The sequence below is a fragment of the Tachyglossus aculeatus genome, chromosome 14, assembly GCF_015852505.1.
Source record: "Tachyglossus aculeatus isolate mTacAcu1 chromosome 14, mTacAcu1.pri, whole genome shotgun sequence".
NCBI lineage: Eukaryota > Metazoa > Chordata > Mammalia > Monotremata > Tachyglossidae > Tachyglossus > Tachyglossus aculeatus.
The window spans coordinates 52,541,063-52,666,707 of record NC_052079.1 but is presented as its reverse complement, the minus strand read 5'-3'; the positions used below and the strand labels follow the sequence as shown (position 1 = coordinate 52,666,707).

At 49.2% G+C, this 125,645-nt stretch overlaps 2 protein-coding genes across 3 annotated transcripts; one reads left to right on the top strand and one right to left on the bottom strand.

Moving 5' to 3' along the window:
• The first annotated feature begins 18,174 nt into the window (after positions 1–18,174).
• On the top strand, positions 18,175–32,094 carry TOB2 (transducer of ERBB2, 2). The gene is given in 3 exon segments (XM_038756937.1): positions 18,175–18,565; positions 30,949–31,685; positions 31,687–32,094. Coding segments are annotated over 2 exon segments (1,038 nt in total). The 5' UTR covers positions 18,175–18,565; positions 30,949–31,037; the 3' UTR covers positions 32,077–32,094.
• A 45,479-nt stretch (positions 32,095–77,573) lies between these two features.
• On the bottom strand, positions 77,574–120,023 carry TEF (TEF transcription factor, PAR bZIP family member). Of its 2 annotated transcripts, XM_038756259.1 has the most exons (5): positions 119,854–120,023; positions 86,935–87,273; positions 83,591–83,811; positions 81,734–81,945; positions 77,574–80,091 (listed from the first exon to the last, which is right to left on the bottom strand). In XM_038756259.1, the coding sequence occupies exons 1-5, from the start codon at positions 119,954–119,956 to the stop codon at positions 80,070–80,072; spliced, it is 897 nt and encodes a 298-aa protein (XP_038612187.1). In that variant the 5' UTR covers positions 119,957–120,023; the 3' UTR covers positions 77,574–80,069. The 2 variants fall into 2 exon arrangements, with proteins under 2 accessions (XP_038612187.1, XP_038612188.1); XM_038756260.1 differs by lacking the exon at positions 77,574–80,091 and having other exon boundaries at positions 81,730–81,945.
• Between the last annotated feature and the right edge of the window lie 5,622 nt (positions 120,024–125,645).

The window sequence follows — 125,645 nt, the reverse complement described above, 5'->3', positions numbered from 1 at the left end:
GCTTGACACATGGCGCTGAACAACAGGTAGGGACTGTCTCTATATGTTGCAAACTTGTACTTCCCAAGCGCTTAGTACAGTGCTCTGCACACAGTAAGCGCTCAATAAATACGATTGATGATGATGAACTACCACAAAAAAAAAAAGTTTACCATCCAGGGGATATCTGTAGAATCAGCTGTTTCCCACCAGCTCCCTGCTTGAGCCTTCGAGGCAGAGTTGAATTTGCTTCCATCACCTGCCGGGGAATAAAGGATTATGACTTAATACGGGGTCAGGCAGACTGGTTCCATTTAATGGAGCTGGATTTGAAAAGAAGAAACACCAAGCCTAGACTCAGATGAACTCTCCGGGGCCACCCAATTTTATAATCCCCGTCGTGGTTTATTCTCTTTAATCCCGTCCATCAAAGCCGAGGGGAAGCTTGATTAGCGAGTCGGGGAATTCGCTGGAAAGACTGAGTTGGGGCGACTAAGATTGTGTGATGACGAGGTATTTTTCAGTTTCCTCATCGGCAACGAAAGGATCTTGCTAACCTTCCTTCAGGGTGGCTTGGGGAAAAAAAAATGAACGAAATTAATATTGAGTGTAAAGTAACAGACGCTTCAATAGAAATGAAGACATCACTCTGCTGAACTGCGGCGCAAGCTGTCCACAAAATCCTACAACAAAGGAGTCATATTCTTGAGAAACCTCACTGTGGGAAACATTATTTTAAAGTGACCATTGGCTCAATGGGGATTATTCATTCCATCGTATTTATTGAGCGCTTACTGTCTGCACAGCACTGTACTAAGTGCTTGGGAGAGTACAATACATATGTATATACGTTTGTACGTATTTATTACTCTATTTTACTTGCTACCTATTTATTCTATTTATTTTAATTTGTTAATATGTTTTGTTTTGTTGTCTGTCTCCCCCTTCTAGACTGTGAGCCCGCTGTCGGGTAGGGACCGTCTCTAGATGTTGCCAACTTGTACTTCCCAAGCGCTTAGTACAGCACTCTGCACACAGTAAGCGCTCAATAAATACGATTGAATGAATGAACAATAAGCAGACACATTCCCTGCCCGGAACGAGCTTACAGTCTAGAGGAATTAATGGGTTGGGGTAGACGGCTTGACAATACCACCATGATTGACATTTTTAGATAGACATTTAGAACCAGTATTGAGTACCTACCTTGTGCAAAGCGCTGTACTAAATGCACTTGGGAGAGTACAAAATAGATCTGATAACTGCCTCCAACAAAGTAATATTGCTTTACATCAGTCAATCAATTGCATTTATTGAGCGCTTACCGTGTGCAGAGTACAGTAGCATCTTTGCTACTCACTGCTACTTTACTGTATTAAATACCGAAAAGTTGCAAAAACCAAGTTAATGCAGCAGGCAGTATGTTAAGAATGAGGTAGTAGCTGGGAGGTGTGGCAGTATCGGTCTTTGACTGACAGTGTTAGTAGGCCCACAGATGTTTCTTCCTTTATTCATTCATTCATTCAATCGTATTTATTGAGCGCTTACTGTGTGCAGAGCACTGTACTAAGCGCTTGGGAAGTGCAAGTTGGCAACATCTAGACGGTCCCTACCCGACAGCGGGCTCACAGTCTAGAAGGGGGAGACAGACGACAAAACATATAAACCAAATAAAATAAATAGAATTCATTCAATCGTATTTATTGAGCGCTTACTGTGTGCAGAGCACTTTACTAAGCGCTTGGGAAGTCCAAGTTGGCAACATCTAGAGTTGGTCCCTACCCGACAGCGGGCTCACAGTCTAGAAGGGGGAGACAGACGACAAAACATATAAACCAAATAAAATAAATAGAATTCATTCAATCGTATTTATTGAGCGCTTACTGTGTGCAGAGCACTGTACTAAGCTCTTGGAAAGTCCAAGTTGGCAACATCTAGAGACGGTCCCTACCCGACAGCGGGCTCACAGTCTAGAAGGGGGAGACAGACGACAAAACAAAACATATAAACCAAATAAAATAAATAGAATAAATATGTACAAGTAAAATAGAGTAATAAATCTGTACAAACATATTATACCTATATACAGGTGCTGTGGGGAGGGGAAGGAGGTAAGGCGGGGGGATGGGGAGGGAGAGGAAGGAGGGGGCTTAGTCTGGGAAGGCCTCCTGGAGGAGGTGAGCTCTCAGTAGGGCTTTATGGCATGAACTTGTGCTTACATGGTGAACGTGTTATACCCAGACAGATTCGTGTTGTGAGAAGGATGTCTTCCTAATATTTCAGTTGTGCTATATCCAAATGGCGTAACAAAACACGTGCTTGTAGCAGAACTGTCAACTTGTACTTCCCAAGCGCTTAGTGCAGCGCTCTGCACACAGTAAGCGCTCAGTAAATATGATTGAATGAATGAACTGTGCCAACTGTCTTTCAATCAATCAATCGTATTTATTGAGCGCTTACTGTGTGCAGAGCGCTGTACTAAGCACTTGGGAAGTCCAAGTTGGCACCATATAGAGACAGTCCCTACCCAACAGCGGGCTCACAGTCTAGAAGGGGGAGACAGTCTAGAAGTCATCTACTAGAAGAAGAGAAGCAGCATGGCTCAGTGGAAAGAGCACGGGCTTTGGAGTCAGAGGTCATGGGTTCGAATTCCGCTCCACCACGTCTGCTGTGTGACCTTGGGCAAGTCACTTAACTTCTCTGAGCCTCAGTTACATCATCTGTAAAATGAGGATTAAGACTGTGAGCCCCACGTGGGACAACTTGATCCCATTGTATCCCCCCAGTGCTTAGAACAGTGCTTTGCACATAGTAAGCGCTTAACAAATGCCATTATTATTATTATCTACTTCTAGATCTACTAGATCTACTTTCAAGTGCTTAGTACAGTGCTCTGCACACAGTAAGCACTCAATAAATACGATTGATTGATTGATTGATTGATCTACTGTTTACCCAGTAGATGAATGATGATTTGACTCCTGATTTCAGACTAGTTTTTACCTGGGAGCCTCGAGCTCCACGTAAAGGATAAAATTGCCTTCTATAGACCCTCTATCCTCCCTTACCAAAGCCCTTGCCACTCCCTCAAACTGAATCTCTCCCGATTTATTGGAATTCTCTCCAATCTTCCACGGTGAGCAATGAGTCCTATAATTGGGTGTCTCCTCAAAGCCAGTTTTTGTGGGTGATTTTTGCCTTGGCTTATTCCGCTCCACGGGAACTATGTCGGAAGATGCGAGTAGAGAAAGAAACTCTTCGACAATTGAGACGGGAAAGAAATTTTCAGTTCGCAGTGTGTGTCTGCCTACGTGTGCATGTGTCACCCAACGGGGAAGACTAATTGAGAGCAATTATAACCCGCAAGACCTGTCTTGGGACTCAAATATCAGGCAGAGCTTGCTTACTATTGAAAAGGAGGGAGTGTCGTCGTCCCCGGACCGCCTTTCTTCCCATGTTTATTCTAGAAGTTCACCGTCTTACAGAGCACACTGTGTCCTTTTTGGATCTCATCATCCAGAAAGGGAGGGGATTTGTGGAATGCCCAAGCATGAATCCAGTTTGGTTGCAACAGTCGAGCAAGCCGATCAATCAATCAATCATATTTATTGAGCGCTTACTGTGTGCAGAGCACTGGACTAAACGCTTGGGAAGTCCAAGTTGGCAACATCTAGAGACAGGCCCTACCCAACAGTGGGCTCAGTCTAGAAGGGGGAGACAGAGGACAAAACCAAACATACTATCAATCAATCAATCGTATTTATTGAGCGCTTACTGTGTGCAGAGCACTGGACTAAGCGCTTGGGAAGTCCAAGTTGGCAACATCTAGAGACAGGCCCTACCCAACAGTGGGCTCACAGTCTAGAAGGGGGAGACAGAGAACAAAACCAAACATACTCACAAAATAAAATAAATAGAATAGATATGTACAAGTAAAATAGAGTAATAAATATGTACAAACATATATACATATATATTAACAAAATAAATAGATAAAATAAATAGACAAAATAAAATAAATTGAGTAGGGACCATCTCCATATGTTGCCAAATTGTACTTCCCAAGTGCTTAGTACAGTGCTCTGCACACGGTAAGCGCTCAATAAATACGATTGAATGAATGAATGAATGAATTTGGTACCTCGGCGCGATTAAGTGTATTTTCAGTTTGCTTTTGAAATTCTTATCTTTCCTGCTTCCGTACTGCTTTTCCTCCAGGGGTTCAATCAATCAATCAATCAATCAATCGTATTTATTGAGCGCTTACTGTGTGTAGAGCACTGTACTAAGCGCTTGGGAAGTACAAGTTAGCAACACATAGAGACAGTCCCTACCCAACAGTGGGCTCACAGTCTAAAAGGGGTGACAGACAGCAAAACCAAACATACTAACAAAATAAAATAAATAGAATAGATATGTACAGTCTCACTAGGCCCGTGAAACAGGACCGAGTGTTTTGTTGTCTGTCTCCCCCTTCTAATCGATCAGTCAATCAATCGTATTTATTGAGCGCTTACTGTGTGCAGAGCACTGTACTAAGCGCTTGGGAAGTCCAAGTTGGCAACATCTAGAGACTGTCCCTACCCAACAGTGGGCTCACAGTCTAGAAGGGGGAGACAGAGAACAAAACCAAACATACTAACAAAATAAAATAAATAGAATAGATATATGTACAGTCTCACTCGGCCCGTGAAACAGGATATGTACAGTCTCACTCGGCCCGTGAAACAGGACCGAGTGTTTTGTTGTCTGTCTCCCCCTTCTAATCAATCAATCGTATTTATTGAGCGCTTACTGTGTGCAGAGCACTGGACTAAGCGCTTGGGAAGTCCAAGTTGGCAACATATAGAGACAGTCTGCCTAGACTGTGAGCCCACTGTTGGTTAGGGACCGTCTCTAGATGTTGCCAACTTGGACTTCCCAAGCGCTTAGTCCAGTGCTCTGCACACAGGAAGCGCTCAATAAATCCGATTGAATGAATGAATGAATGGAGGGGGTTGCAAAGGGTCGGGCGACTACAACTTCCGGCATGCAATGCGTTAGGCCTGGGCGCGCCTGCGCAAAGGGGTCCACGCCCTCCTCCCCCTTGTTCCTCCTTTTTTATTGGCTGGCTGTGAGGGCCAATCAGGAGGCGGCTCAACCGCTCTGGGCCAATGGGGATGCTGTTGCTAACAGGCCGCTTTTATTTTTAGCTCATCGCTGCGCGCGCACCCTGCGAACGTATAGCCTCGTCCCACTAAATGGGGGGGGAGTCGTCGGACCGTAATGATTGGTTATTTGTTTGTTAACAAATACATTTGTTATTTAACAATTTAACCGTTTGTTAAGCGCTTACTATGTGCCAAGCATTGTTCTGAGCGCTGGGGGAGATCCAAGGTGATCAGGCTGTCCCACGTGGAGCTCACAGGCTTCATCCCCATTTGACAGATGAGGTCACTGAGGCCTAGAGAATAATAATAATAATAATGATGGTAGTTGTTAAGCGCTTACTATGTGCCAAGCACTGTTCTAAGCGCTGGGGGAGATACAAGGTCATCACGTTGTCCCTCGTGGGGCTCATAGGCTTCATCCCCATTTTACAGATGAGGTCACTGAGGCCAGGAGAATAATAATAATAACAATAATGGTATTTGTTAAAAGTTTACTATGTGCAAAGCACTGTTCTGAGGGCTGGGGGAAATCCAAGGTGATCAGGCTGTCCCACGTGGAGCTCACAGGCTTCATCCCCATTTTACAGGTGAGGTCACTGAGGCCCAGAGAATAATAATAATAATTATAATGATGGTATTTGTTAAGCGTTTACTATGTGCCAAGCACTGTTCTAAGCGCAGGGGGAGGTACAAGGTGATCAGGTTGTTCCCCGTGGGGCTCCCAGGCTTCATCCCCATTTTACACATGAGGGAACTGAGGCCCAGAGAATAATAATAATGATGGTATTTCTTAAGCATTTACAATGGGCCAAGCACTGTTCTAAGCGCTGGGGGAGATACAAGGTCATCACGTTGCCCCTCGTGGGGCTCACAGGCTTCATCCCCATTTTACAGATGAGGTCACTGAGGCCAGGAGAATAATAATAATGATGGTATTTGTTAAGCGTTTACTATGTGCAAAGCACTGTTCTAAACGCTGGGGGGATACAAGGTAATCAGGTTGTCCCACGTGGGGCTCACAGGCTTCATCCGCATTTTATACATGAGAGAACTGAGGCCCAGAGAAGAAGAATAATGATGGCATTTGTAAAGCGTTTACTATGTGCCAAGCACTGTTCTAAGCGCTGGGGGAGCTACAAGGTCACCAGGTTGTCCCCCGTGGGGCTCCCAGTCTTCGTCCCCATTTTACAGATGAGGTCACTGAGGCCCAGAGAATAATAATGATAATGATCGTATTTGTTAAGCATTTACTATGTGCAAAGCACTGTTCTAAGCGCTGGGGGGGATACAAGGTAATCAGGTTGTCCCTCGAGGGGCTCACAGGCTTCATCCGCATTTTACACATGAGGGAACTGAGGCCCAGAGCATAATAATAATAATAATAATGATGGTATTAGTTAAGTGTTTACTATGTCCAAATCACTGTTCTAAACGCTGGGGGGGGCGGGGATACAAGGTAATCAGGTTGTCCCACGTGGGGCTCACAGGCTTCATCCCCATTTTCCAGATGAGGGAACGGAGGCCCAGAGAAGTCAAGTAACTTGCCCAAAGTCACACAGCTGACAAGTGGCGGAGGCGGGATTAGAACCCACGACCTCTGACTCCCAAGCCCGGGCTCTTTCCACTCAGCCACGCTGCTTCCCGCCAGTGTGAGCTGTGAGTTGAATGTGTCCTTCATTCATTCATTCAATCGTATTTATTGAGCGCTTGCCGTGTGCAGAGCACTGGACTAAGCGCTTGGGAAGTACAAGTTGGCAACATATAGAGACGGTCCCTACCCAACAACGGGCTCACAGTCTAGAAGGGGGAGACAGACAACAAAACAAAACACGTGGACAGGTGTCAAGTCATCAGAATAAATAGAAATAAAGCTAGATGCACATCATTAACAAAATAAATAGAATAGTAAATATGTACAAGTAAAATAGAGTATAAATCTGTACATAGTACACAATAAGCACTTACTAGATACTATTATTATTATTGCAGGAGGAGATAGACATTAAAATAGGTTCTAGGATTTGCCTGTGTCCACCCCAGCGCTTAGTACAGTGCCTGGCACATAGTAAGCGCTTAATAAATACCATTTTTATTATGCCTACTTGTTCTGTTTTGTTGTCTGTCTCCCCCTTCTAGACTGTGAGCCCGATGTTGGGTAGAGACTGTCTCTATCTGTTGCCGAATTGTATTTCCCAAGCGCTTAGTACAGTGCTCTGCACACAGTAAGCGCTCAATCAATACGATTGAATGAATGAATGATTACAGGAGGAGCTAGACATTAAAATAGATTCTAGGATTTGCTCGCATGCACCCCAGCGCTTAGTACAGTGCCTGGCACATAATAAGCGCTTAACAAATACCATTCTTATTATTACAGGAGGCGATAGACAGTAAAATAGGTTCTAGGAAGAGGGAGGGGGGCTGTATCTGGGGTCTTTTTTAAAAAAAGATTTGTGGGAATATAATTGTAATTATAATGGGGAAGCAGCATGGCTCAGTGGAAAGAGCCCGGGCTTTGGAGCCAGAGGTCATGGGTTCAAATCTCGCCTCTGCCACTTGTCAGCCGTGTGACTTTGGGCAAGTCACTTCACTTCTCTGGGCCTCAGTTCCCTCATCTGTAAAATGGGGATGAAGACTGTGAGCCCCACGTGGGACAACCTGATCACCTCGTAAACTCCCCAGTGCTTAGAACAGTGCTTTGCACATAGTAAGTCCTTAATAAAATGCCATTATTATTATTCTCTGTGCCTCAATTACCTCATCTGTAAAATGGGGATTAAGACTGTGAGCCCCACGTGGGACAACCTGATCACCTCGTAAACTCCCCAGTGCTTAGAACAGTGCTTTGCACATAGTAAGTGCTTAATAAATGCCATCATTATTATTATTATTATTAATGAATGGTAGTGGGAATCATCCTTTTTTCCCTCAAGAGGGGAAGTTTGGGGCTAGTCCACATCTCGGGGAAAACAACTGAGGAGTGAGCAGCGGACGAGCCCAATTCATTCATTCAATCGTACTTATTGAGCGCTTACTGTGTGCAGACCACTGTATTAAGCGCTTGGGAAGTACAAGTTGGATGTACAATGACGGTCTGCTCATGACGTCACAGGACCGGCTGCTCATGACGTCATACCCAGCCCCCACTAGGTCCTGAAGAGCAGAGTTGGGGGAAGGGGGACGGCAGAGGGAAGAAAATGTGCGGGATGTGTGAGTGTTATCCCGAGAGACAGAGGGAAGGTTGGCTCCCTTATAAGCGCTTAGTACAGTGCTCTGCACACAGTAAGCGCTCAATAAATACGATTGAATGAATGAAATAATAATAATAATGGCATTTATTAAGCGCTTACTATGTGCAAAGCACTGTTCTAAGCGCTGGGGAGGTTACAAGGCGATCAGGTTGTCCCACGTGGGGCTCACAGTCTTCATCCCCATTTTACAGATGAGGGAACTGAGGCCCAGAGAAGTGAAGTGACTTGCCCGGAGTCACACAGCTGACAAGTGGCGTAGCCGGAATTTGAACCCATGACCTCTGACTCCAAAGCCCGGGCTCTTTCCACTGAGCCACGCTTAAGCGCTTACTACATGCAATCAATCAATCAATCAATCGTATTTATTGAGCGCTTACTATGTGCAGAGCACTGTACTAAGCGCTTGGGAAGTACAAATTGGCAACACATAGAGACAGTCCCTACCCAACAGTGGGCTCACAGTCTAAAAGGGGGAGACAGAGAACAGAACCAAACATACCAACAAAATAAAATAAATAGGATAGAAATGTACAGGTAAGATAAATAAATAAATAAATAAATAGAGTAATAAATATGCAAAGCACTGTTCTAAGCGCTGAGGAGGATACAAGGTGATCATTCATTCATTCAATCGTATTTATTGACCACTTACTGTGTGCAGAGCACTATACTAAGCGCTTGGGAAGTACAAGTTGGCAATTCTAGACTGTGAGCCCACTGCTGGGTAGGGACCGTCTCTATATGTTGCCAACTTGTACTTCCCAAGCGCTTAGTACAGTGCTCTGCACACAGTAAGCACTCAATAAATACGATTGACTGATTGATTGACCATCTCTATATGTTGCCAGCTTGTACTTCCCAAGCAATTAGTCCAGTGCTCTGCACACAGTAAGCGCTCAATAAATACGATTGAATGAATGAATGAATGAACATCTAGGGACGGTCCCTACCCAACAACGGGCTCACAGTCTAGAAGGGGGAGACAGACAACAAAGCAAAACATGTGGACAAGTATCAAGTCATCAGAACAAATAGAAATAATGCTAGATGCACATCATTGACAAAATAAATAGAATAGCAACTATGTACAAGTAAAATAAACAGAGTAATAAATCTGTACATTCATCATCATCATCAATCGTATCTATTGAGCGCTTACTATGTGCAGAGCACTGTACTAAGCGCTTGGGAAGTACAAATTGGCAACACATAGAGACAGTCCCTACCCAACAGTGGGCTCACAGTCTAAAAGGGGGAGACAGAGAACAAAACCAAACATACCAACAAAATAAAATAAATAGGATAGATATGTACAAGTAAAATAAATAAATAAATAGAGTAATAAATATGTACAACCATATATACATTCATTCATTCAATTGTATTTATTGAGCGCTTACTGTGTGCAGAGCACTGGACTAAGTGCTTGGGAAGTACAAGTTGGCAACATATAGAGATGGTCCCTCCCCAACAGCGGGCTCACAGTCTAGAAGACAAACATATATACAGGTGCTGTGGGGAGGGGAAGGAGGTAGGGCGGTGGGGATGGGGAGGAGGACAGGAAAAAAGGGGCTCACCGTCTTAATCCCCATTTTACAGATGAGGTAACTGAGGCACAGAGAATACTAATAATAGTAATGGCATTTTATTAAGCACTTACTATGTGCAAAGCACTGTTCTAAGCACTGGGGAGGTTACAAGGTGATCAGGTTGTCCCACGGGGAGCTCACAGCCTCAATCCCCATTTTACAGATGAGGTAACTGAGGCCCAGAGAAGTTAAGTGATGTGCTCAAAGTCACACAGCTGACAAGTGGCGGAGCCGGGATTTGAACCCATGACCTCTGACTCTAAAGCCCGTGCTCATTCCAGAGCCACGCTGCTTTCTCTGGATAATAAGAATAATAATACTACTGTATTTGTCAAGCGCTTACTTTGCGCCAGGCACTGTACTAGCTGCTTGTACAGTGGAAAACCAAGCTCACTCCCTTATCTCTGGATAATAATAATAATACTGTATTTATCATCATCATCATCATCAATCGTATTTATTGAGCGCTTACTGTGTGCAGAGCACTGTACTAAGCGCTTGGGAAGTACAAATTGGCAACATATAGAGACGGTCCCTACCCAACAGTGGGCTCCCAGTCTAAAAGGGGGAGACAGAGAACAAAACCAAACATACTAACAAAATAAAATAAATAGAATAGATGTGTACAAAATGTCAAGCACTTACTTTGTGCCAGGCACTGTACTAGCTGCTTGTACAATGGAAAACCAAGCTCACTCCCTTATCTCTGGATAATAATAATAATAATAATGTATTTGTCAAGTACTATGTGCCAGGCATTGTACTCACCTCTTGGGTGGATACAAGCACATCAGATTGGACACAGTCCCTGTCCCATGTAGGCCTCACAGCCTCATTTATTCATTCAATTGGGTGTTTACTGGGTGCAGAGCACTGTACTAAGCGCTTGGAAAATGCAATACAGCATAAAGAGAGATAATTCCCGCCCACAGTGGGTTACAGATTGGGGCGGGTGGGACGACACATCAAAACAAGTAAACAGGCATCGCTATAAATAAATAGAAATATAGGTATAGACTGAGATACATAAGTGCTGAGGAACAGGGGGAAGAGCAAAGGAAAAGGGGGTTTAGTCTGGGAAGGCCTCTTGGAGGAGGTGAGCCTTCAGTAGGGATGTGAGGGGAGGGAAGAGTGATGGTTTGGGGGATTTGAGGAGGGAGAGCCAGGGATCGGCGGCCAGACAGGCGCCGCCTCAATCCCCATTTTACAGATGAGGCAACTGAGGCCCAGAGAAGCGAAGTGACTTACCCAAGGTCACGCGGCCCAGTCGGAATTAGAACCCACGACCTTCTGGCTCCGAGGCCCGCACCCTATCCACTACACCAGGTGGATTTGATCGTCTTCGGACCCACGTTTACATCTGGGTTTAGTTCCAATAAACAAAATTACTTTCAAAGAGTCAGATCTGCTTCCCCGGGCTCTCCCCAATATTTCGCTTGGGGGTGCGCAGGACATTTAGAAGTTCATTCATTCAGTCGTATTTATTGAGCGCTTACTGTGTGCAGAGCACTGGACTGAGCTCTTGGGAAGTCCAAGTTGGCAACATATAGAGACGGTCCCTACCCAACAGTGGGCTCACAGTCTATCATCATCATCAATCGTATTTATCGAGCGCTTACTATGTGCAGAGCACTGTACTAAGCGCTTGGGAAGTACAAATTGGCAACATCTAGAGACAGTCCCTACCCAACAGTGGGCTCACAGTCTAAAAGGGGGAGACAGAGAACAAAACCAAACATACTAACAAAATAAAATAAATAGAATAGATATGTACTAGTAAAATAAATAAATAGAATAATAAATATGTACAAACATATATCCATATATACAGGTGCTGTGGGGAAGGGAAGGAGGTAAGATGGGGGGGATGGAGAGGGGGACGAGGGGGAGAGGAAGGAAGGGGTTCAGTCTGGGGACAGTCTAGAAGTTCAAGCAATTAGTACAGTACTCTGCACACAGTAAGCGCTCAATAAATACGATTGATTGATTAAAAGCGTTTGATCTTTAAGATTGGGAAAGATACAGACCTCACAAGCTGCAGACACACCCGATCCCATTTCCCCGCCTGCAAAAATCCCCCCAGCTGTGAGCTAACGAGACACCACAAAAGCTAATTGAAGATGATTTCTCATTTGCACCTCGTTTTCCTTGACCACCTCCTTCTTTTATGGTCTTTGTTAAGCGCTTGCTATGTGTCAGGGACTGTTTTAAACACCTCTTTCTCCTTATCCCTCCAGACTGCGAGCTCGATGCAGGCAGGGATTGTCCCTATTGTTGTATTGTCCTTTCCCAAGCGCTTAGTACAGTGCTTTGCACACAGGAAGCGCTCAATAAATACGAATGAATAAGCCAATGAATCAAGTGTCCTTACCATCACTCCTCTCCCTCACCTACCTTCTTCCTCACTAGAGAAGCAGCGTGGCTCAGTGGAAAGAGCCCGGGCTTTGGAGTCACAGGTCATGGGTTCAAATCCCGGCTCTGCCAATTGTCAGCTGTGTGACTTTGGGCAAGCCACTTCACTTCTCTGGGCCTCAGTTCCCTCATCTGTAAAAATGTAAAAATCAGAGAAGCAGCGTGGCTCAATGGAAAGAGCCCGGGCTTTGGAGTCAGAGGTCATGGGTTCTAATCCTGCCTCTGCCACTTAGCTGTGTGACTTTGGGCAAGTCACTTCACTTCTCTGGGCCTCAGTTACCCCATCTGTAAAATGGCGATTAAGACTGTGAGGCCCCCTGTGGGACAACCTGATCTCCTTGTAACCTGAACAGTGCTTTGCACATAGTAAGTGCTTAATAAATGCCATTATTATTATTATTTGTTCATCACCCTCTGTCCCGAGTCCAAAGAGTCAGAGGAGCTGGGCCCTTCCAGATAATAATAATAGTATTTGTTAAGCACTTACTATGTGCAAAGCACTGTTCTAAGCGCTGGGGGATACAAGGTGACCAGGTTGTCCCACGTGGGGTTCGCAATCTTAATCCCCATTTTGCAGATGAGGGAACTGAGGCCCAGAGAAGTGAAGTGACTTGCCCAGAGTCACACAGCCGAAAAGTGGGGGAGACTGGATTAGAACCCATGACTTCCAGAATCCCAGGTCCGTGCTCTTTCAATTGAGCCAAGCTCCAGATTTGCTCTCAGTGGTATTTGCTCAGTAGTATTTATCGATTATCATCAATCATATTTATTGAGCGCTTACTGTACTAAGCACTTGGGAAGTACAAATTGGCAACATATAGAGACAGTCCCTACCCAACAGTGGGCTCACAGTCTAAAAGATTACTTACTGAGCGCTTGGGCGACTACAATACAGTGAGTATTGGGTAGGGACTGTCTCTATATGTTGCCAATTTGTACTTCCCAAGCGCTTAGTACAGTGCTGTGCACATAGTAAGCGCTCAATAAATACGATTGATGATGATGATGATGAGTAGGCACGACTCCTATCCTCTCCCTTGGTTTCCCTGAGACCCCCTTCCTCCCCCAAAACGTTTCGAGACGGCTAGGAGAAGGAGGGAGGAGACTTGAAGGTATGCAATGAGAAGCAGCAGGGCATAGTGGATAGAGTCAGCGGGTCATGGGTTCTAATCCCAGCTCTGCCACTTGTCTGCTGTGTGACCTTGGACAAGTCACTTCACTTCCCTGTGTCTCAGTTACCTCACCTGTAAAGCGGGGATTGAGATTGTGAGCCCCACAGGGGACAGGGACTCTTTCCAACCCGATTTGCTTGTGTCCACCCCAGAGCTTAGTACAGTGCCTGGCACCTAGTAAGCACTTAAATACCAAAATGATTATTATTATTAACCAAAGTAGCGGAAGAGAGAGAGGGAAGCTTAGAAAGTATACCTTGAAAAGAAACCAGAGGCCTTCCTCTTCCCCGTCTAGACTGGGAGCCCACTGTTGGGTAGGGACCATCTCTATATGCTGCCAACTTGTGCTTCCCAAGCGCTTAGTACGGTGCTCTGCACACAGTAAGCGCTCAATAAATACGATTGATTGATTGATTGAAAGTCGGAAAACAATGCATCGAAGCCGGCCAAAGATGGGGGAAAGAAAAAGAGGAGTAAAACATGCGTGGGCCAGCTGTAGACCCTCGTGGGTGGAGTGTGAAAAGAGTCTGGGCAGCGGATGGTAGAGGATTGTGTATATTTGCACAGATTACTCTATTTTATTAGTGGTGTGTATATTTCTATAATTCTATTTATCTATTTTGATGACATTGACACCTGACTACTGGTTTTGTTGTCTGTCTTCCCCTTTTAGCCTGTGAGTCCATTGTTGGGTAAGGACCGTCTCCGTGGCTGAATTGGGCTTTCCAGGCGCTTATTCCAGCGCTCTGCACCCAGTCAGCGCTCAATCAATACGATTGAATGAATGAATGAAAATCTATAATTCTATTTATCTATTCTGATGCTATTGACACCTGTCTACTGGTTTTGTTTTGTTGTCTGTATCCCCCTTCTAGGCTGTTGTTGTGTCAGAACTGTCTCTATCTGTGGCCGAATTGGACTTTCCAAGCGCTTAGTCCAGCGCTCTGCACCCAGTCAGTGCTCAATCAATACGATTGAATGAATGAATGAAAATCTATAATTCTATTTATCTATTCTGATGCTATTGACACCTGTCTACTGGTTGGGTTTTGTTGTCTGTCTCCCCCTTCTAGGCTGTTGTTGTGCCGGAACTGTCTCTGTGGCCGAATTGGACTTTCCAAGCGCTTAGTCCAGTGCTCTGCACCCAGTCAGCACTCAATCAATACGACTGAATGAATTAATGAAAATCTATAATTCTATTTATCTATTCTGGTGGTATTGACCCCTGTCTACTGGTTCTGTTCTGTTCTCTGTCTCACCCTTCTGGACTGTGAGCCCGATGTTGGGTCGGAACTGTCTCTATCTGTGGCCAAATTGGACTTTCCAAGCGCTTAGTCCAGCGCTCTGCACCCAGTAAGTGCCCAAGCAATACGACTGAATGAGTGAGTGAGAAAGCAGTGTGGCTCAATGGAAAGAGCACGGGCTTTAGAGTCAGAGGTCGTGGGTTCAAATTCTGACTCTGCCAATTGTCAGCTGCGTGACTTTGGACACTCTGGGTCTCAGTTCTCTCATCTGTAAAATGGAGATTAAGACTGTGAGCCCCCGGTGGGACAACCTGATCACCTTCAAGTCACTTCCCTTCTTTGTGCCTCAGTTCCCTCATCTGTAAAATGGGGATTAAGACTGTGAGCCCCCCGTGGGACAACCTGCTTGTAACCTCCCCAGCGCTTAGAACAGTGCTTTGCACATAGTAAGCACTCAACAAATGCCACCATTATTATTATTATTATCTATAATTCTATTTTGATGTAATGGACGCCCATCTACTGGTTCTGTTCTGTTGTCTGTCTCCCTTTTTTAGCCTGTGAGCCCGTTGTTGGGTCGGGACTGTCTCTATCTGTGGCCAAATTGGACTTTCCAAGTGCTTAGTCCAGTGCTCTGCGCACAGTAAGCGCTCAATCAATACGATTGAATTAATATCTACAATTCTATTTATAGTGATGCTATTGATGGCTGTCTACTGGTTCTGTTCTGTTGTCCGTCTCCCCCCTCCTAGCCTGTGAGCCCGTTCTTGGGTCGGGACTGTATCTGTGGCCAAAGTGGACTTTCCAAGTGCTTTGTCCAGTGCTCTGTGCACAGTAAGTGCTCAATCAATACGATTGAATTAATTTCTACAAACTATTGATGGCTGCCTACTGGTTCTGTTCTGTTGTCCGTTTCCCCCCTCCTAGCCTGTGAGCCCATTGTTGGGTCCCATCTGTCTCTGTGTCCAAATTGGACTTTCCAAGCGCTCAGTCCAGTGCTCTGCGCACAGTCAGCGCTCAATCAATACGATTGAATTAATATCTACAATTCTATTTATAGTGAAGCTATCGATGGCTGTCTACTGGTTCTGTTCTGTTGTCCGTCTCCCCCCTCCTAGCCTGTGAGCTTGTTGTTGGGTCAGGACTGTATCTGTGGCCAAAGTGGACTTTCCAAGCGCTTAGCCCAGTGCTCTGCGCACAGTCAGCGCTCAACCAATACGATTGAATGAATATCTACAATTCTATTTATAGTGAAGCTATCGATGGCTGTCTACTGGTTCTGTTCTGTTGTCCGTCTCCCCCCTCCTAGCCTGTGAGCTTGTTGTTGGGTCAGGACTGTATCTGTGGCCAAAGTGGACTTTCCAAGCGCTTAGCCCAGTGCTCTGCGCACAGTCAGCGCTCAATCAATACGATTGAATGAATATATACAATTCTATTTATAGTGATGCTATTGACGCCTGTCTACTGGTTCTGTTCTGTTGTCCATCTCCCCCCTCCTAGCCTGTGAGCCCGTTGTTGGGTCGGGTCTGTCTCTGTGTCCAAATTGGACTTTCCAAGCGCTCAGTCCAGTGCTCTGCGCACAGTCAGCACTCAATCAATACGATTGAATGAATATCTACAATTCTATTTATATATAGTGATGCTATTGATGGCTGCCTACTGGTTCTGTTCTGTTGTCCATCTCCCGCCTCCTAGCCTGTGAGCCCACTGTTGGGTTGGGACTGTCTCTATATGTTGCCAACTTGTACTTCCCAAGCGCTTAGTACAGTGCTCTGCACACAGTAAGCGCTCAATAAATACAATTGATGATGATGATGATGATGACTGTCTCTATCTGTGTCCAAATTGGACTTTCCAAGCGCTCAGTCCAGTGCTCTGCGCACTGAGTCAGTGCTCAATCAATACGATTGAATGAATATCCACAATTCTATTTCTAGTGATGCTATTGATGCCTGTCCACTGGTTCTGTTCTGTTGTCCGTCTCCCCCCTCCTAGCCTGTGAGCCCATTGTTGGGTCGGGACTGTCTCTGCGTCCAAACTGGACTTTCCAAGCGCTCAGTCCAGTGCTCTGCGCACAGTCAGCGCTCAATCAATACGATTGAATGAATATCTACAATTCTATTTATATATAGTGATGCTATTGATGGGAATAGCAACAATTCTATTTCTAGTGATGCTACTGATGCCTGTCCACTGGTTCTGTTCCGTTGTCCATCTCCCCCCTCCTAGCCTGTGAGCCCGTTGTTGGGTCGGGACTGTCTCTTTCTGTGTCCAAATTGGTCTTTCCAAGCGCTCAGTCCAGTGCTCTGCGCACAGTCAGCGCTCAATCAATACGATTGAATGAATATCTACAATTCTATTTATATATAGTGATGCTACTGATGGCTGCCTACTGGTTCTGTTCTGTTGTCCGTCTCCCCCCTCCTAGCCTGTGAGCCCATTGTTGGGTCGGGACTGTCTCTGCGTCCAAACTGGACTTTCCAAGTGCTTAGTCCAGTGCTCTGCGCACAGTCAGCGCTCAATCAATATGATTGAATGAATATCTACAATTCTATTTTTATATAGTGATGCTATTGATGGGAATATCAACAATTCTATTTCTAGTGATGCTATTGATGCCTGTCCACTGGTTCTGTTCCGTTGTCCATCTCCCCCCTCCTAGCCTGTGAGCCCGTTGTTGGGTGGGGACTGTCTCTTTCTGTGTCCAAATTGGTCTTTCCAAGCGCTCAGTCCAGTGCTCTGCGCACAGTCAGCGCTCAATCAATACGATTGAATGAATACCTACAATTCTATTTATATATAGTGATGCTACTGATGGCTGCCTACTGGTTCTGTTCTGTTGTCCATCTGCCCCCTCCTAGCCTGTGAGCCCGTTGTTGGGTCGGGACTGTCTCTGCGTCCAAATTGGACTTGCCAAGCGCTCAGTCCAGTGCCCTGCGCACAGTCAGTGCTCAATCAATATGATTGAATGAATATCTACAATTCTATTTTTATATAGTGATGCTATTGATGGAATTCTATTTCTAATGATGCTATTGATGCCTGTCCACTGGTTCTATTCCGTTGTCCATCTCCCCCCTCCTAGCCTGGGAGCCCGTTGTTGGGTCGGGACTGTCCAACTTGGACTTCCCAAGCGCTCAGTCCACTGCCCTGCACCCAGTCAGGGCTCAATCAATGGGATTGAATAAGGCAATGGAAGGCCGGGTTAAAGCAGCTTGGAGGGTGAGGTAAGAAGTAGTTCCGGCTCCCCCCTCCCCTTGGAGGAGGGACCGGATCACCGGGGTGGGGGAGGAGGAAGAGATCCGTGCGCAGGGTTGCTAAGGGTGAAACTTTTCATTTACTTTGCTCACTTGGAGCCGGGGCCAGGGCTGCTCGGCCCAAGACCGGCTGCAGTCGGAGGGGACCTTCCCCACCCCCCCCTTTCCTCTCCTTCCCTAACCCCCTCTTCAACCTTAGCACCCCCCTTTCTTCCTCCGCCATCACATTCTCTCCCCCCACCCCCCTTTTCATCTCATCTTCTCCTGGGGGGAGAACCTCCCTACTCCAAACGAATCCCCCCCCACCAGAATCCGACTCGAAATCCAAGAGGGGGAGAAAAAAAATATTTTTTTTTTTTAAAAAAAGGCCACCATCCCCACCACCGTCTCCGAGGCTGGACCCCGCTGGGTGAAGAAGAGGAAGAAGGCACCCCCTCCTCCGCCCCCCAGGAAGCACCCTGGAAGGAGAAGCCGCCCCCCACTCGCCTGCCCTGGGGGTGAGGAGGCAGAAGTGAGTTGTGAAGGCCTTGGCCGGCTTTTTAGGAGGGGTGGGGGGCTCCCACAGGGCCCCTTTGGCCCCCTTCCTCTGCCTTTTTTTCTCTCTCTCCCAGCCCCCCCTTTCCCCATTCTCAATTCTCCCCACCCTTTCTAGTAAACTCCGAATTTAGCCTTATTTATCATCATCCCCTGTGAGCCCACTGTTGGGTAGGGGCTGTCTCTGTATGTTGCCAATTTGTACTTCCCAAGCGCTTAGTACAGTGCTCTGCACATAGTAAGCGCTCAATAAATACGATTGATGATGATGATCCCCTTCCCTGCAAAACGCAACCCTTCCAAGCTGTGATCCGCAGGAAAAAAAGGGGGGATTCCCCTCCCCAGTCACCCGGGAGAAAATGCAGGGAAGGTGGGGAGGGAATGGGCAGCCAGGCCTCGTTTCCAGGCCCCCTCCCTGCCCAGGTGGGGGGTCGTCTGTTGGCTTCACTGTGACCAGTTGGGTTTCCTCTACGGGGGTCCCATGGGCGAGGGGGGGGCAAATGGGAAGCAAAATCCGTCCTAGAGCGGGGGGGAAAAAGGGGGAGCCATGGCAGCCCGACGGTCGCAACGCCCAGAAACACCATTTTGTTTTGGCTTCCTAATTCTTCCTCGACTTTTAAAGCCAGAAGTCAGCGAGCATCTCCCCCCCCTCCACGTCGAGGTGTTGGTCTGAGCCTCAGTTTCCCCCTCCCCCCTCCCCTCCCAACCCCCCGGATCCTGGCGTTGGGGGCAGGGTCCGGATGGTGTCCCTGACAGGGAGGCTCGTCCTTGACCAGAGGGAAGGAGGTGGAGGAGCCGGTGAGAGGGAAGGGGGATGCGTTTTATTCTTCCAGATTTCCCCTTTTCCCAGCCTCATCCCGGCTCTCGGCTCCCAACCGGCAGAGCAGGTGTCTGCAGGGCGGCGGGGGTGGATGATAAGGGGGTGGAGGGTGGGCCTTCTGATGTTTTTTCCCCTCTTCCCGAGCCCCGTAGGCCCAGCTGAGGTTTGATATAGCAGAGGAGGGGGGGGAAAAAGACAAAACAAAAAAAAAAAACAAAACCTCTGCGGCTCTCTCTGGGTCGCCCCCTCCCCCTCCTCTAGTGAAGGGGAAAGAAATCTGTGTGGGAGGAAGGATTAGGAAGATTTAACAACCGGGAAGAAGCTGCGATGAGGCTTTTACTCAGTCCGCCGGCGGGGCTGGTGGGAGGAGATTTTATTAGAGCCTTATTGTGCAGTTGGGAGAGAAGGGAGGGGGAGATCGGGGGTGTCAGATGTATATTTTTTTTCCTGAAGGGGTGGGATAAACCAGACTAGGCCTCCGGGCCCCTCCCCACTTCCCAGTGCATAGGGGAAGGGGGTTGGATTTCCCTAAAGGGGATCCGAGTTGGAAGGCTTGGGCTGAGCAAGGGTCAGGCCTGTCACCCTAGGCCCGGGATTAAGGGTGTCCTATTACTCCGGGCCGGACTTGGGTTGCTTGGAGGACGCCTCCAGGGCCGGGGGTTGGTGACAGAAGAGGGAGAGTTGAAGGAAAAGTGAGGGAGGATGTAAGCCTGCAAAAAAAACCCCTCTCCTAATTCATTCAATCGTATTTATTGAGCGCTTACTGTGTGCGGAGCACTGGACTGAGCGCTTGGTTAGTCCAAGTTGGCAACATTCATTCATTCAGTCGTATTTATTGAGCGCTTACTGTGTGCGGGGCACCGGACTAAGCGCTTGGGAAGTCCAAGTTGGCAACATTCATTCATTCAATCGTATTTATTGAGAGTTTGCTGTGTGCGGAGCACCGGACTAAGCGCTTGGGAAGTCCAAGTTGGCAACATTCATTCATTCAATCGTATTTATTGAGAGTTTGCTGTGTGCGGAGCACCGGACTAAGCGCTTGGGAAGTCCAAGTTGGCAACATTCATTCATTCAATCGTATTTATTGAGAGTTTACTGTGTGCAGAGCACCGGACTAAGCGCTTGGGAAGTCCAAGTTGGCAACATTCATTCATTCAATCGTATTTATTGAGAGTTTACTGTGTGCAGAGCACCGGACTAAGCGCTTGGGAAGTCCAAGTTGGCAACATTCATTCATTCAATCGTATTTATTGAGAGTTTACTGTGTGCAGAGCACCGGACTAAGCGCTTGGGAAGTCCAAGTTGGCAACATTCATTCATTCATTCAGTCGTGTTTATTGAGCGCTTACTGTGTGCAGAGCACTGGACTAAGTGCTTGGGAAGTCCAAGTTGGCAACATTCATTCATTCAGTCGTATTTATTGAGCGCTTACTGTGTGCAGAGCACTGGACTAAGTGCTTGGGAAGTCCAAGTTGGCAACATTCATTCATTGAGTCGTATTTATTGAGCGCTTACTGTGTGCAGAGCACTGGACTGAGCGCTTGGGAAGTCCAAGTTGGCAACATATAGAGATGGTTCCTACCCAGCAGCGGGCTCACAGACTAGAAAGGGCATTTCCCTGCCCCCATATCGTGGTTTTCTCTTATTTTCACACAATGTGTTTCAAGCCACCGGTCCCCGGGACGAGTGGCCCGAACCAGGGTATTCTGGGAGGGCCTTGGTTTTCAATCAATCAGTTGTATTTATTGAGCACTTACTGTGTGCAGAGCACTGTACTAAGCGCTTGGGAAGTACAAGTTGGCAACATATAGAGACAGTCCCTATCCAACAGTGGGCTCACAGTCTAAAATGGGGAGACAGAGAACAAAACCAAGGAAAGTGAGGCCTACCCCTGAAACTCCCCCATTTTGGAGAGAAGGGATTCGAAACCAATATGTTAATATGTTCTCTGTCTCCCCCTTCTAGACTGTGAGCCCACTGTTGGGTAGGGACCGTCTCTAGATGTTGCCCACTTGGACTTCCCAAGCGCTTAGTACAGTGCTCTTGCACAGAGTAAGCGCTCAATAAATACGATTGAATGAATGAAACTACGTTGAGGAGTCATTGGGGTAGATTTTAGGCGTCTGCCTGCCCCGGCCTAGTAAAAGCGGGGGCGAAAATGGGGGTGGCTCCTGGCAGGTCTACGCGTTACATAAAATGTACTGAGGGATTGCATTGAGCAATTGATGGGCGGGGGGGGAGGAGGGACGAGGATCAGCCACGGCGCATGTGCGTTGGAAACTTTTCTCCCTCCTGCCACTCCCCCCCCCCCCGCCTCGCTGTACTGGGCGTGCGCGGGGCGTCCGGGCTCGAGCTGCCGCGGGGCTTGTCGGGAAATGTAGTGCGGAGGGGAAAGTAGGTCACTTTCAGGGGGCCCGGATCGGGGACTACAGTTCCCATGGTGCGCCGCGCGCGACGCCTCCTCACTCCCATTTTCTTTCATTCATTCATTCAATCGTATGTATTGAACGCTTACTGTGTGCAGAGCACTGTACTAAGCGCTTGGGAAGTACAAGTTGGCAACATATAGAGACCCAATAGTGGGCTCACAGTCTAGCTTCTAGACTTTGAGCTCTCTTCCTCCCTTCAAGGCCCTACTGAGAGTGCACCTCCTCCAGGAGGCCTTCCCACACTGAGCCCCCTCCTTCCTCTCCCCCTCCTCCCCCTCTCCATCCCCACCGCCTTACCTCCTTCCCTTCCCCACAGCACCTGTATATATGTATATATGTTTGTACAGATTTATTTATTTTACTTTTACATATCTATTCTATTTATTTTATTTTGTTCCCTCCTTCCTCTCCCCCTCGTCCCCCCTCCATCCCCACCACCTTACCTCCTTCCCTTCCCCACAGCACCTGTATATATGTATATATGTTTGTACAGATTTATTTATTTATTTTACTTTTACAAATCTATTTTATTTTGTTCCCTCCTTCCTCTCCCCCTCGTCCCCCTCTCCATCCCCACTGCCTTACCTCCTTCCCTTCCCCACAGCACCTGTATATATGTATATATGTTTCTACATATTTATTACTCTTTATTTTACTTGTACATATCTATTCAATTTATTTTATTTTGTTAATATGTTTGGTTTTGTTCTCCGTCTCCCCCTTCTAGACTGTGAGCCCACTGTTGGGTAGGGACTGTCTCTATATGTTGCCAGCTTGTACTTCCCAAGCGCTTAGTACAGTGCTTTGCACACAGTAAGCGCTCAATAAATACGATTGATTGATTGATTGGACTTCCCAAGCGCTTAGTACGGGGCTCTGCACACAGTAAGCGCTCAATAAATACTATTGATTGGACTTCCCAAGCGCTCAGTCCGGTGCTCTGCACACAGTAAGCTCTCAATAAATACGATTGAATGAATGAATAGAAGACTGTGAGCCCACTGTTGGGTAGGGACTATTTTGCCCTGGTGTTTTGCAGAAATTTCCCTGGCCGAGCTGGGAAAGCATTGCCCTCGACGGGCCTAGGGGCAGAAGGCATCCCACTGCCCTCTGAGGCACCCCACCTCCCAAAAAAAGATCTGCCCTCGGTCCTCATCCTTCTTTTGGGTTTAGGGGCCTTCCCTGTCTTACCCAGCCCCAAGGAGGAACACTGCCTTACCAATCTCTTACTAATCTCAGATATTATTATTATTATTATTATTATTATTATTATTATTATTATTATTATTATTATTCTGCTCATAGAAAAGCAGCATGGCCCAGTGGAAAGAGCCCGGGCTTTGGAGTCAGAGGTCATGGGTTCAAATCCCCCTCCCCACCCCCCTGCCTTTCCTTCTTCCCCTCCCCACAGCACCTGTATATATGCTTGTACGTATTTATTACACTATTTCTTTTACTAGTACATATTTATTCTGTTTATTTTATTTTGTTAATATGTTTTGTTTTGTTGCCTGTCTCCCCCCTTCTAGACTGTGAGCCCGCTGTTGGGTAGGGACCGTCTCTGTATGTTGTCAACTTGTACTTCCCAAGCACTTAGCACAGTGCTGTGCACACTAAGCGCTCAATAAATACGATTGGATGAATGAATGAGTGAATGAAAGAAGCAGCGTGGCTCAGTGGAAAGAGCAGGGGCTTTGGAGTCAGAGGTCATGGGTTCAAATCCCAGCTCCGCCAATTGTTCGTCTCTATATGTTGCCAACTTGCACTTCCCAAGTGCTTAGTACAGTGCTGTGCACACAGTAAGCGCTCAATAAATATGATTGAATGAATGAATGAAAGAAGCAGTCTGGCTCAGTGGGAAGAGCAGGGGCTTTGGAGTCAGAGGTCGTGGGTTCAAATCCCGGCTCCGCCAATTATCCGTCTCTATATGTTGCCAAATTGTACTTGCCAAGTGCTTAGTACAGTGCTCTGCACACAGTAAGCACTCAGTAAATACGCTTGAATGAATAAATACGATTGAATGAATGAATTGTCAGCCGTGTGACTTTGGGCAAGTCACTTCACTTCTCTGGGCCTCAGTTCCCTCATCTGTAAATTGGGGATGAAGACTGGGAGCCCCCCGTGGGACAACCTGATCACCTTGTAACCTCCCCAGCGCTTAGAACAGTGATTTGCACATAGTAAGCGCTTAATAAATACCATTATTATTATTATTACCACTTTGGAGGTCACTTAGGAAAAGAGCCAGAAACGTGGGCAGGAGGGTGCAAAGTCATCAGCTTGGCTCCAGAGTACAGAGTGTCTGGATGCGGGGCTGTGGGCTGTGGGCTGTGGGCGGGTCTTTTAGACTGTGAGCCCACTGTTGGGTAGGGACTGTCTCTATATGTTGCCAATTTGTACTTCCCAAGCGCTTAGTACAGTGCTCTGCACATAGTAAGCGCTCAATAAATACAATTGATGATGATGATGATGATGTGGGCGCCCAGCCACTAGAAATGGCATCCCCGGCACTTTGGGGGAAGAAATGCTTTTCGGCCTGCGCCCCGCCAATATGCTCAGGCTGCTTCTAACTACTCTTTGTTTAAAGCAAAACTTCTTTATTGCCCTCTCATTCATTCACTCATTCAATCATATTTATGGAGCGCTTACTGTGTGCAGAGCACTGTACTAAGCGCTTGGGAAGTCCAAGTTGGCAACATCTAGAGACGGTCCCTACCCAACAGCGGGCTCCCAGTCTAGAAGACTCTCACGGAGCACGGGACTGTCGGTGGCCCGAGGTGGCTTTCGATGTTTTGGATTTTCTTTTTTTCCCCTTCCCCGATTTTAATTGCTTGATATATTGTTTTTCAGGCCAGCCTTAACTTAAGGATGGTTTGGTATTCAGCCAAAGGCCAGAAAAATTAGTTTCCCTCTCCTCGTTTTCATCTTTCTCTCCCTTTGAAAAGTAAACCTGACTCCTAAATGCCAGAGAGAAAGCCCAACAAGGGATCTTAGAGAAGCAGCGTGGTTCAGTGGAAAGAGCCCGGGCTTTGGAGTCGGAGGTCATGGGTTCGAATCCCAGCTCCACCACAAGTCTGTTGTGTGACCTTGGGCAAGTCACTTAACTTCTCTGAGCCTCAGTTACCTCATCTGTAAAAATGGGATTAAGACTGTGAGCCCCACGTGGGACAACTTGATCACATTGCATACCCCCCAGCGCTTAGAACAGTGCTTTGCACATAGTAAGCGCTTAACAAATGCCATCATTATTATTATTATTATTTCTCTGAGGTGGGGTGCAGCTTTGCTGCATGTTTCCTCAATGTAGTCCTCTCCAGCTGTCCCCTAGAAACCTCTCATTTCCCTCTTATTTTCCCTCCAGTCCCCGGGGCCCACAGTGTGCCCATGGAAGAGATTTTACTGCAGTTGCACAAATTCATTCATTCAATCGTATTTATTGAGCGCTTACTGTGTGCAGAGCACTGTACTAAGCGCTTGGAAAGTCCAAGTTGGCAGCGTATAGAGACGGTCCCTACCCATCAGTGGGCTCACAGTCTAGAAGGGGGAGACAGAGAACAGAAACAAAACATATTAGACTGTGAGCCCACCTTTTAGACTGCGAGCCCACTCTTTTAGACTGTGAGCCCACTGTTGGGTAGGGACTGTCTCTATATGTTGCCAACTTGGACTTCCCAAGCGCTTAGTACAGTGCTCTGCACACAGTAAGCGCTCAATAAATACGATCGATTGATAGTAACAAAATAAAATAAATAGAATAAATATGTACCAATAAAATAAATAAATCCGGGCTCCTCCAGAGTTGGCATCCTGCATTTGTGCATGGTGTCGGTGCCAGGAAGCAGGCTGGCGGATGAGGATTCCTCCTGGAATTCGGCTTGCGTTAATAACCAGGCTGCTCCCACCAGCCTCCCTGCCCTTATCCTGTTCCAAAGGTGCATCCGAGCCTTGTAATAAGCCCGTCACCTCAGCTCTTAAATTTTAGAAGAAAAATGCTGTCAAAGGAACCTTCACGTATGTGCTGATTAAAGGTGATTTACCTGTTTGTCATAATCCCTCAGCAGAAGCCCGAAACAGAATTCCTTTGTCCTAGGACACGTTTGATTCCTCTTTCTAATTCCACTTCACATCACTCCTCCGTTGCTTATCACGGAGTTGCTTCAGAACGGCAGACCTTTGGGAAGTGCAGTCAGGAATTCGGGTAGCTGTCGGATTTGGGGTTGATTTCGCTTAGAAGGATCATCTCTGTCTCCCCCTTTTAGACTGTGAGCCCACTGTTGGGTAGGGACTGTCCCTATATGTTGCCAGCTTTTACTTCCCAAGCGCTTAGTACAGTGCTCTGCACACAGTAAGCGCTCAATAAATACGATTGATGGATTGATTGATCTGAGCTGTAGCCAACCGGATTCAGAAGAGCAAATAAAGCTACCCAGGCTCATCACTTCCTGAAGCAGGAGCCTGTGGCTACGTGGTGTTGGTTCTAATTCCGTCGTATTTATTGAGCGCTTACTGTGTGCAGAGCACTCTTACTAAGCGCTTACTACAAATCACACGAGTCCACCGTTCTAGAATGTGGACACCACCGATCCTCTCACCCTTTGTCCCTTGATAATAATCATCATCATCATCATCAATCATATTTATTGAGTGCTTACTATGTGCAGAGCACTGTACTAAGCGCTTGGGAAGTACAAATTGGCAACATATAGAGACAGTCCCCACCCAACAGTGGGCTCACAGTCTAAAAGGGGGAGACAGAGAACAAAACCAAACATACTAACAAAATAAAATAAATAGGATAGATATGTACAAGTAAAATAAATAAATAAATAGAGTAATAAATATGTACAAAATAATAATAATGATGGTATTTGTTAAGCGCTTACTATGTGCAAAGCACTGTTCTGAGCGCTGGGGAGGTCGCAGGGTTGTCCCACGGGAGGCTCACAGTTTTAATCCCCATTTTACAGATGAGGTACCCGAGGCACAGAGACTTGCCCAAAGCCACACAGCTGACAGTTGGCGGAGCAGGGATCTGAACCCATGACCTCTGACCCCAAAGCCCGGGCTCTTTCCAGTGAGCCACGCTGCTTCTCCTTAAGTTGCTCGAAGCTAAAATGAAAAGCCAGTCCTCGTAGAGGAGAAGGAGGCCATTCCAGATACGCCAGCTGTACCCACTCCTCCCATCCTGGCATATTTTTTTTTTTTTGCAGGCCCCCACCCTGCAACCATCTGGCCTGGCCTGTTCTCTAGCGTGCGTGCCTAGATGGCTGTGCTCACTTCCTTATTTGTGCAGCATCCCTGAGGTAAAAGTTGATTTTTGCAGCCTCTGCAGCTTCTGTTGCACAGAATGTCGAGGCCGGGCATGGAGCGATTCCTGGACCGGTTGGATGGGAGGGGGGTTGATTTCCCAGTGACTGAAGCCAGTTGTTAAAATTAGGCCCGCGGTGGCAGCTTAATTGGTGGCCAAACGCAAGAGAGCCAAACAGCTTCTCTTCTTTCCCCCAGAGCCCCCGGGGTCTGGATGGATTGACCTTCGGCCTCTCAACCCTGCGCTTTGGGACAGCTTAACTTGCCCAAGGCCATTTTTAAACACCAGTCCGTGACTCGGGGGCCAGAGCTGGCCGGCTGCTCGCGGAGGAGATCGTTTCTCGTCTCCAGAGGAGACCCCGTGCTAACAACTTCTTCTCCGGCTCCAAAGAATTGGCCCCTTCCTCTAGTGACACCAGCCTTCGACTTTTCCCCACAAAGCCCAGCCGCGCCGTTTGGTGGATTCAGGTCACTTTGAGTTGCTTGTGGCTGAGAACGGAGCTGACTGGAGACTGCGGCCGTCTGAGGGTCCCCAGCGCTTAGAACAGTTCTTTGCACATAGTAAGCGCTTAACAAATGCCATTATTATTATTATTTTTATCTGGAGGTCCTCTCATTGCCCTCTCTCAGCCCCCTGCCCGTCTAGAAACCCCAAGTCCTCTGGGTGGCTGTTGTAATGACCACGGACTAGGTAGTTTCGGGGGATGTGGAAGGAGCGGGTATAAATATGGCTAATTCCAGCAATAGAGTCCAGGAAGAGCAATTTAGGACTCAGTCTTAATTGGAGGACGATTTCCTCCCTTACCCGTCCCCGGGTAGTCTCTCTTGGGAAGCCTGTTTTCCAGCCACAAGACCGGGGGCCTGTCCTCGCCTGCCTTGCCGGTGGCCAAAGACACCTTACGCACCTGGGACAAGACTCAGGACTCGGCTTGTTTGGATGTCAGGATGGGAAGGAGAGGAGGGGTGAAGTGGCCGGGAGGTGGGTCCTAGGGAAGAAAGGGCGGAGAGGTTGGCTTGAGTGTGAGGGTGGAGGAAATGGGGGGAGTGTAGTGCAATCTGAGGAGCAGGGATATTGAGGCACTTAGAAGGCGTGGGTGATGGCTACCGTGATCGGCCCAGTGGCGCAGAGGCGTTTTTCCCGGCATCCAACCTGTAGCCTCCCAGTTATTCGTACCGAACCCATAGGATATATGTGACTGACTTGGGATTCTCCAGGGGTCTCCCCCTCTCCCCCGGCAAGTAAACAGAGACTGGGCCTGCTCCATTTTTAGCCTTCAGCCTACCCCCACTGGAGGTCAGCCAGAAAGAAGCCTTCCCTGCCCCAGATGGCCTCCCGTAGGCCGGTGCTAACTGCCTCGCCCCGAGAGCCAAGAGGCTCCCAGGATCGCGGCCCATCAGCCGGCCGCTCGCAGCCGCGTCCTCTGGGAACGGGATTGGAGAGCGGAAGGGTGGTCCCCGGGATTCTCGTCACCTCTCGTATTCTCTGTCCCGGGGAAGAGAGTCCCGCCTGGGCCTGGAAATCGATCTGCCTGACCTCCAGGCCGCCTCCGGAGAGTCAGCCCCCAAAATAGCTCCCTCTCCCAGGCTACCTCATTCTCTGGAGACTTTATAAATACCGGGGATCCTCCTCCCGGCCAGGTGGGCGGCAAGGACGAGCCCTGGAGAGAGCTGGGCACGGCCCCCCAACTCCGGGGTGGGGAGGGACTGAGCCCCTTCCTTCCTCTCCCCCTCGTCCCCCTCTCCATCCCCCCATCTTACCTCCTTCCCTTCCCCACAACACCTGTATATATGTATATATGTTTGTACATATTTATTACTCTATTTATTTATTTTACTTGTACATATCTATTCTATTTATTTTATTTTGTTAGTATGTTTGGTTTTGTTCTCTGTCTCCCCTTTTAGACTGTGAGCCCACTGTTGGGTAGGGACTGTCTCTATATATTGCCAATTTGTACTTCCCAAGCGCTTAGAACGGTGCTGTGCACATAGTAAGCGCTCAATAAATACGATTGATGATGATGATGATGATGAGGGAAGCCACCGCGACGGCTGGGAAGGCTCCAGCCAAAGGTTGGCTCCCCGGAGCTGATCGCATGTCACCGACACGCCTTTCGACCTTCCCAGGCCAGATGATGTGGTCCCGGGCCTCAAGGCGTCCGTGTCACTGAGAATCCGAGATCGCCCTGAGCCGTGGAGACGCACCCCCGCCTCCCTTACTGGGGGAAGATGGGGAGACCTCTCTGAAGGCTCATTTAACTAATTAATGGTTATGGCTCGGCTCCCCGTGACCTGGTTTATTTTCTTAGGAGTCTTTCGAATCTAAGTTAAAAGCCTCGGCTGCCCCATGGTGTCCCATGGTGTCGAATGTATACATGCGTGTGAATGCGGGCGCATCCGGTGCCAACTTCGGGGGGGACGGACGACTGTGGGGCGGCTTCTGCCTCAACCCCCCAATTAAAAAAAACTGGCCACGCCACTTCCTGCTGAGTGGACTGGAAGCCACGCTCTGTCCCTTTCTTATCTGAGGGTGGAAAATCCGGATCTCGCCGTCCTGTCCAGGTGTGTTGGACGGATTGGGGTCCGAGCTGGCCCAAGCTGTGGAGCGTCCCTTGGCGCTGCTGATGTCGGGGGGCTCGAGCTACTTGGGGGGCTCCCTTTGGCGATCCCTCAGACCCGGTCCCTAGTCTCCAAATGGCCAAATCCCTCAGCGGGGCCAGCAGAAAGAGCCCGGGCTTGGGAGTCGGGAGAGCTGGGTCCTAATCCCGGCTCTGCCGCCACATGGCTGGCCGCTTAACTTCTCCGTGCCTCAGTTTCCTCACCCGTAAAATGGGGATGAACTATCTGTTCTCCACCCCGCCTTAGCCTGTGAGTCCCACGCGGGGTGGAGACTTGACATCCATCCACATGTTTTGTTTTGTTGTCTGTCTCCCCCTTCTAGACTGTGAGCCCGTCGTTGGGTAGGGACCATCTCTAGATGTTGCCGACTTGTACTTCCCAAGCGCTTAGTACAGTGCTGTGCACACAGTAAGCGCTCAATAAATACGATTGAATGAACGAATGTGCCCAATCCGATTGTAATATTTCTGCCCCAGCGCTTAACCCTTAATAAGCGCTTCACAGGTACCTCAGTCGTAGTGTTATTCTCCAGTCTCTCTCCCCCTTCTAGACCGTGAGCCCGTCGTTGGGTAGGGACCGTCTCTAGATGTTGCCGACTTGGACTTCCCAAGCGCTTAGCACGGTGCTCTGCACACAGTAAGCACTCAATAAATACGATTGAATGAACGAATGTGCCCAATCCGATTGAAATATTTCTGCCCCAGCGCTTAGTCCTTAATAAGCGCTTCACAGGTACCTCAGTCGTAGTGTTATTCTCCAGTCTCTCTCCCCCTTCCAGACCGTGAGCCCGTTGTTGGGTAGGGACCGTCTCTAGATGTTGCCGACTTGTACTTCCCAAGCGCTTAGCACGGTGCCCTGCACACAGTAAGCGCTCAATAAGTACGATTGAATGAACGAATGTGCCCAATCCGATTGAAATATTTCTGCCCCAGCACTGTCCAACAGGTACCTCAGTCGTAGTGTTATCGTCCAGATGATCGAAGCCCCGCTACAGCGTTGCTGGGCTTGTTGCTGTTCCGTGCGCTTCCGGTCAGGTGCCTGGTTTAACCCGTACTCATTCTTGGCTCTTGTCTCCTCTCCCGTCTCTGTCCTTTCTCCCCTTCCACCCCTCCTCCTCCAAATCTGGGACTCTCTCCCTCTCCTCTCCATCCCCACCCCGCTTTTCAAACCTTTCTATTTCCTCAGAACCGTTGGGAGCCCCACCCCGTCCACGCGTGCGTCGCCCGCCGCCCCCGCCCCGCGCTCTCCCGCGCTCGGCCGCCCGGGCAGGGACCATGCATCTGGAGATCAAAGTTGCCCTGAATTTCATCATCTCCTACCTGTACAACAAGCTGCCCCGCCGGCGGGCCGACCTGTTCGGGGAAGAGCTGGAGCGGCTGCTGAAGAAGAAGTACGAGGGCCACTGGTACCCTGAGCGGCCCCTGAAGGGCTCGGGCTACCGCTGCGTCCACATCGGGGAGACGGTGGACCCGGTGGTCGAGCTGGCGGCCAAGCGCAGCGGCCTGGCGGTGGAGGACGTGCGGGCCAACGTGCCCGAGGAGCTGAGCGTCTGGATCGACCCCTTCGAGGTCTCCTACCAGATCGGCGAGAAGGGGGCCGTCAAGGTCCTCTACCTGGACGACAGCGAGGGCTGCAGCTCGGCCGAGCTGGACAAGGAGATCAAGAGCAGCTTCAACCCCGACGCCCAGGTGTTCGTGCCCATCGGCAGCCAGGACAACTCCCTGTCCAACTCGCCGTCCCCGTCCTTCGCCCGCTCGCCCAGCCCCACGTTCATCCCGCGCTCCGCCCAGCCCATCACCTTCACCACCGCCTCCTTTGCCGCCACCAAGTTCGGCTCCACCAAGATGAAGAAGGGCGGCGGCGGTGGCGGCGGGGCGGGCGGCGGCGGGGCGGGGGGCGGGCCGGGCGGCCCCCCGCCGCCGGCCCCCCCAGCCCCGCCTGGCCCGCTCTCCCACCAACGGCCTGCTGAAGCACAAGGGCCTCTCCCTGTCTATGCATTCTCTGAACTTCATCGGGGGCGGCGGCCCGGCCCCCCAGTCCCAGCTGTCCCCCAACGCCAAGGAGTTCGTCTTCAGCGGCGGCTCCCCCGGCATCTTCTTCGACGGCGCCGACCCCCAGCCCGCCGTCGCGGCCCACGGCGGCGGCGGCGGCGGCGGCGGCGGAGCCGGGTTCGACGTGGCCCAGGTCTTCGGCGGCGGCGCCGCCAACGGCCTCTTCCTGGAGAAGTCGCCCTTCGTGGAGGGACTGAGCTACAACCTGAACGCCATGCAGTACCCCAACCAGCCCTTCCAGCCCGTCGTCCTGGCCAACTGACCGGGCCCCCGCCCCCCCCCCCCCCCCCCCCCCGGGGAAACGGCGGGGAAGAGGAAAGGAAAAACGAGAAATAGAGAAAACGATTTCCAATCTTCTCACTCTGGCTTCTTGGAAAAGAGACCCAGCCCGGGCGCCCAACGCCCCTGAAGCACTGAATCGTGTGTGTTTTAGCCCGGGCCCCCCTCCCCGACTTGCCTCCCTCCCTCTTCCCCTCCCGCCCCCCCCCACCCCGCCTGTCTCTGAAAGATTTCGTTGGTTTTTTGGGTTTGATTTTTGTTTAGCTTTTTTCCTTAACATCTTTACTTAGCGGCTTCTTGTTGTGCTGAGAAACTCACATTTGGACCTTACGGCTCCCGCCTCTGCCGCGCCCCGGGCCTTCTCCGCCTGACTGGTCTGGAGGGGCCGGGGCCGGGGTGGGGGGGTCTGTCGGTCCGGGTGCCGGGAGAGGGGAGGGTCTTCTAGCTACATGGAGGGGTGTGGGGGGGTAGGAAGCCCCCACCCCCTTTCCGCCGACTGCCTCCTGCTTCGACAAGCAGCTCCCGCCACCCTCCTCCCCACCCCAAAATTCAACCTGAAACCTGCATGGATTTTACGTATGCCATCTGCCGGGACTCACCCCTCTTCCAGGGTTGGTTGGGAGGAAATCCCAGCTGTCTTTCCCGGTTCCCCCTTCTCCAGAGAGAAACACTCCCCCCTCCCCTCACCGTGCCCTTCCCCAGCAGCTGAATTATGAGGGGAAACCATAGCACTTTGTTAGGTTAAATGGTCCCGTTGGCACCCACGCGCCACCCCCATCTCTGTTCCCCGCTCTGAAATCCCTCCCCTGTGGCCCCCCCAGCTCTTTGAGGTCCTTCCCCCAGGGGCTCGGAGAGTCAGACCCCCGCGGTCCATCTCAGGTGACCCCGGGCCCCGGGGGCCGCCCTCTGTCCAGAGGACTTCGAGCGGGGGAAGCCACGTGCCTGGACGCGACCACTGTGTTGTCTTTCTGGGTGGCAAACCGCCCTCCCGCCCCCGATGACTCGGGTGAGTGGCGGCCCGGGCGTAGCGTCCCTGGGCCGTGCCCACGTCGGGGCAGGGGGTGGGAGGGCGGAGGCCCGGCGGGGAGGGGTGAAGCGTCGAGGGGGAGCTGGGTTCTGGTTTCGGAAAGGCGGGGGTGACGATCTGCACTTTTGTTTCTGAGTGTCTGACCAAAAAAAAAAAAAAAAAAATATCCGCGGGGAGGGGGGCTGAAGGTGCGGACGGCCCGTCCCCCATTGCACAGGAGAGACTGGTCCAGGGGGCCGGGTGGGGAGGTGGGGGGGTCTCAGGCTGCGCTTCTGCGGGGCAGCAGGGAGGGACTGAAACTTGAATTCAGAATTACGCTGTGTCGGTCTGTGTGTGTCCGTGTCCCTCTCTGTCTCCATGTCCATCTTTGTGTCCGTCATCTTTATATGTCTGTATCCCTCGCTATCTCCGTGTCCATCTTTGTGTCCGTCTGGGTGTCTCCGTCTCTTGGTCCATCTCTGTTTCTCTCTCTCCTCGCCACCCCATACCCTGACCCAAAGCTGCTCAGCCCTGCCTGTCCCCCCAAGGTTGGGCAGAGACTAAGGTGCCCCCGTCGGGGCCCACGGGCGCTGGGGGACACCCCACTCCTCTCGCCCTCCCCACGACGCCCCCGGTAGTGCCCTGGGAGCAGGCCTGAGCTGGGGGCCGCCGGACACATCAGCTCTACCTCCCTGATTTGGCCCGGCGCCCCGGCTTCTCCGCCCCGCTGTCACCCTGCCCTCCCCGGGGTGACCCGATCCCCCGGGTGACAGCCCGGCTCCCCCCAAAGCTGCTGTTTGTGGAAGCTTGGCTACTGCCTTACGCTGTGCCCAGCGCGCCTGCAGGGACAGAGACCCCGAGACAGGGACAGAGATGGGGAGACGGGGACAGAGAGATGATGGGGAGACAGGGCGGAGAGTGGCCCCGGAGGGTCTCGGACAAGGAAAAACTGTGCTTCAGAAGAGCGTCTTCAGGGCTGGGACCCCCCACCCCGACCAGATTCGGTCTCTTTCTCAGACCTAGGCGCTCGGCTTTGGATTTTATTTTAATTTTTTTTTTTTTTTGAAAGAACCTGCACTAATTTACCTGGTTTCGTAGGAGAACTTTTTTTGTTTCATTTTTTACATTTTTTTGGTGTCCGTTTGTATCGAATGATTTGCTACCTTTGTAAAATGTAAGAGGTATATATAATATATGTATATTTCTAACGTAAAAAAAAATGGTAATTTTTTCTTTTCGAGATTTTTTCTTAAAAAGAGGAGAGAAACAAAAAAGTATTTTTTCAGGAAAAAAAACTAAAAAAAAAAGAGGAGAAGAAACCCTTTTATCCCCCTCTTCCCCAGTCCTCTCCCACCACCCCTCCTCTCCCAGAGTAAATCCACAGGTCTTGAAAAGAAGGGAAACTTTTTGGCCAGAAGGGTATATTTTTCTCATCGCCGGGGGTGGGGGGGGTGGTGGGCTACAGAGCCCCTCTAGCTTCGTCCGACCCCAGGGAAGGAAGGGGAACTTGAGGGGAAACTAGGGGCTTGGGGGAGCCGGTCCGTTTTTGTTTTTTGTTTTTTGTTTTTTTGTTTCTTTTTTTTTTTTTCCTTTAGTGAAGGAGGAATACAATCAAGTTTTGTATTCAGAATGTCGTGCAATATTTTGGAATGGGACATTGGCGTGTTTAGAGATTTAGTTTAAAAACAAAACAAAAAAAAATATTGATCAAATCTGTACAGTTTCTATTGTTCCAGATTTTTTTAAGTTTGTATTAAAAGCATGATATATAATAGCCTTTTCCCTGGTACCACGTTGTTTTGCTTTGGGGGGGGCTGGAAGCGGGCGGAGAGAGGGGGGAAAAGGGCCGAGGGCTCGGGTTTGAGGCCTGAGGGGGACCGGGCCTCGGACCGGTTGGCTGACGGGCCGGTCGGGAGTGAGGGAGTTTGGGGGTGCCGGGAGGAGGGAGTGGGGGGTCCGTCCTTTCTTCCCAAGGAGGAAATCCACTCCTCCCAGCTCCGGAGTGACGTGAGATTGCCCCCCATCGCCTTCCCATCGTGCCTTTGCTGCTGACTGTAGCTTCCCATCCTGCTTCAGCTGTTTCCAGGAGATCAATCAATCGTATTTATTGAGCACTTACTGTGTGCAGAGCACTGGACTAAGCGCTTGGGAAGTGCAAGTCCAGCCCCTGCCACCGGTTCCCAGAGCGGCCGCCCAGGCGGGCTTGGGAAATTCACAAGGATTCAGAGGCGAGGCCCTTCGCCCGTCGGTCTACCCTGAGCGGTTGGCAGGAGCGTCCCTGGAGCGGGCGGTGGTGGCATTTGTTCCCGGGCGGCCTTGGATCTTCCCCTGGGTGAGGCTCGGAGTCCTCTCCCGGAGTCCCAGGATGATAATTGTGGTATTTAAGCGCCGAGGTAGATATAAGATCATCGGGATGGACACAGTCCCCGTCCCACATGGGACTCACTGTCTTAATCCCCATTTTACAGATGAGGTCATTCATTCATATTTATTGAGCGCTTACTGTGTGCAGAGCACTGGACTAAGCGCTTGGGAAGTACAAGTTGGCAACATATAGAGACGGTCCCTACCCAACAGTGGGCCAGGAGGGGCTCAGCAACTTACCACCCAATCATTATTATTAGAATTATTATTGTATTTGTTAAGCTCTTGCTATGCATCAGGTGCTTGACTAAACTCTGGGGTCTTCTAGACTGTGAGCCCACTGTTGGGTAGGGACCGTCTCTATATGTTGCCAACTTGGACTTCCTAAGCGCTCAGTACAGTGCTCTGCACACAGTAAGCGCTCAATAAATACAATTGAATGAATGAATGGGGTGGATACAAGCAGATCGGTTTGGACACAGTCCCTGTCAATCAATCAATCAATCAATCAATCGTATTTATTGAGCGCTTACTATGTGCAGAGCACTGTACTAAGCGCTTGGGAAGTACAAATTGGCATCACATAGAGACAGTCCCTACCCAACAGTGGGCTCACAGTCTAAAAGGGGGGAGACAAAGAACAGAACCAAACATACCAACAAAATAAAATAAGTAGGATAGAAATGTACAAGTAAAATAAATAAATAGAGTAATAAATATGTACAACCATATATACATATATACAGGTGCTGTGGGGAAGGGAAGGAGGTAAGACGGGGGGGATGGGGAGGGGGACGAGGGGGAGAGGAAAGAAGGGGCTCAGTCTGGGAAGGCCTCCTGGAGGAGGTGAGCTCTCAGCAGGGCCTTGAAGGGAGGAGACTGTCCCATGTGGGGCTCACAGTCTCAATCCCCATTTTACAAGTGAGGAAACTGAGGCACAGAGAAGTGACGAGACTTGCCCAAGGTCACACAGCAGACAGTGGTGGAGCCGGGATTAGAACCCATGACCTGAGTCCCAGGCCCATGCTCTATTCCCTACGCCATGCTGCTTCTCAATCCATCAATGGTATTTATTGAGCGCTTACTGTATGAAGAGCAATGCAATAATAATAATGGGATTTGTTAAGAACTTACTATGTGCCACGTACTGTTCTAAGTGCTGGGGTAGGTATAAGGTCATCAGGTTGTCCCGTGTGGGGTTCACAGTCTTAAACCCCATTTTCCAGATGAGGTAACTGAGGCACAGAGAAATGAAGTGGCTTGCCCAAGGTCACACAGCGGACGAGTGGTGGAGCTGGGATTTAGAAGCCATGTGTGTATATATATATATATATATATATATGTATACATATATATATATATGTATACATATACATATATATAGATCTATATATGTATAGTACAGTGCTCTGCGTGTAGTAAGCGCTCAATAAATATGATTGATGATGATATATATAGATATACATAGAAGCTATGTATATATGTTTGTACATATTTATTACTCTATTTTATTTGTAAATACTTATTCTATTTATTTTATTTTTGTTAATATGTTTTGTTTTGTTCTCTGTCTCCCCCTTCTAGACTGTGAGCCCACTGGTGGGTAGGGACTGTCTCTAGATGTTTGCCAACTTGGACTTCCCAAGCGCTTAGTACAGTGCTCTGCACACAGTAAGTGCTCAATAAATACGATCGAATGAATGAATGTCCTCTGACTCCCAAGCCTGGGCTCTTATAATAATAATAATAATAATGATAATAATAATAATACTTGTTACTTACTAAATGCTGGGGAGACCCACTCTCCCCCGGGCCCAGGAAGGTCTGGGGAAGCTGCCCAGCTGAAGAAGCGGTGTGGCTCAGTGGAAAGAGCCCGGGCTTTGGAGTCAGAGGTCGTGGGTTCAAATCCCGGCTCCGCCAACTGTCAGCCGTGTGACTTTGGGCAAGTCACTTCTCTGGGCCTCAGTTCCCTCATGGGTAAAATGGGGATGAAGACTGCGAGACCCCCGTGGGCCAACCCGATCACCTTGTCACCTCCCCAGGGCTTAGAACAGTGCTTTGCACATAGTAAGCGCTTAATAAATGTCATCAAAATTATAATTATTACAAGCAAATCGGGTTGGGCACAGACCCTGTCCCACTTGGGACTCACAATCTTTGCACATAGTAAGAGCTTACTAAATGCCATTATTATTATTATTATTATCTGTCGGCCTCTGCGTCGGTCTCTGTGGTGGTTCGAGAGGTGGAAGGTCAGCCCGCGGGATGCCCAGGAATTGAGGAAACTCCCAGGCTCCGATGGAGGGTCCGGGTGTTGGTGGTCACGAATTCCCAGCCCCCGGCCCGTGCCTGGCTGTGTCAGCAGAGGCCCGAAACCAACAATTCCCTGCCTCAGGGTGGGGCCCCTGGCCTGGGCTGGGGCCAGGCGCCATGGAAATAATAATAATAATAATAATAATAATAATAATAATAATAATAATAATAATAATAATTGGCATTTGTTAAGCGCTTACTATATTCAAAGCACTGTTCTAAGCGCTGGGGAGGATACAGGGTGATCAGGTTGTCCCACGTGGGGCTCACAGTCTTAATCCCCATTTTACAGATGAGGGAACTGAGGCCCAGAGAAGTGAAGTGACTTGCCCAAGATCACACAGCAGACATGTGGCGGAGTCGGGATTTGAACAATCTGACTCCAAAGCCCGTGCTGTTGCTGTGCACGCAGTAAGCGGAAATGGGTATCCGGGGGGCCGAGATTGGGCTTCCACCACCTTCAGGGCCATCCTGGAGAGGTGGGCCTTCCCCAGCCGCAGTGTGGTCATTCTCGCCACCGTGGCCCGGGCCGGGGATGCCCAAGCGTGGGAGAGGGCGGGCAGGGAGCCCCGCAGGCTTGCTTGGCACGGGCCCGAAACCACCACCGGGTTACTCCAGGAATTCCCGGAGTGAGTCACCCCAGAGACAGGGGCGGTTCCGGCCGAGCCTCCCTGTTGGCCGCCCTCCAGGGCTCCTCTGGGCCCCGACCGGCCTACCGGCTGGCCCTTGGCTCTCCTCTGTGCCCGGCCTGGTAGCCGTCCCCACGTCTCAATCAATCAATCGTATTTATTGAGCGCTTACTGTGTGCAGAGCACTGGACTAAGCGCTTGGGAAGTACAAGTCGGCAACATCTAGAGACGGTTCCTACCCAACAGTGGGCTCACAGTCTAGAAGAGGGCTCACGTCTCCTCTGTGCCCGGCCTGGTAGCCGTCCCCACGTCTCAATCAATCAATCGTATTTATTGAGCGCTTACTGTGTGCAGAGCACTGGACTAAGCGCTTAGGAAGTACAAGTCGGCAACATATAGAGACGGTCCCTACCCAACAGTGGGCTCACAGTCTAAAAGAGGGCTCATGTCTCCTCTGTGCCAGCCAACCAACGCTGTTTCCAACATGAATCAGACCTCCGGGGAAGCGTGGGATGGCTGAGGCCTATGGCCTGGGCTGGGGCATAATAATAATAATAATAATAATAATAATAATAATAATAATAATAATAATAATAATAACAACAACAATAACAATAACAATAACAATAATAATATTGGCATTTGTTAAGCGCTTACTATGAGCAAAGCACTGTTCTAAGTGCTGGGGGGGATACAAAGGGATCAGGGGGAAGCGTGGGATGGCTGAGGCCTATGGCCTGGGCTGGGGTATTATTATAATAATAATAATATTAGCATTTGTTAAGCGCTTACTATGTGCAAAGCACTGTTCTAAGCGCTGGGGGGGATACAAAGGGATCAGGGGGAAGCGTGGGATGGCTGAGGCCTATGGCCTGGGCTGGGGCATTATAATAATAATAATATTGGCATTTGTTAAGCGCTCACTATGTGCAAAGCACTGTTCTAAGCTCTGGGGGGGATACAAAGGGATCGGGGGAAGCGTGGGATGACTGAGGCCTATGGTCTGGGCTGGGGCATTATAATAATAATAATATTGGCATTTGTTAAGCGCTTACTATGTGCAAAGCACTGTACAAAGGGATCAGGTTGTCCCACGTGGGGTTCACAGTCTTAATTAATGATGGCATTTAATCTTTAGTCTTAATCTTTAGTCTTTAGTCTTTAATAATAACAATAATGATGGCGTTTGTTAAGCGCTCACTATGTGCAAAGCCCTGTTCTAAGCGCTGGGGGGGATACAGAGGGATCGGGGGAAGCGTGGGATGGCTGAGGCCTATGGTCTGGGCTGGGGCATTATAATAATAATATTATTGGCATTTGTTAAGCGCTTACTATGTGCAAAGCACTGTACAAAGGGATCAGGTTGTCCCACGTGGGGTTCACAATCTTAATTAATGATGGCATTTAATCTTAAGTCTTAATCTTTAGTCTTTAGTCTTTAATAATAATAATAATGATGGCATTTGTTAAGCACTCACTATGTGCAAAGCACTGTTCTAAGCACTGGGGGGGATACAAAGGGATCGGGGGAAGCGTGGGATGGCTGAGGCCTATGGTCTGGGCTGGGGCATTATAATAATAATATTATTGGCATTTGTTAAGCGCTTACTATGTGCAAAGCACTGTACAAAGGGATCAGGTTGTCCCACGTGGGGTTCACAGTCTTAATTAATGATGGCATTTAATCTTAAGTCTTAATCTTTAGTCTTTAGTCTTTAATAATAATAATAATGATGGCATTTGTTAAGCGCTCACTATGTGCAAAGCACTGTTCTAAGCGCTGGGGGGGATACAAAGGGATCAAGGGAAGCGTGGGATGGCTGAGGCCTATGGTCTGGGCTGGGGCATTATAATAATAATAATAATATTGGCATTTGTTAAGCGCTTACTGTGTGCAAAGCACTGTACAAAGGGATCAGGTTGTCCCACGTGGGGCTCACAGTCTTAATTAATGATGGCATTTAATCTTAAGTCTTAATCTTTATTCTTTAGTCTTTAATAATAATAATAATAATGATAGTGGCATTTATTAAGCACTTACTATGTGCAAAGCACTGTTCTAAGCGCTGGGGAGGCTACAAGGTGATTAGGTTGTCCCACGGGGGGCTCGCGGTCTTCATCCCCATTTTACAGCTGAGGTAACTGAGGCCCAGGAAGTGAAGTGACTTGCCCAAAGTCACACAGCTGACAATTGGCGGAGTTTGGATTTGAACCCATGACCTCTGACTCCAAAGCCCGGGCTCTTTCCACTGAGCCACGCTGCTTTAATCTTTAGTCTTAATCCCCGTTTTACAGATGAGGTAACTGAGGCCCAGAGAAGTGAAGTGACTTAGCCAGGGTCACGCAGCAGACATGTGGCGGAGCTGGGATTCGAGCTCCTGTCTTCTGATTCCTCTGATTCTAATAATAATAATAATAATAATGGCATTTATTAAGCACTCACTATGTGCAAAGCACTGTTCTAAGCACTGGGGAGGTTACAAGGTGATCAGGTTGGCCCACGGGGGGCTCACAGTCTTCATCCCCATTTTACAGATGAGGGAACTGAGGCTAAGAGAAGTGAAGTGACTTGCCCAAAGTCACCCAGCTGACAGTTGGCGGAGTTTGGATTTGAACCCGTGACCTCTGACTCCAAAGCCCGGGCTCTTTCCACTGAGCCACGCTGCTTTAATCTTTAGTCTTCATCCCCTTTTTACAGATGAGGTAACTGAGGCCCAGAGAAGTGAAGTGACTTAGCCAGGGTCACGCAGCAGACATGTGGCGGTGCTGGTATTCGAGCTCCTGTCTTCTGATTCCTCTGATTCTAATAATAATAATAATAATAATAATGGCATTTATTAAGCGCTTACTATGTGCAAAGCACTGTTCTAAGCACCGGGGAGGTTACAAGGTGATCAGGTTGGCCCACGGGGGGCTCACAGTCTTCATCCCCATTTTCCAGATGAGGGAACTGAGGCCCAGAGAAGTGAAGTGACCTGCCCAAAGTCACCCAGCTGACAGTTGGCGGAGCCGGGATTTGAACCCGTGACCTCTGACTCCAAAGCCCGGGCTCTTTCCACTGAGCCACGCTGCTTCTCTAATCACCTGCGTGCCCGGCTGTCTGAGGGCGGCTCTCTGCCCTTTGGCCTTACCCCAGCTCCGGCCTCCACCCTGGGCAAAGGGCTGCCCTTGGGCTATGGAGAGGAGGGTGGGGAGTAGAGAAGCAGCGTGGCTCAGCGGAAAGAGCCCGGGCTTTGGAGTCAGAGGTCGTGGGTTCGAATCCCGGCTCCACCACAAGTCTGCTGTGTGACCTTGGGCAAGTCACTTCGCTTCTCTGGGCCTCAGTTCCCTCATCTGTAAAAATGGGGATTAAGACTGTGAGCCCCCCGTGGGACAACTTGATCACATTGTATCCCCCCCAGCGCTTAGAACAGTGCTTGGCACATAGTAAGCGCTTAACAAATGCCATAAAAAAAAGAGTAGAGTATGCCAACCGTGCCCACCACAACTGGGGAGCTCCCCGCCCAGCTGGCTGGCACTACCCTGGATCCCCGCAAAACTTTGACCACCGCCCCCGATGGGGTGAGGAAAGGACGAGGATCTACCAGGAGCCTTACTGGGGCTCCGTGGGAACAGCCCGGGCTTTGGAGTCAGAGGTCATGGGTTCGAATCCCGGCTCCGCCAACTGTCAGCCGGGTGACTTTGGGCAAGTCGCTTCACTTCTCTGGGCCTCAGTTCCCTCAGCTGTAAAATGGGGATTAAGACTGTGCAGCCCCCCGTGGGACAACCTGCTTGTAACCTCCCCAGCGCTTAGAACAGTGCTTTGCACATAGTAAGCGCTTAATAAATGCCATCATCATTATTATTATTATTCCCTGGGCCTCAGTTAACTCAGCTGTAAAATGGGGATTAAGACTGTGCAGCCCCCCGTGGGACAACCTGCTTGTAACCTCCCCAGCGCTTAGAACAGTGCTTTGCACATAGTAAGCGCTTAATAAATGCCATCATCATTATTATTATTCCCTGGGCCTCAGTTACCTCAGCTGTAAAATGGGGATTAAGACTGTGCAGCCCCCCGTGGGACAACCTGCTTGTAACCTCCCCAGCGCTTAGAACAGTGCTTTGCACATAGTAAGCGCTTAATAAATGCCATTATTATTATTATTATTATTCCCTGGGCCTCAGTTACCTCATCTGTAAAATGGAGATTAAGACTGTGAGCCCCCAGAGGGACAACCTGATCACCTTGTCACCTCCCCAGTGCTTAGAACAGTGCTTTGCACATAGTAAGCGCTTAATAAATGCCATCAGTATTATTATTATTAAAATGGGGATTAAGACTGTGAGCCCCTTGCAGTACAGGGACCATGTCCAACCCAATTTACTTGTATTTACCCCAGTAATAATAATAATAATAATAATGGCGTTTGTTAAGCGCTTACAATGTGCAGAGCACTGTTCTAAGCGCTGGGGGGAATACAAGGTGATCAAGTTGTCCCTCATGGGGCTCACAATCTTAATCCCCATTTTACAGATGAGGTAACTGAGGCTCAGAGAAGTTAAGTGACTTACCCAAGGCCACACAACAGACATTCATTAATTCATTCATTCAATCGTATTTATTGAGCGCTTACTGTATACAGAGCGCTGTACTAAGCGCTTGGGAAGTCCAAGTTGGCAACGTATAGAGACGGTCCCTACCCAACAGTGGGCTCACAGTCTAGAAGGGGGAGACAGAGAACAAAACCGAACATATTAACAAAATAACATAAGTAGAATAAATATGTACAAGTAAAATAAATAAATAAATAGTAATAAATACGTACAAACATATATACATATATATGTATGTATACATATATATATATATATGCAGCTTGCCAACATGGAGTCAGAGTTCATGGGTTCAAATCCCGGCTCTGCCAACTGTCAGCTGAGTGACTTTGGGCAAGTCACTTCACTTCTCTGGGCCTCAGTTCCTTCATCTGTAAAATGGGGATGAAGACTGTGAGCCCCCTGTGGGACAACCTGATCATCTTGTAACCTCCCCACTGCTTAGAACAGTGCTTTGCACATAGTAAGCGCTTAATAAATGCCATCATTATTATTATTATTATTATTAGAGAAGCAGCGTGGCTCAGTGGAAAGACCCCGGGCTTTGGAGTCAGAGGTCATGGGCTCAAATCCAGGCTCCACCAACTGTCAGCTGAGTGACTTTGGGCAAGTCATTTCACTTCTCTGTGCCTCAGTTCCCTCATCTGGAAAATGGGGACGAAGACTGTGAGCCCCCTGTGGGACAACCTGATCACCTTGTAACCTCCCCAGCGCTTAGAACAGTGCTTTGCACATAGTAAGCACTTAATAAATGCCATTATTATTATTATTATTATTATTATTAGAGAAGCAGCGTGGCTCAGTGGAAAGAGCCTGGGCTTTGGAGTCAGAAGTCATGGGTTCAAATCCCTGCTCCGCCAACTGTCAGCTGAGTGACTTTGGGCAAGTCACTTCACTTCTCTGGGCCTCAGTTCCCTCATCTGTCAAATGGGGATGAAGACTGTGAGCCCCCCGTGGGACCACCTGATCACCTTGTAACCTCCCCAGCGCTTAGAACAGTGCTTTGCACAGAGTAATATATGTATATATATTTGTACATATTTATTACTCTGTTTATTTATCTTACTTGTACCTATCTATTCTATTTATTTTCTTTTGTTAGTATGTTTGGTTTTGTTCTCTTCCTCCCCCTTCTAGACTGCGAGCCCGCCGTCGGGTAGGGCCCGGCTCTATGTGTTGCCGACTTGTACTTCCCAAGCGCTTAGTCCCGCGCTCCGCACACAGTAAGCGCTCGATAAATACGATTGGATGAATGAATGAATGAATGTCTGTTGTGTGACCTTGGGTAAGTCACTTCACTTCTCCGAGCCTCAGTTCCCTCATCTGTAAAATGGGGATTAAGATGGTGAGCCCCACGAGGGACCACTTGATCACCTTGCGCTTATTGCTGTTATTTGGCTGTGGCTCCTGTGGGCCGCTTTGGGGGGTCGGGGGTGGGGGGCCGAGTCAGAGGGGAGGGCGAAGGGGGGAGATTTGGGGCAGGGAGAAAAGGCGACAACGTCCAGAGAGGAAACCGGAGCCCGGAGCTGCCCGCTCTGCTCTGCTCTGGACGCTATGTCCTCTGTCGCTGCTCTCTTGGCCCACGGACAAGGCCTCTCCCTGGCAAAGAGCAGGAGCGAGAGGGGCGAGGAAGGGAACCATTTATTTATTTAGGACCCGCTGCAACTGCCAATTTCGTTTCCCTTGCTTGCCTGGTGAGGACTAGGGATGGGAGAAGGATAAAGCGGTTCCCGGGATTGGAGAGAGAGGGCTGGGAATGCCTATTGGGGTTGGCGGCGATGAAGCCGGGGGGGCCCTGGTGAACGGCCAGGGCACCAACGTCATCATCATCATCATCAATCGTATTTATTGAGCGCTTACTATGTGCAGAGCACTGTACTAAGCGCTTGGGAAGTGCAAATTGGCAACATCTAGAGACAGTGCCTACCCAACAGTGGGCTCACAGTCTAAAAGGGGGAGACAGAGAACAAAACCAAACATACTAGCAAAATAAAATAAATAGAATAGACACCAGCATCATCATCATCAATCGTATTTATTGAGCGCTTACTATGTGCAGAGCACTGTACTAAGCGCTTGGGAAGTACAAATTGGCAACATCTAGAGACAGTGCCTACCCAACAGTGGGCTCACAGTCTAAAAGGGGGAGACAGAGAACAAAACCAAACATACTAATAAAATAGAATAGACACCATCATCATCATCATCAATCGTATTTATTGAGCGCTTACTATGTACAGAGCACTGTACTAAGCACTTGGGAAGTACAAATTGGCAACATATAGAGACAGTCCCTACCCAACAATGGGCTCAAACGTCATCAGGACTGTGTGAATGTTGGCATCCATTATTATCATTTTAACCCCCCCCTCTTGGTGGAAGCCAAGTCCCACCCCCATCTCTGGAAGCCCCCCAGTTTGGGCCCCACCTGACCAAGAATCATCATAATAATAATGATGGCATTTATTAAGCGCTTACTACGTGCAAAGCACCATTCTAAGCGCTGGGGCTATTCAAAGTGATCAGGTTGTCCCACGGGGGGCTCACAGTCAATCCCCATTTTCCAGAGGAGGTAACTGAGGCCCAGAGAATAATGATAATAATAATAATAATAATAATAATAATAATGGCATTTATTAAGCACTTACTATGTGCAAAGCACTGTTCTAAGCACTGGGGAGGTTACAAGGTGATCAGGTTGTCCTATGGGGGGCTCACAGTCAATCCCCATTTTCCAGATGAGGTAACTGAGGCACAGAGAATAATATAATAATAATAATAATAATAATAATGGCATTTATTAAGTGCTTACTATGTGCAAAGCACTGTTCTAAGCACTGGGGAGGTTACAAGGTGATCAGGTTGTCCTATGTGGGGGCTCACAGTCAATCCCCATTTTCCAGATGAGGTAACTGAGGCACAGAGAATAATAATAATATAATAATAATAATAATAATAATAATAATGATAATGGCATTTATTAAGTGCTTACTATGTGCAAAGCACTGTTCTAAAAGCGCTGGGGGGATTCAAAGTGATCAGGTTGTCCCACGGGGGGCTCACAGTCAATCCTCATTTTCCAGAGGAGGTAACTGAGCCACAGAGAATAATATTAATAATAATAATGATGGCATTTATTAAGCGCTTACTATGTGCAAAGCACTGTTCTAAGTGCTGGGGGGATTCAAAGTGATCAGGTTGTCCCACGGGGGGCTCACAGTCAATCCCCATTTTCCAGGTGAGGAAACTGAGGCCCAGAGAATAATAATAATAATAACATTTATTAAGTGCTTACTACGTGCTGTTCTAAGTGCTGGGGAGGTTACAAGGCGATCAGGTTGTCCCATGGGGGGCTCACATTGAGGCCCAGAGAATAATAATAATAATAATAGCATTTATTAAGCGCTTACTATGTGCTGTTCTAAGCGCTGGGGAGGTTACAAGGTGATCAGTTTGTCCCATGGGGGGCTCACATTAATCCCCATTTTCCAGATGAGGGAACTGAGGCCCGGTGAAGTGACTTGCCCAAAGTCACCCAGCTGACAATTGGCGGAGCCGGCATTTGAACCCACGACCCCTGACTCCGAAGCCCGGGCTCTTTCCACTGAGCCACGCTGCTTCGGGATGGGGGTGGGCTGGGGGGCCAGGATGGGGAGATGGAGGATGCGAGCGAGCGGGCGAGCGGGCCGGGGAACCTCCTGTGTCCTCTTGCCCTCCTCCCGGCCCCCCACCCAACATCCTCTAAATAGCCTTTCTATTCTGGCCTCCTGGACGTCAGAGGCCCGGGTGACTGGAGGGTTGGGGGGACAGCCAACTTGGACTTCCCAAGCGCTTAGTCCAGTGCTCTGCACACAGTAAGCGCTCAATAAGTACGATTGATGATGATGATTGATGATGACAGGAGGTCTGGCTGCTGCCGCCCTGCTCCCCCCACTGCTTTGCTTTCTGCCAGCCTGCTGGGACAGGGCAAGGGATTTGGTGGGCTTACTCTGGTTTACGGTAACCAGCGCTTAGTACAGTGCTCTGCACATAGTAAGTGCTCAATAAAGACGATTGATTGATTGATCAGTGCTCTGCACACAGTAAGCGCTCAATAAAGATGATTGATTGATTGATCAGTGCTCTGCACACAGTAAGCGCTCAATCAATACGATTGATTCTATCAATCCATCAATAAATATGATTGATTGATTCAATCAATCCATCAATAAATACGATTGATTGATGGATTGATTCTATCAATCATCCATCAATCAATCGTATTGATTGAGCGCTTACTGTGTGCAGAGCACTGGACTAAGCGCTTGGGAAGTCCAAGTTGGCAACAACTAGAGACGGTCCCTACCCAACAGTCTGGAAGGGGGAGGCAGACAACAAAATCAAACATCTTAACAAAATAAAATAAATAGAATAAATATGTACAAGTAAAATAAATCAAGCAATAGAGTGATAATAGAGTAATAAATAAATAGAGTGATGATAATAATGAAAATAGAGTAATAATCCCGGCTCAGTCACCTGTCCACCGCGCCGTGGGTGACCTTGGGCGAGTCATTTGACATATATACAATATATATGTATATATGTTTGTACATATTTATTACTCTATTTAATAATAGAGTAATAAATAGAGTGATATTAAGAATAAAAATAGACTAATAATCCCGGCTCAGTCACCCGTCCGCCGTGCCGCGGGTGACCTTGGGCGAGTCATTTGACATATATACATATATATACCATATATATGTATATATATTTGTACATATTTATTACTCTATTTTACTTGTACATATCTATTCTATTTATTTTATTTTGTTAGTATGTTTGGTTTTGTTCTCTGTCTCCCCTTTTTAGGCTGTGAGCCCACTGTTGGGTAGGGACTGTCTCTATATGTTGCCAACTTGGACTTCCCAAGCGCTTAGTACAGTGCTTTGCACACAGTAAGTGCTCAATAAATACGATTGATTGATTGACTGATTGATTCTCCGGGCCCCCGGGACCGCCTGTCGGCCGTGTGACTTGGGGTGAGCCGCTTCACTTCTCTGGGCCTCAGCTTCCCCCTCTGGAAAACGGGGATGGAGACCGTGAGCCCCACGCGGGACAACCTGCCGACGCTGCGTCTCCCCGGACGCTTAGAGCAGCGCTTGGCACAGAGTAAGCGCTTCACAAATATCCCAGTTATTATCGTTGCTATTCTCTGGGCCTCAGTCCCCTCATCTGGAAAACGGGGATGGAGACCGTGAGCCTCACGGGGGACAGCCTGCTGACCCTGCGTCTCCCCCGACGCTTAGAACAGCGCTTGGCGCAGAGTGTGAGCCCGCTGTCGGGTAGGGGCCGTCTCTATACGTTGCCAACTTGGACTTCCCCAGCGCTTAGTCCAGTGCTGTGCACACGGTAAGTGCTCAATCATCATCAATCGTATTTATTGAGCGCTTACTGTGTGCAGAGCACTGGACTAAGCGCTTGGGAAGTCCAAATTGGCAACGTATAGAGACAGTCCCTACCCAACAGTGGGCTCACAGTCTAGAAGGGGGAGACGAAACTAAACATACTAACAAAATAAAATAAATAGAGTAGATATGTACAAGTAAAATAAATAAATAAATAGAATAAATAAATAAATAGTAATAAATACGATTGATTTTAGAGGGCGAAGGACTGGGGAGGATCTAGGGAGGGGTGGGAATGGGCACTGGGCCAAGGGAATGCCTCGGGGACAACCCAGAAATCCCTCTGGAGCTATTTCTACTTTAAGCACAATAGGCAATCAGTACTAGTCCCCCCCTCCGCCCACCCATCGCTGCCCATTGCACCACCCTGGTTTCGTGCTCCAGGGACGTGCGGGGCTGGTCTTTGGGGGGGCAGGTGAGGAGAAACGGCAAGGGCCAAATCAGCAAAGGCCTCTTCCTTCCAGCCCCCTCCTTGGGGAGACACTCTTTTGGACTGTGAGCCCACTGTTGGGTAGGGACCGTCTCTATATGTTGCCAACTTGGACTTCCCAAGTGCTTAGTACAGTGCTCTGCACCCAGTAAGCGCTCAAATACGATTGATTGATGATTGATTGATGGCATTTCTAGACTGTGAGCCCGCTGTTGGGTAGGGACCGTCTCTATATGTTGCCAACTTGGACTTCCCAAGCGCTTAGTACAGTGCTCTGCACCCAGTAAGCGCTCAAATACGATTGATTGATGATTGATTGATGGCATTTCTAGACTGTGAGCCCGCTGTTGGGTAGGGACCGTCTCTAGATGTTGCCAACTTGGACTTCCCAAGCGCTTAGTACAGTGCTCTGCACCCAGTAAGCGCTCAATAAATACGATTGATGATGATGATTGATGAGACCCCAGCGGGGAATGACGGGGCTTAGGGGAGAAGCCAGAAGCCATTTTTCCCTCTGCATCATCATCATCAATCGTATTTATTGAGCGCTTACTATATGCAGAGCACTGTACTAAGCGCTTGGGAAGTACAAATTGGCAACAATTCCTCTTCCTCTTCCTAGTCACCTTTAAGAAACTACCCTGCAGTTGCCAGAAACCCTGGATGAGCAATTCACAGGGGTCGGCTCTCCATTGCCCACCTTGTCTACTTGCTAGCCGCTTCTGAGGCCCAGGGCCCTGCAGACCATCCCCTCCCCTGTAGACGGTAAGCTCACTGTGGGCAGGGAATGTGTCTCTTCTGTTGTCGTATTGTACTCTCCCAAGCGCTTAGTACAGTGTTCTGCATGGGGTAAGTGCTCTATAAATACGACTTACTGATTGACTCCCTCCCTCCAGCTTCAGGCCCGGGACCCTCTAGCCAGGCAGCTCCAGTCCAGGGAGGAAGCTCTTGTTGATTCAAGCGCTTAGTACAGTGCTCTGCACACAGTAAGCGCTCAATAAATACGATTGATGATGACTCCCTCGCCTGGGAGATGCTGTTGTGATTCGCCCATTGCTGCCCTGCCGGAGCCAGGGCCCAAGAACACCATTAATAATAATAATAATTAATAATAATAATAATAATGGCACTTGTTACATAATAATAATAATAATAATAATAGCACTTGTTACGCGCTTACTATGTGCAAAGCACTGTTCTAAGTGCTGGGGAGGATACAAGGCGATCGGATTGTCCCACGTGGGGCTCACAGTCTTAATCCTTATTTTACAGATGAGATAACTGAGGCCCAGAGAACAATAATAATAATAGCACTTGTTATGCACTTACTATGTGCAAAGCACTGTTCTAAGCGCTGGGGAGGATACAAGGCGATCAGGTTGTCCCACGTGGGACTCACAGTCTTAATCCCCATTTTACAGATGAGATAACTGAGGACCAGAGAATAATAATAATAATGGTACTTGTTATACACTTACTATGTGCCAAGCACTGTTCTAAGCGCTGGGGAGGATACAAGGTGATCAGGTTGTCCCACGTGGGGTTCACAGTCTTAATCCCCATTTTACAGATGAGGTAACTGAGGCCCATAGAATAATAATAATAGTAATAATGGCATTTATTAAGTGATGTGCAAAGCACTGTTCTAAGTGCTGGGGAGGATACAAGGTGATCAGGTTGCCCCATGTGGGGCTCACAGTCTCAACCCCCATTTTACAGATGAGGTAACTGAGGCCCAGAGAATAATAATAATAATGGCACTTGTTATGCGCTCACTATGTGCAAAGCACTGTTCTAAGCACTGGGGAGGATACAAGGTGATCAGGTTGTCCCACATGGGGCTCACAGTCTTAATCCCCATTTTACAGGTGAGGTAACTGAGGCCCAGAGAATAATAATAAAAATAATGGCACTTGTTACACACTTCCTACGTGCAAAGCACTGTTCTAAGCGCCGGGGAGGATACAAGGTTGATCAGGTTGTCCGACGTGGGGCTCACAGTCTTAATCCCCATTTGACAGATGAGGTAACTGAGGCCCACAGAATAATAATAATGGTACTTGTTATGCACTTACTATGTGCAAAGCACTGTTCTAAGCACTGGGGAGGATACAAGGTGATCAGGTTGTCCCACGTGGGGCTCACAGTCTTAATCCCCATTTTACAGATGAGGTAACTGAGGCCCACAGAATAATAATAATTGTACTTGTTACGCTCTTACTATGTGCAAAGCACTGTTCTAAGCGCTGGGGAGGATACAAGGTGAACAGGTTGTCCCACGGGGGGCTCACAGTCTTCATCCCCATTTTGCAGATGAGGTACCTGAGGCCCAGAGAAGTGAAGGGATTTGCCCAAAGTCACACAGCTGGCAACTGGCAGAGCTGGGATTTGAACCCATGACCTCTGACTCCAAAGCCCCTGCTCTTTCCACTGAGCCACGCTGTTTCACGAGAGATGTTCTCCCGGCCCTGGACTGGCAGGCGGCTGGTCAGCCTGGGGGCTAGCGGGGGGCTATGAGGGACAGTGACTGTATCCAACCCGATTATCTTTTTGACTGTGAGCCCACTGTTGGGTAGGGACCGTCTCTATATGTTGCCAACTTGGACTTCCCAAGCGCTTAGTACAGTGCTCTGCACACAGTAAGCGCTCAATAAATACGATTGATTGATTGATTATCTTGTATTTACCACAGTGCTAAGAACAGTGCCTGGAACATAGTAAGCCCTGAACAAATACCATTTGAAAAAAAAATCCTGCAAAATACTTAGTACAGTATTTGGCACATAATAAGCGCTTAATAAATACCATTTTTTAAAGACCTGGGGCCCAAGGGCTTTAAAAGGCCCAAGGTCTGTTTAGAGAAGCAGCGTGGCTCAGTGGAAAGAGCCCGGGCTTTGGAGTCAGAGGTCATGGGTTCAAATCCCAGCTCCGCCACTTGTCAGCTGTGTGACTTTGGGCGAGTCACATCGCTTCTCTGGGCCTCAGTTACCCCATCTGTCAAATGGGGATGAAGACTGTGAGCCCCCCGTGGGACCACCTGATCACCTTGTAACCTCCCCAGCGCTTAGAGCAGTGCTTTGCACATAGTAAGCACTTAATAAATGCCATTAGAGACTACAAGTAAATGCCATTGGGGACTACAACGTGGCTCAGTGGAAAGGGCATGGGCTTTGGAGTCAGAGGTCATGGGTTCAAATTCCAGCTCCTCCAACTGTCAGCTGTGTGACTTTGGGCAAGTCACTTCACTTCTTTGGGCCTCAGTTACCCATCTGTAAAATGGGGATTAAAACTGTGAACCCCCCGTGGGACAACCTGATCACCTTGTAACCTCCCCAGCGCTTCGATCGGCGCTTTGCACCCTCATTCATCTTTTAGACTGTGAGCCCCCTGTTGGGTAGGGACTGTCTCTATATGTTGCCAATTTGTACTTCCCAAGCGCTTAGTACAGTGCTCTGCACACAGTAAGCGCTCAATCAATATGACTGATGATGATGATTAGAGAAAGAAGAAGAAGGTTGGGCCTCCAATCAGCCCATTAGGCCAAGGAGCCGAGAGGCAGCCCACCTTGGTCTGACTATTTGTTAATAATAATAATAATAATAATAATAATAATAATAATAATAATAATAATAATAATAATAACTTTGGTATTTAAGTGCTTAACAAACTGGAAGTGTAAAGGGAGGGAGTGGTCCTCTGCCCACCCCTTGTCTGTTTCTCAAATTGGCTGATGGGCAAAACGCGAATGGCTGCATGAGAGAGACTATTTTTAGTGGAGAGATGTAAACCCCAGCTCCCCATGGTGTGTTTTTGGCGTGGAGCGTGTCGAACAGCTCATTCTCTGGGGCCAGACTTTCCCTCCGTGTCTTCTTGAAAAGACTTCCCGTTCAGGGTTGGGTTCTCCTTCAATTAGATGTGTCGCCTAGATTTCTTAGTAATGCAGGCCACTAATGTCGGCAGTGATTTGGGGATTAGCAGTCTTCATCATCAATCGTATTTATTGAGCGCTTACTATGTGCAGAGTGAGCCCCTTCCTTCCTCTCCCCCTCGTCCCCCTCTCCATCCCCCCCATCTTACCTCCTTCCCTTCCCCACAGCACCTGTATATATGTTTGTACATATTTATTACTCTATTTATTTTACTTGTACATATCCATTTTATTTTGTTAGTATGTTTGGTTTTGTTCTCTGTCTCCCCCTTTTAGACTGTGAGCCCGCTGTTGGGTAGGGACTGTCTCTAGATGTTGCCAATTTGTACTTCCCAAGCGCTCAGTCCAGTGCTCTGCACATAGTAAGCGCTCAATACGATTGATTGATTGATTGATTGCAGAGCACTGGACTAAGCGCTTGGGAAGTACAAATTGGCAACGCATAGAGACAGTCCCTACCCAACAGTGGGCTCACAGTCTAAAAAACACAGTTTTGTGTTTTGTAGGCACACACACACACACATGGGTGTGTGATTTGGGGATTAGCAGTCTTCATCATCAATCGTATTTATTGAGCGCTTACTATGTGCAGACTGAGCCCCTTCCTTCCTCTCCCCCTCGTCCCCCTCTCCATCCCCCCCATCTTACCTCCTTCCCTTCCCCACAGCACCTGTATATATGTATATATGTTTGTACAGATTTATTACTCTATTTATTTTACTTGTACATATCTATTTTATTTTGTTAGTATGTTTGGTTTTGTTCTCTGTCTCCCCCTTCTAGACTGTGAGCCCACTGTTGGGTAGGGACCGACTCTATATGTTGCCAACTTGTACTTCCCAAGTGCTTAGTCCAGTGCTCTGCACCCAGTAAGCGCTCAATAAGTACGATTGATTGATTGATTGATTGGTGTGTCTGTCTCTCTCGCTTGCTCTCTTGGTGGGAAGGAGGGCAGAGTCGGTGAGTAAGAATGAGATCATGTCTACCGAGCCCTTCGCCAGCCCCGGGAAGATGCTAAAAACACACAGCAAGTGTCTGAGGTGAGAAGAGGCAGTCGGGCCCCTTGCTGAGGAGCGGGACGGGTGCCAGGCGGGATGTTTGGGGGGCAGACCCTGCCCCGCTGTACCCATTCCATTGTACCATTAGAGAAACAGCGTGGCTCAGTGGAGAAGAGCCCGGGCTCTGGAGTCAGAGGTCATGGGTTCAAACCCTGGCTCCGCCAATTGTCAGCTGTGTGACTTTGGGCAAGTCACTTCACTTCTCTGGGCCTCAGTGACCTCATCTGGAAAACGGGGATTGAGACTGTGAGCCCCAGGTGGGACAACCTTAATAAATAAATATAATAAATTAATATTTATATAATATAATACATACTAAATAATAATATATTATTATAATAATATAACAGTATAAAATATAATATAATATAAGATATAATAATGTAATATATAACATATTATTGTAATAATATTATAATATATAACGATACATTTATATTTATATTTATTATATAAATTTATATTTATAAATATATTTATAAATTATAAAAATTTATAAAAAATGATATTTTTTACTCTATTTATTTATTTATTTAATTTATTTGTACATATCTATTCTATTTATTTTATTTTGTTAGTATGTTCAATTTTGTTCTCTGTCTCCCCCTTTTAGACTGTGAGCCCACTGTTGGGTAGGGACTGATGTTGCCAATTTGTACTTCCCAAGTGCTTAGTACAGTGCTCTGCACATAGTAAGCGCTCAATAAATACGATTGATGATGATGATGATGATGATATTTATATTTAATGGCTTAATAAATGCCATTGTTATTATTATTATTATTATTATTATTATTATTATTATTATTATTCCCCACCACCCCCGTTGCCCCAGTCGCTCCCAGATGCCTGCCTTGGCACTGTCTTCCCCCCGCTGGCAAACCTCCTCCCCTCCCTCGCTCGCCAGGAAAGGTTGACGCACTTTCTCTGTTCAAAGGGGGAACGTAAGGAAAATAATAATAATCATAATGATGATGATGGCCTTTGTTAAGCGCTTACTATGCACAAAGCACTGTTCTAAGCGCTGGGGTAGGGACCGTCTCCAGATGTTGCCAATTTGTACTTCCCAAGCGCTTAGTCCAGTGCTCTGCACACAGTAAGCGCTCAATAAATATGAATGATGAGGATGAGAATGGGGGGACACAAGGTGATCAGGTTGCCCCGCGTGGGGCTCCCAGTCGGCATCCCCGTTTTACAGATGAGGTCACTGAGGCTCCGAGAAGTTAAGTGGCTCGCCCAAGGTCAGGTGGGGGCCAAACTGGAAGCTGGAGTGTCCCTGGGAGAATAAGGAACCTCAAAATGCAGCCTCAGCTCTGGGCCCCACCAATCAATCAATCAATCAGATTTATTGAGCGCTTACTGTGTGCAGAGCACTGGACTAAGCGCTTGGGAAGTCCAAGTCGGAAACATCTAGAGACGGTCCCTACCCAACAATGGGCTCACCGTCTAAAAGGGGGAGACAGAGAACAAAACCAAACATACTAACAAAATAAAATAAATAGAATAGATATGTACAAGTAAAATAAATAGAGTAATAAATATGTACAAACATATATACATATATACAGGTGCTGTGGGGAAGGGATTCCCATTTTACAGATGAGGTCACTGAGGCTCTGAGAAGTTAAGTGGCTTGCCCAAGGTCAGGTGGGGGCCAAACTGGAAGCTGGAGTGTCCCTGGGAGAATAAGGAACCTCAAAATGCAGCCTCAGCTCTGGGCCCCACCAATCAATCAATCATATTTATTGAGCGCTTACTGTGTGCAGAGCACTGTACTAAGCGCTTGGGAAGTCCAAGTTGGCAACATCTAGCGACGGTCCCTACCCAGCAGTGGGCTCACAGTCTTAATGGGGGAGACAGAGAACAAAACCAAACATAATAACAAAATAAAATAAATAGAATAGATATGTACAAGTAAATTAAATAGAGTAATAAATATGTACAAACATATATACATATATAGAGGTGCTGTGGGGAAGGGATTCCCATTTTACAGATGAGGTCACTGAGGCTCTGAGAAGTTAAGTGGCTTGCCCAAGGTCAGGTGGGGGCCAAACTGGAAGCTGGAGTGTCCCTGGGAGAATAAGGAACCTCAAAATGCAGCCTCAGCTCTGGGCCCCACCAATCAATCAATCATATTTATTGAGCGCTTACTGTGTGCAGAGCACTGTACTAAGCACTTGGGAAGTCCAAGTTGGCAACATCTAGCGACGGTCCCTACCCAGCAGTGGGCTCACAGTCTTAATGGGGGAGACAGAGAACAAAACCAAACATAATAACAAAATAAAATAAATAGAATAGATATGTACAAGTAAATTAAATACAGTAATAAATATGTACAAACATATATACAGGTGCTGTGGGGAAGGGATCCCCATTTTACAGATGAGGTCACTGAGGCTCCGAGAAGTTAAGTGGCTTGCCCAAGGTCAGGTGGGGGCCAAACTGGAAGCTGGAGTGTCCCTGGGAGAATAAGGAACCTCAAAATGCAGCCTCAGCTCTGGGACCCACCGGGCCCTGGGACTTTTAGACTGTGAGCCCACTGTTGGGTAGGAACTGTCTCTATATGTTGCCAATTTGCACTTCCCAAGCGCTTAGTACAGTGCTCTGCACACAGTAAGCGCTCAGTAAATACAATTGATGATGATGATGATGATGACTACAAAAGGTAGGGAGAAGCATCATCATCATCATCAATCGTATTGAGCGCTTACTATGTGCAGAGCACTGTACTAAGCGCTTGGGAAGTACAAATTGGCAACATATAGAGACAGTCCCTACCCAACAGTGGGCTCACAGTCTAAACAGTGGGCTCACAGTCTGGCTCAGGGGAAATAGCCTGGGCTTTGGAGTCAGAGGTCATGGGTTCATATCCCGGCTCTGCCAATTGTCAGCTGGGTGACTTTGGGCAAGTCACTTCACTTCTCTGTGCCTCAGTTCCCTCATCTGTCAAATGGGGATTAAGACTGTGAGCCCCACGTGGCAAGTCACTTCACTTCTCTGTGCCTCAGTTCCCTCGTCTGTAAAATGGGGATTAAGACTGTGAGCCCCACGTGGGACAACCTGATCACCTTGTAACCTCCCCAGCGCTTAGAACAGTGCTTTGCACATAGTAAGTGCTTAATAAATGTCATTATTATTATTATTAGGGAGAGGGGCTAGGAGACTTAGATTTCTCAGAATGCCAAGCTAGTCCCATCATCCCCTACGATGCCACTGGGCTATCGCTGGACCTGAAGGCCTCCCAGCCCACAGCCCGGACTGTGACGATGGAAAAGAGGTGAGTAAATAGGTAGAGAGTTGGCCCAAGCCCAGCCTCTGGCCTGGAATGCCCTCCCTTCTAATAATAATAATAATAATGGCATTTATTAAGCACTTACTATGTGCAAAGCACTGTTCTAAGCGCAAGGTGATCAGGTTGTCCCACGGGGGGCTCACAGTCTTCATCCCCATTTGACAGATGAGGTCACTGAGGCCCAGAGAAGTTGTGACTTGCCCAAAGTCACACAGCTGACAGTTGGCGGAGCCGGGATTTGAACCCATAACCTCTTTTAGACTGTGAGCCCACTGTTGGGTAGGGACCGTCTCTATATGTTGCCAACTTGTACTTCCCAAGCGCTTAGTACAGTGCTCTGCACACAGTAAGAGCTCAATAAATACGATTGATTGATTGACTCCAAAGCCCGGGCTCTTTCCACTGAGCCACGCTGCTGCTCATTTCTGACAATTACTCTCCCCGCTTTCAAAGCCTTATTGTAGACACATCTCCTCCAAGGCTCAGTGGGAAAAGCATGGGCTTTGGAGTCATAGGTCCTGGGTTCGAATCCCGGCTCCGCCACATGTCTGCTGTGTGACCTTGGGCAAGTCATTTAACTTCTCTGAGCCTCAGTTCCCTCATCTGTAAAATGGGGATTAAGACTGAGAGCCCCCCGTGGGACAACCTGATCACCTTGTACCTCCCCAGCGCTTAGAACAGTGCTCTGCACATAGTAAGCGCTTAATAAATGCCACTATTATTATTATTATTCCCTGACTAAGGCTCCCGCTTTCCTCTTCTCCCACTCCCTTCTGCATCACCCCGACTTGCTCCCTTTATTCATTCCCGCTCCTAGCCCTGCAGAACTTAGGTTGGCACCTGTCATTTATTTATATTAATGTCTGCCTCCACCCGCCATGACTGTAAGCTCATTGTGAGCAGGAAGTGTGTCTGTTTATTATTATACCGTACTCCCCGGAGTGCTTAGTACAGTGCTCTGCACACAGTAAGTGCTCAATAAATACGACTGACTGCCTGACTGACCAGCCAGCTGGCGTCTACACAGACTTCTCCTTGCCCTCCCTGCCCCAGCGAGCCTGGCCAGTGTGGCCCCAGGCAATACTCGAGTCTGGGCCCAGCCTGGGTGTCCACAATCTCTGAATAATAATAATAATGATAATAATAATAATAATAATAATAATAATGGCATTTATTAAGCACTTACTATGTGCAAAGCACTGTTCTAAGCGCTGGGGGGGATACAAGGTGATCAGGTTGTCCCACGTGGGGCTTGCATTCGTAATCCCCATTTTACAGATGAGGTAACTGAGGCTCAGAGAAGTTAAGTGACTTGCCCAAGGTCACACAGCAGACATGTGGTGGAGCTGGGATTCGAACCCATGACCTCTGACTCCAAAGCCCGAGCTCTTTCCACTGAGCTACGCTGCTTCTCTATAAGCCTTCTATAAGGCTTCTCTATAAGCCTTCTATAAGGCTTCTCTGAAGCCTTTAGTGTTTGGTTTTTTTCCCCAAAAATCCTATTCATTAAGCGCTTATTATGGACCAAGGACTGTTCTAAGCACTGGGGTAGATTCATTCGATCGTATTTATTGAGCACTTACTGTGTGCACAGCACTGTACTAAGCGCTTGGGAAGTACAAGTTGGCAACCTATAGAGACGGTCCCTACCCAACAACGGACTCGCAGCGAGGTAATCAGGTTGGACACAGTCCCCGTCCCCCATGGGGCCTCACAGCCTTAATCCGTATTTTACAGATGAGAGAACTGAGACACAGAAGTGGAGTGACTTGCCCAAGGTCATAAAGCAGGGGAGTGGCAGAGCCGGAATTAGAATCCAGGCCCGTGCTCCATCCACCGGATTACGCTGCTTCTCAGTTCTCTCCTTAACCCTTCAGATCTTTTTCTTTTCTCTCCCAGGCGACCCGACTCCTTCGCCTCTTCCCTTCATCCCTCCCCAATCCCGTTTTTTCTCCTCCTCCCTGTTCTCCTCCATTTAACCTCCAGCTTCTGCTGCTTCCCTCCTTTCCTCCAGGCCTCAAAAATTCCCACCTGGTGCTCCCACCCTGCCAGCCTCCCGCCTCCTTCCCTCCCTCCATCCCTCCTATCCCTGGGAGCCAGGATGCTGGCCCGGGGGTGGAGAGGAGGGCTGAGCGGATTGGAGTGATTGACGCCGACAACAACCAGGCCAGTTTATTTTTAAATTTCCACCCTCCTCCGGCCGCCAACCCCGCTGCTTGCGGCCTTCTCCCCTGCCAAGGGACATAATGTCCCTCACTGGCGGGGTCACCGTCTGTCTCCTGCCATTCTGCCCCTCCCCACATCCACCTGAGTGCCCTGCTCTCCTGATTCCGGTGGGATGTTCCCAGTAGTAGCTCCGGGACCCCAGCCAGGGAGTGGCTCGGGGAAGTCGTGCCCACTGGCATCAAACCGGAGCGGGTAAAGCGGAGTGGAGCTCTGCTCCCCTGGGTCTCGCTCTGTCTTCTGGGATCTTTCTATCCCTCCTAATTCTCTCTGCCCCCTGAAGTCCCTTTCTGCCTTCTGGGATCTTCCTCTGCCTCCTAGGGTCTCTCTCTGCCCCCTGGGGTCTTTCTCTGCCTCCTAAGGTCTCTGTGTCCCCGGGGTGTCACTGCCTTCTGGGGTCTTTCCGTGCCTCCTAAGGTATCTCCCTCTCTCTGACCCCTGGGGTGTCTCTCTTCTTTCTGGGGTCTTTCTGTGCCTCCTAGGGTCACTCTCTGCCTTCCGGGTTCTTTCTCTGCCCCCTGGGGTCTCGCTCTGTCTTCTGGGGTCTTTCTAACGCCTCCTAATTCTCTCTGCCCCTGGGTCTCTCTGCTCCTGGGGTGTCTCTGCCCCCTGAAGTCTCTTTCTGCCTTCTGGGATCTTTCTCTGCCTCCTCGGGTCTCTCTCTGTCCCCTGGGGTCTTTCTCTGCCTCCTAAGGTCTCTCGTGTCCCCGGGGTGTCACTGCCTTCTGGGGTCTTTCCGTGCCTCCTAAGGTATCTCTCTCTCTCTCTGACCCCTGGGGTGTCCCTCTTCTTTCTGGGGTCTTTCTGTGCCTCCTAGGGTCACTCTCTGCTTTCCGGGTTCTTTTTCTGCCCCTGGGGTCTCACTCTGTCTTCTGGGGTCTTCCTAACCCCTCCTAATTCTCTCTGCCCCTGGGTCTCTCTGCTCCTGGGGTGTCTCTGCCCCCTGAAGTCTCTTTCTGCCTTCTGGGATCTTTCTCTTCCTGCTAGGGTCTCTCTCTGCCCCCTGGGGTCTCTCTCTGCCTCCTAAGGTCTCTCTTGTCCCCGGGGTGTCTCTGCCTTCTGGGGTCTTTCCGTGCCTCCTAAGGTATCTCTCTCTCTCTGACCCCTGGGGTGTCTCTCTCTCTTCTTTCTGGGGTCTTTCTGTGCCTCCTAGGGTCACTCTCTGCTTTCCAGGTTCTTTCTCTGCCCCCTGGGGTCTCGCTCTGTCTTCTGGGGTCTTTCTATCCCTCCTAATTCTCTCTGCTCCTGGGGTGTCTCTGCCCCCTGAAGTCTCTTTCTGCCTTCTGGGGTCTTTCTCTGCCTCCTAGGGTCTCTCTCTGTCCCCTGGGGTCTTTCTCTGCCTCCTAAGGTCTCTCTTGTCCCCGGGGTGTCTCTGCCTTCTGGGGTCTTTCCGTGCTTCCTAAGGTATCTCTCTCTTTCTGACCCCTGGGGTGTCTCTCTTCTTTCTGGGGTCTTTCTGTGCCTCCTAGGGTCACTCTCTGCTTTCCGGGTTCTTTTTCTGCCCCTGGGGTCTCACTCTGTCTTCTGGGGTCTTCCTAACCCCTCCTAATTCTCTCTGCCCCTGGGTCTCTCTGCTCCTGGGGTGTCTCTGCCCCCTGAAGTCTCTCTCTGCCCCCTGGGGTCTTTCTCTTCCTCCTAGGGTCTCTCTCTGCCCCCTGGGGTCTCTCTCTGCCTCCTAAGGTCTCTCTGTCCCTGGGGTGTCTCTGCCTTCTGGGGTCTTTCCGTGCCTCCTAAATTATCTCTCTCTCTCTCTGACCCCTGGGGTGTCCCTCTTCTTTTCTAGGATCTTTCTGTGCCTCCTAGGGTCACTCTCTGCCTTCCAGGTTCTTTCTCTGCTCCCTGGGGTCTCTGCCTTCTGAGGTCTTTCTATGCCCCTTTTCATTCATTCGTTCATTCATTCAATCGTATTTATTGAGCGCTTACTGTGTGCAGAGCACTGGACTAAGCGCTTGGGAAGTCCAAGTCGGCAACATCTAGAGACAGTCCCAACCCAACAATGGGCTCACAGTCTAGAAGGGGGAGACAGACCACAAAACAAAACATGTGGACAGGTGTCAAGTCATCAGAATAAATAGAAGTAAAGCTAGATTCATTCATTCATTCAATCGTATTTATTGAGCGCTTACTGTGTGCAGAGCACTGGACTAAGAGCTTGGGAAGTACAAGTCGGCAACATCTAGAGCCGGTCCCTACCCAACAACGGGCTCACAGTCTAGAAGGGGGAGACAGACAACAAAACAAAACATGTGGACGGGTGTCAAGTCATCAGAAAAAATAGAAGTAAAGCTAGATGCACATCATTGACAAAATAAATAGAATGGTAAATATGTATGAGTAAAATAGAGTAATAAATCTGTACAAACATATATACAGGTGCTGTGGGAAGGGGAAGGAGGTAGGGTGGAGGGGATGGGGAAGGGGAGAGAGACCCTTGAGGTATCTCTGCTGCCTGAGAGAGATTTATTATTATTATTATTATTATTATTTATTAAGCACTCAATAAATGCAATTGAATGAATGAATGAATGGGGTTTTTCTATCCCTCCAGGGGTCTCTTTGCCCCCCAGATCACCCTATGTCTTCTGAGGTGTTTCTATGTCTTTTGGGGTCTGTCTGACTTCTCCCCCTTTTAGACTGTGAGCCCACTGTTGCGTAGGGACTGTCTTTATATGTTGCCAACTTGTACTTCCCAAGCGCTTAGTACAGTGCTCTGCACACAGTAAGCGCTCAGTAAATACGATTGATTGATTGATTGATTCTGGGGTCTTTCTGTGCCTCCTAGAGTCTTTCCGCTCCCTGGGGTTGCTCTCTTTCCTTCTGAGTCCCTTCCACTCCTCCCTCTCCTCCAGGTTGAAATGTCTGCCTGGCATTTCCAAGGAGGTCAGCTCCCCTCCCCTTCCCCCCAACCCAGATGATGGGTTTGGATTCAGCGGCTGCAATGCTCAGGAATGATTTCATCTCTCTGGTTCTTAATAACAATAATGATGGCATTTATTGAGCGCTTACTATGTGCAAAGCACTGTTCTAAGCGCTGGGGAAGTCCAAGTTGGCAACATATAGAGACAGTCCCTACCCAACAGTGGGCTCACAGTCTAAAAGGGGGAGAAGTCAGACCCCAAAAGACATAGAAACACCTCAGAAGACATAGGGTGATCTGGGGGGCAAAGAGACCCCTGGAGAGATAGAAAAACCCCATTCATTCATTCAATCGCATTTATTGAGTGCTTAATAAATAATAATAATAATAATAATAATAATAATAATAAATAAATCTCTCCCAGGCAGCAGAGAGACCTCAAGGGTCTCTCTCCCCTTCCCCATCGCCCCCCGCCCTATCTCCTTCCCCTCCCCACAGCACCTGTATATATGTTTGTACAGATTTATTACTCTATTTTACTCGTATATATTTACCATTCTATTTATTTTGTCAGTGATTTCATTCATTGCTGGCAGGGGTGTGTATAATAATAATAATGATGATGATGGCATTTATTAAGCTCTTGCTATGTGCAAAGCACTGTTCTAAGCGCTGGGGAGGATACAAGGTGATCAGGCTGTCCCACGGGGGGCTCACAGTCTTCATCCCCATTTTCCAGATGAGGTCACTGAGGCCCAGAGAAGTGAAGTGACTTGCCCAAAGCCACACAGCTGACAATTGGCAGAGCGGGGATTCGAACCCATGACCTCTGACTCCAAAGCCCGGGCTCTTTCCACTGACCCACGCTGCTTCTCACAAAGCACATGTGCTTAGCACACAGTAAGTGTTCAACAAATACTGCTATTATTATATGTGTTGATAGTCACCCCACCTTCAGCCCTGCAGCACTTAATTGTATATGTGTAATTTTTTTCATTTATATCAACGTCTGTCTACTCCTCGAGACTGCAAGCTCGTTGTGGGCAGGGAATGTGTCTGTACATTATATTGTACTCGCCTAAGAGCTTAGTACAGTGATGATGATGATGATGATGGCATTTATTAAGCGCTTACTATGTGCAAAGCACTGTTCTAAGTGCTGGGGAGGTTACAAGGTGATCAGGCTGTCCCACGGTGGGCTCACAGTCTTCATCCCCATTTTCCAGATGAGGTAACTGAGGCACGGAGAAGTGAAGCGACTTGCCCAAAGGCACATAGGTCGCAATTGGCAGAGCGGGGATTTGAACCCATGACCTCTGACTCCAAAGCCCGGGCTCTTTCCATTGAGCCACGCTGCTTTTCTGCCCCGCACACAGTAAGCGCTCTATAAATACCACTGATGGATTGGTTCTCCATCTCCCCCTTCTAGACTGTAAGCCCGCTGTCGGGTAGGGACCGTCTCTAGATGTTGCCAACTTGGACTTCCCAAGTGCTTAGTCCAGTGCTCTGCACACAGTAAGTGCTCAATAAATACGATTGAATGAATGAATTTATTTATTTTACTTGTATGTATTTATTATCCTATTTTATTTTGTAAATATGTTTTGTTTGGTTGTCTGTCTCCCCCTTCTAGACTGTGAGCCCGTTGTCGGGTAGGGACCTCTCTAGATGTTGCCAACTTGTACTTCCCAAGCGCTTAGTCCAGTGCTCTGCACACAGTAAGCGCTCAATAAATATGATTGAATGAATGAATGAATGAATTGATCAATTATGTGGCCAGCCAGGACTCCTGGTCAAGCACTTGTTCCGTTCCCCTCTACCATCTTTGGAGCCAGAGGTCATGGGTTCAAATCCCCGCTCCGCCAACCGTCAGCCGTGTGACTTTGGGCAAGTCACTTCTCTGGGCCTCAGTTCCCTCATCTGTACAATGGGGGTGAAGACTGTGAGCCCCCCGTGGGACAACCTGATCACCTTGTATCCTCCCCAGCGCTTTGCACATAGCAAGAGCTTAATAAATGCCATCATCATCATTATTACTATTGTACACGCCCGTGCCAGCAATGAATGAAATGCTCCTGTAGAAAAGGGTGCACTTTCCCTTTTTTCCTTTCCCTCTTAGACCCGAGGCAGAGATGGAAGAGCGTGACGCATCTCACACGTTCTCACATACACGCCCACGCGTGCCTTCTGCTCAGTGACCCCTGACCCCTCGGATTTCCTGAGCCATCCCAACCCTGTGGCTATCGGCTCCCCTCCCTCACCGCTCCTCCTCCTCTCCCTCCTCCGTGTCTGGGGATGGGGGGTCTTCCCGGGCAAACGGGCCCCCGCCTTGGTTAGCCACCCCCATCGCTCCCTCCTGGGACGGGGGGGAGGAGGGGGCTGAGGGTTGGGGGGTTCAGCTGAGGACTCCGTCCTCCCCGCTGGCCATCCCCGTGATGTAACCGGTTTAGGCCGCTCCCGCGGGATGGAGACCCACTCATCCGGATCAAACTAATCTGGGAGCGCGTGTGGAGCGGGCGGCTGGCTCCCTGCCCGGGCAGCTGCGGGCCGGGGCTGAGCCGGGGCTAGAGGGAGAGCGGGAGGGGAGCTGTGTGGAGTCAATCAATCAATCAATCAATCAATCAATCGTATTTATTGAGCGCATACTGTGTGCACAGCACTGTACTAAGCGCTTGGGAAGTACAAGTTGGCAACAACTTGTCCCCTCCCACGGCCCCAGTGGGGGCCTAATCCTAGCCTCCCGGGCCCAAGAAGGCCTTTCCCTGGCCTTTTTCATTCATTCATTCATTCATTCATTCATTCATTCATTCACTCAATCGTATTTATTGAGCGCTTGCTGTGTGCAGAGCACTGTACTAAGCGCTTGGGACGTACAAGTTGGCAACAACTTGTCCCCTACCATGGCCCCGGTGGGGGCCTAATCCTAACCTCCCGGGCCCAGGAAGGCATTTCCCTAGCCTTTTTCATTCATTCATTCATTCATTCATTCAATCGTATTTATTGAGCGCTTACTGTGTGCACAGCACTGTACTAAGCGCTTGGGAAGTACAAGTTGGCAACAACTTGTCCCCTCCCACGGCCCCGGTGGGGGCCTAATCCTAGCCTCCCGGGCCCAAGAAGGCCTTTCCCTGGCCTTTTTCATTCATTCATTCATTCATTCATTCATTCATTCATTCATTCACTCAATCGTATTTATTGAGCGCTTACTGTGTGCAGAGCACTGTACTAAGCGCTTGGGACGTACAAGTTGGCAACAACTTGTCCCCTCCCATGGCCCCGGTGGGGGCCTAATCCTAATCTCCAGGGCCCAGGAAGGCATTTCCCTAGCCTTTTTCATTCATTCATTCATTCATTCAATCGTATTTATTGAGCGCTTACTGTGTGCAGAGCACTGGACTAAGCGCTTGGGAAGTACAAGTTGGCAACAACTTGTCCCCTTCCACGGCCCCAGTGGGGGCCTAATCCTAGCCCCCTGGGCCCAGGAGCCCACTGTTGGGTAGGGACCGTCTCTATATGTTGCCAACTTGTACTTCCCAAGCACTTAGTACAGTGCTCTGCACACAGTAAGCACTCAATAAATACGATTGATGATGATGAGGAGGAGGAAGGCCTTTCCCTGGCCTTTTTCATTAATTCATTCATTCATTCATTCACTCAATCGTATTTATTGAGCGCTTACTGTGTGCACAGCACTGGACTAAGCACTTGGGAAGTCCAAGTTGGCAACCTATAGAGACGGTCCCTACCCAACAGCAGGCTCACAGCCTAGAAGGGGGAGACAGACAACAAAACATATTAACAAAATAAAATAGAATAAATATGTACAATTAAAATAAAGAGTAATAAATACGTACAAACATATATACAGGTGCTGTGGGGAGGGGAAGGAGGTAAGGCAGGGGGGATGGGGAGGGGGAGAGGAAGGAGGGGGCTGAGTGTGGGAAGGCCTCCTGGAGGAGGTGAGCTCTCAGTAGGGCCTTGAAGGGAGGAAGAGAGCGAGCTTGGCTCTTGTCTCTCTAAACAGGAGAAGCAGCGTGGCTCAGTGGAAAGAGCCCGGGCTTTGGGGTCAGAGGTCATGGGTTCTGCCAATTGTCAGCTGTGTGACTTTGGGCAAGTCACTTCACTTCTCTGGGCCTCAGTTACCTCATCTGGAAAATGGGGATTAAGACTGTGAGCCCCCCCGGGGGACAACCTGATCACCTTGTAACCTCCCCAGCGCTTAGAACAGTGCTTTGCACATAGTAAGTGCTTAATAAATGCCATTATCATTATTATTATTATTATTATTGGTGTAGTGGTTAGAGCAAGGGGAGTCAGAAGGTTGTGGGTTCTAATTCCAGCTCTGCCACTTGTCTGGGCAAGTCACCTAACTTCTCTGGGCCTCAGTGACCTCATCTGTAAAATGGGGAGTGAGACTGTGAGCCCCAAGTGGGACAGCCTGATTTGTTTGTATCCACCCCAGCGCTTAGTATAGTCCATGGCACATAGTAAATACTTAACAAAGTCCACAATTATTGTTATTGTTAATAATAATAATAATGATGGTATCTGTTAAGCTCTTACTCTGTGCAAAGTACTGTTCTAAGTGCTGGGGAGGTTACAAGGTGAACAGGTTGTCCTACGGGGGGCTCACAGTCTTAATACTCATTTTACAGATGAGGTAACTGAGGCACAGAGAAGTTAAATGACTTGCCCAAAGTCACACAGCTGACAAGTGGCGGAGCTGGGATTCGAACCCATGACCTCTGACTCCAAAGCCCGGGCTCTTTCCACTAAGCCAGGCTGCTTCTCTAAGTGGATAGAGCCCGGAGCCTGAGAGTCAGAAGTACCTGGGTTCTAATCCTGACCTCCCCACTTGTCTGCTGTATGACCTTGGGCAAGTCTCTTAACTTCTCTGTGCCTCAGTTCCCTCATTTGGAAAATGGGGATGAAGACTGTGAGCCCCCCGTGGGACAACCTGATCACCCTGTAACCTCCCCAGTGCTTAGAACAGTGCTTGGCACATAGTAAGCGCTTAATAAATGCCATCATTATTATTATTATTATTATTATTCTCTGTGCTTCAGTTCCCTCATCTGTCAAATGGGGATGAGACTGTGAGCCCCACGTGGGACAACCTGATCACCTTGTAAACTCCCCGGCGCTTAACAAATACCATCATTATATATTATTATTATTATTATTCTCTTTGGCTCAGTTCTCCCGTGGGTAAACTGGGGATTAAGACTGTGAGTCCCACTTGGGACTGGGACTGTGTCCAATTTCCAGCTGTTAGAAGGGTGCCTGGCACATAGGGGAATCAATCAATCAATCAATCAATCGTATTTATTGAGCACTTACTGTGTGCAGAGCACTGTACTAAGCGCTTGGGAAGTACAAGTTGGCAACATACAGAGACAGTCCCTACCCAACAGTGGGCTCACAGTCTAAAAAGGGGAAGCAGCGTGGCTCAGTGGAAAGAGCCCGGGATTTGGAGTCAGAGGTCGTGGGTTCAAATCACGGCTCTGCCAAATGTCAGCTGTGTGACTTGGGGCAAGTCACTTCACTTCTCTGGGCCTCAGTTCCCTCATCTGGAAAATGGGGATGAAGACTGTGAACCCTCCGTGGGACAACCTGATCACCTTGTAGCCTCCCCAGCGCTTAGAACAGTGCTTTGCACACAGTAAGCGCTTAATAAACGCCATCATCATTATTATTATTATAGTAAGCGCCTAACAAATACCATTAAAAACCCTAGCAGGACAGGAGGCCTTCCGGTGTCCTTGGGGCGGACCCTGGGAATGGGACAAGGTCACCCCAAGCCTGTGCGTCCGTGGCGCCGCCCAGTGTCCGCCTGGCAGTATAACACCCTCCCTCCCTTCTCCCCAGCAGCTGGAGGAGAGCCTTCCAAGGGGCCAGAGATTATTATTATTATTATTAATAATAATAATAATAACAACAACAATAATGACAATAATAACAACAATAACAATAATAATGATGGCATTTGTTAAACGCTTACTATGTGCCAAGCACTGTTCTAAGCACTGGGGAGGATACAAGGCGATCAGGTTGTCCCACGTGGGGCTCCAGGTCTTCATCCCCATTTTAATAATAATAATAATAATTATTATTATTATTATTATTATTATGGCAATTGTTAAGTGCTTACTATGTACGAAGCACTGTTCTAAGCGCTAGGGGGATACAAGGTGATCTGATTGTCCCACGTGGGGCTCACAGTTTTAATCCTCATTTTAATAATAATAATAATAATAATAATAATAATAATAATAATGGCATTTGTTAAGTGCTTACTATGTGCAGAGCACTGTTCTAAGCGCTGGGGGGATACAAGGCGATCAGGTTGTCCCACGTGGGGCTCCCAGTCTTCATCCCCATTTTAATAATAATAATGATGGCATTTGTTAAGCGCTTACCATGTGCGAAGCACTGTTCTAAGCGCTAGGGGGATACAAGGTGATCTGGTTGTCCCACGTGGGGCTCACAGTTTTAATCCTCATTTTAATAATAATAATAATAATAATAATAATAATGGCATTTGTTAAGTGCTTACTATGTGCAGAGCACTGTTCTAAGCGCTGGGGGGATACAAGGTGATCAGGTTGTCCCACGTGGGGCTCACAGTTTTAATGCTCATTTTAATAATAATAATAATGATAATGGTATTTGTTAAGCGCTTACTATGTGCGAAACACTGTTCTAAGCGCTGGGGGGATACAAGGTGATCTGGTTGTCCCACGTGGGGCTCACAGTTTTAATCCCCATTTTAATAATAATAATGAAGGCATTTGTTAAGTGCTTACCATGTGCAAAGCACTGTTCTAAGCACTGGGGGGATACAAGGTCATCAAGTTGTCCCACGTGGGGCTCACAGTTTTAATCCCCATTTTAATAATAATAATGATGATGGCATTCGTTAAGCGCTTACTATGTGCTGAGCACTGTTCTAAGCTCTGGGAGGGGGATACAAGGTCATCAGGTTGTCCCATGTGGGGCTCACAGTTTTAATCCCCATTTTAATAATAATAATAATAATAACGGCATTTGTTAAGTGCTTACTATGTGCTGAGCACTGTTCTAAGCACTGGGGGGGATACAAGGTCATCAGGTTGTCCCATGTGGGGCTCACAGTTTTAATCCCCATTTTAATAATAATAATGGCATTTGTTAAGTGCTTACTATGTGCTGAGCACTGTTCTAAGCTCTGGGGGGATACAAGGTGATCAGGTTGTCCCATGGAGGGCTCACAGCCTTAATCCCCATTTTAGAGATGAGGTAACTGAGGCCCAGAGAAGTGAAGTGACTTGCCCAAAGTCACACAGCTGACAGCTGGCAGAGCCGGGATTTGAACCCACGACCTCTGACTCCAAAGCCCGGGCTCTTTCCAGTGTGCGATGCTGTTGGTGGACTCTCCCTGCCCAGAAGGAGTTTAAAGTCCAGAGAAAGTCCTATCGCCTCCCTTGGGACACCCATTTAGAGAAGCAGCGTGGCTCAGTGGAAAGAGCAGGGGCTTTGGAGGCAGAGGTCATGGGTTCAAATCCCACCCCTGCCACTTGTCAGCTGTGTGACTTTGGGCAAGTCACTTCACTTCTCTGGGCCTCAGGTCCCTCATCTGTACAATGGGGGTGAAGACTGTGAGCCCCCCGTGGGACAACCTGATCACCTTGTAACCTCCCCAGCGCTTAGAACAGTGTTTTGCACGTAGTAAGCGCTTAATAAATGCCATTATTATTATTACAATTATTACCCATTTTCGGATTTAGCCTCAGTTCTGGCCTGGAGCTCTTTCCTTCTACCTGGATGCCCGTTGCTAATCATAATTGTGGTATTTGTTAAATATTTACTAGGTGCCAAGCAGATACAGGATAATCAGGTGAGGCAAAGTCCCTGTTCCACACAGCCTAAGGGGGAGGGAGAATAGATGATAATAATAATAATAATAATAATAATAATAATAATAATAATGGCATTTATTAAGTGCTTACTATGTGCAAAGCACTGTTCTAAGTGCTGGAGAGGTTACAAGGTGATTGGGTTGTCCCACGGGGGGGAGCTCGCAGTTTTCATCCCCATTTTCCAGATGAGGTAACTGAGGCACAGAGAAGTGAAGTGACTTGCCCAAAGTCACACAGCCGCCAAGTGGCTGAGCCGGGATGTACGTATTTATGACTCTATTTATTTTACTTGTACATATTTATTCTGTTGATTTCATTTGGTTTGGTTTGGCTTCTAGACTGTGAGCCCACTGTTGGGTAGGGGACTGTCTCTATATGTTGCCAACTTGTACTTCCCAAGCGCTTAGTACAGTGGTCTGCACACAGTAAGCGCTCAATTAATATGATTGATTGATTGTTTTGTTTTTTAAAATTTTTTTAATTGGCATTTGTTAAGCGCTTACTACGTGCAAAGCACTATTCTAAGCGCTGGGGAGGATACAGCGTGATCAGGTTGTCCCACGTGGGGCTCACAGTCTTAATCCCCATTTTACAGATGAGGCCACTGAGGCCCAGAGAAGTTAAGTGACTTGCCCAAGATCACACAGCAGACATGTGGTGGAGTCGGGATTTGAGCCCATGACCTCTGACTCCAAAGCCCGGGCTCTTTCCCCTGAGCCACGCTGCTTCATTTCACTGCCATTTTACAGATGTGGCAACTGCTTCTCAGCTTTTCAGATTGGCCTCTCCTGGAGCCGCGGTGTCCTCGGCCTGGGATGGCTGCCCAGAAGCGCTCAACAAATGAATGAATGAATTTGAACCCATGACCTCTGACTCCAAAGCCCGGGCTCTTTCCCCTGAGCCATGCCGCTTCATTTCACTGCCATTTTACAGATATGGTAACTGCTTCTCAGCTACTCAGATTGGCCTCTCCTGGAGCCGCGGTGTCCTCGGCCTGGGATGGCTGCCCAGGAGTGCTCAATAAATACGACTGAATGACTGAATGAATTTGAACCCATGACCTCTGACTCCAAAGCCCGGGCTCTGTCCACTGAGCCCCGCCGCTTCATTTCACTGCCATTTTACAGATGTGTCAACCGCTTCTCAGCTCCTCAGATTGGCCTCTCCTGGAGCCGCGGTGTCCTCGGCCTGGGATGGCTGCCCAGGAGCGCTCAATAAATGAATGAATTTGAACCCATGACCTCTGACTCCAAAGCCCGGGCTCTTTCCACTGAGCCACCCTGCTTCATTTCACTGCCATTTTACAGATGTGGCAACTGCTTTTCAGCTCCTCAGATTGGCCTCTCCTGGAGGCGCGGTGTCCTCGGCCCGGGATGGCTGCCCAGAAGCGCTCAGAGCAATCATTCACTTTGGTCTTTTGCAAGAGCTTTTAGGGGGGGCAGAGGCCTCAGCTGAAACAACCCCTCTCCCCCTTGTAGGTGGGAAGCAGCCATCATGGTGGGCTTGCCCTTTCCCCATCCCACCCCCATGCTCCCTGCATCACGGCCCTCCTTGCTCTTTGATCTCAACCTCCTCCCTGGAGCTGGGCCCATATTCCCCTCTCCAGCCCCCCAGCCTGCTAAGGCTCAGAGTTCAAGAGCTTCCGCGAGCGGTGGTATTTGTTGAAAGCTTATTATGAGCTGAGCGCTGAGGCAGACACAATATACGGTCAGATCTGACAGTTCCTGGGCCCCCTCTCTTTCACCATTTAAAGGAGAACAGATCCCCCTTTTACAGAGGAGGAAACTGAGGTACAGGGTAGTGACTTCTAGACTGTGAGCCCACTGTTGGGTAGGGACTGTCTCTATATGTTACCAGCTTGTACTTCCCAAGTGCTTAGTATAGTGCTCTGCACACAGTAAGTGCTCAATAAATACGATTGATTGATTGATTGACTTACCTTTCACTCGACATTTAGCTTTTCACCCTCCCCACTGCTCTTGGCTCTCTCCTCAACCCTCTCTCTCGCACGCTGCACCCTATTTTCCCCCTAGCCCTTCTGTTCTTCACTCCCCCATCTTGCTCTTATCCTCAATTCCCCACCCTCTCCCAACTCATTCATTCAATCGTATTTATTGAGCGCTTACTGCGTGCAGAGCACTGTACTAAGCGCTTGGGAAGTACAAGTTGGCAACATATAGAGACAGTCCCTACCCCACACACCTCCTGCTCCTTCTCCCTTTCCTCTCACTGGGCAAACAAGGGCAACCTTCATCCTTTCTGGGCAGTGACTTTAGGGAAAGATCATCATCATCAATCGTATTTATTGAGCGCTTACTGTGTGCAGAGCACTGTACTAAGCGCTTGGGAAGTACAAGTTGGCAACATCTAGAGACAGTCCCTACCCAACAGTGGGCTCACAGGCTAAAAGGGGGAGACAGAGAACAGAACCAAACATACTAACAAAATAAAATAGAATAGATATGTACAAGTAAAATAGAGTAATAAATATGTACAAACATATATACATATATATATGTATATATGAAAGATCAGTAAAATGGCCACAGAGACTCATTTCCCTCCGAGCCACCCCACTGGACATCCCCCTTAATAATTCAATCAATAATTCAAACAAATAATAAGTGCTTACTACATGCCAAATTTTAGACTGCGAGCCCACTGTTGGGTAGGGACTGTCTCTATATGTTGCCAACTTGTACTTCCCAAGCGCTTAGTACAGTGCTCTGCACATAGTAAGCGCTCAATAAATACGATTGATGATGATGATGATGCCAAACACTGTATTAAGCACGGGGGTAAATACATAAGATAATCAGGTTGGACTCGGTCCCTGTCTCAGACGGGGCTCGTAGCCTTAGCCGGGAGGGGGGATAGGCATTTAATCTCTGTTTTGCAGAAGAGGAAACAGGCCCAGAGAGATGAAGTGACTTGCTCAAGGTCACACAGAAGACGAGTGGCGGAGTGAGATTAGAACCTAAGTCCTCCGGCTCCCGGGCCCTAGGCCTCGTTGCTTTTTCGGTGCAGAAAAGCTCTTCGGAAAGGAGATAAGTGTCAGAGGTGAGGTCTCTCCGGACCAGCTGGCCACAACTCCAACTCTGAAATCCCCCTGAGCAGATTGGTGGCCAGCTTGCGTTGCCCCTGGGTGAAGGAGACCTCTGGCTTTAAGTCGCCGGTCTCCTGGGAGGCTTGATTTTTCCAGAGAAGAGGAAGATTTGGTTCCCTGGAGCCCCAAGACGGGTAACCCGTGCCGGCCCGCAGTCACCTCAGCCGGGGATGGCTGGGGAACCGCCGCACTGTACGTTTTAGGCGGATGACGTCTTCAGATCTAAGCCTTTGGCAGGCGATCGGTCCACCAGCCAGCTCCTCCTCTCTGGGCGATCTGCTGAGGCGCTGACGGAGGGCCGTGGGAGGGTGGGAGTGACAGCTGCTTTCGACTTCCCCTTTTCTGCGGGCCAGATCCCACTGCAGCATCGTCCCCGCTCCCAGTGACGTCAGTGGCAGATGGCGCGGGCCTCGATTTGCACCCGGAGGGGCCGCGGTGGCAGGGCTTGGTCTGGAAGGGTTGGGGTGGGGAGGGAAACTGCCTCCTCCCCGGGGTGGAGGGAGTGTTTACCCTGAACAAACCTCCGACCAACAAACGAAGCATCCTTTTTCCCCGCATTCACCCTAACTCTGACGAGGGGGACATCATGGCTGGAGAAACAGCGCGGCCTAGTAGATGGAGCACGGCCCTGGGAGTCAGAAGGGCCTGGGTCCCAATCCATCCTTGTCTGCTTGTATGACCCTGGACAAGTCACTTCCCTGGGCCTAAGTTCCCTCATTCATTCATTTGTGTTTATTGAGCCCTTACTGTGTGCAAAGCACTGTGCTAAGTGCTTGGGAGAGTTCAATACTACAGCACATAGAGAAACAGCGTGGCTCAGTGGAAAGAGCCCGGGCTTTGGGGTCAGAGGTCATAGGTTCTGCCAATTGTCAGCTGTGTGACTTTGGGCAAGTCACTTCACTTCTCTGGGCCTCAGTTATCTCATCTGTAAAATGGGGATGAAGACTGTGAGCCCCCCCCCAGGGGACACCTTTATTACCTTGTAACCTCCCCAGCGCTTAGAACAGTGCTTTGCACATAGTAAGCGCTTAATAAATTCATTCATTCAATCGTATTTATTGAGCTCTTACTGTGTGCAGAGCACTGTACTAAGCGCTTGGGAAGTACAAATTGGCAACATATAGAGACGGTCCCTACCCAACAGGGGGCTCACAGTCTAGAAATGCCATTATCAATAATTAATTAATTAATATTAATTAATGTCATTATTATTATTATGAAAATGGGGATTAAGACTGTGAGCCCACGTGGGACAACCTGATAATAATAATAAAAAACAATGGCATTTATTAAGCGCTTACTATACTATGTGCAAAGCACTATTCTAAGCGCTGGGGGGATACAAGATGATCAGGTTGTAACCTCCGCAGCGCTTAGAACAGTGCTTTGCACATAGTAAGCGCTTAATAAATGCCATCATTATTATTAACAAATACCATTGTTATTATTATTATTATTTATTAGTTCCGGGGCTGCTCGCGCCCCCTAGAGGAGGCTGACGAGACGAGCCCCGCCCGCGCCGGGAATGGGGCACCCGATGACGTCACCGCATCATTTACATAATCCCGCGAGCCCAACCCGGCTCCCGCGAGGTTTCCAGCCCGCTTGGGTTAAGCACAACTAGGCCTCAACACCGTATAAGAGGTTTATTTATTCCGGGGAAAAGGAAAAAAAAAAAAAATAAAAGACTTAACAGAATACGCTTAAGACTTTACAATTTAAACAAAAATATAGATGTATTTTCGACCGTTAAAGAGCAGATTGCCACTACCCAAGAGAATCTCTCCCAAAGCATGAAAACACATTCAAATCTATGAGCAAAGTGGGGGGCAGAACCTGGAAATGTGAATTATAAAAAAATACCCGAGGAATCCACCCCTGCCCTGCTTCCCGACTGGCACATGGAGCAGGGTGGAAACTCAGCATTTGCCAATGTCCAGGGGGGTCACACTCATTCCCTTTTCATCCAGGTGGGACAGGCCCTCCTCTCCTCCTTCCCTAAGGAGATGGGCAGGGGACCACTCCAAGCTCCATCACTGGGCCAGTAACCCAGAACAAAGGGTTTCTCCACACAGGGCCCAGCTAACTCCCCCAGGGATGTCACAGGGGGCAAGCCCCACTCCCTGGAGTCACACCAAAGGGATCCTGCACTCTGGCCAAGTCTGCCCTGTCCAGTGAAGCCATCAATCAATTAATCAATCAATCGTATTTATTGAGCGCTTACTGTGTGCAGAGCACTGTACTAAGCGCTTGGGAAGCTCAAGTTGGCAACATATAGAGACAGTCCCTACCCAACAGTGGGCTCAATCACAAAACAACGAAAATAATTTAGTTGATCCTTGCCATGGATGTGAACCATTTGAATACAATCTTCGCACCCTAGAAAATGACCCCCTAAATTCAGTTTCCTTGCATCTTAGCCAGGACTTTCTTCTTTCAATAACTTTCCTAATTCCTGGAAAACAACATACTGTAAAAACGATTAAAAAAAAAAAACCAACCACCCAACATTTCAAGTGCTTATCTGACCTCCACTATAATTTAAAGTCTTCCCACAGCTATGATTGACACGCTCAGAAGCAAAAACGCAACTCGCGGTGGAATAAGACATAAAGTTTCTAGGAATGCCATCCAAAAGGGTCACTTTTTAAGGTATACGATGAGACCCACCTGTCAAGGACGCAGTTGGCAGCTGAAGGTGCTTGCCCTCTGGGAGCATTCTGCCCTTCTGAGTCCCTTCTAGACTGTGAGCCCACTGTTGGGTAGGGACCGTCTCGATATGTTTCCAACTTGTACTTCCCAAGCGCTTAGTACAGTGCTCTGCACACAGTAATCGCTCAATAAATATGATTGATTGGCAGGGAGGAGGGAATCATTTTCTTCCAACAAGAGCAACAGGCAAGACTTGGTGGTGGTGGTCTCTTGAACAATGGAGGGAAAACTCTTAGTGCTGCTTTGGGGCTCCTCTGCCTTCCAAGGAGGAGGCCATCTCAGGTGGGCTCGTCTGCTCATTGACCCTGAGCCTGGCTGAAATGGAGCTCCCCGGGATGAGTCCTGTCCACTGTACCAGGTGGGAGTGGGAGCTACTTAGGCTAAAAAAGGCCTAGTGGCTCCTGGCCAGAGGACTTGGGAGAGGAAGAACCCTCCCCCACTCCCACCCCAGGAGAGTTCTCCTTGGACCCCTGCCTTCTGTGCCTGGGGGATTGGTTCCAGTTAGACTTTCCTTGTCCAATTTCTTTCCTCCCGGGGTCTTACCCCAGGAAGACAGATGCAGAGGGGTGGGGAGGGCACCTAACCCAGGAGTGGCAGCGTGGATGCCCGCAGAAAGGCTCACTGGGGATGTGATCATTAGCCCCTCAGGACCTCTCCCGCTTTGGCCTTAGGCTTCCTCATAAAAAATCCCGGCCTAGAGCTGGAAAGACTCAGAAACAGTCATGCGGTTTGCTCCAAGTTACATAAGCCTCAATCCCACCTTGGGCAATAATTGTCTCACGGGAAAGACCCCACACTGCAAAGGTTCCAGATCAAAGACCCGCCTCAAACATTCTCCCCCTTTTAGACTGTGAGCCCACTGTTGGGTAGGGACTGTCTCTATGTGTTGACAATTTGTACTTCCCAAGCGCTTAGTACAGTGCTCTGCACATAGTAAGCGCTCAATAAATACGATTGATTGATTGATTGATTCTCACCTGCTCCTTGGAAAGCCCAGAGAGATTCCCTGTGGACCTTTAGGGCCACCCTGTTACCGTATTTACACTGGCAGGTCCCTGTTAGTGGTAATGGTCACCTCTGGTTTTTCTGACCATAACCTGGCAGGAAACATGACTACCAACTCGGTTGTACTGTATCCTCCCACTTTAGTACCGTGCTCTTCACCAAGTGCCGAATCAATACCACTGACCGATTCCCCAAAGCTTTCCTGATGAAAGTTTGTCATCCAGGGTCCTGCCCCCTGGGATAATGGAGAGATGCAGCTACTGACTCTTGGAAAACGCCCGGCAGAGTTCTGCCCCCACCGTAAACCCACGATGTGTGCGCTCATCCTCGGAATACCAGGTGCACTTCTAATCGACACATTTTAGGCAAAACGGAAAGTTTGTTGAAGGATACCCAAGATGGACAGAGGGGATAGAGGGCCCTTTTTTAATGGTATTTGTTAAGCGCTACGTGCCTGGCACTGTACTAAGCGCTGGGGTAGATACAAACTAATCAGATTGGACACTCTCCCATCTCGGGTTCACAATCTTAATCCCCATTTTTACGGATGAGGGAACTGAAGCAAGGTGAAGTTAAGTGACTTGCTCAAGGTCACACGGCAGACAAGTGGCAGAGCCGGGATTAGAAACCAGGTATTTCTGATTCCCGGGCCTGAGCTCTACCCATTAGACTATGCTGCTTCTTTCCACGGAGGGCTCTGGGAGAACCGAGGCAAACATAATCACGAAGCACATAGGCTTGGGGGGAGCCCAGAATGATCGTTCACTAAATCCTAAAACCACCAGATAAGGGGGGGTCCCAGTTGAAGTTTAAAGGTGATCAGCTCAAAACAACCCAAAGCAATCCTTTCTGTACCGACAGGAAGCTGTGCCCGCCAGACACACCAGCAGGTTCAAGAGGAGTTTAGACCGATTCATGGATGAGAGCCCCAGGAGTAGTCTGTGGGAAAGTTTGCGCTGGAGAGGGCAAGATTAATCTCTCCTCCCAATCCTCCCTCCTTGTGAAAGTTGTGAGGCAGAACCCTGGGCTGGCTGGCCCGGTGATCTAACTCAATGATGACGCTGCTCATCAGTTTACCTTGCCCACCTCCCCGTCCCCTAGACCTAAGGGACCCTAACAAACAAGCCCTTTCGCTTCGGGATTTAGAGGGCAGAGCAGGACGGGACTTGGTACCCGTCTCTGAGCCGGCCAGCCCTCCCAGGGTGCCCCAGCCTGCCGCCCGCACCACATTCCTTCCTCCATCCTTCAGAGGCTGCTCCTCCAACCCTGTCTCATTCAGGACAGACCTGGCCGCCCCGGGCAACATCCGAGGTGTGTCCCGAACTCCGTTCGGCCACCAGGACCCCTGAAGCAGCGCCCAGAAAGAAGAGGACAGAGAATCCAGCAAAACATTATCTCTCAAAATACTTTTTTTTTTTTTGAAAGGACAGTCCCATCCCTGTATAAGTCACATGGCTTTCATCCCACAAACAGCTGCTCGCTCGCCAAGGCACCGGGGCAGTACGTCCCTAGCCAGATTTCCGAGGCCTTCCCCCGTCGCCTCCCCTCCCAGGGAGGCTCTCAGGGTGGAATGTCTAATGGCCAATCCCAGCTCCAGAGGGAAAAGCTGTGGACTCTGCACTCCCTGTCCCCTCACGTGGGCACACGGAAAACCTAAAGCAAATCACGTGCTGGCGTATCCTGGCCGGGATGGTGACCCTGGCCCCCATCTTGAAAGACAATTCCAACTGCATTAACGTGATGCCGTTGTGAGGGAACGGCACAGCAGACCCGCTGAGGATCCCAGATTCCGAATCACTTCTCAAACCTTCCCCAGAACAAAGGAGCTCCTGTTTGGGCTGGCTCCCGAGGGCCACGGATGTCCTCTCCTCAGACGGTGGGGCCCGGATCAGGCAACTCTGTATCGCTACTACTCTTCTTTGGTCAGGTCTGGGGTGAGACCGGGAATTCGCTTCCAGGTCCGTCCACCCGGGCTACCTTTCAGCGGTGCAAAGTTCACCAGGAAGTTTTAACCGTCACGTGCCACCCTGGGAAGGGGGCATAAGCCAGTAGCAAAGACTGGCAAAGCCCCATCACTCATCTCGGGGTTCTCTCCCCAAGCTGCCCCGGCTCTTCGCTAGTTACACTCCTCCGAGATGCCATCTTCCCCAAAGCTTTCAGCGGGGGTAGGCAGTCTTTTTTCTCCCAGAAATGGGAGGGCTTGGTGTCTGGGAAACAAGGACCAGTTTCCAACCGATCGTCAATCTGGTTGGGAGCCACAGTTTTGGAACTGGGATCCTTCTTCCTCTCTGAGCCCTCAAATCCCCTTACTGGGAGACCCCCTTCTTGCTCTCAGCTCCTCTCCCTTTCCCAGCTACTTCTGACCTGTTTCCTGAGGCCTTGAGCATTGTGGCAGAGAAAGCAGCTTCATCAGTGTTATTTGCCAGAGCTCGGCTGCCACCCCTTCCTCAAAGCAACAACGCCAGGGCCACGGTGGCTCTCCCGTGTTGCTGTGGGCAAAGACCCTCCCTGCATGTGTGTGCAACCCGGGGGAAGGGCTGAACAGACATAGGGGAGAAAGAAAGGAGATGGCAAATTGTCACTCCTTTCTCCCAATTCCGGTCACAACCTTTACAGCAACCCGACCCCCACAGCATTCAAAAGAGAGAACGGCGTGCACCCTTTAAAAAACGAAAGCACAAAAATAAAACCACACCATTTTCTGGTCAGAGATCACTCGGGCACATCGAAAGGAAGGCCAGCCCCAAATCCTCTCTTCCTCCGTCCCCGAGAAAATTTCAACATCCCGGCCACCGGTGCCGGAGAGCAGGCCGTCGGTCCCTCCCTCCCTGATGGGTGATGCCCTCCTGTGTCACCACTGGGCAGGGGGTGGCTGCAGGGTCAGGAGAATAGAAAATCCTCCGGCTCTAGGGCGGCAAGGAGGGAGGAGACCCTCCGCAGGCCATCCGGGGGGTGGTCGGGAGGGAAAAAGGGGTGTGGGGGGGGCGGGGGAGGGTCCATCGTCTCATCCGGGGCACACCGCCCTGGCATCGCTGTTCCCTCTGCAGGCCGACGGGGTGGCGTGTGGTTTTAGCGTTTGTGTTTGTTTTAAAAAGTCTCTCGAGTTGCGTCACTCAGAATCGGACGGGTCACTTCAAACAAAGCAGAGCGGTGAGTGTGACCATTTGCTCGTCGGACCCTCTGGCTCCCCCTCCGCCCGCCCCCACTTGGATCAGTGCCCGGATCTCGGGGGCTCTCCCGCCTGCTGCCAGTGGGCAAAGTGGGCGATGTGTGTGTTGGGGTGGGTTGGGGTGGGGGGCACAGCTCCTCCCACCCGAGAAACCACAGGGAAAGGTCAACAGGAAGCAAACGGCTTTAGCTGCCTCCCTCCCGTTAACAGCCCGCAGGCCCCTTGGGGACCCGCTTGGACCTCCTGGGCGGAACAAGCCAGGGACCTCGGTGACTGGGCAATTTGCTCCAGACTCCTGACCTCAGATCACTTCCCTCGACTCCTCCTTTCCTCCCCAGTCCGTGCCCGTGGATTCCGACACACCTCCCCTGCCCGCCTTCTCCTGGCCGGACGCCCCGGCCTTCGGCATTTGGAAAGATCTCTTTGTGAGCCCTCCCTTTCACGAGGAACCCTCCACAACTTGGAGGAAATCCCCTTCCAGAACGACAAGAGGGAAAGCGAGGCCGCCCAGGCAGGGCCCCCTGCCTGCTCTTGCCCACCCACTTCCTCCGGCCTCGTTCCCCAGGGACAGGAAACGGAAGCCTCTCCTCCACGTACTTTCCCGGAAGGGTCGCAAGTGACCCCGGCCAGGCCAAGTGGTCCGGCCTGTCTGATCTGATGAGGCAAACGTTAGCTTCCAGGGGAGACGCCATGAAACCCGAGGAAGAGGAAATGTGCACAACCCGCTCTCCCTGTAAACCACCCGGGAAGTCCTTTCCCTTGAAAAAGCGAGGAGGAAAAAGGGATGGGGGAGACCATTCTGGAGCACGCCTAACCCGGGCTTTGAGACACCAGAAGCCCCCTCAGCTCCAGGACAAAGAGTGCAGAGGAGGCCAGACCCCCCCCTTCCCCACCGACGTGCTTCCTTGGCCACATCCGCTCTCCACTAGGCCGTCAGAGCCGGCTGTTCAGAAACACGGGGCTTCTGGGACCGCGCTGGTCCTCCTCCCTCCCCTCCGCTGAATCCCAATCAGGGCTCGGGGTCCCCTTCCTCAGTCCAGAAACAGGGGGCCGTGTGCCACGCCTTCCCCAAGCCCGAGGGGGCCAGTCCAGGCGGCCACGAGGCAACCCCCCAACCAGCCCAGCTGTAGGGTGAAGAGTGGAAAAAAATAAAGAATCAAGAGCGTGACAGCTCAGGAGAGGAAGTCCTTGTCCTCCTGACGGAGCCCTTTCCTGCCTCCCGCTTCCAACAGGATGCCCGGAACCATGAGAGAAAGCTAAGCCCTAGTCCTCCATCTATACGGGCGGCTGGTGAGGAGACCTGCCCCTCGGGCCTGGAGCCGGGGCCCCCCAGAAGCTCTGGCCGGGTTACAGCGTGGCTTGGACACGAACGTCCCGGAAATCGCCAGAGCCTCTGGTGCGGAAGGGCCCTGGCTCGGGCCGGGCACGGTGGATCTGCTGCTACGGACGGCAAGCGACAATGCCTCCACACACATCATCGGGGGCGTCCCCGGGCGAGGCCGTCTAAGGCATCGGCGGGCACCTTAGCCGGGCGGGGCGGGGGGGCGGGGGGTTGGGGCAGGGGGAGGGACGGCGAGGGGCGGGCGAGGGAGGAGGAGGCCTACAAAGGTCCGTATTTCGTCTCATATTTGGAGACGATGGTCTTGCACTTCCCCACTTCCTTGCGTAGCTCGGCCACCTCCGTCCTCAGGGCGGTGTTCTCCTTCTCCAGGAAGGCGGCGCGGATGGTGATCTGGTTCTCCTTCAGGCGCCGGGCGTCCCGGGACCGCTTGGCCGCCACGTTGTTCTTCTTCCGCCGGGTCCAGTACTTTTCATCCTGTGCAGCGGGGCCCGTTTGAGAGGCTCGGTTCTCCCCCAGCGGAGAGCCGCCCCGTCCCCCTGCCCCCTCCTCCGGCGGAAGCCCTACGCCTGCTAGAGAAGCAGCAGAGCCCAGGCCAAGCGCTTAGTACAGTGCTCTGCACACAGTAAGCGCTCAATAAATACGATTGCTGCTGAAGGACTTCTCTGCCACTTGTCTGCTGTGTGGACCTTGGGTAAGTCACTTTACTTCTCTGGGCTTCAGTTCCCTCATCTGGAAAGTGGGGATAGAGACCGCGAGCCCCACGTGGGACGGGGACTCGGGGACTGTGTCCAACCCGATTTGCTTGTATCCACCCCAGTGCTACATACAGTGCCTGGCACGTAGTAAGCGTTTAACAAATACCACAATCATGATTATTACAGTTATTAAGGGAGAAGTGCCAGTTGGCTAGACGAGCCCTGTCCTGCTGACTGATGGGGGAAGGGGCAAGAACCAGAAAAAGCAATGACCCGGGAGGCGAGCCAAGCACTTTTCTAAACAATGACCCATGTTCCCTTTTCGGGGACCCAGGAGAGAAGCCACCAGGAGACAGAGCCAGGGAGCGGACAATCAGTCAGAGTTTCTCAGCCTGACCAGCTGTTCTAATTTAATATTCCTGTATTTGTCGAGTGCTCGCTACGTTAAGCGCTGGGGTGGATACAAGCCAATAGGGTTGGACACAGTCCCTGTCCCACGCGGGGCTCACCGTCTCAATCCCCGTTTTACAGATGAGGTAACTGAGGCCCAGAGGAGTGAAGCGACTTGCCCGAGGTCCCACAGCAGACAAGTGGCGGAGCCGGGATCAGAACCCACGACCCCCCGACTCCCGGGCCGCTGCTTCTCAACTCTAACTTCCACCTGGGCTCCCATCGCTGAGCCAGCTCGCCAAAAGGAAAGGCCCCTGGAGCTGAAAAACAGCACCTTCCCCTAACCCCGTAATAGTTATAATAATTATGGTTAATATTCTCAATATCATCAATAATTAATTATATATAATATATTGTTAATAATTAATATTTAATGATAATTAATAATTACTTATATATGTATTGTGATTGATATTAATATTAATATTCTTGTTAAGCGCCTCCTATGTGCCAAGCACTGTTCCAAGCCCTGGGGTAGATACAAGTTAATCACGTTGGGCGCAGTCCCTGCCCCACATGGGACACACTCCCTTAATTCCCATTTCACTGATGTGGGACCTGAGGCCCAAAGAAGTGAAGTGACTTGCCTGAGGTCACACAAACAGGCACGCGGCGGAGTCGTGATTAGAACTCAGGTCCTTCTGATTCCCAGGCCCTTCCTCCTCATCATCAATCGTATTTACTGAGCGCTTACTATGTGCAGAGCACTGTACTAAGCGCTTGGGAAGTACAAATTGGCAACATATAGAGCCAGTCCCTACCCAACAGTGGGCTCACAGTCTAAAAGGCCCTTGCGCTAGAGACCGAGCCACGCTGCTTCCAAACCCAGGCGGGTTGAAAGAGAGCGCGAGGCGGGGTCTCCGGAGGCCACCAGGCTCCGTCCCCGGATGCCTCGGATCTCGGACCTCTGGAGAAGGGACCGGGCCTCTGCGGGCGGCCGAGCACCAGGGCCCCGGGCAAGAGACAGAGTTTACCTTCTGCTCGTCAGGGACAAAGACCTTCTTGGCCTTCTTAATCATCGGCTGGGGCTTCAGGTCCTCCTCGGCAAACCTGTGCTTGCGTGGGTTGAAGAGCTCCCCGCCGGGCACGCTGGACAGCACCAGGTCGGCAGGGTCGGGGTTAAAATTCACGTCCACCTCCACGCAGTTGGGGTCGATGGGGCTGGGGGTCTCCCGCTCGTTCTCGGCGGATGATTCTGGTGGAAACAGCCAGCCCACGTTAATGGTATCCGTTAAGCGTTTACTATGTGCCGAATTTATTACTCTGTTTATTTATTTATTTATTTATTTTGCTTGTACATTCCTATCCTATTTATTTTATTTTGTTGGTATGTTTGGTTCTGTTCTCTGTCTCCCCCTTTTAGACTGTGAGCCCACTGTTGGGTAGGGACTGTCTCTATGTGTTGCCAATTTGTACTTCCCAAGCACTTAGTACAGTGCTCTGCACATAGGAAGCGCTCAATAAATACGATTGATTGACTGATTGATTGATTGATTGAACACCGTTCTAAGCGCCGGGGGAGATACGAGATAGTCCCTGTCCCGCAAGGGGCTCTCAATCTCAATTCCCACCGTAAGGATGGTTTTTACTTGTTCATATCTATTCCATTTATTTATTTTGTTAGTATGTTTGGCTTTGTTCTCTGTCTCCCCCTTTTAGACTGTGAGCCCACTGTTGGGTAGGGACTGTCTCTATATGTTGCCAACTTGTACTTCCCAAGCGCTAAGTACAGTGCTCTGCACACAGTAAGCGCTCAATAAATACGATTGATTGGCTGATTGATTACAGCAGTTCAGTGGCTCGATGCGTGGCGCCGAGGCGAGCCCTTCGCTCGCCCTCCCCTCCTTCCCGCCAAAATGGCACCACCGCGACCCTCCGGGACCACAAACCAGCGTGAGTCACTTGGGGGAAGAAAACCCGTGACCGAGCACACATACGGCAACGTCACGACTCGCAAAGCAGAGGGCTCGCTCTCCTTCAGGCCCCGCTGCACTTCCCCAAAAAGACACGTGCACGTGCTACCCTACTTCGTCGGTATTTTCCACAGAGCCGAGTCAACTCCCGAAATCAATCAATCAATCAATCAATCGTATTTATTGAGCGCTTACTATGTGCAGAGCACTGTACTAAGCGCTTGGGAAGTACAAATTGGCATCACATAGAGACAGTCCCTACCCAACAGTGGGCTCACAGTCTAAAAGGGGGAGACAGAGAACAGAACCAAACATACCAACAAAATAAAATAAGTAGGATAGAAATGTACAAGTAAAATAAATAAATAAATAAATAGAGTAATAAATATGTACAACCATATATACATATATACAGGTGCTGTGGGGAAGGGAAGGAGGTAAGACGGGGGGATGGAGAGGGGGACGAGGGGGAGAGGAAGGAAGGGGCTGAGTGTGGGAAGGCCTCCTGGAGGAGGTGAGCTCTCAGCAGGGCCTTGAAGGGAGGAAGAGAGCGAGCTTGGCGGAGGGGCAGAGGGAGGGCATTCCAGAAATCCTAACAGCTTCCCCCTTCTGGCTGATGAGTTGCTCGGGAGCGACTGCCCAAAGACTCGGAGGAACGACACCAGGCCCAGGTGGCCAGAGTGCATTCGAAGGAGGCAGGCAGGGCTGAGCCAATTTCTGCCACTAACTGTTCATCATCAATCGTATTTATTGAGCGCTTACTGTGTGCAGAGCACTGTACTAAGCGCTTGGGAAGTACAAGTTGGCAACATACAGAGACAGTCCCTACCCAACAGTGGGCTCACAGTCTAAAAGGGGGAGACGGAGAACAAAACCAAACATACTAACAAAATCAAATAAATAGAATAGATATGTACGAGTAAAATAGAGTAATAAATATGTACAAACATATATACAGGTGCTGTGGGGAAGGGAAGGAGGTAAGATGGGGGGGATGGAGAGGGGAGAGGAAGGAAGGGGCTCAGTCTGTTGTATCTGTTAGGCGTTTACTATGTGGCAGGCACCGTATTGAGCACTGGGGTAGACACAAGATGATCAGGTCCCAAACGGGGCTCACATCTAAGTAGGAGGGAGGACAGGGATGGAATCTCCATTTTGCATATGGGGGAACTGAGGCAAAGAGAAGTGACAGTGACTTGCTCAAGGTCGTACACTAGATCTAGGTTGACCGCCGGAGGAGTCGGTCTGCTGGGGTCACCAGTCAAGGGCAGGGTGAGGCCCCCTCAAGGTCCTGACTCCAGAGCTCAAACACTGGGTTAAAATAATGACGGTATCTGTTAAGCGCTTACTGTGTGCACAGCACTGTACTAAGCGCTGGATATGACTCTCTCAGCGGGATGCTCTCTAGTCATGACGATGGTGGGGATCAAAGATACGCTTGCAACAACCCGAGGCCTTTGCTAAGCGCTGGGAAAGATCCGAGACAATCAGGTCGGACACAGTTCCTGACCAACGTGGGGTTCACAGTCTAAGGGGGCGGGAGAACAGGTCTCAAATCCCCATTTTACAGATGAGGAGGCTGAAGCCTTATGTATATTTGTTGGGTAGGGACTGTCTCTATATGTTGCCAACTTGTACTTCCCAAGAGCTTAGTACAGTGCTCTGCACACAGAAAGCACTCAATAAATACAATTGATGATGATGATGATGATATATTTCTGTAATTTAGTCATCTCTTTTAATGTCTGTCTCCCCCCTACACTGTAAGTTTGTTGTGGGCAGGAATGTGTGTTTATTGTTATACTGTACTTTCCCAAGGGCTTAGGACAGTGCTCTGCACACAGTAAGCGCCCAATAAATATGATTAAATGAATGAAGCCCAGTGACACCATGTGACTTGCTTAAGGTCACAGAGCAGGCAAGCAGCGGAGCCAGGATTACAATCGGAGGTTCCTGGCTCCTGGGCTCTTGCCTACTGTGGGAAAAGACCACCTTTCCAGGGTGAGATGTGGGAAGATCGTTCACGGATAGGCTGGTGGAACCATTAAGGGCTCCCCAGAAACATCAGGGAACGGCGAAGGTGAAGGTCCCAGAAGAGAAGACGTCCTACTTGTTTTCAGCCTGGGCTAGTCGACGACCCTACCCGGTCCTTGCAATTGGCAGGCTGGCCGTGTTAAGGAACGATAAAAAGAGGGGAAATTTATGGAGAGGTTTGCCTTTCCCATCTAAGGGTACGGAGGCTCCCAATTCTGGACCCAGCCGCCGGGAGGCTGTCTGGGAGGATGGAGGAGGAAGAGGAGGAGGCGGTGGCAGGGTGGGGAGAATTTCTCTCCTAACACGCTGGCGTCCCACGCTTCCAGGTCGGTGCTAGGGATTCCCGCTGCCTCCCTCTCCCCACAACCAACCTGTGCTGGACGTGGTCTCGGAGGGCTGGAACACGACGGTGGAGGAGGAGGAGGAGGAAGAGGAGGAGGACGGTGGGGAGGACGTGGAGGAGCTGGCCGGCTCTTTCCCCTCGAGCTCGGCCACGGGCAGGAGGGGGTTCTGGTTGAGGTGCGTGGGGCTGGCGGGAATCCCATTCTCCAGGAGGAACTCGTCCAGGTCCATGTACTCCAAGTGGAACGACTCCCCGTCGTAGGGGATGGTCTTGTCCCAGATGGGCGGCATGAGGGAGGCAGACACGGCCAGGGTGCTGGCGGCGGCCGCTTCATCGTCCTCGAGTTTCTCCTTTTCCTTTTCTTTATCTAAAAAGAAGCCGACACCTTTGAGTGAGGCGGGGGAGAGAGCCGTCCTCCCTGCCAGAGCAACAGATTTCGTCCTGCCCAACGGAAAACCACGATCCCCTTGGTTATCTCCGGGATACTGGCCCTCATCCCCCTCGGCTGACCAATTTCAATATACAGTGGCTGGGCCCTCTTGGGCCTTGGGGCAAATCATCATCATCAATCATCAATCGTATTTATTGAGCGCTTACTATGTGCAGAGCACCGTACTAAGCGCTTGGGAAGTACAAATTGGCAACATATAGAGACAGTCCCTACCCAACAGTGGGCTCACAGTCTAAAAGCTGTAAAAATTTATTGACCGGTAAGCGCTCAATAAATATGACCGAATGAATGAATATTGGTCGAGCACTTACCGTGTGCAGAGCACCGTACTAAGCGCTTGGGAGAGTGCAATACGATCGAGCTGGTAGCCACGGTCCCTGCCCAACCAGGAGCTTACAGTCTAGAGGGGGAGACAGACATTAAAATAAATTACAGCTGGGGCGAATATCCCGTGCTTAAAGGGAACAGATTCAAGTGCTTAGGTGACACAGAAGGTTGAGGGAGAAGGGGAAATGACGGCTTAGTTAGGGAAGGCCTCTTGGAGGATTTTAATGAGGTTTGGAAGGTGGGGAGAGTGCACTTGCTGCAACCACCGGCCTTCAACCCGTAAAGGAAACGTCACTGCAAAATGTAGCGTTGCTCGAATCCCTTTCGGTTCAGGGACGTGGGACCCAGGGGCCGTCATACCAGGAGGGGAGCCCGTCCACGTGGCCCTTCGGGGAAAGGAGCCCCGTTCCGGCTCGCTTCCGAATCAGCCCTGGCTCTGAGTCCGAGTGCGGGAGCCCGCCTGCGTTCCCAGGCTCTGCGGCTCGCTTCTGCCGGGCCTCTGGGATATCTGACCGGAGTCCCAAGGCCCGAGCTCGTCCTCGGGACGCCCCGGGGTATCCCGAGGGCCTTGGTCGCCGGCAGAGAAAGTGGCCCCGTCGGGAGCTGGACGAACCGAAGGAACAACGTACATCTCCAAAGCAACCCACCTAACGTCATTCAGAGAGGGCACAGCCCCTTGCCCCTGGATTTTCTCCCTTTTTTTCCACCCCTCCCTCAGCCCCACGGAGCTTATCTGTAATTTATTTATTTATATTAACATCTGCCCGACCCCCCCCAAGACTGTAAGCTCGTTGTGGGCCAGAAACGTATCTACCAACACTGTTAAACTATACTCTGTTTAAACTGCAGAGAAGCAGCGTGGCTCAGTGGAAAGAGCCCGGACTTGGGAGTCAGAGGTCATGGGTTCTAATCCCGGCTCTGCCACGTCAGCTGTGTGACCTTGGACAAGTCACAACTTCTCTGAGACTCAGCTCATCTGTAAAATGGGGATTAAGACTGTGAGCCCCACGTGGGACAACCTGATCACCCTGTATCCGCCCCAGTGCTTGGAACAGTGCTTTGCACATAGTAAGCGCTTAACAAATGTCATTATTATTATTATTATTATTCGCCCAAGTGCTCAATACAGTGCTCTGCACACAGTAAGTGCTCAATAAATACCAGTGATCGATTGCTAGGAACTCAGCTGCTATCAGGCTGCAACCGTAATGTAGGAGACACACAACTCTTGCTTCTAGTTCAGAGTACTCAATCAATCAATCAATTGTATTTATTGAGCGCTTACTGTGTGCAGAGCACTGTACTAAGCGCTTGGGAAGTACAAGTTGGCAAGTACAAGTACTCCCAAGGGGAGGAAACTGGAGCTGTCTTGGTACTGTTAGCCTTGACTGTGAAGGATGACAGCGCTCGGCACTTAGTAAGCGCTTAAAAAATACCATTATTATTAAGACCGTGTGCTCGTCTGGGCAGGGAATGTCACTGTTTATTGTTGGATTATACTTCCCCAAGTGCTTAGTACAGTGCTCTGCACACAGTAAGCGCTCAATACGGCTGAATGAATGGACCCCAGGTCAGGGAGAAATGTGGGGAGTGGAAGAAACGATCCCACACTGCGACATTCACAGGGTCCTGATGGGAGGAGGATCCGGGAAAGAGCGGGATCTTGTCCCATCCCCCCCAGTCCAAACAAAGTGAGGGCGGGGCTGCCCCCGGGGTTTTCTTTAAACATTCACAAGGAAGGAAGCTATGGAACCAACTAGAAATTCAATGTTCATTTGACCCAAAGAAGGTGAACTTCAAATTTTACCCCAGAGGCAACAATCAAAAGCACACAAAGTGTACGCCTTCCATCAGTGCTTAGAAGAGTGTTTGGCACACAGTAAGCGCTTAACAAATACCATCATTATTAGAGCGTGATCTCCTTGTGGGTAGGGAATGCAGCAGGCTTTGGTTTGCTGAGTACAGTGCTCCGTGGAGGAGGCCCTCAATACATACCATTACTACAATGAAGCAGCTGTGGCTTAGTGGAAAGATCATGGGCTTTGGAGTCAGAGGTCATGGGTTCGAATCCCAGCTCTGCCACTTGTCAGCTGTGTGACTTTGGGCAAGTCACTTAACTTCTCTGGGCCTCAGTTCCCTCATCTGTAAAATGGGGACTAAGACTGTGAGCCCCATGTGGGACTACCTGATAACCTTGTATCTTCCCCAGCGCTTAGAACAGTGCTTTGCATATAGTAAGCGCTTAACAAATATCATTATTATTATTATATTATTATTATTATTACTACGCTACAACTACTGTGGAAACTACCCCTTCTTCCATTTCAGCAGTCCAGATATGAATCACAGATGAAGACCATAACAGTCAGATACAGTCACTCCTCCCCCTTCCCCAGCTCTCTCCACTACTCTCCCATCCTTCCCAGCAGTATCTTCAGATGAGATCTCCTCCCTCCTCTCAAGTGCTACTCCGGCCACCTGTGCTTCTGACCCCATTCCCTCTCATCTTATGAAATCTCTCGCCCCGTCCCTCCTCCCCTCCTTAACTTCCATCTTCAACCTCTCACTCTCCACTGGTTCCTTCCCCTCTGCCTTCAAACACGCCATCTCCCCCATCCTAAAAAACCCTCTCTTGACCCCACCTTCCCTTCTAGTTATCACCCGATCTCCCTCCTACCACTCCTTTCCAAACTCCTAGAACGAGTCGTCTACACCCGCTGCCTCGAATTTCTCAACACTGACTCTCTCCTCGACCCTCTCCAATCTGGCTTCCGTCCCCTACACTCCACCGCAACTGCCCTCTCAAAGGTCACCAATGACCTCCTTCTTGCCAAATCCAACGGCTCCTACTCTATCCTAATCCTCCTTGACCTCTCGGCTGCCTTGGACACTGTGGACCACCCCCTTCTCCTCAACACGCTATCCAACCTTGGCTTCACAGACTCCGTCTTCTCCTGGTTCTCCTCTTACCTCTCTGGCCGTTCATTCTCAGTCTCCTTTGCGGGCTCCTCCTCCCCCTCCTATCCCTACTGTGGAGGTTCCTCAAGGGTCAGTTCTTGGTCCCCTTCTGTTCTCTATCTACACTCACCCTCGTGGTGAACTCATTCGCTCCCAGGGCTTCAACTATCATCTCTATGCTGATGACACCCAAATCTACATCTCTGCCCCTGCTCTCTCTCCCTCCCTTCAGGCTTGTGTCTCCTCCTGCCTCCAGGACATCTCCATCTGGATGTCTGCCTGCCATCTAAAACTCAATATGTCCAAGACTGAACTCCTTATCTTTCCTCCCAAACCCTGCCCTCTCCCTGATTTTCCCGTCACTGTAGATGGCACTACCATCCTTCCCGTCTCACAAGCCAGCAACCTCGGTGTCATCCTCGACTCCGCTCTCTCGTTCACCCCTCACATCCAATCCGTCACCAAAACCTGCCGGTCTCACCTCCGCAACATTGCCAAGATCTGCCCTTTCCTCTCCATCCATACCGCTACCATGCTGGTTTGATCTCTCAACTTATCCTGACTGGATTACTGCATCAGCATCCTCTCTGATCTCCCATCCTCCTGTCTCTCCCCACTTCAGTCTATACTTCACGCTGCTGCCCGGATTATCTTTGGTGCAGAAACGCTCTGGGCATGTTACTCCCCTCCTCAAAAATCTCCAGTGGCTGCCTGTCAACCTACGCATCAAGCAAAAACTCCTCACTCTCAGCTTCAAGGCTGTCCATCACCTCGCCCCCTCCTACCTCACCTCCCTTCTCTCCTTCTCCAGCCCAGCCCGCACCCTCCGCTCCTCTGCTGCTAACCTCCTCACCGTTAGGCCTCGTTCTCGCCCGTCCCGCCGTCGACCCCCGGCCCACGTCCTCCCCCTGGCCCGGAATGCCCTCCCTCCGCACATCCGCCAAGCCAGCTCTCTTCCTCCCTTCAAAGCCCTACTGAGAGCTCACCTCCTCCAAGAGGCCTTCCCACACTGAGCCCCCTTTTTCCTCTCCCCCTCCCCATCCCCCCTGCCCTACCTCCTTCCCCTCCTCACAGCACCTCTCTATATATTTGTACAGATTTATTGCTCTATTTATTTTACTTGTACGTATTTACTATTCTATTTATTTTATTAATGATGTGTATACAGCTATAATTCTATTTATTCTGATGGTATTGACACCTGTCTACTTGTTTTGTTCTGTTGTCTGTCTCCCCCTTCTAGGCTGTGAGCCCGTTGTTGGGTAGCGACTGTCTCTATATGTTGCCAACTTGTACTTCCCAAGCACCTAGTACAGTGCTCTGCACACAGTAAGCGCTCAATAAATACGACTGAATGAACGAATGAATACAGGGTAAGGAAGGACAGGTAGCAGAGAGAAAGAGGAGTTGGCCACAGTGATTGTGAAGACTTTTAAACTACTGAAGGAGAGGCTGAAAGAAACTAGAGAAGAGAAAAACTGGAGCTGAAAAGGTGACGGCAATGGAAAGGGATGGACAGACCCGGGCTTGATTTATAATGAAAGAGGTGGTGGGGCTCAAGTGATTATGTCACTTTACATCTGTACTGACTTTGAATGGAGGCTGTATTATTGCCAACGATAGGAATAGGGCCAGGGTTACCAACCGCCAAACCCCAAGCACCAGAACTGAGTCCCGGCTGGCTCCGGCCCTCAGGAAGATGACTTGGAGAGAAGGGGGAGGAGGCCAAGGTATGCTCATAAAGGCTTTTAGGAGGGACGGGAGGAGACGGATGGGAACGAGACCCCCAAAAAGGAAGGAAAGATGACAAATGTAGCACTTCCTTCCTAATTCAGTCCCGCTGGTGACCTTGAAGACTGGCAGAGAAGCTGTCTGTCGGCGTTTTCAACCACACACCTGCAGAATGGGTTAAGATGATGTTGGAAGGAATCCAGAGTGTTTTGCAAACGGAATTTGGTTCTGCTCTCCCATCCCAGTTAACATAAACTCTTGCAGGTCCTTGCTCTGCGAGACTTTGGCTTAAACTAGAATAGTCCTTTGCTATTCTGCTCCTAAAGGGTACAGTCTCCCCCTTTCTAGAGCGCGAAGGCCCCAAAACACTCTGTTTGGCTACGATCCTAGCCCAAGATCAGCGATGGCACTTGAAGGGGAAGGAGGAAGGCACGCCAGAATGCTGAAAAACACAACGCAACAGTAAGTTGCAGCCTGTTTTTGAATCACGCAGCTAAACCCCTCTCTATCTAGGGGTAAGAAAAACCAGAAGACGACGGAAGCAGGGGCAGAGAATTGGTGGGAAAAGAGCGGACCTCACGATTAGAAACTGGTGGTGATCTCACCTAGGAAGTTATCAGCACCTACCTTGTATTTCTCCTGTCCTGTCTCAGCCTGAGGTAACAATAAAAATGTCAAGCTAAGCCACCTCGTTAAAAATGAACAAAAACAGGCAAAAGGAAAGCACCATCTCAGCTTGATATCCAGGAGTGAAAGCCCAGCCTATCAGTGGCTGGTGAAGAAGAGAAACAATATTTCCAGGAGAAGCAGTTCACGAGTGAACATCAGCCCCAAGCCTGAGCCACCCGTTCCCAATTCTTGAGCTTCAGATGGCGGAGACTGAAAATGGATCCTAAAGGACCTCAGAAATGCCAATGCAGACAGTATCCCTAGGGCCTACTGAACTGCCGTTCCCCTGCACAATGTTCTCGGCTCCCTGAGCCATACAGTCCAGGCCCCCGGCACCCCAAAATGAGATAACATTACATTTGCCCATCATCCCTCATTTCTCCAAAGTTCTGTGTCCTGTGGCAAAGCCTCCTAGTCTGCTATATAGCTTTATCCTGACCTCCCTCACTCGCCCCCCAAGTCTCCCTGAGCCCTCACGATCCTCTCCCCCGTGACCTCCCACGACACTCCTCCTCCCTGACCCACCATGATCTCCCTCTTCCCTGACCCCCACAATCCCTCCTCCTCCCTGACCCCCACAATCCCTCCTCCTCCGACTCCCCCAGATCCCCCCTTTCCTAACCCCCCCGTGATCCCTCCTCCTCCGTCTTCCCCAGATTCCTCGTCCTCCCTGACCCCCCCAGACCCCCCTCAGTCCCCAGCAATCTTCCAATCTTCCTCTGTCCCTCACAGATCATCCTCCTCCTCCGACCTCCCATGACCCTCCTCTCTGACCCACCCTCGATCCACCTGACCCCCTACAATCTTCCTCTGACCCTCACAGATCCTCCTCCGACCCCCCATGACCCTCCTCTCTGACCCCCACGATCCTCTCTCCTCCCTGACCCCCCCAAAATCTTCCTCTGACCCTCACAGATCCTCCTCCTCCTCCGACCTCCCACTATCCTCCTCTACCTCCCTGACCCCCCACAATCTTCCTCTGACCCTCACAGATCCTCCTCCTCCGATCCCCCACGACCCCCGTCCTCCTCCCTGACCCCCCCCCCACAATCTTCCTCTGACCCCCACAGATCCTCCTCCTCCGACCCCCAGTGAGTCCACGGCTCACTGGAAAGAGCACGGGCTTTGGAGTCAGAGGTCATGGGTTCGAACCCCGGCTCCACCACATGTCTGCTGTGTGACCTTGGGCAAGTCACTTCACTTCCCTGGGCCTCAGTGACCTCATCTGTAAAATGGGGATTAAGACTGTGAGGCCCATGGGACAACCTGATTACCTTGTATCCCCCCCAGTGCTTAGAACAGTGCTCGGCACATAGTAAGTGCTTAATAAATGTCATTATTATTATTCTCTGAGCCTCAGTTACTTCATCTGTAAAATGGGGATGAAGACTGTGAGCCCCGCGTGGGACAACCTGATCACTTTGTATCCCCTCCAGCGCTTAGAACAGTGCTTTGCACATAGTAAGGCTTAATAAATGCCATCATTATTATTATTACCCCCCATGATCCTCCTCTCTGACCCCCACTATCCCTCTCCTCCTCCCTGACCCCCCCCCCAATCGTCCTCTGACCCTCCTCCTCTGACGTCCCATGATCCTCCTCTCTGGCCCTCACAGAACCTCCTCCTCTGACGTCCCACGATCCTCCTCTCTGGCCCTCACAGAACCTCCTCCTCTGACGTCCCATGATCCTCCTCTCTGGCCCTCACAGAACCTCCTCCTCTGACCCCCACGATCCTCCTCTCTGGCCCTCACAGAACCTCCTCCTCTGACATCCCATGATCCTCCTCTCTGGCCCTCGCAGAACCTCCTCCTCTGACTCCCATGATCCTCCTCTGCCCCCCATGATCCTCCTCTCTGGCCCTCACAGAACCTCGTCCTCTGACGTCCCATGATCCTCCTCTCTGGCCCTCGCAGAACCTCCTCCTCTGACTCCCATGATCCTCCTCTCTGGCCCTCACAGAACCTCCTCCTCTGACGTCCCATGATCCTCCTCTCTGGCCCTCACAGAGCCTCCTCCTCTGACGTCCCATGATCCTCCTCTCTGGCCCTTGCAGAACCTCCTCTCCTGACGTCCCATGATCCTCCTCTCTGGCCCTCACAGAGCCTCCTCCTCTGACGTCCCATGATCCTCCTCTCTGGCCCTCGCAGAACCTCCTCCTCTGACGTCCCATGATCCTCCTCTGTGGCCCTCACAGAACCTCCTCCTCTGACTCCCATGATCCTCCTCTCTGGCCCTCACAGAACCTCCTCCTCTGACGCCCCATGATCCTCCTCTCTGGCCCTCACAGGACCTCCTCCTCTGACGTCCCATGATCCTCCTCTCTGGCCCTCGCAGAACCTCCTCCTCTGACGTCCCATGATGCTCCTCTCTGGCCCTCACAGAACCTCCGCCTCCTGACTCCCATGATCCTCCTCTCTGGCCCTCGCAGGACCTCCTCCTCTGACCCCCATGATCGTCCTCATTGGGCCCGCCTCCCCCCCGCCCATCTTTCCTCACGGATCACTCGCCCTTGCCCCGCCCCCTCCCTTAGCCCCGCCCACAAATCCCGCCCCTCTCATTGGCCCGCCCCCCACCCGCGGAAGCCCCGCCCCCTCCCTCGCGCCCTCCCCCCCCCGCCCCCGTGCGCGTGCGCCGTTCCCGCGGGGCCGCCTCACCGAGTGTCGCCTCGCGCGGCGGGTTCTCCATCAACTTCTTCAGCACCAGCGGGAAAGATCCCGGCAGGCCTCGCGCCCGCGGCTCCTTCCCCCCTTCGCCGCCTGACATGGTGCCCCTCGTCGCGCCGCGGCTCCCCGGCCCCCCCTTCCCGCCCCCGTCCGCCGAGGAGGGAGCGCTCCTCGGAACGGGAGAACGGGAAAAGCCGCAGCCCCCGCCACTGCGCAGGTGCCGGGCGGCCCCGCGCCTTCCCCATTCATGAGGCGAGCCCGCCTCCCCGCTCGGCCCGCCCTGCTCTCCGATTGGCCCGCCCGCGGGGGGTGGGCGGGGCCGCGTGCAGCGCGCGCCGGGATTGGTCGGGCGGATCGGCAGAGGCACGGCACGTGCGGGGAAAGGTGACCGTCGGCGGGGGGGGCGGGGCCCGCTCCCTCGTCCTCGAATCCCATTGGCCCGCGGGGCGCATGCGCCACTCGGGTTCTGTTTGGCCTCCCCGCCCCCCCCTTCGGAGAAACGTGTTTTGCCTTTTCTTAAAGACGCAGTTCGCAAAACGACTGTCCCACTTTTATAATTATAATAATAATAATAATGAGGATGATGGTATAGAGAAGCAGCGTGGCTCAGTGGAAAAAGCACGGGCTTTGGGCTCAGAGGTCATGGGTTCAAATCCCAGCTCCGCCAATTAATAATAATAATCAATCAATCAATCGATCATATTTATTGAGCGCTTACAGCGTGCAGAGCACTGTACTAAGCGCTTGGGAAGTACAAAAGAGGGGGCAGAGGCCCAGGGGGGAAAGGATAGTGGGGGAGAGGGGGTCCTGGTACTAATAACTGATAACATGTATATATGCTTGTACATATTTATTACTCTATTTATTTTACTTGTACATATCTATTTTATTTTGTTAGTGTGTTTGGTTTTGTTCTCTGTCTCCCCCTTTTAGACTGTGAGCCCACTGTTGGGTAGGGACTGTCTCTATATGTTGCCAATTTGTACTTCCCAAGCGCTTAGTACAGTGCTCTGCACATAGCGCTCAATAAATACGATTGATGATGATGATAACGATGGTATTTATAAAGCGTTTACTACTACTAATAATAATGATAATGGCATTTGTTAAGCGCTTACTATGTGCAAAGCACTGTTCTAAGCGCTGGGGGGGGCTACAAGGTGATCAAGTTGTCCCACGTGGGGCTCACAGTCTTAATCCCCATTTTACAGATGGGGTAACTGAGGCGCAGAGAAGTTAAGTGACTTGCCCAAGGTCACACAGCAGACATGTGGCAGAGCTGGGATTCGAACCCAAACTGAGCCCCTTCCTCCCAGACTGAGCCCCTTCCTTCCTCTCCCCCTCGTCCCCCTCTCCATCCCCCCCATCTTACCTCCTTCCCTTCCCCACAGCACCTGTATATATGTATATATGTTTGTACAGATTTATTACTCTATTTATTTATTTATTTTACTTGTACATATCTATCCTATTTATTTTATTTTGTTAGTATGTTTGGTTTTGTTCTCTGTCTCCCCCTTTTAGACTGTGAGCCCACTGTTGGGTAGGGACTGTCTCTATATGTTGCCAATTTGTACTTCCCAAGCGCTCAGTACAGTGCTCTGCACATAGTAAGCGCTCAATAAATACGATTGATGATGATGATGATGACCTCTGACTCCAAAGCCCGTGCTCTTACCACTGAGCCACACTGCTTCTCTATGTGCAAAGCACTGCTCTAAGCGCTGGGGAGGTTACAAGGTGATCAGGTTGTCCCACGGGAGGCTCACAGTCTTCATCCCCATTTTACAGATGAGGTCCCTGAGGCCCAGAGATGTGAAGTTTGTTGCCCAAAGTCACCCAGCTGGCAACTGGCGGAGCCGGGATTTGAACCCATGACCTCTGACTCCAAAGCCCGGGCTCTTGCTACTGAGCCACGCTGCTTCTCTGCTTCTGTGCCTCAGTTCCCTCACCTGTAAAATGGGGATTAAGACTGAGAGTCCCACGTGGGACAACTTGCTCACCTTATATCCCCCCAGCACTTAGAACTGTGCTTGGCACATAGTAAGCGCTTAACAAACGCCATTATTGTTATTATCATTTGTTAAGTACTTACTATGTGCCAAGCACTGTTGTAAACGCTGGGGGAGATACAAGGTAGTCTTAATCCCCATTTTACAGATGAGATAACTGAGGCCCAGAGAAGTCAAGTGACTGGCCCAAAGTCCCACAGCTGACAAGTGGCAGAGACGGGATTAAAACCCTCCTCTTCCTCTCTCCATCGCCCCCACTCCCTCCCTCAGCCAGCTCTACCCCCTTCCCCTCCCCACAGCACTGCCTTAGATTTGTACCTATTTATTACTCTATTTATTTTATTAATGATGTGTATATAGCGCTAATTATATTTATTTTGATGGTATTGACACCTATCTGCTTGTTTTGCTCTGTTGTCTGTCTCCCCCTTCTAGACTGTGAGCCCGTTGTTGGGTCAGGACCGTCTCTATCTGTGGCCGAATCGTCCTTTCAAGCGCTTAGTCCAGGGCTCTGCACACAGTAAGCGCTCAATCAATACGATTGAATATCTATAATTCCATTTATTTATATTGATGGGATTGACACCTGTCTACTGGTTTTGTTTTCTGTCTCCCCCTTCTAGGCTGTCAGCCCGTTGTTGGGTCAGGACCGTCTCTATCTGTGGCCGAATCGTCCTTTCAAGCGCTTAGTCCAGGGCTCTGCACACAGTAAGCGCTCAATCAATACGATTGAATATCTATAATTCCATTTATTTATATTGATGGTATTGACACCTGTCTACTGGTTTTGTTTTCTGTCTCCCCCTTCTAGGCTGTCAGCCCGTTGTTGGGTTGGGACCGTCTCTATCTGTGGCCGAATCGTCCTTTCAAGCGCTTAGTCCAGGGCTCTGCACACAGTAAGCGCTCAATCAATACGATTGAATATCTATAATTCCATTTATTTATATTGATGGTATTGACACCTGTCTACTGGTTTTGTTTTCTGTCTCCCCCTTCTAGGCTGTCAGCCAGTTGTTGGGTCGGACCGTCTCTATCTGTGGCCGAATTGTCCTTTCAAGCATTTAGTCCAGGGCTCTGCACACAGTAAGTGCTCAATCAATACGATTGAATGAATGGATATCTATAATTCCATTTATTTATACTGATGGCATTGACACCTGTCTACTGGTTTTGTTGTCTATCTCCCCCTTGTAGCCTGTGAGCCCGTTGTTGGGCAGGGATTGTCTCTACCTGGGGCCCAGTTGGACTTTCAAGTGCTTAGTCCAGGGCTCTGCACACAGTAAGCGCTCAATCAATACGATGGAAAGCATGAATGCTGTGCGCGCAGTGAGCGCTGAAAGAATACGACTGAATGAATGAATGATTCGGTCGGACGGGCCTCGCGGAGGGGCGGGAGGGGGCGGCCAATACGTGACCCGTCACGGGACATGGGGGGAGACAGGGAGGGAGGGGGAGAGAGAGGGAGGCAGGGGAGGGAGGGGGAGGAGGGGGGAGAGAGGGAGGGAGGGATTTATTTATTTATTTATTTGTGCATATCTATTCTATTTATTTTATTTTGAGAGGGAGGGAGGGATTTATTTATTTATTTATTTGTGCATATCTATTCTATTTATTTTATTTTGTTAGTCTGTTTGGTCTTGTTCTCTGTCTCCCCCTTTTAGACTGTGAGCCCACTGTTGGGTAGGGACTGTCTCTATATGTTGCCAATTTGGACTTCCCAAGCGCTTAGTACAGTGCTCTGCACATAGTAAGCGCTCAATAAATACGATTGATGATGATGATGATGATGAGGGAGGGAGGGGGAGAGAGGGAGGGAGGGGAGAGGGAGGGAGAAGGGGAGGGAGGGGAGAGAGGAGGGAGGGGAGAGGGAGAGGGAGAGAGAAGGAGAGGGAGGGGAGGGAGGGAGAGAGAAGGAGAGGGAGAGAGAAGGAGAGGGAGAGAGGGAGGGGGAGAGAGGGAGGGAGGGGAGGGAGGGAGGGGAGGGGGAGAGAGGGGAGGGAGGGGAGAGGAGGGGGGAGAGAGGGAGGGAGAGAGAAGGAGAGGGAGAGAAAGAGGGAGGGGAGGGGGGAGAGAGAAGGAGAGGGAGGGGGGGAGAGAGGGAGGGGGGAGAGAGGGAGGGAGGGGAGGGGGAGAGAGGGAGGGAGGGGAGGGAGGGGAGGGGGAGAGAGGGGAGGGAGGGGGGAGGAGGGGGGAGAGAGGGAGGGAGAGAGAAGGAGAGGGAGAGAAAGAGGGAGGGGAGGGGGGAGAGAGAAGGAGAGGGAGAGGAGGGGGGAGAGAGGGAGGGGGGAGAGGGGGAGGGGGAGAGAGGGGAGGGAGGGGAGGAGGGAGAGAGAAGGAGAGGGAGGGGAGGGGGGAGGGAGAGGGAGGGGGGAGAGGGGAGAGAGGGAGGGGAGAGGGGTGAGAAAGAGGGAGGGGAGAGAGAGGGGGGAGAGAGGGAGAGAAAGAGAGGGAGGGGAGGGGGAGAGAGAAAGAGAGAGAGAGGAGAGAGAGAGGGAGGGGGAGAGAGGGAGGGGGAGAGAGGGAGGGGGAGAGAGGGAGGGGGAGAGAGGGAGGGGGAGCCCCGCCCCCCCGGGCCGCGGGGTCACGTGGCGGCGCCGCGAGCTGCGGGGAGGGGGACGGGGGGGAGGGGAAGGAGGGGGCGGGTCCCGGAGCAGCCAATGGGGGGGGCGGGCGGGGCGGGGGGGCTGCACCCCCGGGCCCAGCCCCTGCACCCCACACTCGGACCGCTCGCTCACTCGCTCAACCGCAATAATAACAATAATGATAGTGACGGCATTTCTTATTGGTCAGAATAATGATGATGATGAGGGCATTTCTTAGGCATAATCATAATGATGATGAGGGCATTTATTACTACTAATAATAATGATGAGGGCATTTGTTACGCGCTTACTATGTGCCAAACACCGTTCTAAGCGCTGGGGGGGGGGGGATACCTGATCACCTTGTATCCCCCCCCAGTGCAGAGATCTATTACTCTATTTATTTTACTTGTACATATTTACTATTCTATTTTATTATGGTAATGATGTGTATCTAGCTTTACTTCTATTTATTCTGATGACTTGACACCTGTTCACGTGTTTCGTTTTGTCGCCCGTCTCCCCCTTCTAGACAGTGAGCCCGTTGTTGAGTAGGGACCGTCCCTATATGCTGCCAACTTGGACTTCCCAAGCGCTTAGTCCAGTGCTCTGCACACAGTAAGCGCTCAATGAATGCGATTGATGATGATGATGATTGAGCGCTTACTGTGTGCAGAGCACCGTACTAAGCGCTTGGGAAGTCCAAGTTGGCAACATCTAGAGACGGTCCCTACCCAACAGCGGGCTCACGGTGTAGAAGGGGGAGACAGACAACAAAACCAAACATATTAACAAAATAAAATAAATCGAATAATCAACCTTCAAGCTCAACCCGTTGTCTTAATCAATGTCATCATCATCATCAATCGTATTGAGCGCTTACTGTGCGCAGAGCACTGTACTAAGCGCTTGGGAAGTACAAGTTGGCAACATATAGAGATGGTCCCTACCCAACAGTGGGCTCACAGTCTAAAAGGCGGAGACAGAGAACAAAACCGAACATACTAACAAAATAAAATAAATAGAATAGATATGTACAAGTAAAATAAATAAATAAATAAATAGAGTAATAAATATGTACAAACATATATGCAGATCCTTCCTTTCCTCTTGAGAGAATTGCTTTTCACCGTGAGATTCCTCTCAGACTTTGTCCCCAAGTGTCCTTCCATGCAAAGACTTGGCTCAATAAGCTCTCCCAAGGTTGGTCCAATTTTTTCCGCCTCGAAACGCCCATCTCCCTTAGTAAGCAACTCCCTGAACACAGGGAAGCCCTTTCCAATGGAGACTCCACTGGCAGGTAAAGTTTCATCATCATCATCATCAATCGTATTTATTGAGCGCTTACTATGTGCAGAGCACTGTACTAAGCACTTGGGAAGTACAAATTGGCAACATATAGAGACAGTCCCTACCCAACAGTGGGCTCACAGTCTAAAAGGGGGAGACAGAGAACAAAACCAAACATACTAACAAAATAAAATAAAGAGAATAGATAGGTACAAGTAAAATAAATAGAGTAATAAATATGTACAAACATATATCCATATATACAGGTGCTGTGGGGAAGGGAAGGAGGTAAGATGGGGGGGATGGAGAGGGGGACGAGGTGGGTTGTCACAATCCAGGGAACAACCAGTTTGGGAAAGGACTTCCACATTTGCCTATTGGGTCCTCAGCATTCCGGTCAGTAGCTCTCCAGGCCGGAAATCCTCAGAAATGGGGGAATTGGGGAAGGGGGCTGCGCTTAGAACAGTGCTTGGCACATAGTAAGCGCTTAACAAATACCATCATCATCATCATCACACTTTTACTGGGTTGGCTTCCATGCCAATGCCCCAGTACCACCAGTTCCTGACTCACGAGTCCCGGACCGGACCCCGTGTGACTCAGTGGCCCGGGCTTGGGAGTCAGAGGTCGTGGGTTCTAGTCCAGGCTCCGCCACTTGTCAGCGGTGGGACCTTGGGCAAGTCACTTCACTTCTCTGCGTGGCTCAGTGGAAAAGAGCGCGGGCTTTGGAATCAGAGGTCATGGGTTCAAATCCCGGCTCCGCCAGTTGTCCGCTGTGTGACTTTGGGCAAGTCACTTCACTTCTCTGGGCCTCAGTTACCTCATCTGGAAAATGGGGATGAAGACTGGAGCCCCACGTGGGACAACCTGATTACCTTGTAACCTCCCCTGCGCTTAGAACAGTGCTTTGCACATAGTAAGTGCTTAATAAATGCCATCATTATTATTACTATTCTCTGGGCCTCAGTACCTCATCTGTAAAATGGGGATAAAGACTGTGAGCCCCACAGTGGGACAACCTGATCACCTTGTATCCTCCCCGGCGCTTAGAACGGTGCTTTGCACATAGTAAGTGCTTAATAAATGCCATCATCATTATTATTATTCTCTGGGCCTCAGCACCTCATCTGTAAAATGGGGATGAAGACTGTGAGCCCCCCGTGGGACAACCTGATCACCTTGTAACCTCCCCAGTGCTTAGAACAGTGCTTTGCACATAGTAAGTGCTTAATAAATGCCATCATTATTATTATTCTTCTCTGGGCCTCAGCACCTCATCTGTAAAATGGGGATAAAGACTGTGAGCCCCACAGTGGGACAACCTGATTCCTCGTATCTACCCCAGTGTTTAGAACAGTGCTTGGCACATAGTAAGCGCTTAACAAATACCAACATTATTATTATTAGTAGTAGTAGTATGATGTGGATTTTCATGCCTTTTTTTTTTGGAGTTTAGGAGTTTGCGTCCCTGCTCTAGAAAAGCAGCGTGGTTCAGTGGGAAGAGCCCAAGCTTGGGAGACAGAGGTCACGGGTTCAAATCCCAGCTCTACCAATTGTTAGCTGTGTGACTTTGAGCAAGTCACTTAACTTCTCTGGGCCTCAGTTACCTCATCTGGAAAATGGGGATGAAGACTGTGAGCCCCACATGGGACAACCTGATCACCTTGTAACCTCCCCAGCGCTTAGAACAGTGCTTTGCACATAGTAAGTGCTTAATAAATGCCATCATTATTATTATTATTCTCTGGGCCTCAGCACCTCATCTGTAAAATGGGGATAAAGACTGTGAGCCCCACAGTGAGACAACCTGATTCCTCGTATCTACCCCAGTGTTTAGAACAGTGCTTGGCACATAGTAAGTGCTTAACAAATACCAACATTAGTAGTAGTAGTAGTAGTAGTATGGTGTGGATTTTTGTGCTTGTGGGTGTATTTTCATACCTTTTTTTTTTTTGGTAGTTTAGGAGTTTGCGTCCCTGCTCTAGAAAAGCAGCGTGGCTCAGTGGAAAGAGCCCGAGCTTGGGAGTCAGAGGTCACGGGTTCAAATCCCAGCTCTGCCAATTGTTAGCTGTGTGACTTTGGGCAAGTCAGTTCACTTCCCTGGGCCTCAGTTACCTCATCTGTAAAATGGGGATGAAGACTGTGAGCCCCACGTGGGACAACCTGATCACCTTGTAGCCTCCCCAGTGCTTAGAACAGTGCTTTGCACATAGTAAGTGCGTAATAAATGTCATCATTATTATTATTATTATTCTCTGGGCCTCAGTACCTCATCTGTAAAATGGGGATAAAGACTGTGAGCCCCACAGTGGGACAACCTGATTCCTTGTATCTACCCCAGCATTTAGAACAGTGCTTGGCACATAGTAAGCGCTTAACAAATACCAACATTATTATTATTATTAGTAGTAGTAGTAGTAGTAGTAGTAGTAGTAGTAGTAGCAGTATGATGTGGATTTTTGTGCTTGTGGGTGTATTTTCATACCTTTTTTTTTTGGTAGTTTAGGAGTTTGCGTCCCTGCTCTAGAAAAGCAGTGTGGCTCAGTGGGAATCAATCAATCAATCAATCGTATTTATTGAGCGCTTACTATGTGCAGAGCACTGTACTAAGCGCTTGGGAAGTACAAATTGGCAACATATAGAGACAGTCCCTACCCAACAGTGGGCTCACAGTCTAAAAGGGGGAGACAGAGAACAAAACCAAACATAACAACAAAATAAAATAAATAGGATAGAAATGTACAAGTAAAATAAATAAATAAATAAATAAATAGAGTAATAAATATGTACAACCATATATACATATATACAGGAAGAGCCCGAGCTTGGGAGTCAGAGGTCACGGGTTCAAATCCCAGCTCTGCTAATTGTTAGCTGTGTGACTTTGGGCAAGTCACTTCGCTTCTCTGGGCCTCAGTTCCCTCATCTGTAAAATGGGGATGAAGACTGTGAGCCCCCTGTGGGACAGCCTGATCACCTTGTACCTCCCCGGCGCTTAGAACAGTGCTTTGCACATAGTAAGCGCTTAATAAATGCCATCATCATCATCATCACTGACACATACTGAGCTCTCGCTGTGATGGCTGCCTCTCATTAAAGCACCCTTAGGAAAAAAACACGCTTGGACTCGTTTTATGATTATGGAGCAGGCTATTAGATCCGGCCAGTGATTATGAATTAATTGTCGACTAACAACCGCTTCCTCCCCAAGGCATCACCCCAAGCACAGGCTAATGGAATTAACAATTCCTGTTTTACTTTCCCAAACCACGGGGAAAAGGCAGATGGAGAGAGCCAGTAGATGCAAATTGGATGTAGTTTGTATATTAATAGGAATGTGGGTTATAGATTTATTCATTCATTCATTCAATTGTATTTATTGAGCGCTTACTGTGTGCAGAGCACTGGACTAAGCGCTTGGGAAGTACAAGTCGGCAACATCTAGAGACGGTCCCTACCCAACAGCGGGCTCACAGTCTAGAAGGGGGAGACAGAGAACAAAACCAAACATATTAACAAAATAAAATAAATAGAATAAATAAGTACAAGTAAAATAGAGTAATAAATACGTACAATTCATTCATTCATTCAATTCATTCAATCGTATTTATTGAGCGCTTACTGTGTGCAGAACACTGGACTAAGCGCTTGGGAAGTACAAGTTGGCAACATATAGAGACGGTCCCTACCCAGCAGTGGGCTCACAGTCTAGAAGGGGGAGACAGAGAACAAAACCAAACATATTAACAAAATAAAATAAATAGAATAAATACGTACAAGTAAAATAAGTAGAGTAATAAATACATACAATTCATTCATTCATTCAGTTCAATCGTATTTAGTGCTTACTGTCTGCAGAGCACTGTACTAAGCGCTTGAGAAGTACAAGTCGGCAACATATAGAGATGGTCCCTACCCAGATCGCCTTAGATGTGCATAAAGCCAAAGTGACTTTGGGCAAGTCACTTCTCTGGGCCTCAGTTCCCTCATCTGTCAAATGGGGATGAAGACTGTGAGCCCCCCGTGGGACAACCTGATCACCTTGTAACCTCCCCAGCGCTTAGAACAGTAAGCATCATCATCATCATCAATCGTATTTATTGAGCGCTTACTGGGTGCAGAGCACTGGACTAAGCGCTTGGGAAGTACAAGTTGGCAACATATAGAGACGGTCCCTACCCAACAGTGGGCTCACAGTCTAAAAGGGGGAGCACATAGGAAGCACTTAACAAATGCCATTATTATTATTATTATTATTATTATTATTATAAAGAAAACCCTTTTTGAGCAAGATTATCTGCTGGAAGAGTATTATGTCAGAAAGGTAGCCAAGGACGAGTTGTCCCGGGGTTATTTCTACCCACCTCTGCTGCTTGCTCCTCCCAAATTCCTTCAGGGTGTGGTGGGGTGGGGAGGTGTGTATGTGTGTGTTTGTTTTATGGTATTTGTTAAGCACTTACTCCTTATCGAGCACAGAAGCAGCCTGGCCTAGTGGAAAGAGCCCCGGTTTGGGAGGCAGAGGACCAGGGTTTTTTTTTTATGGTTTTTTTTTGCATTTGTTAAGCGCTTACTATGTGCAAAGCACTGTTCTAAGCGCTGGGGAGGATACAGGGTGATCAGGTTGTCCCACGTGGGGCTCACAGTCTTAATCCCCATTTTCCAGATGAGGTAACTGAGGCCCAGAGAAATTAAGTGACTTGCCCAAGATCACACAGCAGACATGTGGCGGAGTCGGAATTCGAACCCGTGACCTCTGACTCCAAAGCCCGGGCTCTTTCCACTGAGCCACGCTGCTTCTCTAAGGGTTCTAGTCCCGGCTCTGCCACTTGCCTGCTGTGTGACCTTAGGCAAGTCACTTCATCTCTGTGCCCCCCCTTTTTCCCCTTCTCCCCCTCCGCCCTAGCTCCTTCCCCTCCCCACAGCACCTGTATATATGTATATATGTTTGTACAGATTTATTACTCTATTTATTTTATTTGTACATATTCTATTTATTTTATTTTGTTCATATGTTTGGTTTTGTTCTCTGTCTCCCCCTTCTAGACTGTGAGCCCACTGTTGGGTAGGGACCGTCTCTAGATGTTGCCAACTTGTACTTCCCAAGCGCTTAGTACAGTGCTCTCCACACAGTAAGCGCTTAATAAATGATTGATTGATTCATTTCTCTGTGCCTCAGTTTGCCTGTTCTCCCTCCTATTAAAGCAGCGTGGCTCAGTGGAAAGAACCCGGGCTTTGGAGTCAGAGGTCATGAGTTCAAATGCCGGCTCCACCACATGTCTGCTGTGTGACCTTGGGCAAGTCACTTAACTTCTCTGAGCCTCAATTACCTCATCTGTAAAATGGGGATTAAGACTGTAAACCCCACGTGGGACAACTTGATCACCTTGTATCCCCCCAGCGCTTAGAACAGTGCTCTGCACATAGTAAGCACTTAACAAATGCCATTATTATTATATTATTATTATTATTTAGTGAGCCTTATGCAGAACAAGCGACAAGCTAGCCAAGCTAGCTCTCTTCCTCCCTTCAAGGCCCTGCTGAGAGCTCACCTCCTCCAGGAGGCCTTCCCAGACTGAGCCCCTTCCTTCCTCTCCCCCTCGTCCCCCTCTCCATCCCCCCCATCTTACCTCCTTCCCTTCCCCACAGCACCTGTATATATGTTTGGTTTTGTTCTCTGTCTCCCCCTTTTAGACTGTGAGCCCACTGTTGGGTAGGGACTGTCTCTAGATGTTGCCAACTTGGACTTCCCAAGCGCTTAGTACAGTGCTCTGCACATAGTAAGCGCTCAGTAAATATGATTGATGATGATGATGATGATACTGAGAGCTCATCTCCTCCAGGAGGCCTTCCCACACTGAGCCCCCTCCTTTTTTCAATTTAATCATATTTATTGAGCGCTTACTGTGTGCAGAGCACTGTACTAAGCGCTTGGGAAGTCCAAGTTGGCAACATATAGAGATGGTCCCTACCCAACAGTGGGCTCCTTCCTCTCCCCTTCTCCTTCCCCTCCCCACAGCACCTGTATATATGTTTGTACGGATTTATTACTCTATTTTACTTGTACATATTTATTCTATTTATTTTATTTTGTTAATATGTTTTGTTTCTCTGTCTCCCCCTTCTAGACTGTGAGCCCACTGTTGGGTAGGGACCGTCTCTATATGTTGCCAACTTGGACTTCCCAAGCGCTTAGTACAGTGCTCTGCACACAGTAAGCGCTCAATAAATACGATTGATTGATTGATTGATTGTCTGTCTCCCCCTTCTAGACTGTGAGCCCGCTGCTGGGTAGGGACCGTCTCTAGATGTTGCCAACTTGGACTTCCCAAGCGCTTAGTACGGTGATCTGCACACAGGAAGCGCTCAATAAATACGATTGAAGGAATGAATGACTGTGTCCAACCTAATTAATTTATGTCTACCCCTGCGCTTAGAACAGTGTTGGACACATAGTAAGCACTTAACAAATACTAGAGAAGCAGGAGAAGCAGTAGAAGCCGTAGAAGTAGAGAAGCAGCGTGGCTCAGTGGAAAGAGCCCGGGCTTTGGAGTCAGAGGTCATGGGTTCTAATTCTGCCTCTGCCACTTAGCTGTGTGACTTTGGGCAAGTCACTTCACTGCTCTGTGCTTCAGTTACTTCATCTGTAAAATGGGGATTTATACTGTGAGCCCCACGTGGGGCAACCTGATCACATTGTAACCTCCCCAGCGCTTAGAACAGTGCTTTGCACATAGTAAGCGCTTAATAAAAGCCATCATTATTATTTTTATAATTATAGTAAGTGCTTGACAAATAATAATAATAGTAATAATAATGGCATTTGTTAAGCACTTGCTATGTGCAAAGCACTGTTCTAAGCGCTGAAAAAGAAGTGACTTTCTTGTGGCCACACAAGCAAGCTCGTGGCTGAACTGGGATTATTATTAATAATAATAATAATGATGATGATGATGATGATGGTATTTGTTAAGCACTTACTATGTGCCAAGCACTGTCCTAAGCGCTGGGGTAGACACAAGGTGATCAGGTTGTCCCACGTGGGGCTTACAGTCTTGATCCCCATTTTACAGATTAGGTAACTGAGGCACAGAGAAGTGAAGTGGCTTACCCAGGGTCACATAATAATAATAATAATTATGGCATCTATTAAGCGCTTACTATGTGCAAAGCACTGTTCTAAGTGCTGGGGAGGTTACAAGGTGATAAGGTTGTCCCATGGGGGGGGGGCTCACACAATCTTAATCCCCATTTTACAGATGAGGTAACTGAGGCACAGAGAAGTTAAGTGAATTGCCCAAAGTCACCCAGCTGACAATTGGCGGAGCCGGGATTTGAACCCATGACCTCTGACTCCAAAGCTCGTGCTCTTTCCACTGAGCCACGCTGCTTCTCACATAGCAGACAAGTGGCAGAGGTGGGATTAGAACCCACGTCCTCTAACTCCCAAGCCCGTGCTCTTACCACTAAGCCACGCTGCTAGTCTAAAAGGGGGGAGACAGAGAACAAAACCAAACATACTAACAAAATAAAATAAATAGAATAGATATGTACAAGTAAAATACATAAATAAATAAATAGTAATAAATATGTACAAACATATATACAGGTGAAAAGGTGGAAAGAGCATGGGCTTTGGAGTCAGAGGTCATGGGTTCAAATCCCGGCTCCGCCACTTGTCAGCTGGGTGACTTTGGACAAGTCACTTCTCTGGGCCTCAGTGACCTCATCTGTAAAATGGGGATGAAGACCGTGAGCCCCCCACCCCCCCCCATGGGACAACCTGATCACCTTGTAACCTCCCCAGCGCTTAGAACAGTGCTCTGCACATAGTAAGCGCTTCATAAATGCTATTATTATTATTATTATTATTATTATTATTATTATTATTATTATGGATGAGAACCCTGGTCCTCTGATTCCCAGGTTGGGGGGTCTTTTTTTTTTAATGGTATTTAATAATAATAATAATGATGATGGCGTTTGTTAAGCGCTTACTATGTGCAAAGCACTGTTCTAAGTGCTGGGGGGGGATACAAGGCGATCAGGTTGTCCCGCGTGGGGCTCACAGTCATCATCCCCATTTTACAGATGAGGTCACTGAGGGTCCGAGAAGTGAAGTGACTTGCCCAAGGCCACACAGCAGACCCGTGGTGGAGCCAGGATTCGAACCCGTGACTTCTGACTCCAAAGCCAGGGCTCTTTCCACTGAGGCATGCCGCTTCTCGTATTTGATAAGGGCTTACCGTGTGTCAGGTGCTGTCCTAAGCACTGGGGTAGATACAAGATCATCGTCAATCGTATTTATTGAGCGCTTACTGCTAAGATAACTCAGGGGGAGAGCTAGAATCAGTCCGTCATATTTATCGCCCACCTTCTGTCTGGAAAACACTGTACTAAATGCTTGGGAGGGTAACAGAAGCAGCTTGGCTCAGTGGAAAGAGCCCGGGTTTTGGAGTCAGAGGTCATGGGTTCAAATCCCTGCTCTGCCAATTGTCAGCTGTGTGACTTTGGACAGGTCACTTCACTTCTCTGGGCCTCAGTTCCCTCCTCTTCTAGACCGTGAGCCCGTTGTTGGGTAGGGACCCTCTCGATATGTTGCCAACTTGGACTTCCCAAGGGCTTAGTCCAGTGCTCTGCCCACAGTAGGCGCTCAATAAATACGATTGAATGAATGATGATGATGGCATTTATTAAGCGCTTACTATGTGCAAAGCACTGTTCTAAGCGCTGATAATAATGGTATTTGTTAAGCGCTTACTATGTGCACAGCACTGTTCTAAGCGCCGGAGAGATACAAGGTGATCAAGTTGTCCCACGTGGGGCTCACAGTCTTCATCCCCATTTTCCAGATGAGGGAACTGAGGCCCAGAGAAGTGAAGCGACTTGCCCAAAGTCACACAGCTGACAATTGGCAGAGCCGGGATTTGAACCCATGACCTCTGACTCCAAAGCCCGGGCTCTTTCCACTGAGCCACGCTTTAAGGCACTTAAATGAATGTTTGTACAGATTTATTACTCTATTTATTGATTGATTTTACTTGTACATATCTATTCATTTTATTTTGTTAGTATGTTTGGTTTTGTCTCCCCCTTTTAGACTGTGAGCCCACTGTTGGGTAGGGACTGTCTCTAGATGTTGCCAATTTGTACTTCCCAAGCGCTTAGTACAGTGCTCTGCACACAGTAAGCGCTCAATAAATACGATTGATGATGATGATGATGAATGAATGAATGAATAACGGGTTGAACACGGTCCCTGTCCCACATAGGGCCCACAGTCTTCATCTCCATTTTACAGATGAGGGAACTGAGACACAGAGAAGTGAAGTGACTTGCCTAAGGTCACCAAGCAGACCAGTGGCGGGGTCAGGATTAGAACCCAGGACTGGACTCTATCCACCAGGCCACTCTGTTTTTCCTGGAACTCTGTTCTGAGCACAGTTTGCTTTCCAGGAAACGGACTTGCCGCTGTTCCAGGGTACGTCTCATCATCAATCGTATTTATTGAGCGCTTACTATGTGCAGAGCACTGTACTAAGTGCTTAGCACTGTACTCTCCTCTCTCTCCAGCACATGTGAGCCCACTGTTGGGTAGGGACCGTCTCTATGTGTTGCCAACTTGTACTTCCCAAGCGCTTAGTACAGTGCTCTGCCCACGGTAAGCGCTCAATAAATACGATTGATTGATTGATATGTAGAATTACTGGTTCCTTGGCATTCAAGGCAGGGGAGGGGGGGGGGTGTCCCTGAACCCTGAGCCTCTAAAATGAAGCTTCCCCCAGGGACCGTCTCTAGATGTTGCCAACTTGTACTTCCCAAGCGCTTAGTACAGTGCTCTGCACACAGTAAGCGCTCAAAAAAAATACGATTGAATGAATGAATGAATCTAGGAGGAGGGAAGAGCCAGGCCTTGAAAGTCCCGGTGAGTCTGGCTGAAAGAATTAGGCCTTGAAAGTTCAGAATCAATCAATCATCATCATCAATTGTATTTATTGAGCGCTTACTATGTGCAGAGCACTGTACTAAGCGCTCAATCGTAGTGATTGAGCGCTTACTGTGTGCAGAGCACTGGACTAAGCGCTTGGGAAGTCCAAGTTGGCAACATATAGACATATAGAGACAGTCCCTACCCAACAGCGGGCTCACAGTCTAGAAGGGGGAGACAGAGAACAAAACCAAACAGATTAACAAAATAAAATAAATAGAATAGATATGTACAAGGAAAATAAATAAATAAGGACACGGACATTTTAGCGAAACCGAGTCTGTGGGGAAAATCCAGTTTTGCCCTGTGGCCGTGAATCCATTTTAAGCAACCTTCTAGGGACGCTGATTATAGCTGTACTGAGGATAAAGACAGGCTAGTTTCCTAAGCAGATGAAATGAAGGTAAAATTTGATCCTTTTTAACAATAATGTGAATAATGTAATAAGTTGTGGGTGAAGTAAGTGCTTGTATACAGTGCTTAGAACAGTGCCTGGCACGTAGTAAGTGCTTAATGAATAACATCATCTCCCTCATTATTATTATTATTATTATCATTATTATTATTATTATCATCATCATCATTATCATTAATCTGGACTTAATATTAATATATCAACATTAATGTAACCAATACTAATATTATAAATATTATAAATATTAAATTTAAATTAAATGTAAATAAAATAAATATAATTAAATGTAATATATAATAAATATAATATATAATATATAATATAATATATAACTAAATATAAATAAAATTAAAAATAAATGTTATAATGCTATAAATAGTATTAATATTATTATATTAATATTAATGTAATAATTATATAATTAATAATAATCCCCGTTAAGCCACGAGCCTGCTTGTGTGACCATAAGATAATAATAAAGAATCATTATTGCTATTATTATCCGATACGAACTAGAGTCTGGAAAACAGAATTTTAACAGAGGAGGGGTGAAACTAGAGACTGAGAAATCAGTCATCTGGACGGAGCGAATGCAGCATGGCTCAGTGGAAAGAGCCCGGGCTTTGGAGTCAGAGGCCATGGGTTCGAATCCCGGCTCCGCCACATGTCTGCTGTGTGACCTTGGGCAAGCCACTGAACTGCTCTGAGCCTCAGTTCCCTCATCTGTAAAATGGGGATTAAGACTGTGAGCCCCACGTGGGACAACTTGATCACCTTGTATCCACCCCCAGCGCTTAGAACAGTGCTCTGCGCATAGTAAGTACTTAACAAATGCCATTATTATTATTATTATTATTATTATTATTATCCTTTCTGACACCGTGGAGTCAATCGATCCTATTTATGTATTTATTTTATTAGTACATATCTATTCTGTTTATTTTATTTTGTTAGTATGTTTTGTTTGGTTCTCTGTCTCCCCCTTCTAGACTGTGAGCCCACTGTTGGGTAGGGACCGTCTCTCTATGTTGCCAACTTGGACTTCCCAAGCGCTTAGTACAGTGCTTTGCACACAGTAAGCGCTCAATAAATACGATTGATTGATTGATTGATTGACTGACACCATGAGAAGCAGCTCTAGCTCACGCGGTTTCTGTTGTAGAAAGATCACAGGCCTGGGATTCAGCGGACCTGGGTTCTAATCTCGGCTCTCCGTGTGTCTGCTGTGTGATCTTGGGCAAGTCACTTCATTTCTCTGTGCCTCAGTTACCTCATCTGGGATTCAATCCTACTCATCATCAATCGTATTTATTGAGCGCTTACTGTGTGCAGAGCACTGTACTAAGCGTGAGCCTCATGCTGGACAGGAACTTTGCCCAGCGCTTAGAACAGTGCTTGGCATGGCATGGGCCTGAGAATCAGAAGGTCTTGAGTTCTAGTCCCTGCTCCACCATTTGTCTGCTGCGTGACCTTGGGCAAGTCACTTCACTTCTCTGTGCCTCGGTTCCCTCATCTGTAAAATGGGGATTGAGACTGTGAGCCCCCCGTGGAACAGGGACTGTATCCAACCCAATTACCTTGTATCTACCCCAGTGCTTAGAACAGTGCCCGGCCCATAGTAAGCGCTTAATGAATACCATAATTATGATTATTATAGTAAATGCTTAGCAAATACTATTACTAATACTACTAATAAAAATCATATTTATTGAGCACTTACTATGTGCAGAGGTGATTGAGGCACTTGGTTCTACAAGTTCAGTTGTGAACTCGGTTTTTGGTTTTGTTCTCGGTCTCCCCCTTTTAGACTGTGAGCCCACTGTTGGGTAGGGACCGTCTCTATATGTTGCCAACTTGGACTTCCCAAGCGCTTAGTACAGTGCTCTGCACACAGTAAGTGCTCAATAAATACGATTGATTGATTGATTGATTGATTGATCAGTAAATAAGGCTTTGGGACAGGTCAGTTTCTTGCATTTCATTGCTATTCCCCTGATTAGGGCAATGTCAAAGGTCTTCTTAATAATAATAATAATAATGATGGTATTTATTAAGCGCTTACTATGTGCAAAGCACTGTTCTAAGCGCTGGGGAAGATACAAGGTTATCAGGTTGTCCCACATGGGGCTCACAGTCTTAGTCCCCATTTTACAGATGAGGGAACTGAGGCCCAGAGAAGTTAAGTGACTCGCCCAAAGTCACCCAGCTGACAAGTGGCGGAGCTGGGATTTGAACCCATGACCTCTGACTCCAAAGCCCGGGCTCTTTCCACTGAGCCACGCTGCTTTTAGACTGTGAGCCCACTGTTGGGTAGGGACCGTCTCTATATGTTGCCAACTTGGACTTCCCAAACGCTTAGTACAGTGCTCTCCATACAATAAGCGCTCAATAAATATGATTGATTGATTGATTTTGCATCAATAAATAAGGCTTTGGGACAGGTCAGTTTCTTGCATTTCATTGCTATCCCCCTGCTTAGGGCGGCGTCAAAGGTCTTCTTCACAACAGAGGAAGGCATTGACCTCTTTCCCTCTGTACTGCAGGACTCTGGTACATATTTACTATTCTATTTATTTTATTTGTTAATATATTTTGTGTTGTTGTCTGTCTCCCCCTTCTAGACTGTGAGCCCGCTGTTGGGGAGGGACCGTCTCTATATGTTGCCAACTTGGACTTCCCAAGCGTTTAGTCCAGTGCTCTGCACACAGTAAGCGCTCAATAAATACGACTGAACGAATGAATTACCTTGTATCTACCCCAGTGCTTAGAACGGTGCCCGGCCCATAGTAAGCGCTTAACAAATACCATAATTATGACTATTATAGTAAGTGCTTAGCAAATACTATTATTACTAATACTACTAATAAAAATCACATTTGTTGAGCACTTACTACGTGCAGAGGTGATTGAGGCACTTGGTTCTACAAGTTCAGTTGTGAACTCGGTTTTGCATCAATAAATAAGGCTTTGGGACATCATCATCATCAATCGTATTTATTGAGCGCTTACTGTGTGCAGAGCACTGGACTAAGCGCTTGGGAAGTCCAAGTTGGCAACATCTAGAGACAGTCCCTACCCAACAGTGGGCTCACAGTCTAAAAGGGGGAGACAGAGAACAAAACCAAACATACTAACAAAATAAAATAAATAGAATAGATATGTACAAGTAAAATAAATAAATAGAGTAATAAATATGTACAAACATGTATACATATATACAGGTGCTGTAGGGAAGGGAAGGAGGTAAGATGGGGACAGTTCGGTGTCTTGCGTTTCATTGCTATCCCCCTGCTTAGGGCAGCATAAAGGTCTTCTTCACAACAGAGGAAGGCCTTGACCTCTTTACCTGTATATATGTATATATGTTTGTACATATTTATTACTCTATTTATTTATTTATTTTACTTGTACATATCTGTTCTATTTATTTTATTTTGTTAGTATGTTTGATTTTGTTCTCCATCTCCCCCTTTTAGACTGTAAGCCCACTGTTGGGTAGGGACTGTCTCTATATGTTGCCAACTTGGACTTCCCAAGCGCTTAGTACAGTGCTCTGCACACAGTAAGCGCTCCATAAATACGATTGATTGATTGATTGACCTACCCCCTCTGTACTGCAGGACTCTTGTACATATTAAGCGCTTAGTACAGTGCTCTGCACACAGTAAGTGCTCAATAAATACGATTGATTGATTTACTATTCTATTTATTTTATTTGTTAATATGTTTTGTTTTGTTGTCTGTCTCCCCCTTCTAGACTGTGAGCCCGCTGTTGGGCAGAGACCATCTCTATATGTTGCCAACTTATACTCCCCAAGTGTTTAGTCCAGTGCTCTGCACACAGTAAGCGCTCAATAAATACGATTGAATGAATGAATGAATGCAGGACACCAATCTGGGGGAAGGTCCAGGGTCAGCTTTCCCAACTGTAAAATGGGAACAATAGCGCCAGGAAGAATGAATGAAACAAATGTGCTTCGTAATAATAATGATGGCATTTTTTAAGCCCTTACTATGTGCAAAGCACTGTTCTAAGCGCTGGGCTTCGTACAGAAGATCGAACCAAGTTCTGTATTGCCGTACGGGGAAACAGAGCGATGTAGCGGACAGAGCACGGGCCTGCGACTCACGGTCTTAATCCCCATTTTACAGTCGAGGTAACTGAGGCCCAGAGAAGTGAAGCGACTTGTCCCAGATCAGCCAGCAGACATTAGAGAAGCAGCGTGGCTCAGTGGAAAGAGCCCGGGCTTGGGAGTCAGAGGTCATGGGTTCAAATCCCAGCTCTGCCAATTGTCAGCTGGGTGACTTTGGGCAGGTCACTTCACTTCTCTGGGCCTCAGTGACCTCATCTGTAAAATGGGGATGAAGACTGTGAGCCCCCCGGGGGACAACCTGATCACCTTGTAACCTCCCCAGCGCTTAGAACAGTGCTTTGCACATAGTAAGCGCTTCATAAATGCCATTATTATTATTAAGACTGTGAGCCCCCCGTGGGACAACCTGATCACCTTGTGACCTCCCCAGCGCTTGGAACGGTGCTTTGCACATAGTAAGCGCTTAATAAATGCCACCATTATTATTATTATTATTATTATTATGTTGAGCTCAGTGGGCAAGGTGCCACCGTGCAGGGCTGGCACGGCCCAATGCCCTGTATGTTCCTAGGCCGGCCTTTGTCTGGAGAATGAGGAGCGGTGTTTGACGCGTAGTAAGCGCTTAATAAATATACCTGTATATATGTATATATGTTTGTACGTATGTATTGTGTCCAACCTGATTAACTTGTATCCACCCCAGTGCTTGGCATACAAGCACTGATTTGACTGGACTTTGGGCAAGTCCCTTAACTTCTCTGTGCCTCAGTTCCCTCATCTGTAAAATGGGGATGAAGACTGTGAGCCCCATGTGGGACAACCTGATCACCTTTTAACCTCCCCAGCGCTTAGAACAGTGCTTTGCACATAGTAAGCGCTTAATAAATGCCATTATTATTATTATTACTCTATATTATATTGCTTAGAACAGTGCTTTGCACATAGTAAGTGCTTAATAAATGCCATCATTATTATTATTATTACTCTTTGTGCCTCAGTTACCTCATCTGTAAAATGGGGATTAAGACTGTGAACCCCCCGAGGGACAACCTGATCACCTTGTAACCTCCCCAGCGCTTAGAACAGTGCTTGGCACATAGTAAGCGCTTAATAAATGCCATTATTATTATTATTATTATTATTATTATTATTATTATTATTATGTGGAGACAGGAGAGAGAAAAAACCAGGGCCCTTGTTGTCAACCTGTCTACATGTTTTGTTGTCTCCCCCTTCTAGACTGTGAGCCCGTTGTTGGTTAGGTAGGAACCGTCTCTATATGTTGCCGACTTGTACTTCCCAAGCGCTTAGTACCGTGCTCTGCACACAGTAAGCGCTCAATAAATACGATTGAGTGAATGAACGAATGAACTTCAGGAGGGCTGGAAGTAAAGGCTGGGAAATCCAAGGTCTCCGCGGTGTTGGGATAATTCCCCTTTGCCCTCTAATAACGATAATAATTGTGGTATTTGTTAAGTGCTTACTGTGTGCCACGCATTGTTCTAAGTACTGTGGTTTGGATGCAGCCCCTGTCCCACAGAGAGCTCACAGTCTTAATCCCCATTTTATAGATGAGGGAACTGAGGCACAGAGCGGTGAAGTGACTTGCCCAAGGTCACACACAGCAGGCAACTGGCGGAGCTGGGATTAGAACCCACGTCCTTCCGACTCTCTGGCCCGTGCTCTTTCCACTCCCTAGGCCTCGCTGCTTCTCTAGACTGTAATCAATCAATTAATCAATTGTATTTATTGAGCGCTTACCGTGTGCAGAGCACTGGACTAAGCGCTTGGGAAGTCCAAGTTGGCAACATAGCGAGACGGTCCCTACCCAACAGTGGGCTTACAGTAATAGTAATACAGTAATAGACTGTAAGTTCGTTGTGGGCAGGGAATGCGTCTGCTTAGTGTTACATTGCCCTCGCCCAGGAGCGTGGGACAGCGCTCTGCGTAGCGTTATTATGCAGTCCTTTTAGACTGTGAGCCCACTGTTGGGTAGGGACTGTCTCTATATGTTGCCAATTTGTATTTCCCAAGCGCTTAGTACAGTGCTCTGCACACAGTAAGCGCTCAATAAATACGATTGATGATGATGATGATGATTGCTCCCTTGATGGACCGATGAGCCCCCACCCAACCTTAAGACCTTTTGAGAGGTCTTAAAAAACACAGGGAAATCCATCTCTAGCCTGGAACTCTCTCTCTCTATATATATACGTTTGTACATATTTATTACTCCATTTATTTATTTATTTTACTTGTACATATCTATTTATTTTATTTTGTTAGTATGTTTGGTTTTGTTCTCTGTCTCCCCCTTCTAGACTGTGAGCCCACTGTTGGGTAGGGACCGTCTCTATACGTTGCCAACTTGGACTTCCCAAGCGCTTAGTCCAGTGCTCTGCACACAGTAAGCGTTCAATAAATACGATTGATTGATTGATTGATTGATTGACGGGGCTCGGGAGGGAGTTGTGATGGATGCTGGCAAAGAACCTACCCCTCTCCCCACGCCTGGGGCTCACCCACACCCTTGGCCCCGTGTTTCACTGCGGTGTCCCGGGAACATATGTTCCTGCTCACATGATCCTGTTACATAACAACGGTCGCTACACACAGGAGATCGTCCGAACCGACACAAATCCAAGGAGGCCTCCCGGGAGAGAGGTGCCCAACGGAAGAGGGTGACTGAGAGAGCGGGCCGGGACCCCTGAGCAAACTCCAGGCCCCTCTTCCAGTCCCTCCTTCCTGGCCGGGATTAGGAGGGAAGCGCTTAGTACAGTGCTCTGCACAGAGTAAGCGCTCAATAAATACGATTGATGAGGAGGAGGAGGGTGGGGCCCAGCGTGGCTGTCGTGGTTTTGCCCCGATGCCACCTAAGCGAGCCGTGTGTGCCCGCATACGTGGTTGTGGAACGACGTGGCGTTATTTAATGATAATTGTGGTATTCGTTAAGCGCTTACTATGCGCCAGGCACTGTTCTAAGCGCCAGGGGAGGTAGAAGAGTCACCTCCCTCCCCAGGTGCATCAGGGGGTCACAAATGAGAAAGCATAGAGGGGAGCGGGATTGTGACTTCGAGGCCCAGTTAGTCCCGGGCGGCTCAGAGCATCATCATCATCATCAATCGTATTTGTTGAGCGCTTACTGTGCGCAGAGCACTGTACTAAGCGCTTGGGAAGTCCAAGTTGGCAACATCTAGAGACAGTCCCTGCCCAATGCGTTAGACGGTACCAGGCTCCCGACGCACACGCTCTAAGCAGATCCGGGAACTTCGGGATCCGCTCCACGTTCGGAGCGGCTCTGGATTTTTGCGGGCTTCACCGGGGCCGAGCTACGGCATCTAGGGGCCCTCGAAAGGGTCCCCCGATTCCTGGGGCGATCCCCTCGGTTGTCCCTGGAGGCGGTCCCGGGAGCTCACAGCCCCGGGGTTGCCCGGTTGCCTCCCCGCCAGGAGGGCTCGGAATTCCAGTCCACGCTGCTTTCCCAACCAAGCATCACCCTTCCCCATCCCACGCAGGACACCCGGTTGCCGGCCCAGAGGGAAAGACGTCTGGCCCCGGGGGAGCAGCGGGCGGTGGAATCCAAATCTTTCCAGGAGCCGACGAAGGCCTCCGATCCTTCCCAACCGTTCCGTCCGTCCTCCCTCCCTTTTTTATTTATTCCCTGGCACGGCCCGGACGAGGGCGAGCCAGGTGGACTCCTGAGGGATGAGCCATCTCCTGGGCCTCGGCCAGGGGCAGGGGCAGAGATGGGGTGACCCGTCGCCTACCTTGGCGCCTGTCGGGCCAGGGCAGGGAGTGCTCCAGCAGGGATTTCAGGACCTCGGGCATGTCCATGGCGGGGCCGACAGCCGTCTGCTCGCAGCTCGCCATGGCCCGGGCGCGAGGCCTCGTCCCCACAGAGGCCCCCGGCCCCGCGGGCAGCCGGAGGAGAGGAAGCGGAGGGGACGGAGGGGACGCAGATGGAGAGGACTGGCCTGCCAATAGGCGGTGGGGGCCGCCCAGCCCCTCTCTCCCACCCCCGCGCCCGGGCAGCCAGCCAGCCGGGAATGTGGCCTTCCCCCTGCCCGGCGGGCCCGGGCAGCCTGCCAGCAAAGCAGCACGTGGCGCCAGCTCCTGCCAATCCCCTGGCGGAGAACGGGGCCTGTTATCTAACTCCGCAAAGGAAGTTCCCGGCTCCCGGGTCGGAGCCGGGAGCGGAGCCAGGCTCACCCGACCCCGCATGGGGCCACCCGCTTGGAGGGAGACGCGCCCCCGGAGTATGTGTGCAGGCAGCTGGGCGCGCGATAATTGTAATAATAATTGTGGCATTCGTTAAGCGCTCCCTACATGCCAGGCACCGTACGAAGCGCTGGGGTGGGTACGCGCAGATCATTCATTCATTCGTATTTATTGAGCGCTTACTATGTGCAAAGCACTGTTCTAAGCACTGGGGGGGGGATACAAGGGGATCAGGTTGTCCCACGTGAGGCTCACAGTCTTAATCCCCATTTTACAGATGAGGTAACTGAGGCCCAGAGAAGTGAAGTGGATGAAGTAACTGAGGCCCAGAGAAGTGAAGTGACTTGCCCAAAGTCACACGGCTGACAATTGGCGGAGCCGGGATTCGAACCCATGACCTCTGACTCCAAAGCCCGGGCTCTTCCCACTGAGCCGCTTCTCTAAGATGAGGTTGGACACAGCCCCTCTCCCATAGGGGCTCGCGGTCTCGATCCCCATTTTACAGATGAGGGAACCGAGGCACAGAGAAGGGACTTCCCCAAGCCATAAAGCAGATAAATGGCAGAGCTGGGATTAGAGCCAGGGCTCTAACTACGAGGCCGTGCTTCTTCTCACCGTGGCCTACATTGATTGATACTATATCAATCAATCGTATTTATTGAGCGCTTACTGTGTGCAGAGCACTGTACTAGGCGCTTGGGAAGTCCAAGTTGGCAACATATAGAGACAGTTCCTACCCAACAGTGGGCTCGCAGTCTAAAAGGGGGAGACAGAGAACAAAACCAAACATATTAACAAAATAAAATAAATAGAATAGATACGTACAAGTAAAATAAATAAATAGAGAATAAATAAATAGCTCCTGCCAATCCCCTGGCAGAGAACGGGGCCTGTTATCTAACTCCGCAAAGGAAGTTCCCGGCTCCCGGGTCGGAGCCGGGAGCGGAGCCAGGCTCACCCAACCCCGCATGGGGCCACCCGCTTGGAGACAGACGCGCCCCCGGAGTATGTGTGCAGGCAGCTGGGCGCGCGATAATTGTAATAATAATTGTGGTATTCGTTAAGCGCTCACTACGTGCCAGGCACCGTACGAAGCGCTGGGGTGGGTACGCGCAGATCATTCATTCATTCATATTTATTGAGCACTTACTATGTGCAAAGCACTGTTCTAAGCACTGGGGGGGGATACAAGGGGATCAGGTTGTCCCACGTGAGGCTCACAGTCTTAATCCCCATTTTACAGATGAGGTAACTGAGGCCCAGAGAAGTGAAGTGGATGAAGTAACTGAGGCCCAGAGAAGTGAAGTGACTTGCCCAAAGTCACACGGCTGACAATTGGCGGAGCCGGGATTCGAACCCATGACCTCTGACTCCAAAGCCCGGGCTCTTCCCACTGAGCCGCTTCTCTAAGATGAGGTTGGACACAGCCCCTCTCCCATAGGGGCTCGCGGTCTCAGTCCCCATTTTACAGATGAGGGAACCGAGGCACAGAGAAGGGACTTCCCCAAGCCGTAAAGCAGATAAATGGCAGAGCTGGGATTAGAGCCAGGGCTCTAACCACGAGGCCGTGCTTCTTCTCACCGTGGCCTACACTGATTGATGCTATATCAATCAATCGATCATATTTATCGAGCGCTTACTGTGTGCAGAGCACTGTACTAGGCGCTTGGGAAGTCCAAGTTGGCAACATATAGAGGCAGTCCCTACCCAACAGTGGGCTCACAGTCTAGAAGGGGGAGACAGAGAACAAAACCAAACATATTAACAAAATAAAATAAATAGAATAGATATGTACAAGTAAAATAAATAAATAGAGCAATAAATATGTACAAACATACATACATCATCATCATCATCAATCGTATTTATTGAGCGCTTACTGTGTGCAGAGCACTGTACTAAGCGCTTGGGAAGTCCAAGTTGGCAACATATAGAGACGGTCCCTACCCAACAGCGGGCTCACGGTCTAGAACGGGGAGACAGAGAACAAAACCAAACATATTAACAAAATAAAATAGAATAGCTATGTACAAGTAAAATAAATAAATGAGTGATAAATATGTACAAACATACATACATATATACAGGTGCTGTGGGGAAGGGAAGGAGGTAAGACGTGGGGGATGGAGAAGGGGACGAGGGGGAGAGGAAGAATCTGGGTACCTCAAGCGCTTAGTACAGTGCCAAGCGCTTAGCACAGTGCTCTGCACACAGTAAGCGCTCAATAAATACGATTGAATGAATGGAAAGACAGCTGTACAAGCAGATGGGTGACCGTCGATTTCACATGGCTGAGCACCCGTACCCGTGTGAGTGAACATATGCGTGGGCTGAGCCCACAGCTAAGCATTTTTCCACCCATTCGTTCATTCAGTCGTATTTATTGAGCGCTTACCGTGTGCAGAGCACCGTACTAAGCGCTTGGGAAGTACAAGTCGGCAACATATAGAGACGGTCCCTACCCAACAACGGGATTTCCAGGTGGCCCAGCATAAAAAGCCTCTGGATTCTTGGAAAGTAAAGAAAAGCAAGTGATCAGTTTCTATTTTTCAGAGCAGGGAGGAGGTCCTTCCCGTCCCCACAGCACTTGTATATATTTGTCCAGATTTATTACTCTATTTTACTTGTACATATTTACTATTCTATTTATTTTGTTAATGATGTGCATCTAGCTTTACTTCTATTTGTTCTGACGACTTGACACCTGTCCACGTGTTTTGTCTTGTCTGTCTGTAAAATGGGGATTAAGATTGTGAGCCCCACGTGGGACAACCTGATCGCCTTGTAATAATAATAGTAATAATAACAATAATGGCATTTATTAAGCGCTTACTATGTGGAAAGCACTGTTCTAAGCACTGTGGAGGTTACAAGGTGATCAGGTTGTCCCACATCATCATCATCAATCATATTTATTGAGCGCTTACTGTGTGCAGAGCACTGTACTAAGCGCTTGGGAAGTACAAATTGGTAACATATAGAGACAGGGGGCTCACAGTCTTCATCCCCATTTTCCAGATGAGGTCACCGAGGCCCAGAGAAGTGAAGTGATTTGCCCAAAGTCACACGGCTGACACTTGGCAGAGCCGGGATTCGAACCCATGACCTCTGACTCCAAAGCCCGTGCTCTTTCCACTGAGCCATGCTGCTTCTCTATCCTCCCCAGTGCTTAGAACAGTGCTTTGCACATAGTAAGCGCTTAACAAATACCAAAATTATTATTATTTACAGTGCTCTGCACACAGAGGCGCTCAGCACATGCTACTGGGAGAAGCAGCACGGCACGGTGGCTACAGCACGGGCCTTGGGAATCAGAAGGTTATGGGTTCTAATCCTGACTGTACCACTTGTCACAAGTCACTTTACTTCTCTGGACCTCAATACCCTCATCTGTAAAATGGGGATTGCGAGTCTCAACGGGTGTCCAACCCCATTTGCTTGTATCTACCCCAGCGCTTAGTACGGTGCCCGGCACATAGCAAGTGCTTAACAAATGCCATAATTACAATAATAATTATTATCATTCCTGATTGGGCCAAATAAGCTCCCTTCCGCCCACACCACCGGGAAACTGGGTAAAAAGGGCACGCTTTTATTTTCTAGAACAAAGGCTAAAAGACGCAAGTTTGTTTCAGTTTATTTTTAAGAACAAAAAAAAAAAATGTTGTTAAAACATCTACATTATTATCCAGATACTAGACCTTATGAATATTTAATATTAAAGTGTGGTATTCTTAAATTATTAATACACAGACATTTCAAAAGACCGTTAGCCCACAGCTGCCAGGCTGGACCTCCCAGGCTCCCCTGGCCCGGCAGACTGGGCCACAGCAGTTGCCGACCGACTGGCCCAAAATCAAGGTGGGGTCTGGGCCCCTGAAGCGAATCCACCAGGTCACCATCATTTTCCTCATCATTAAAAATCCTTTTCCCCTTTACGTTTCGATCAACTACTACGGCCGGTCAAAGGCGATGGCCCGCTCTCTCTCTCGCGCGCGCGCTCTCCCTCTCTCCATCTGGCCTCCATCCATCGCCCAGCTCGCCGCCCCTCCAAGGGGGTGGCTGGGCGAGGGCACCTCGTGGCTTTTGGGCCCAGGTGCCAACCCCAGCTCTCTGACCAGACCGAAGACTTCCCAATCAGGGCCCAAAAGGCCCCAAAAAGACGTCTTTCTGGCTCATTAGCTCCCGGACATCTGTCCTCTCCCCGGTTCCATCCACCCCTGCCGCCATTCTGCCCCCGTGCAGACTCGACGTTGGCACTCGGGGCCTCCAACCCTCACCCTCGCCCGGGAGAGGGGAAGATGAGAATGAGAAAGCGGCGGAGTGATGGAGAAAGAGGGGGAGGAAGAGAGAAATGAGAGGAAGAGACTTGAGGGGACACTTGATCAGATGCTGGGGGTACAAAGTGGGGCCTGTCCTACGATTACCAAAAACGCATCATTCCCGGCCAGGCTCTCCTCTTCCCCTCTCCGGGGATGGACCAGCAGGAGGACGTTGGGCAGAGGTGGGCGGAACTGCTGCGGCCTCGATCTTCCCAGTCCTCTGCCCTCCGCTTTCCTCGTCGGGTGCCCGGGCACCCGGAGAGGGGAGAAATCCCCACCCCGCCAACCCGGGGGGAAAAAAAAAATCAATCAGGCCAGGCCTGATCCCTTCTCCTTTACCCTCGTTAAAACCGATTTCTTGGATACCACACACATATATAATATTATATAGAGCGATATATTTAATACCTGTGTATATATGCATCACGGGGGCAACATATATACACACTAGAAACAAGGCTGGTGACGAGAAACGGGAACACCACATATCAGGTTATCATAGGATAAACGAATATCGACGCTCACTCTTGCCTCTTCCCCCCGCCCCCAACCCCCCCATCATACCCTAGTGACGACACTAATTCCCCCCTCCCCAAAAAAATACCGCTATCCTCTCCTCTCCCCCTGCCCCGTCGAAGCGCGAGGCCGTGTCGTGTTGGGGGGGAGAAAAAAGGGGTGCATGCCGATGAGGAGAGGGGAAAGAGGGGACCCCCTCTACAGTCAAAATAATATCATCCCCCGCTGCCCAGTGGACGCGGTCATTATATTAGCGACGCACTGCCACTCCGAATTACAAAAAGGAAAAGAAAATATCCATGCTCTCTCCCCTCCCGGAGCCTCGTTTTACCTCCCGGGTGGGGGGCCGGGAAGGAGGACGGGATGAGGGAGGGAGGGGGAGGCCAGAGCGGGCCGGGACTGGAGCCATCGTTTGGTTGACCGGAGGGCCAAAGATGGGAGAGGGTTGGAGTGGGGGGAAGATCCTAGGGGAGGCTAATATAATAATAATAATATCAATATTA

What these genes read in the sequence shown, in the direction of transcription:
- TEF (XM_038756259.1), bottom strand. Translation starts at nt 119,956, where the DNA reads ATGGCGAGCTGCGAGCAGACGGCTGTCGGCCCCGCCATGGACATGCCC. An exon ending in CGAGACCACGTCCAGCACAG is followed by an intron (nt 83,812 to 86,934) that starts GTTGGTTGTGGG and finishes TGTTTCCACCAG; the next exon opens with AATCATCCGCCGAGAACGAG. An exon ending in TTGTCCCTGACGAGCAGAAG is followed by an intron (nt 81,946 to 83,590) that starts GTAAACTCTGTC and finishes CCCGCTGCACAG; the next exon opens with GATGAAAAGTACTGGACCCG.